Source organism: Anarhichas minor, unplaced genomic scaffold (genome assembly GCF_050575085.1).
Source record: "Anarhichas minor isolate MPS153535 unplaced genomic scaffold, ASM5057508v1 ptg000006l, whole genome shotgun sequence".
Classification (NCBI taxonomy): domain Eukaryota; kingdom Metazoa; phylum Chordata; class Actinopteri; order Perciformes; family Anarhichadidae; genus Anarhichas; species Anarhichas minor.
The window spans coordinates 2,768,081-2,893,355 of NW_027466452.1; the positions used below are offsets into that span (position 1 = coordinate 2,768,081).

A 125,275-nucleotide genomic window follows, 5' to 3' on the forward strand; every position below is an offset into this window, starting at 1 on the left:
TACACCCCTCCTGCTGAAAAACCACCAGGCTATAGTAATCCAAAGATGCTCCTGTGATATCCCTACGCGAGCTCATCGTACTCCCCGGGTTTCATTAATGAGTGCAGAGTAGCCTCATTGCTTCTAATGCTAATTTAGACTTTGCCTCTTTAACCTTAATAGTCCTATATGGGACTACAGTCCCTTATAGACGATGCTTTCTGGTGCTATTTGTGCTCTATAACATCTACTACAGGAGGGTAGTTTTCTCACAGGCAGCAGGTGCAGCTCCAGAGCAGTCAGGGCCTTCTTGTTTTTTAAAGGCCTTTTTTTCTCCTGATGTTACACAGCCTTGCACCAGTTTATGGAAGAGTCTGTGATGTTCTACAGGGAGTAAGCCTGCCATTATACAATAATACCGCCCCCTCCCCCCCCACACAAACACACACACTGCATCCTCTGTCTCAGTGTGGATTAGTGCGCATTGTTCGATCAATGCTCATGTCTTTCTCTCTCCGGCTGCTTCTGATTTTGCTCATTTTTGTCGGTTTCACTTGTGAAATTCAGTGCGCGGTGTTTTGAGGATGATGAATGCAACGTAAACTCATTAATAGATTGGATGCCACATGCACGGACGCGCCGCGGGTCTGCTGTTGGTGTGGGGACGTCTTAATTCTCCCCTCACAGTAGAAGTGGCGCTAGAGTTTGAGTAGACATGCAGTGTCTGGTCTGTGGCTGCTTGTTGCAAGACTCTATGAATAGGGATGCACCGATACCGATATCGGGGCCGATACTGACTCAAATAGCTGGATCGGGTATCGTTGACAATAGGCCGATCTATTCAATTCAGTTCTATGTTTTTATACAAACTAGTATTTCAATTCCTGTTTATATTGAGGCATTATAAATCACTTGAATTGTTATTCCTGTTCATCTTGAAGATTGTTTTTACCAATTACAACTTACAATGTACAATTTATTATATTTCATAATGACTAAGCATTTGTTATTTTGTCTTTATCTGTTACATTTTGTTTTACAAAGTTAGCAAAGCAGTGTTTAAGTCACCCTGATGCTGCCTTACACATGTACCCCAGTCACTTCCACACAGTGAGGCATATGTCTTATTATTCAAACACTGGTATCAGCCGATACCCAAAGCACAGGGATCGGTATCAAGACTGAAAAAGTCAGATTGGTACATCTCTATTTACTACTCAAGCTGTGTGAAGTTTAAACCTAAGAAACATGGCTGCACTGTTACAAAAAAAAATATTCTGGAGTGTTGTGCCTCATCTTATACAGTCATTTTATTCTGACACGTTATGATATCTTTGGAGAGTTTGAAATTTGTGGGTCAGAGGACAATGCTTGGTGTTGATGGATCTGCTGGTGGCTCCTGTCGTGGTTGAAGAGGTCCGACAGTCGGTCTTTGTGTGTCTATTTGTGTTGCCGCTGTCTCTGCTTCTGTCACCCATATGTCACACTGTATACATTCAAAAATCCTCTTGAGTTTAAGTTATTTATTTTTCATAATCGCTACTAGACGTTTGGAAATCAAATTTACGATGAGACATAGTCTCTCACCTTGTCTTCTACAGAATTAGGAAACTCTTCTCGGCTCTCTCAGTTATGTCCTGATGGAAACGTATTTTCTCCCAGGTTACAGGCGGTTACAGTTTGAAACAGGGGGTTAATGTTGTAATTCGATACAGAACAACAATTAACACTACAAAACTACCGAGTTAGGTTTAGGTAACAATCCTCTTTGGTAAAAAAAACATCCTGGTTTGGTTTGAAATGGCTACAAAATTGAAACAACACAAAACAAAAATGCAAGAAAAGTACTTGGTTCACATGGGACACGAACAGCTCCTGGGTGAAATATTCTTTCTATTCATTCGTAACTTCTGTTAATATATTCTTGGGGAGATGGTAGCAGGTAGTGGAACATGTTGGCTACTAATAGTAGGGTTGTCAGTTCATATCCCCAGCTACTCCTACCGCACGTCCAAGTGTCCTTGAGCAAGAGGCTGAACTCACTGTGATAGGCCCTGTTCACGGAAAACATTTTGACTTGTCACAGTAGCCAAAGCACAGCTGTACATGATGAAATGAATGACGGCTGAATTCCATTCAGCTGCTTGGATTTCAGGTCCCTTGGTAACGTGCAACTCTGTCACTCTGACTGGGACTCTTTAATGGAATGGAGCCTTCGTTAGTGTAATTAGTAACACTTGTGCTCTGCCTACTGTGACAAGTCAAAATGTCTGCTTTGAGAAAGGCCTGTCGGTCCCAGTGCTTTGTTGTGTGGGGAAATAATTGTATCTTTTAGTCTAGAGATTATAGTTGCTTATAATTTCCAACAAACACTCGAACATTCAACTTGGGGAGTTTCCCCCCTTCCTTGCTCAGATTTGATCAGCAGTCCCTCTCAAACACGATGTATTTTATGGGAGATATCTTTGTGACAGATAGTGATAGACAGGTGTGTCAGAAAGACACACAGCCAAGAATAGAAATGACACACAGAGGCCGGAAGAAGAAAGAGAGAGGGAGATGTATTATCAACAGAATGATGTGGTAATAAATGAACTTGGGAACAAAGAATTTCCATAAATGAATCTGCAGTGGCAGGTTCAGATATGCAGAGGGACTTACAATGCATGCAGAATAAGAAAAATAATTCCTTTCCTTTATCATCAACATAGCAAGATGCAAGAGGAGACAATATTTTACAATACTATTAGAATGAGTAAGAAGGAATAAAAATAAATGCTAGTTGCATTGTGTTATCATAATGGTAACCGTGCTAGAAATGCTTCAGTATTTGCGATGACACCCAGTATTGGGTTATGCTTGTAAATAGTGGTGCAACGGATCATAAAGCTCACGGTTTGTATCAGATCACGGCTCAGTCACGGATCGGATCACAGATCAGCACAAAAGAAAAAAGGTAGCAAATCTAACTTTTAGAGATACCTGATCACATTTTGTTGCCGCCGATACTAATTGCCAATCATTGATGATCCATGTTGTCAGATACAGATCCCTTTATTGTTTGATTATACAGCTGGTCTTCAAGGATCCAGACTATTTAATTTGCCACCGTCCGAAAAATCATTTCAACGACTCTGAAGTCTGTTAAACCATCAAATAACCATAGAAATACATTCTAAATGTTATGCTTTTACTTTGTTATAGTCATTTATTATAAAACAAACAATTCAATTGATAAGATAAGAATACAAGAAATACAATATTGTATTTCTATTGATTAAAACAAATCTTGTTTTAATGATGTATTATAAGGTGCTTAGAGTAAACGGCTCATAATTCATCTCTAATATCTGAAAACATCTCCTTCAAACAACTGGATTTTTAAAAGTTTCTTACAAACACTACATTTTACAAGATTACATGTGAACACGTAATGATAACGTTATAATTTATCTTTGCCCACTTCTCATTTTCACTGAACAGATCCTGAACGCATCATAATGTAACTGAAGTGAACCTTCAATAGCGGTGCTGCTAACGTTACTAGCGCTCATGTGGATTTAGACACGGATTGGTTGTTTACAATGTAACATTATCAGAGATCAGAGACTATAAAAGCATGAATGCCGTCGTCCTGATCACAATTTGACTGAATATTGACGGATAACGATCATCGTAATCATCGCAGTGCAGAGCTCAGGTAGATGGGGCTGGGCAATATATCAATATTATATTGATGTCTCAGATTTTGGATATCGCGATATGACAGAGGTGTTGTCTTTTCCTGGATATACTGTAAAGGCTGCATTACGGTAAAGTGATGTCATATTTTGAAATTACCAGACTATTCTAGCTGAACTATTATTTGCATTTACACACTTAGTCATTATATCCACATTACTGATGATTATTTATCAAAAATCGCATTGTGTAAATATTTTGTAAAAGCACCAATGTACAACACGACAATATCATTGCAATATTGATATTGAGGTATTTGCTCAAATATATTGTGATATTTGATTTTCTCCATATCGCCCTGCCCTAAAGTAGACATTACTACATCTTTACATAGCAAATCGTTGTTTGCTGCTATATTAATGCTCTGAGTATTGTATAGAGCACCAGGCTGATGTTTGCCTGAGACTACAAGCAGGAAGTTGGACGGATTATCAGAGATGTTCTAATGCATGGCTGTTGTAATGATGATGCCATGATTTTCGCTTTAGAGATTGGTGGGATTACATGCAATCCCTCCCAGATTACCAGCCAAGCAGGCAGGAAGTCAGGCTAGCGGTCCAGCCAACCAGGTATGGTCAGCATATTCAGTCCACTCACCAGGGCAGTCAGCCATTGAGTCACTGAGGTCACCAGTGACACAGACATCAACCACTCATCCAACCGGTCAGTCACGGTATAATTCATTTTACAACATTATAATCAGCTACTTTTACAGGAAATGTGTCGGCGCTCCAGTCAGTTAGTAAGTCAACAAGACAGTGACATGACCAGGGTGGTGGCACGTAATGCGACCAGGTAGAACAGGTGGATGGACGGGTCAAACAAGACTTCACCCGGCGTTCATGTCCCATGTAAAACCAAAAAGTCAACGCTGATTTATTTGAAATTACTCAGAATGCAGAAGTTATTTAAACCCGAAACGTGATCTTTTCTTTCCTAAACCTAACCAAGGAGCTCTGTTGCCTGAACATTAATTGTTTGCACGTAAATTGTTTCTGTGGTGGCAGCATGTCATTTTAACACATTACACATCACCCCCAGAGGAAAAGGCCATTTCATGTATAGATCCGGCCTTCCCAAGCCGACCCTAGAGCCGGTCACAGGAAATGTGCCCGGCGAGCGCCGGAGAGCAACCGTCACTGACCCGCTGAGCGGGGGAAAACACACCACTGTAAAAGAAAGAGGTTGCAAGAGAAAGACGCTCTGACTTCTGTGTCACTGGGACTTTAATAACTTTGTATGTTGATAGTATGTCAGATGTTGTGCTTTCAGTTTATTCTACTGCCCTCAAGTGGCTAAAAAAATCATTTAATGCAGCTTTAAAGCTTCAATCTTAAAATTAATTAGCCATATGTGTATGCATTCTTGGTATCTTATACAGCAGATGTTTATAAAGTGTAAATGTATTTTAGCTCAAACAGCCCTTTATTGGCCTACTACTGGGCCCGTTATCCTTTCTACTACCAATAGAATAGATATTATCTCTAGACCTAGATGCTTTGGAAATGAGAATGTGGGACAACACTAGAGTCAGTGCCAAGATAACAGTCTGCTGATGAAGACACAACTTTTCATTGATGCAATATTGTCATTTTCCTTTGAGTCTATGAACATTGTGATGCTGGTCTCACGCTGTGCTGATGAGAATATGGGTGCAGTGTGTTGCAAGATGTTCGGTACACTTAATGTGGGGTAGTAGTTTGTATTCATTATTGATGACCTTGAAGGATTATGTATGCTATGAGCTATCTGTTAGAAGCCATTTTTATTGCCACAGTGGGATTCACGGGAATCCCACGGGAATTCACGGAAATCCTTCCGAACGTTTACTGTGTCTGATAGAGTTAATCATCACTGGAGGACAAATGAAAGCAGCATTAGAACACTGTGAAGTCCTGAAGTCCACTCCATGGTCCTGGTAACTGGGAGAGGACACGTTCTGTCTGTAGTGTTCTCCCTCAATGCGTTTGTAGACAGCGCTCTTGTTGAATGGCGACTTCATTTTTTTTACAGAGAGCTGAACTCAAACACGCTCCTGCTTCAGTTGTTGTGGTTGCCATGGTGATCTTGCCTGGGTAAAAAAAGAATCAGAGTTCACTCACTACCACACGGATCATTCTGGAGACAAAGCGTAGCATTACCAGGAACCTGTGCACTGACTCAATCCAAACAACAAAGCTGTATCTGGGACAGCCGGGCTCCAGGTTTGGGCTTTAAATAGACACAGTACGCTGAAGTACACTTGGGACCAGAGCCGTTGATGTTTACTTACTCTCTGTAAGTAAACATCAGTTATTATGTGGCCCTTAATTTGCTAAAAATAGATTAGAAAATGGTTCTGAATATAGTTTTTTATGTTTCCTTTGCCAAGCTTGTAAATTTTTCTTTGTGTGAAGAATCAACTAAAAGATCTTATAATCAGTCTTATAATCAAGGAGAGACTTGTATACAGTACCAAATCTATGACATGACATCCGGGCTAACAGAAGCTCTATTAAGGATTGGAATCGTGATTTGGTTCCTGTTGAGACCTGGTTCCTAATTGTCCGCTTCCTTGGAATTGCATGCCTCTGTGACTATCACTTTCCTTTAATCGATGCTCTCCAAATGTTGTGCAGTTAAAATGACGGGACGGCCCAAAAATGTATATAATAAGTGGATGTAGTCACTGTGACGTCACCCATTGGTTTGTGGACTCTAGTTTTGAAGCCTTGAGTTTGGCATTTTAGCCGTCCCCATCTTGGTTTTTGACACAAGAAGGTGGAGTGAAGTACAACTAAATGCTGTGTTAGACATTTTGAGGCGACCACAATGTTACAATTATCTTTTTTATGAACGAAAACAAGGACAACTCCCAGACGGGACAACACTGTGGTAGCGACCTGTCAACCACAAGGTAGCCCCGCCCTAAAGCATACCCTGCTTTATGATCTGTTTGACTCTAAATAGACCATAATTTACAAAATGAACATCATGCTGTATTGAAGAAGACTTGAAACTAGAGAGTGAGACCATAAACTCATGTCATAAAGTGAGAAGTAGTCATTTTCTCATAGACTTCTATACAATCTGACTTCTTTTTGCAACCAGAGGAGTCGCCCCCTGATGGCCATTAGACAGATTGCAAGTTAAGGCACTTCCCTCATTGGCTTCACTTTTTAGAACCGGAGGTTGCTGCCAGAGACATGGCAGAGAGAAAATGAACACCTATACACCGTAGGGGGCGATAGGCCTCATCTGTCAAGCTGGTAACACTTAACCCACTGAGGTCCTAGGTTTGTGGGAACTGGTGTTTGTTGAAGGCCACTAAACCAGAAATATATAAGAATCATTAAATGAAGGAAAGAACAATAGTAAAAACGTTTTTAAATGTGCGATCACCGTCTAAAGGGATGTCTATCTTTGAGGCACATGCTGACATAGATATTTGGCAGATATAAAAATGAGATAACGATACACATAACATACCAAGCAACGCACAACTTACAAACAAGTTTGATACAAAGCACTTTTCAAAAATAACAACCTGCTCAAGATGCTTACTGAGCGGGACATTTTGCAGTGTAAAACTCTAATTGTGAGCGCTCTCTGTTGGACAAACTATGCGAGACCATTGACAGTAAATTCACTTTTTTCTGTGCTGCAATTTCTTGTTACTCATCGGCCGTCCTGGACAGGATACAGCGATATCTGCAGTTTGCAAATGTTAATGTGACGTTGAATGAGGTTTTCTTCTGGAACAGAGGGTTCTGGTTTCACTTCGGCTTTCTATAAACCCTGTATGACTGGTAGGAGTGAAGTAAATAGTAGCATTCATTATTGATATGTTTGTTCTGTTTGAAAGCAATTAAACCAATAAATACGAAACAAAGAGAGCAGTACCATCTTTAAAGGTAGCCCTGACTGTAAACTAGCGATGCAGTGAGCCGATCAAACAGAGAGTTCAGGGGAAACAGCAAAGGTCGTTCTCTCCTGCTGAGGGAACGGGCGGAGAATCCGATCAGACCTGACATCATATGGTAGAGTGAAGCCGTCCTCCATCCAGCTTCCATCAGCGCGTGTTTGTGATATGAAACAAGCGGTAGCAGTCGCTGGGATTCAGATCAGACCTGGCTTCAGACGGCAGAGTGAGGGGAGGATAAGTACAAAATGTCCCCCGTCCATCGGCTGTCTGTACTGCATTAAAACATGGACGCTGTGCACAGGACAGCAGCAAGGGTTCACCACTTAAGCTTTGGGTCCAGAGTAGAAGTCACAGTTACTATTCTTTTGTGTTTGAAAGATTATTTTTGTGTGTCTTGTTTACTTTCTAAGCTAGGCTAAATACTAGCTAATACTAATATGGATACAATCTGACCGGCGCCCCCTGGGTTAAAAGCTAATGTATTGAAAGCATTTTGCTTGTTCTTGTTCTTCTTCCACCCGACTCGGAAAGGGCGAAGTGAATCCCGAAGTAGATTGCAACTTTCATTATTTGGGCCCATTACATTACATTACATTACAGTCATTTAGCAGACGCTTTTATCCAAAGCGACTTACAATTCAGAGTCTATGACATTTCTACACCGTAGGCACAGCTACGGGAGCAATTTTGGGGTTAAGTGTCTTGCTCAAGGACACATCGACATGAGACTAGCAGAGCCGGAGATTGAACCGCCGACCCTTTGATTGAAATCCACTTAGCCACAGTGTATACACAGTGTATACAATTTCCATCGTAGACGCCACAAAAACACACTTGGTGTGATACAATGAAGCGCAATATAGGGAACAAGCTAGTTTTAGCAAGAGCCTAAATATGCAGTTTTTTAAAAACCTCCAGAGTATATGCATGCAAAAGTGATACCTTTACTCATTACCTTTACTCCTCTTAATGTGTGCTGCATTGCTACACCTACTGCTGCCCCTACTCAGTCATTGAGAACCAGAACTTTGGCCCTCTGTTGGACACTTTCTACCGAGATACAACATTCAACAACATATGGACACAGCGATAACAAAAATAAAGCTAAAGTCATGGAATCACTGAGGAAGTAACATGCGATGCATGGACATCCATTGCTACAGGATCTAGTGTCACCGTGCGCTTTATTACTGTAGTTTTAGCACATGTTCTAGAGAAAGCGTTATTCTTGTATGAGAGCTGGTACAGAATGCTCATTGTCCATAACAGGAGGATTTGGTTGAAGGATAAGTCGATATGATTTAAGCTTGATGAATGAATAAGCTTTTATGTCAAGTGATTTAGAGCATACTGAAGTTTGTGTTTTTACTACGACGATGCTGTTCTCTTGGCAATGCTGGGAAATGTAACCCGGCAGTTTACATATCTCTTCAATTTTTTTACTAATATTTAATTAATAAAAGATAATGGAATTAAATTGATCTGCTTTTTAATTCTCAATCCTCACAAATATGCTGTTTTAGAAATAGTCCCAGTGAGAAAAAAACAGACATGTAGAAATAAAAAATGTCATCAAGATGAGTCGATAATTGTTTTATAGTGGTGCAACGGATCATAAAGCTCACAGATCGGATCGGCACAAAAGTTAAAAGCTCACTAATCTAACTTTTAGAGATCCCTGATCACATTTTGTTGCCGCTGATACTACTTGCCAATCATTGATGATCCATGTTGTCAGATACAGATCCCTTTATTGTTTGATTTTACAGCTGGTCTACAAGGATCCAGACGGTTTATCTTTATTGCTACCGTCTCAAAAATCATTTCAACGACTCTGAAGTCAGTAAACCATCAAAAATTCTAAATGTTATACTTTTACTTTGTTACAGCAATTTATAGTATTTCTTTTCTCCCTAAAAACACACTATTCAAATGATAAGGAAATGAAAGAATGTATTTTTATTGATTAAAACAAATATAGTCATATTGAAGTTAGATCGTTTATTTTCTGTGCCCTCAGATATGAGCAGTTATGTTTGTTCAGAAGATGTGTGCTTTGTCTCATGGTGGTGCTCCACATTGCTGCCTTCAATAACGGCTCCAGGTTTGGAACACATGAAACGTTTTGAACATTTGCAAGTCCATTATTTTTAAAAGCTTTGTTTTTATGTTGTCTACTTTTCTCTCTTTAGAAAAAGCCACGCCAGTATTTCTCACTCACTGACTCCGGGCACACTGCACAGATTTGGTTGGCTGAGTAGCCTCATGGTCCTTGGCCCGCTAAACCAGTCAAAATGTAATAATTCTCAATAATTTATCAGTTCACGACCCGCCTATTAGTGACCTCTGGTCTACACTGTTAAATTCCAGTCATAGCTTTCCTGCAAAGTTTGGCAAAACAATTACAAGCACATTACTTGCACATTTATACAACTAATCAACTCAATGGACAGATTTAGAGCTGTCAGCTGTCTGGACACTGTATGGCAAAAACATGATGTTGATAAACAAGGTTTCATTGTAATATTTTTATTTGGTTTTATAGTTATGTGGGTACATGCACTGGGGAAAGTATACAGTATACAGTAGTATAGTATATATACAGTATAAGTAAACTAGATTGAGGGCATTGCAAATGTCTGCTTACTATTAGTAACTATTTATGTGAAAATTGTTGAACCAACTCAGTTTGAAGTCGGTGTTCCACAAATTCAGAAAGTCCAAATACGGGGCTTGAGGTTGGACTCACCACCAGTGATACATGCCTCAGAATAAAGTCCGCCTTGTGTTACATTTTAAATTGTAGGTCTTGCCCAAGGAAACGCTGAGCAAAGGACACTGACTTATTACGTTTCCTTTCCAAAGGACACATACAGCCTTGAGCTGCTTCCATCTGCTTCTTTTTGCATCCTTTCTTGTGTCCTTTGTCTCTCCTCCCACTCTCTCCTTTACATAAATAAACCACGCCAAGTGCTTTTTCTCTGAGACTCTAGCAGTCTGAGGAGCTGGGAGAGACGGTGAACAGTCCTGCATTCAAGGTCTGACTTCATCAAAATATACTTCAAATACTAACAGTAACAGTACTCATTGTGCTGAGCGGCCCATTCAGAATACTGTATATTTTTGGATGTTATTGATGCATTAAAGTGTTTATCACTCAGTTATTTCCCTCTAAAATGTAGTGGAGCAGAAATATAAAAAAGCAGAATATAGAAATACTCAAGTAATATACAAGTACTTCAAAAGTGTGCTTTAAGTACAGTAGGCTACTTGAGTAAATGTTAGTGGTGTAACCACTGTAACCGTGAGGGGGATCCTCACATTTCTTCACGCATGTGAACCTCAGATTAATGACAGTTAACCATCACAGTGTGAAATAAAGTTTCACTGACAATCGTAATTCAGTAAAATATGCCATCAGGACATCATTGATATTTCTAGTCTCTGATAATGTTACATTATAAACAACCAATTAGTGTTTCAATCAACAGGAGGAGAGCTAGTAACGTTAGCAGCACCGCTAACGGCTAATCCATTCAGTTACATTATGATGCGTTCAGGCTCTGTTCCGTGAAAATGAGTTTTGGGTGATGGTAACTTATACCTGGTATACCGCCCAGCCCTAGTTTTGGTGATAAACTTGAATAAATCCAGTAGTATGAAGGAGATGTTTTCACAACAACCAATAGATATCCATCCATCCATTTTCCTCCGCTTATCCGGGGTCGGGTCGCGGTGGCAACAGGCCAAGCAGGCTGACCCAGACTTCCCTCTCACCGGCAACATGTTCCAGCTCATTCTGGGGGATCCCGAGGCGTTCCCAGGCCAGCTGGGAGATGTAATCCCTCCAGCGTGTTCTGGTTCTTCCCCAGGGTCTCTTCCCAGTTGGACGTGCCTGGAAAACCTCCAATGGGAGGCGTCCAGGAGGCATCCTAATTAGATGCCCGAACCACCTCAGCTGACTCCTTTCGACGCGAAGGAGTAGCGGCTCGACTCCAAGCTCCCCCCTGATGACCGAGCTCCTTACCCTATCTCTAAGGCTGAGCCCGGCCACCCTACGGAGGAAGCTCATTTCGGCCGCTTGTAGCCGCGACCTTGTCCTTTCGGTCACGACCCAGAGTTTGTGACCATAGGTGAGGGTAAGAATGTAGACCGAGTGGTAAATTGAGAGCTTTGCCTTCCGGCTCAGCTCCCTCTTCACCAAGACGGTCCGGTGCAGCGCCTGCTTTACTGCTGCAGCCGCACCGATCCGTCTGTCGATCTCCCGCTCCATCTTACCCTCACTCGTGAACAAGACCCCGAGATACTTGAACTCCTTCGCTTGAGGTAGGCACTCCATCCCCACCTGGAGGGAGCAATCCACCGGTTTCCGGCAGAGCACCATGGCCTCAGATTTGGAGGTGCTTACTCTCATCCCCGCCGCTTCACACTCGGCTGAAAACCGCCCCAGTGAATGCTGGAGGTCACGATCCGAGGAGGCTAACAGGACCACATCATCTGCAAACAGCAGAGAGGCGATCCCAAGACCCCCGAACCTGACGTTCTCCACCCCCAGGCTGCGCCTAGATATCCTGTCCATGAAAGTCACGAACAGGACTGGAGACAAAGGGCAGCCCTGGCGGAGGCCAACACCCACCGGGAACATGTCTGACTTATTGCCGAGAATGCGGACACAGCTCCTACTGCAGTCGTACAGAGACCGGATCGCCTGTTGTAATGGGTCCGGCACCCCATACTCCCACAGCACCCCCCACAAGAACCCCCGAGGGACCCGGTCGAAAGCCTTCTCCAAGTCCACAAAGCACATGTAGACTGGTTGGGCAAACTCCCAGAACCCCTCCAGTAGTCTTGCGAGGGTAAAGAGCTGGTCCACTGTTCCACGGCCGGGACGGAATCCGCATTGCTCCTCTTGAATCTGAGGTTCGACAAATGGTCGGAGCCTCCTTTCCAGCAACCTGGCATAAGCCTTCCCCGGGAGGCTGAGTAGTGTGATACCCCGGTAATTCGAGCACACTCTCCGGTCCCCCTTTTTGAAAATGGGAACCACCACCCCGGTCTGCCAGTACATGGGCACTGATCCCGACCCTCATGCGACATTGAAGAGCATGTCAGCCAGGACAGCCCAGCTATGTCCAGCGCTTTCAGCATCTCAGGGCGGATCTCATGCACCCCCGGCGCCTTGCCACAAGGAGCTTTTTAACTACCTCAGCGGCCTCTGCAAGGGATATGGGTGAGCCTCCCCCTAGATCTTCAGGCGCTGCCTCCTTGGTCGGGTCGGGTTTAGGAGTTCCTCAAAGTGCTCTTTCCACCGCCCGACGATGTCCCCTGTCCGGGTCAGCAGTTTCCCCCCCCCCCCCCCCCTGCTGAGAACAGCCTGGGGTAAGCCCTGCTTTCCCTTCCTGAGCCGTCGGATGGTTTGCCAGAACCTCCTTGAGGCCAACCGAAAGTCCTTCTCCATGGCCTCCCCGAACTCCTCCCATGCCCGAGTTTTAGCATTCGCGACCACCGCAGCTGCAGCCCTTCTGGCCTGCCGGTACCTGTCATTCGGGAGACCCCTGGGCCACCCAGGTCTTGAAGGTCTCCTTCTTCAGCTTTGACGGCTTCCCTCACCTCTGGTGTCCACCACCGGGTTCTAGGGTTGCTGCCACGACAGGCACCGATGACCTTCCGGCCACAGCTCCTCGCGGCCGCATCCACAATAGAGGCTTTGAACATGGTCCATTCGGATTCCATGTCCCCAACCTCCCTCGGGATGTGTGAGAAGTTCTTCCGGAGGTGGGAGTTAAAGACCTCCCTGACAGGGTCCTCCGCCAGATGTTCCCAGTTCACCCTCACTACACGTTTGGGCTTGCCGGGTCTTTCGAACCGGTTCCCCTGCCATCTGATCCAACTCACCACCAGGTGGTGATCAGTTGACAGCTCTGCTCCTCTCTTCACCCGAGTGTCCAAGACATACGGCCGCAAATCAAATGATACGATTACAAAGTCGATCATTGATCTCCGGCCTAAGGTGTTCTGGTACCAGGTACACTTATGAGCCACCTTATGTTCGAACATGGTGTTCGTTATAGCCAAACCTTGGCAAGCACAGAAGTCCAATAACGAGACGCCATTCGGGTTCAGATCGGGCAAGCCGTTCCTCCCAATCACCCCCCGCCAGGTTTCTCCATCATTGCCCACGTGAGCGTTGAAGTCCCCCAGGAGAACTATGGAGTCGGTAGGCGGCGCCGTTTCCAGGACCCCTCCCACCGACTCCAAGAAGGCCGGATACTCCGAACTGCTGTTTGGTGCATAAGCACAAACCACAGTCAGAGCCTTGCTCCCCGCAACCCGTAGGCGCATGGAGGCGACCCTCTCGTTCTCCGGGGAGAACTCCAACACAGCGGTGCTCAGCCGGGGGCTCGTGAGTATCCCCACTCCCGCCCGGCGCCTCTCAAAAGGACAAAGTCCAACCCCTCTCCAGGAGCTTGGTTCCAGAGCCAGCGCTGTATGTGGAGGTGAGTCAAACTATATCTAGCTGGTATCGCTCCACCTCCTGCACCAGCTCTGGCTCTTTCCCCGCTAGCGAGGTGACGTTCCACGTCCCTAGAGCTAGTCTATGCTGCCGGCGATCGGCTCGCCCAGGCCTCCCGCCTGACCCGCCGCCCGGTCTGCATTGCACCCGACCCCGATGCTTGTCCCTGCAGGTGGTGGGTCCACAGGGTGGCTGCTCCATGCTGTTTATTCGGGCTGACGAATAGATATTAGAGATGAATTATGAGCTGTTATGAGAATTGAGCTTTAAAACTACTAATGACAAGATTTGTTTTAATTCATAAAACTACATCTTTTATTTCCTTATCATTTCAATTGTTTATTTTTATGAAGTAAAAAGCACTATAAATGACTATAACAAAGTAAAAGGATAACATTTAGAATTCAAACAACAAAGGAATATGGATCTGCCAATATGGATCATAAATGATCTGCAATTAGTATCGGCTGCATGTATCTATAGAAGTTAGCAAACCATTAACTTCCCTTTATTGTTTGATTATAGCAGCTGGTCTACAAGGATCAAGACTATTTATTTTGCCACCATCCCAAAAATCATTTCAACGACTCTGAAGTCTGTAAACCATCAAAAATGATAAATGTTATCCTTTTACTTTATTATAGTAATTAAAGCGTTTTTTTTCTTCATAAAAACACACAATTCAAATGATAAGGAAATAAAAGAATGTATTTTAATCGATTTAAAACAAGTCTTGTAGTAGTTTTAATGATGTGTTATAAGCTGCTTATAGCTAGTGTAAACAGGTCATATTTAATCTCTAATATCTATTTATGTTGTGAAAACATCTCCTTCATAGAACTAGATTTATTCAGGTTTCTCACTAAATCTACATTTTACAGATTACATGTGAACACATCATGATAACATTATAATTTACCTTCGCCCAATACTTGTTTTCACTGAACAGAGCCTGAAGGCATCATAATGGTTGGTTAGCTGTTAGCGGTGCTGCTAACGTTACTAGCTCTCCTCCTGTTAGTTTGAACACTGGTTGTTTATAATGAAACCTTATCAAAGATCAGAGACTAGAAATATCCATGATGTCCTGATGGCATATTTTACTGAATAAAGATCGTCAGTGAAACTTTATTTCACACTGTGATGGTTAATGTTAAACTGTGTCATTAATCTGAGGTTCACATGCGTGAAGAACTGTGAGGGGGATCAGTACAGATCACAGATCAACAACGGTCTGTTACATCACTAATAGATACTTTTCCTAAAAGTATATATTTTTTGTTCTTGTGAAAAACATTTCATGACAAGCTTGATAAAGGCAAGCGACTCAGTGAACCACATATGAATAAATTACCAATCTAAAATAAATTGTGTTGTCCTTTAACCACATTCCAATAAAAACACAAGATCAGACTCAGACATTTGGAGCTTGAATGTCAACACAATAAGAGGAAGTAGAGAGGTGAAACGATGCGGTATCATTTACTGCAGAGCCTGAACTGTTCTCATTTTACCTCCAGTGTTTGGTCTCCTTCACGAAGAGTTTTCTCTCATCTCGTCTCCTTCCTTTGATCCCCTCTCACTTTGAAAACACCGCACAGGACACAAATGCAGCACAGAGCCACATTTGACAGATCTGCACAGTTAGTCATCGGTCTGTTGAGTTAGCCCACTGTCTGCACCTTTCGCTCATGTACCGACGCCGTGTGTGTGTGTGTGTGGATAGGTCGACGCAGTATGTTGTCAGCAGTAATTTAAACTGCCGCTCATCAGAGACACGCTGTGCGTGTGCGTCGGAGTTTGTGCCCGTCAAGAAGGAGACAGCGAGAAGCAGCTGAGTCACCATGGCGACTGGCTGGGCAGCCATGACAGCGTTTTGTTAACACGTTAGATGCAACGAGTCTAAGTTACAGTCTTGGTGGTGCATTTGCTTTCTCCTTTGTCCTTCCTGCTTAGTCACAGAGAAGGATCATTTTCTCATGTAACCATCCACATAAACTATTTCCATCCTCTAATCGGACAGAATCCCTGACTGATGCATCCGCAACTTTCAGAGTGGACATTTGTGAGCTCCCTAATGGTCTCCCAGACACATCTGAGCTGTCTACTGTTAGCTCCTAACTTCATCAGGCCACTCATTGGTCGTCTGTGTCTGCTGCCATTGTCATCGTAGACATCAAACACATTCACACTGAAAAGGAGTAGTTCGTCATTTTAGCATCCAACCACACACATTAAATGGATATTGGATATTAATGAGTGGAGGTACAAAAACAACCAAACGGCGATGTACTATTCACCGATAGCCGATATATTCTTCCAATCGCCCAACCCCAATATGTAAGGGTCGGCTTATGCTCGTTTGGAGCTAGTTTGTTTGACGTTTTGTCCGACCACATCAGAGTGTTGCTAGTCGTTCCAAACAGCCGCTCTAGAGGACAGAGGACAGAGGTGATGTTGATGAGAGCAGTGACAGTTAGCTGTCAGATGCTTTAACACCATAAAACTGTCCTTCCAGCTTCGAAATGGGATATATTGTTAAAATTAAAATATTGATCAGTGCATCTTTAAATTGTGTGTATTTTTTTTAGGACATCCTTAATGACCTCCCAGTAATCAACACTCACCAGCGCAATATGTGTTGATACTAATACACACATATATATATAATAATCACACCTCTTGGTAGTTTTTCTAGTGTTTTTCATCCAGTATGACCTTATTACAGTGCACACACACATTATGCTTCATCTTATACCATCTGATGTCCAGTGTCAGCAGGTTTACATGGAACAGCTCAGCACTCACACTCAAGTTGCAGTGCAGCTGCTTTTAGAGGTGAATGGGTAAACTTGTACATATAGTCTGAACCCACTGAGGTGGAGCTCCAGCTCTCACTCTGATCATAACACATGACCTTTTTGAGCTTTTCACGTGATAATGCTGTCAATCTGTACATTTAAGTGAGAACGTAGGAGAGGAGATAACAAATACTTTAAAGTACAGAGTTTTTGGTGACGTTCATACTAACTACGTTCACATGCACAAAATTACATCCAAAAAAAACAATATTCCTACTTGAAGTTGATGCCTAATGAAAATGAGTATTCCACTGCTCAGATGTATTGCTGCTCAGATGAAAGAGATGTGATGTTCAGTGAGCTACCTGAAGAGACGGCCCTCATGAATCAGACAAACCGATGACTGCTCCTGAACACACAGTTGCTTCAGTGCTAGTGATTCTCCCTGGCTACACTTTCACTTCGTTCTTCCTCTTGATGCCATTTATTTTTGGATGACAAAAGCACAAACGCTCCCTGTTGTTCTCTCCCTCTTCTCCTGTCTCAGTGCCTCTGTATCCCTTCAACTGTGCGTGAACCCTCCAGCAGGCTGGACCACCAAAACCCAACCTCTCCAATCACAGCTGTTACATCATAGGCACAGCCTCCATTTATATTGGACTGGGACTCATCACTGTTGCTCAGCTGGAGAACCAACATGCATCACACCGTGGAGCAAGACCAGCCTGAACCCTGACGTCTTCTTGTACTTCTGTCTTCAGTATTTCACAAATGTCCGATCAGTCAGTGTCAGCAGGTCTTTTGTCTTGCTCAACGGCACATTGGCAGTAGTTGAAAGTGGTGTGGACAGACAGTCCACATGATCATATTGGGCCTCACACAAGAACCACTCATGTGAACAGATTCATTCTTCAGTGGTACCAACGAGTGATTTAAAGGCACAGTGTGTGTAACGTTATAGAGGAATCTGTTGGCAGATATGGAACAGGATATTAATACGTATGTTTTCTTTAGTAAAACTAAGAATCGCTGTGTTTCCTACTTAGAATCAGGCGTTTATATGTACAGTATATCTGTAACATTATTTTTACTGTAATGTGAAAAAAAGTTGTAAATTCAGTCAGTTTTGGACAAAATAGTCAACAGGTTCCTGCTATCTGTACATCCCAGTGACGGGGGGGTCATGTTCTCCCACACACACGCATGAGCACATAAATATCATCCAGAAAATCTCTTGTATTTTCATGGAACAGTTATGTGTTTGATGTCCTGCCAATCTGTGGCCTGTGTGTGTGTGTGTTTGTGTGTGCTTGCGTGAGAGCTGTCAGTGTTTGGGAGGATGAGGTGATTATGTAGCAGAAGGCTGTGTTCAGAGAGGGAGAGGTGGCGGATGCTGGAGCAGGGGATTGTGGGTACAGATATAGTTTTTAATCCCTCAGAGTGCAACAGCTGTCTGCACCCAACAACCTTCATCATCATCTCTCTCTCTTCCTCTTTCTCACACACACACACGCACGCACACAATGTTTTACTTAACACCAGTTACACTGTGATGCTTCTGATTAAAATTCATATTATGTCAGAGTTGCATTGCATTTGGCCTTCGCGACATATCAGCTTTAAAGCTGCATTAATGCATTTCTTTTGTCCACTTGGGGGCATTAAAAAAACCTGAAACACAAAACGAACACATGATTGTCTTAAAAAATAGTTATGGCTAATGTGTTAGTAGAGCAGGCGTAAAGAACCGTGATCTTTCATTTGGAGTTGTGCTTCTGGCCACCTGGCGTATGTTAGTTGGACATTTCAACACATCTTCATATCTAAACAACTGAAGACGTCGTTTGCCAATGACCCCCAAAAACCACATATATGAAGGTTGGAGCAGTGGGCCTGATTCAAACACATGGTTAATGTTGTGAATTGAACCAAAACTACTTGGTTAGGTTTAGGAAAGGATCATGTTTGGGTTAAAAGAAACGTCTGTTACGTAACTTATGGACGTACAGTATGTTGGGTACTTTAAGTAAGTTAACTTATGGAAGTGAGATAAAGTAAGTCATGTCTCACAAGGGACACAAACAGTGGTCTCCTGGGTGAAAGTCCCATGTTTGTTTTGATAGCAAAGTAGCAAGTACGTTACGTACACATGGTTGAAAATGAAAATATGATTGCCAGATTTGCCACCTTTTATTTTGAGTAATTAAGATACTGTGCAGTTCTTCTTCGGGTTAATTATGGAAAACTTACGAATGGTAGAGTTCATCGGCCCGTCAATGAGCTCCAGTTCTCATCTATCCTGTGGTTCTGGAGGATGTGTCACTTATCCAGGTGTAGTAGAGGCTTTACAGTATCCTTCTTTCAGTCTAGTTCAAAGACACCGGGATACTTCGCCTCCCAAGACTTCACAAATGTACTTGTTTTTTTTAGTTCCGGTGCATCTGGTACTCACGCACCAACGCATGTGCCGCATTGTCTGGTTCTGGTTCTGCAACAGCAATATTTAAACATCACTAATGCAACAAATATTTTAAACAATATGAATTTTGGGGTGAACATTGGGCTTTTTGCTGTCCCTATTTTTTCCATGTTAAAAAGTGGTTGCCACTGATGACAACCAAAGTTTAAGAATTGGTTGCCAATTACTCAAAATCGTTGCCAGAGGCAACCTGGCAACCCAGTCAAGCCCTGGTATGTGACGTAAGTTAAGTAAAGTATGTGCATTACGTAAATTAGGTACCTTACGTACTGTGTTACAAATATACATATAAGGACTTAAAGAATCCTCCAAAATCTTAATTCAGGGTCACTCACAGTGCCAGTGATGTTGGGACTAATGAGAGAACACAAAGAACACCAGCTCCAGGCCACTGAATATTCCGGCTTATGAAACCTCTCCAATGGAGCGATGAATATTGCAGAATAATACGCTAAGAGGGCAATAGAGGTTGGGAAGCCTCTATTTGGGATTGGTTCCTTTTTGGAACTGGAGCGATGGAATTATTATTTGTGTGTGTGTGTGTGTGTGTGTGTGTGTGTGTGTGTGTGTGTGTGTGTGTGTGTGTGTGTGTGTGTGTGTGTGTGTGTGTGTGTGTGTGTGTGTGTGTGTGTGTGTGTGTGTGTGTGTGTGTGTGTGTGTGTGTGTGTGTGTGTGTGTGTGTGTGTGTGTGTGTGTGTGCGTGTGTGCGCGCTGTACTGTGTCCTTCCCCTGAAACAATGGCCTACAGTTCCACTCCAGGCCTGCTAGCTCTGTACTGTACGTCCTCATACTGGCTGTGTGTACTTGTACATCTACCTTTGTGAGGACCAGTTTGAGTTTTAGACCGTCAGATTAGGACTGCAGCTAGCGATTCATTTCATTGACTATTAATCTGTCTATTTCACAAATAGAGTCGTTGTTTGATCTGTGAAATGGCAGAAAATGTCAGTCGGTGTTTGTCAAAGCCCAAGACGACGTCCTCAAATGTCTTGTTCTGTCCACAACTCAACGATATTCACTTCACTCTCACAGAGGAGAAAGAACCAGAAACATTCACATTCAAGCAGCTGGATTCAGAGAGTTTTGAATATTTCTGAAACATTTTTTTTTTTTTTAAGTAGTTGCCGATTAATTCGATTTTTGGGAACTAATCGATGAATTGATTCATCTTTACAGCTTCACTTCAAAGTAAAGACATTTTTGTAAAGTGAGGACATTTTGTTCTGTTCTCACTTCAGATTTGGTTTTAAGGTTCAGGTTAGAATATGGTTTAGGTTAGGGTTAAAGGTCAGGCATTTAGTTGTGACGGTTAAGGTGCTAGGGAACACATTATTTCAATGAGTGTCCTCGCAAAGATAGAAGTACAGGGAACGTGTGTGTGTGTGTGCGTGTGCGTGTGTGTGTGGTACAGTTGCTGGACAATGACAGCTTGTTTGCTGGTCGGGTGGATGGAGGGACAGACGGAGTGTTGGGACATCGTTTATCTTTGTGACATTTAGCAGATGTAGTGAAACGTGAATCCCAGCCCCATTCCATCTTAAGGGTGGACAGAATTGATCGAAGTTGATTGAAGTTTTTATTGATGTGTGTGTTATGGATCTCTGTAGATAAAGTTAAGTCTATGTTGGTTCAGTTACTGAGTTCTTCTTCAGTTTGTTTTCCATGTTGGAAACACTAAAGGCATCACAGAAGCGCTCCACTAGTGTTCAAACACTGACTTTAGAAGACGGTTTCCACATTCGTAGGTTTCCCAGCGATCTTTGAGCTTGAATAACTTTGGGTTTTCTGGATTCAAGAAGCTGGTTGACTTTTCACTGGGATGGATCACTATGGTAACCTATACTGTGCTGTGGCTCAGTTAAGAGTTGCAGACATAGACTGTTTATAAGAAGTGGATGTTGGTTTTTGCAACCAGTGAACAGGAACTGACCATATTTGGACTGTGGAGGAGTGACGTCGAGGCGTTGTATACGTCTCTGGTAGTGGTAGCCACCTGTCAATCACAGTAGCCCCGCCCTAAATCATACCCTGCTTTATGGTCTGTTTGACTCTAAATGGACCATCATTTACTAAATGAACATCATGCTGTATTGAAGAAGACTTGAAACTAGAGATTGAGACCATAAACTCATGTTTACAATGTTTACTGAGGTAATAAATCAAGAGAGAAGTAGAGTCATTTTCTCATAGACTAAGTTTAAGTCACTTCACTTTTCCAACAGGATTCTGACTGACAAAAACACTGAGCAAACAATAGAGTGATAACTAGTGACGGGCAATAGATCAACATAATCACTTTGCTTTCTGTGATAATTGAATATCAGAGAACTCAAGGATGAACTGATCAGTGGTCACTGTGACCTCACAAAACACGTTTTGGGCCATAATACAAGAATTCATATGCTCATGACTATTTCAAACAAATGTGTAATAGGATAAAATGATGAAGTGATGACGGCATCAGGAGAATGACAGCAGGGCACACTCATTGTGTTTTCATACCTGAGTCAAGAGACAATTATAAAGTACATCGTATACACAGACAAGAAAGGTTTACAACCAACTCGGCTATTTTAACATTTTCAAAGTTATATCCCAGTTCATTTGACAACCACAAATTTAGTTTCAAGCTTTGACTCTAATTACTAACATTAATAAATCTTAGAAAAGTGATTCCACTGGAAAGCATGTCTCCCTAAACTGAACTATGTAGAACAGTGAGAGCAGAGATACAGGTAATAAAAACACATCACACAGTCCACTTCCTGTTCTGAGGATTTTTATTATCAGGCCACGTCTGCGATGTGTCTACAAATTGTGTGAACTAGGCAGTCGCACCACTTCTCACCTGAGTCGCCGGGCTTGTAAGGGGTGTGAAGTGCTCTGTCACATACATATACAGTAATAAACATGAGCTCTGCAGGGAAGAAGTTACAGTTGTATTTATGACACGCAGGCAATGTGACTGTGAAGAGAGGATGACAACAAGCAGTCATAGATCACAAGTAGTAAATGCAATCACACCTCCCCTTTGTCTCTCCAGCAACAGGACTATGGACCTGAGCCTGCGAGACGCTCTGGGCGGAGGTGGGGTCCCAGGCGGGGCCCCCGCTGAGGCCCCGCTGAAGAGAGACTTCGTGGCCTCGCTGGAGAAGGAGAGCTACGATGACAAGGTGGGGGAGACGGTCTCCAAGAGCGACTACCGGCCCTTACTGGACGGAAAGGACACCAAGAGCGGTAAGTCGCCATGAGCGAGTCCTGCTTCTCTCTCTAATGTAATGTTCTGGAGGAGGTTCAAGTTCATCTGGCTGGTAGGCATTTAGAAAAAAGGATATGTTTACATCACTGGGCTTGAATTGAGGTTTTCTCGGTGAAATTGTGAAGTATCACGATGGTAGACTGGCTGAAAACCAACATGGTGTGTTCACTACACTCATAAAGGACCATACCGGTGTTTTTTGCATGTTTAAGCCAAATAACCACTCTCTGCTCTCACCACCCACCTTTAAATTCAACCGTCTAAACACACGATACTCATGATTGAAACATTCTGGTGGAGATATGTGTTCCTCCTGCACAGTTCAGTGTTGGATCAGCTAGCAGGAGAGAAGTCCCGCCTACGATGGGTTCTGATTGGACGGACTCTGCTCCGTGTAGCACGCCACGCATCTGACCAAAACATTCTAGTTAGGAGGGATGAACGCAGAAATTCGTATGGCTTGTCACAAATGTAGGTTCATCTGCTGCATCTGCTGTGTAAAGTATATTAATCTCACTGTAAAGTCACTAAACCACCATAACTAGCTCTAAAGGTTCTGATGTGTGACTGACAATCCCTTTAGCTGCTAGAGCTAGCTCCCCAATGCACAACTTGTATGGTGATGAGATTAGAAGGATGATATAATGTGCTTTAAGGATTGAGATTGATTCTGTCACTATACTAGTATTAGTCCTTTACCATTGACAACTACTGAGCTAAGAGCTAGCTACCTAATGCCATCTGTTTATCTAGCGAAAGATCCACCATGTACAACTTTCTTTTCAAACATTTTCACACTGAGTGCTGTTTCTTTCTCCACATAATTCATTTTGTTCTTTCCAACGTTCTAGTGATGTAACACAGTGGTTCTCAACTAATCTGGCTGCGGGACCCACGATCACCCCTTAATGACAAGCCGGGACCCACTACCCAAAAAAACAAACAAAAAAAAAAATATATATATAAAAAAATAAATAAATAATTTGGGTATATCTATATTCAAGAAGTCTAGCAGTAGTAACGTCTCTGTGTAGTAAACAACTGTCAAATCAAATAAAGAAAGTACACATCAATTATATTTTAACAAATATTATTCTCATTTTTCAAATTTAACTGGATGGATTATAAATAATACATAGAAATACATGAATAAATGTTCTTCTCATTTCAAGTAAAATAACGGCTGGATTAAAAAATAAATTACGTAACGAAATTCATTTTAGCAAAATTATTTTCACTGAATTGCCCTGCAGCTTTAAATTCAGTTCATTCAGGGTGAAGTGAAAAAGCCATAATATTATATTTTTCTCATCTTCTAGAAATTAGTGTTTGACTGGACAGACTCTCTCTGGCCACTTCTCTCTTTTGGAGATTATCCTATGATTTGACTTTCACGACTCACACCTCAATAAATAGTCCTGCTCTGCTCATATGTCCTCGTCTCTCCCCCGTGTGTCACGGTGTGTGTACATCTCACTCAAGTCAGGAAACTTGTCAGAATACCCATATTTGATTGGCTGAGCTTCATCACGTGATGTGATTCACAACGCATTGGTCGGTGTTTTTCCTGCACCGCTGAACAAGTGCCGTAAATGCTGGAATAATTCCGCTGCATAAAAAATGCCCTTCAAAATAAAATCACAACATTTTTTATTTTTTTTGTCAGGCAAAGGCCCGCGACCCACTGAAAACCGGTCCGCGACCCACCAGTTGAGAATCACTGATGTAACAGACCGTTGTTGATCTGTGATCCGTACTTATCCCCCTCACACATGTGAACCTCAGATTAATGACAGTTTAACATTAACCATCACAGTGTGAAATAAAGTTTCACTGACGATCGTTATCTGCCAATATTCAGTAGAATATTAGATCAGGACATTATTTATGTTTTTCTAGTCTCTGATCTTTGATAATGTTTCATTATAAACAACCAATCAGTGTTTAAATCAACAGGAGGAGAGCTAGTAACGTTAGCAGCACCGCTAACAGCTAGCCCATTCAGTTACATTATGATGCGTTCAGGCTCTGTTCAGTGAAAATGAGTATTAGGTGAAGGTAAATTATAATGTTATCATGATGTGTTCACATGTAATCTGTAAAATGTATTTTTGGTGATGAACTTGAATATATCCAGTAGTTTGAAGGAGATGTTTTCACAACAACATGAATAGATATTAGAGATGAATTATGAGCTGTTTACACTAGCTATAAGCAGTTTATAATCTTTAAAACTACTAATGACAACATTTGTATTAATCCATAACAATACATTATTTTATTCGCTTATCATTTGAATTGTGTGTTTTTATGAAGAATAAAAACACTATAAATAACTATAACAAAGTAAATGCATACCATTTATAATTTTCTCTGACCTGTGATGCGATCTGAACCGTGAGCTTTATGATCCGTTGCACCACTACAACGTTTCAGCCTCAGTCCTCTTCCGTGGGCCGGGTCATTGTTTTCAGTCCGATGAGCTATTTGAGGCGCAAGTTGGAGTTGAAAGACGATGTCTACACTGGCTTTTTTCACAAGTAGCCAATTTGACAAGCTAATGAAAAGCAAAATCATCGTCAGCCTGATGGGTTCTAAGATGTTTAGCCTCTTTTGTTCTCGACACGGACTGTTGATCTGCATGCAACGGACTACAAATGTAAACTAAAGTGCTTCCCGTACCAAACTTTTGTCCAACTGCAGATTCTGCATTCATATCCAGAATGTAGTTGTGGAGATTACACTTCAACCGGCACAAATACACTGTAATTATCCACAGTTGGCCATCTATTATCCCCAATGCATAAATCGTACAGCTTGATTTTACATGTGTCTTAAAATACAACTTGTGATTCTTGTAATTTTAAAATGGCACTCAAATCATGATGTTTGTATAAATCCAATCGAATGCTCAGTTCTACTGTCGGAGGATATTAGTCACTGATGATCGTCATGTTAACAACTATTATAATGCAGTGATCATTTATTGATGTTCATTTAAAATGTGCTGCTTTAAGAAGGCCTTTCCTTTTCTTACAGAGAGATGATGTGTGAATAATTAATGTTGTTTTCTACATTATAGGTTAATGCATATTGTTTTAGCCTTTGGCTGAATTCAAGTGGTCCTCACAAAGATAGAAGTACAGGGAACGTGTGTGTGTGTGTGTGTGTGTGTGTGTGTGTGTGTGTGTGTGTGTGTGTGTGTGTGTGTGTGTGTGTGTGTGTGTGTGTGTGTGTGTGTGTGTGTGTGTGTGTGTGTGTGTGTGTGTGTGTGTGTGTGTGTGTGTGTGTGTGTGTGTGTGTGTGACTAAGTGTAATTGCCTGGACACTTTTGCCAACCCTGTCTAGACTTAGATTAGCTGACTGTCTTTGTCTGTCCTGTTCCATTTTTTCCTGTCTTTTAGGCCTCATCCTGACTCATTATATCTCTATTGATTTTTATTTTTTTATTGTTTTATCTTTCTCTCTCTTTCAGTCTCTGTTCCACCCGTCCTCTCGGCCCTTCTCTCTGCCTGTCATTGTTCCGCTGTGTCAGCCTGGAGATAGAGCTGTATTAGCATCATTACCATCAACCAACACACACGCATAATGATCAGCCAGTGGCACAGCCTGGTCCACTGAGCTGAATGGAAACCTGTCTGTCTCGTCAGTGTTTGACTCGCAACGGTCCAGAGCTGTAGGGAACCAGAGTTTGGCAACAAACTCTAATCCATGGCACTTCTGGGCTTGTTGGGAGTTGTGGGACTCACGAAAGACAGAATAAGAAAAGAAAATAACTCAAAGCAGCAAAGGACGTGATATCGTGACTTTCAGTCCCTATTATGGGTCAAGATCAGGCGGCAACCTCCGTTCTAAAAAGTGAGGCCAATGTAAAAGTGCCTTCATTTTTATGGTTTATGGTCTCAATCTCTAGTTTCAAGTCTTCTTCAATACAGCATGATGTTCATTTAGTAAGTTATGGTCCATTTAGAATCAAATAGACCATAAAGCAGGGTATGCTTTAGTGCGGGGCTTATTGTGATGGACAGCTCGCTAGCAGAGCCGTATACGGCGTCTCTACCCCGATGTCACTCTTCTGCAGACCAAATATGGTCACTTCTGTTCATTGGTTGCAAGAAACCAAAATGGCGACCGTCAAAATGGCGACCTTAAGGCAGTCCATAAATCAATAGGTGACGTCACGACTACTACGTCCACTTCTTATATACAGTCTATTGCCAAGATCCACGAATGCTGGATTAAGAGTAAAGGCCGAATCAAGTGAGCTGACTCATCATTACTGAATGGACCTGCACCCACACCATCTCTTCTATTTCCTTAACAAATCAAAAGTTGAATTCATAAGCACACTTGTTGCTCAGTACACTCAGGAGTTTTGGAGGTACAGCCTTACTTGGTCTGGTATGACCAGTAGCTCATTGTGGCTAATGTTAGCTAACATTAGTACATTTTGATGCAAATACAGTATAACACACATTACCGGGTCACTTTGTTAACTTACTGTAGAGCTACATGCAAAGCAGTTAATGGACCTTTCTAGAAACACTTGATTGTTTTCCACAGACAATATGAACATATTTGTTCAGCCTGTAAAAACTCTGAAGAAACAGTTGTGCTGACTTATGTTGAGATTATAAGTGATGTACTTATATTTCTAATACTTTTCAGTATTTTGTTATACACTGTAAGTTGGCAGGTGAAGTAGCAATGCTAACTTTCTTTTTTAAATATCGACCTGTTGTCACGCAGTAAGCATGAAACATATAGAGTAGATGTGCAGAGTGCAGTGTGTCACTGTGATAATCAAGTCTCTGTGGAGCCACATTAATATCACATTTATGCGTCAGTTTATTTCTCACGATATCTTGATATCACCTCACATGATAACCAGAAGCTAATCAGAATTTGACGTGTTCTTCCATCGTTGTGATGCTAAACACAGATGGCACATCGGACAGAGTTGCGTGCATGTTGTTTTAATCCTTTATGATAAACCATCAGGCTGTCTTATCGTCTCATATTGTCTTTGACATGCTCATGCACAGCTGGCGTGATAGTGATCATTGAAAGTGTGTGTGTGTGTGTGCGTGTGCGTGCGTGCGCGTGCGTGCGTGTCTTGTTAAAATACTGGCGACTATATACAGTGGGCCTGTAGGCTACTTTCTCTATGTGCCATATGGGAGTTGCTGTACACTGAGGAAGAGACTGTGTGCTGACAGCAGATGTTTTCAGATGTTTTCATATCACAAATTGCATTACACCACAGACTCACATGTGATAAGATATTATATATGTGTATGTATATATGTATGTATATATATATGTATGTATGTATATATATATGTATGTACCGTATTTTCCGCACTATAAAGCGCACCGGATTATAAGGCGCACCTTCAATGAATGGCCTATTTTAGAACTGTTTTTATATATAGGGCGCACCGGATTATAAGGCGCATAGAATAGAAGCTACTACAGTCAAACGGTGAGTACGGCATCCAACATGCCCGGCTCCCTCTCGTCATTATCCGAGTCAGTGTCGCTGCTATTGCCTGGCAGTTCAGTGATTATTCCTGCCTTCGTGAAAGCTCGGACCACAGTTGAGACTGATATATCAGCCCAGGCATCCACGATCCATTGGCAAATAGTGGCATAAATCGCTCGGCGCTGTCTCCCCGTCTTGGTGAACGTGTGTTCGCCTTCTGTCATCCACTGCTCCCACGCAGCTCGCAGTCTAGCTTTGAACGGCCTGTTGACACCAATATCTAGCGGCTGGAGTTCTTTAGTTAATCCACCCGGAATGACGGAACCAATTGATCCATATATAAGGCGCTCCGGATTACAAGGCGCACTGTCGTTTTTTGAGAAAATTAAAGGCTTTTAAGTGCGCCTTATAGTGCGGAAAATACGGTATATATATATATATGTATGTATATATATATATATATATGTATGTATATATATATATATATGTATATATATATATGGCTTTAGTGTGGCACATTCCAAACACATTTTTGAAGTTATATCACACGTGATACTATGGAGCCTTTATCAGGACATAAACCGAAGACGTCTTGATCTTTATGAATCAAGACTACATAATCTAACAATGGCAATGAAATCTCCTTTATGTCCTTAAAGTTTTCTTTTTCTTAAAACAAGTGCAGTAAGAATATTTTGATTCGTTTTCCAATGCATATGAGAAGTATTTTTTTAAATGATTTCCCTTAATTCGAGTGCGGCAACCTGCTTTATTTTTAATATCCTGAAAAATGGTTTTAACCCACCAGTTTATAATGCAACCAGTTGAAGATGAGCCCGCAGTTGTTTTTCACATTTAGAAAAATGAGGGGTTTCAATGCTCAATTATAGACATAAATAATGTTATCACCTGGACTATGTTGTATATGCATTGTCTTTTTATTACTTTTACTTAAAAAATTGTTAAAAGTGCAGTCGAGAGGTTTTAAAGACAGTCTAGAAGCTGCAATGACACGAGGGATTTCATGATAGAAAAATCTTGTAATTTACAATTCACATAACTTTGACATGCGTTAATCTTGTTGAATGCGAATATTTAAAAAATGTGTATTTTGCATATGAAAATCTTCTTTCTACAAATACATATTGCTTTCACAATGTGGTTTCATTAACACTTTCTGCATCCATTCACACAGTCATGAAACACTTCTACCCTTTCACTGAGTTCTGTGGCATTAGGTTGCACTTTATTTAACTTTTATTTAAATTTCTTATACATTATACATATTTGTTAGTTTAATTGTCCTTGGGTTTCACCCAGGTTTACATAACTACATTAATAGAATTGAATATAGTTGACTGTGGCTTCCTGTTTGTAGCAGCACAACAAAGGTAAAGTTGTGCTGCAGTCTGCTCGTGTTCCTCAAGCTGGGAAGGAGCTGTGTTTGCTGAGGCATGAGAACACATCGCTGCAGTGTGTGTGTGTGTGTGTGTGTGTGTGTGTGTGTGTGTGTGTGTGTGTGTGTGTGTGTGTGTGTGTGTGTGTGTGTGTGTGTGTGTGTGTGTGTGTGTGTGTGACTAAGTGTAATTGCGAGTCACAGTCACTCTGCAGTAGCATGGGTATCTGTGGCATTGTTTTTTTTGCTTTCCTGAGTGGTCTGCATTTGTATCTGTGTGTGTGTGTGTGGTACAGTACAAGTCACTGCAGTCACATGTGACTGCAGTACAGTGGAGCATCATTTCCAGAAGCTCCACACACACACATACAATTCTGGTGAGGTCATTCCACACACAGACACCTTGGCTGTCACTGCCAATAGCTTGGACGTGTGTTTGAGTGTGCTGAGTTCAGCAGATATGTTGACGTGAATGTGATGTAACTGAAGCTTTTACAGCACTTCTGGAGTACAACACCGACAGACAGACAGGCAGACAGACAGGATCTGAGCTGTGGAGAGTTGAAGCTTAACTGGTTCTTTGACTAGTAGTATAAATTGTAATGTAATAGCAATATAGTTTGTGTTTTAAGTGACTTAAAGCTGCATTCTCTGGCCATCAGGGGGCGACTCCTCTGGTTGTACAGAAGTCTATGAGAAAATGACTACTTCTCTCTTGATTTATTACCTCAGTAAACATGAGTTTATGGCGACCTGTGACCTCGACCCTATCCCTTCCACTTTAGTTATGGCCTGTCTCCCGGCCCTCCGCCCGCACCTCCTCTCTGTCATCAACTCCTCCCTGTCTACTGGCTCCGTCCCTCCCGCCCTCAAACTCGCCTCAGTCACACCCATCCTCAAAAAACCTGGCCTTGACCCCGACATTCACAACAATTACAGACCCATCTCCAATCTCCCTTTTCTGTCTAAAATACTGGAACGCATTGTTGCCCATCAACTGAAAACTCACCTGGACTCAAACCAACTATATGAACCATTTCAATCCGGATTCAGATCTCATCACAGCACAGAAACTGCCCTCATCAAAGTCACCAACGATCTCCTCCTCTCCTCTGATGAACACTCCCTCAACATCCTGATACTGCTCGACCTCAGCGCAGCCTTCGACACCATCAACCACTCCATCCTCCTTTCACGTCTCGAGTCCTCCCTCCACATCACTGGCACAGCCCTCTCCTGATTTAAATCATACCTCTCCGACCGTGAACAGTTCATCAGCATCAACAAATTCAAGTCTGACACAGCCCCAGTCTCTCAAGGTGTCCCCCAAGGTTCAGTACTCGGTCCCCTCCTCTTCATCCTCTACCTGCTCCCCCTTGGTGACATCATACGCCACCATGGTCTCCAGTACCACTGCTATGCTGACGACACCCAGCTCTACATCTCCACCAAATCCATCACCCCCACCATCCACTCCACCATCACCAACTGCCTCATAGACATAAAAACCTGGATGCAAGCAAACTTCCTCAAACTCAACACCGACAAATCTGAAGTCCTCATCATCGGCCCCAAATCATTAAACAATTCCCACCACGACTTCTCCCTCTGCATCGATGGCATCACTGTTCCTGCCTCCACACATGTCCGTAACCTCGGGGTCATCTTCGATCAAACTCTCTCATATGAACGCCACGTCAATCACATCACAAAAACCGCCTTCTTTCATCTCAAAAACATCGCCCGTCTCCGTCCCTCCCTCTCCTCCGCAGCCGCTGAAACACTCATCCACGCCTTCATCACCTCTCGACTGGACTACTGCAACAGCATCCTGTACGGCTCACCCACCAAAATCATCAATAAACTACAATACATCCAGAACTCAGCTGCCCGTCTGCTCACCCACTCCCGCACCAGAGACCACATCACCCCAGTCCTTCAAAACCTCCACTGGCTCCCCATACAGCAAAGAATCCAGTTCAAGCTCCTCCTCATCACCTACAAAGCCCTCCACAACCTTGCCCCTTCATACCTTTCGGACCTCCTGTACCATCACATTCCCAACCGCAACCTCAGATCTGCTGACGCCAACCTCCTTACCCCCCCTACTCTGTCCAAGCATCGGACCTGGGGGGACAGGGCCTTCTCCGTTGCTGCCCCCTCCCTCTGGAACTCCCTGCCCCAACACCTCAGACATTCTTCGTCACTTGCCACTTTCAAAACTGCACTTAAAACTCACCTATTCAAATCTGCTTTTAACCTCTAAAGTCAGTCATGTATGTTTTCTTTCTTTCTTTTCATGTTTATTTTATTTTATTTATTTTTTCTTACTGTTATGTCGTATATTTTGTTCTTATTATAAATGCTTCTATTGTTTCTGTTTTTAACATGTAAAGTGTCTTTGAGTGCCTTTTAAAGCGCTATATAAATAAAATGTATTATGGTCTCAATCTCTAGTTTCAAGTCTTCTTCAATTCAGCATGATGTTCATTTAGTAAATGATGGTCCATTTAGAGTCAAACAGACCATAAAGCAGAGTATGTTCAGTGATTGTCAGGTCTCTACCACAGCGTTGTCCGGTCTGGGAGTTATCTGTGTTTTCAAAGTAGTATTAGCGTGATATAGGTGGTAAACATGGTAACTGAAATGTAGCCATTTCTAATGATGGCATGATTGCATGGGCACATCTTTCTAAAAACCTCACCGAGTCCATGAAAAGACCAGAACCTACAATGATTTGTGTCTTGGGTGGAAAAAATAGAAAAAGTCAGAAAAGGAAATGTTTTTCTTTAACCAGTTTCATATTTCAGTTTTGCAAACAGCTGCTGACAGTTTGTATCTGATTTGTATTAATCCGGCACAGAAAATAGTCCCCAACAAATGCCCCATTGCCTCCTGTTTGAGTGACGTTCGCTAAAAACTACAGTGCCCTACTGTTTCAGAAAATTCTTATGCCCTTTTTAAAAATGAAACGTTTTTCACCCATTCTTTAAGATTTAGATGGGAACCAAAACACAGTTTTAGAGAGACTAACTCATTGGTGAGTTTGGTCTTGTCTTGGGATGTGTTGACTATAAGAAAAGACACAGAATATAGTCAGCCTTATCCTTTCAAATGTGAATGATTGTATTCATTGAACGCAGTTAAACCAGCATCAATCAATACATGTGACAGAAATAGATGGATGTTTAGAATATATCTCACACAGTATAGGTCCTTTCATTGAACAACCTCCCTTACATCCCCCCTCCCCTCTCTCCCTCACTCTAAGTGCTTGTCTCTCTGCAGCTGACTGAGGATGGGATGCTGTTTAACATTAACCTTCCCATGTCCTTGGTTTAGAGTGAAAGACTAAGGAGGATCATTAGTGGGATCAGGATCAGGTGTGTCAGCCTGCAGGAGGCAATCAGCTGGAGTGTCCGCAGCTTCAGGGGTGTGACCATGGGAGGTGTCTGGAGGCAGGTAGAGGAAGAACACTGAACACATGGCATACAATAACAAAACAGGGGAATGACAGAGGTTAACACACCACGGGTCTGACAGGGATCCTGACAGCCTCGACAAAGGGCAAAGTGTGGCTTGTTTTTAGGTGAGCCGATTGCCGGAAATATCTTTTGCTCCTGAAACAGTTGTTGATTGAAAGTTTTTCAAAACTCGTCAAAATAAGAAGTCCTTGAGCATACAGTGATGAATGAGCACAAAATATATCCGCTAGATGGCTCCACTAGTATGCAAGATTAGCCATGGACAGACAGACAGATGCACACACACAGGACCGAACGCATGATCTCCTCACAGGTTTCCGCCTGGCGGACATAGTGATATACCACATAACATTCACCTAATATACTGATATGTACACATCATTTGAAGTTAACAGAACTATTTCTCATTGACCTTGTTGCCCATCTGTAAACTGACCCATAAGATGTTCTATCTAAATATAGGGGCAGCAGGGTTGCCCACAGGCTAATGGGTAACATCTAGAAAGCTGTTCTCTTGCTGTGAGCTGAAGTGCAACTGGGTTCAGCCTTGGTAACCCCACAGTATACGGTCCATCACTGCAAAGTGCACTTCAGCAAGCCCCAAAGCACTTCAGCAGCACTGCACAGCACACAGCCGTGCACCTTGACCCTTGAGAAGAACTGTACGAGCTTGAGGCTGTGTCAGTACCCATTAAAGGGACACTCTGAACATTTAGTGGTGCATTTCCATAAACCTTGTGGTCAACGATATATTCCTCTTTCAAAGTAATAGGGGAATATTCTCATTGACATCCTTAAACATCATGGAGGCAGGCAGCTCACAACAATGTTCTGGGTTTTAGGGGAAATGAAGGAACCTAAATGACCTGAACAATTAGAGTGGAGGGAAGCTGAAATGAATCATTACATTAGACTTGTGGTTAATGACTCAGAGAGACACTTCTAAACAGCAGACAATGCCTTGTGCAAAGAAAAGACATGGTTTCAGGAAAGACATATTTCTCTCAGAGCACAGAGTGAAGTAGAAAATGGCATCCATTCTGAAATAGTGTGCATGTGCACGTAACTGATGTGGCACAAACATGTTTAAGTAATGTGTTTGCGTTTGAACAGCTGTTCGGACCAATCAGCGTCCTGCGAGCAGCTACTGGCAGCTATGGGCGGGGCTTAGATGTGGTGACATACGACGACGCGGAGAGGAGACTGTACTTCAAAACAACAACGGCAAAATTGGAATGGAATTGGAATGGTGCCAAGAGGGAGGGAGTTGACAAAAGTTCCAAAATACCAAATAAAGTAAACATAATAGTGTGAAATACCAGGAATTGGGAAAAGTGGGATGTTACCTAATAATGAGCCTCCAACATGGGAGCGTCAGACAAAATGCTGCTTATATCTTATATTTCCTTTTAAATATGATTGAGTTATGAGTTTAAGTATAGGAACTAAAGTGTTATAAAAAACTGAAGATCTACTCATTTGTCTTTATTGAAAGAAGAGCTAAGAACGGCGCTGAAGGCTTCTTCTCCATGGAAAAGATGTTTTCGCTCCTCTCCCAACTGGCTTTTGCAAGAGTTTGATTGACAGATGGTTCATCCAATCACCTGTTTGGTATTTTTTTTGTCTTTCCAGTGATGGCTTCTCAAATGGTTCTCTGTACCAAAACATCTGGTGTCAGGTTACGGCCATCTTCCCCCTTTGTAAAGCACAAGAACAACCCATGTGTCAAAGCCATACTTCTTCTTCTTTAATCCTGTTTCCCTCCTTTCTATACCAACTGAAGATGGCTAGACAAGACCAAACACTGCAGTGTGCTGCGTTACCGAGCCCTGACGTAGCCGTACAACCAGTCCGTGTCACGCACGCCGGCGAGCCCGTCTAAAACTGCACGACAAAAGCTGTTTTTGTGGTGTTCCCCACTTGTGTATTTTGACTCGTTTCTCATGGCAGTGACTTTGAAGGAGCTCTCAAAATAGTGTTTGAAAAAAAAAAGAAGGTGTTTGACCTTGAGGCTCGATGCTGGCTGCCGTCCTTGGAGGACTGTCTGGGTTCTGTGTGTGTGTGCGCGTGTGTGTGTGTGTGTGCTCATGGTGATGTCTGAGAGAGGGAAGGATCACGCAAGATCTCACCCCGTGGGGTCAAAATGATCACAAGAACGGTGAACAAAAATCCCAGAACCACATGGGGGGACCTAGTGAATGACCTGCAGAGAGCTGGGACCAAAGTAACAAAGGCTACCATCAGTAACACACTACGCCGCCAGGGACTCAAATCCTGCAGTGCCAGACGTGTCCCCCTGCTTAAGCCAGTACATGTCCAGGCCCGTCTGAAGTTTGCTAGAGAGCATTTGGATGATCCAGAAGAGGATTGGGAGAATGTCATATGGTCAGATGAAACCAAAATAGAACTTTTTGGTAAAAACTCAACTCGTCGTGTTTGGAGAAGAAAGAATGCCAAGTTGCATCCAAAGAACACCATACCTACTGTGAAGCATGGGGGTGGAAACATCATGCTTTGGGGCTGTTTTTCTGCAAGGGGACCAGGACGACTGATCCGTGTAAAGGAAAGAATGAATGGGGCCATGTATCGTGAGATTTTGAGTGGAAACCTCCTTCCATCAGCAAGGGCATTGAAGATGAAACGTGGCTGGGTCTTTCAGCATGACAATGATCCCAAACACACCGCCCGGGCAACGAAGGAGTGGCTTCGTAAGAAGCATTTCAAGGTCCTGGAGTGGCCTAGCCAGTCTCCAGATCTCAACCCCATAGAAAATCTGTGGAGGGAGTTGAAAGTCCATGTTGCCCAGCGACAGCCCCAAAACATCACTGCTCTAGAGGAGATCTGCATGGAGGAATGGGCCAAAATACCAGCAACAGTGTGTGAAAAGCTTGTGAAGACTTACAGAAAACGTTTGACCTCTGTCATTGCCAACAAAGGGTATATAACAAAGTATTGAGATTAACTTTTGTTATTGACCAAATACTTATTTTCCACCATAATTTGCAAATAAATTCTTTAAAAATCAGACAATGTGATTTTCTGGATTTTTTTTTTTTCTCATTTTGTCTCTTATAGTTGAGGTATACCTATGATGAAAATTACAGGCCTCTCATCTTTTTAAGTGGGAGAACTTGCACAATTGGTGGCTGACTAAATACTTTTTTTCCCCCACTGTATATATACAGGTGCTGGTCATATAATTAGAATATCATCAAAAAGTTGATTTATTTCACTAATTCCATTCAAAAAGTGAAACTTGTCTATTATATTCATTCATTACACACAGACTGATATATTTCAAATGTTTATTTCTTTTAATTTTGATGATTATAACTGACAACTAAGGAAAATCCCAAATTCAGTATCTCAGAAAATTAGAATATTGTGAAAAGGTTCAATATTGAAGAGACCTGGTGCCACACTCTAATCAGCTAATTAACTCTAAACACCTGCAAAGGCCTTTAAATGGTCTCTCAGTCTAGTTCTGTAGGCTACACAATCATGGGGAAGACTGCTGACTTGACAGTTGTCCAAAAGACGACCATTGACACCTTGCACAAGGAGGGCAAGACACAAAAGGTCATTGCAAAAGAGGCTGGCTGTTCACAGAGCTCTTTGTCCAAGCACATCAATAGAGAGGCGAAGGGAAGGAAAAGATTTGGTAGAAAAAAGTGTATAAGCAATAGGGATAACCGCACCCTGGAGAGGATTGTGAAACAAAACCGATTTAAAAATGTGGGGGAGATTCAGAAAGAGTGGACTGCAGCTGGAGTCAGTGCTTCAAGAACCACTACGCACAGACGTATGCAAGACATGGGTTTGAGCTGTCGCATTCCTTGTGTCAAGCCACTCTTGAACAACAGACAGCGTCAGAAGCGTCTCGCCTGGGCTAAAGACAAAAAGGACTGGACTGCTGCTGAGTGGTCCAAAGTTATGTTCTCTGATGAAAGTGAATTTTGCATTTCATTTGGAAATCAGGGTCCCAGAGTCTGGAGGAAGAGAGGAGAGACACACAATCCACGTTGCTTGAGGTCCAGTGTAAAGTTCCCACAGTCAGTGATGGTTTGGGGTGCCATGTCATCTGCTGGTGTTGGTCCACTGTGTTTTCTGAGGTCCAAGGTCAACGCAGCCATACCAGGAAGTTTTAGAGCACTTCATGCTTCCTGCTGCTGACCAACTTTATGGAGATGCAGATTTCATTTTCCAACAGGACTTGGCACCTGCACACAGTGCCAAAGCAACCAGTACCTGGTTTAAGGACCATGGTATCCCTGTTCTTAATTGGCCAGCAAACTCGCCTGACCTTAACCCCATAGAAAATCTATGGGGTATTGTGAAGAGGATGATGCGAAATGCCAGACCCAACAATGCAGAAGAGCTGAAGGCCACTATCAGAGCAACCTGGGCTCTCATAACACCTGAGCAGTGCCACAGACTGATCGACTCCATGCCACGCCGCATTGCTGCAGTAATTCAGGCAAAAGGAGCCCCAACTAAGTATTGAGTGCTGTACATGCTCATACTTTTCATGTTCATACTTTTCAGTTGGCCAAGATTTCTAAAAATCCTTTCTTTGTATTGGTCTTAAGTAATATTCAAATTTTCTGAGATACTGAATTTGGGATTTTCCTTAGTTGTCAGTTATAATCATCAAAATTAAAAGAAATAAACATTTGAAATATATCAGTCTGTGTGTAATGAATGAATATAATAGACAAGTTTCACTTTTTGAATGTAATTAGTGAAATAAATCAACTTTTTGATGATATTCTAATTATATGACCAGCACCTGTACAATAAACATTTAGAGCCGGTGGAAACGAGAGGTTTACTATTTACTAGTGCTAACACGACCATTTGTCGAACCTCAGATTCAAGAGGAGCAATGCGGATTCCGTCCCGGCCGTGGAACAGTGGACCAGCTCTTTACCCTCGCAAGACTACTGGAGGGGTTCTGGGAGGTTGCCCAACCAGTCTACATGTGCTTTGTGGACTTGGAGAAGGCTTTCGACCGGGTCCCTCTGGGGTTCTTGTGGGGGGTGCTGCGGGAGTATGGGGTGCCGGACCCATTACAACGGGCGATCAGGTCTCTGTACGACTGCAGTAAGAGCTGTGTCCGCATTCTCGGCAATAAGTCAGACACGTTCCCGGTGGGTGTTGGCCTCCGCCAGGGCTGCCCTTTTTCTCCGGTCCTGTTCGTGACTTTCATGGACAGGATATCTAGGCGCAGCCGGGGGGTGGAGAACGTCAGGTTCGGGGGTCTCGGGATCGCCTCTCTGCTGTTTGCAGATGATGTGGTCCTGTTAGCCTCCTCGGATCGTGACCTCCAGCATTCACTGGGGCGGTTTGCAGCCGAGTGTGAAGCGGCGGGGATGAGAGTTAGCACCTCCAAATCTGAGGCCATGGTTCTCTACCGGAAACCGGTGGATTGTTCCCTCCAGGTGGGGACGGAGTGCCTACCTCAAGCAAAGGAGTTTAAGTATCTCGGGGTCTTGTTCACGAGTGAGGGTAAGATGGAGCGGGAGATCGACAGACGGATCGGTGCGGCTGTAGCAGTAAAGCAGGCGCTGCACCGGACCGTCTTGGTGAAGAGGGAGCTGAGCCGGAAGGCAAAGCTCTCAATTTACCACTCGGTCTACATTCCTACCCTCACCTATGGTCACGAACTCTGGGTCGTGACCGAAAGGACAAGGTCGCGGCTACAAGCGGCCGAAATGAGCTTCCTCCGTAGGGTGGCCGGGCTCAGCCTTAGAGATAGGGTAAGGAGCTCGGTCATCAGGAGGGAGCTTGGAGTCGAGCCGCTACTCCTTCGCGTCGAAAGGAGTCAGCTGAGGTGGTTCGGGCATCTAATTAGGATGCCTCCATTGGAGGTTTTCCAGGCACGTCCAACTGGGAAGAGACCCCGGGGAAGACCCAGAACACGCTGGAGGGATTACATCTCCCAGCTGGCCTGGGAACGCCTCGGGATCCCCCAGAATGAGCTGGAACATGTTGCCGGTGAGAGGGAAGTCTGGGTCAGCCTGCTTGGCCTGTTGCCACCGCGACCCGACCCCGGATAAGCGGAGGAAAATGGATGGATGGATGGATGGTGCTAACAGCCAATGTTGTTTAATGCTACTGGGGGGCAGCTAAACTAACTATTGTCATTTTATAAAAGAAGTCATTCTGTAAGCAGCCGTAATCTGATATCAATCATGCTGAAAGTAGTTCACGGCTCTGCAGCTCCTCTCCTAACGGCTCACGTTGCTGTTCATTTCCTCCCTCAACAAATCAACAAACAGGCCGATGACTTGTTTCCTAGACGTTCTGCTGGTGAACGACGTTCTGCTGGTGAACGACGTTCTGCTGGTGAACGATACTTTTGTGACTTTGTGACCAAGCTTTTTGATCCGTATCAGCCAGTTGGTGTCCACTGTCCAGTATTTAGAGGGTGTGAGTGTGTTATGAGGGCCTCAGCGGGGTGGAGGGGGGCACATGTGCATCGACCCTTTAAGACACATCCACTCCCACCAACAGCAAGCGTAGCCCAGGGAGCCGCAGATGCTGTCGTCCTCTCCTTGCGTAACCATGGTGACAGTCCCTTCAGCGACGTGTTGTGTCTGCTTGCCTCACTGTCAAAATACACACACACACACACACACACACACACACACACACAGAAACACACACTCACAGGCTGAAGAGGCGGGTTTTGGGCAGTGGGACCTGTTTGATAAACTGCTGTGACAGATTCAGGTTTTCAGTGTGTTTGTCATTTATTCTGTCGGTCTGGGATTCAACCTTATGTCAGACACGTCATACCTGGAAATGTGTTTATAAGTCATTTGAGCAGTGAAAGCTTGACAGGATAATGAGCTAATCCTTCGTGTTTGTTGATTGGCGATGATGCTTATTGTGCTTTTTTATCTCCTTTAGGTCCAGGGATGATGTCGTCAATGATGTCATCAGGTGGACGCCAAGACCCACCTGGACAGCCTGCCTTCGGCTCTGACTACCTGTCTGGTGAGGGTGGCGGGAGTGTGTTTCCCCTGTCGTATAGAAGAAGTTTGCACATAAGTTTGAGTTAGCGGCCCATAAGACCTGTAGGTCAGTCTGACAAATCACTCACCAGTTGTGACTCTTTTCTGGGCACAGCCTTCCATGTGTTTAATGTATACTCACAAGCAAAAAAAGGTTCACAAGGACCTAGCAAACCGCTTTATACTGAAGTAACTCCCTTGTGAGACTAGCAAATTGGTCTCGGCTTCCAAAAACTGTAGACCCAACCTCGTAAGGGAATAGTCACATTCTTCATGTGGTCACTGTAGCTCAAAGACCTAAGACTTGACTTGGACTTGCAGAGGATGACTGGTGAGCATCTCTGGCTCGTGGGCCTTGTTTTTTGTACAAGATGTCACCAGTAACAATACTTATGGCTCCGTTCTGTTCACGTGTTCCAGTCAGCCATGACAGTGTACCATCAGCCATCATTCCTTTCATTGAGGTCTCTCCCTCGTTTCTCCCCATTAAAGGGTTTATCCTGTTCCGATGTGAGGGTTCAGGGACAGAGGATGTCGTTTGTGTACAGATTGTAAAGCCCTCTGAGGCAAATTTGTAGTTATATATTTTAGGCTATATAAAAATATATTGAATTAAATTGAATTGAATTATTTACACCCGTGTTTTTCCCACTGTGACATGTCAAAATGGCCAATACATGTTCTATATTCAGGTGCTTTGTGTGATTCCATTTAACTTAACATACTGCATGCACACATTTGAATAAGTCTAACATTAGCATTTGTTTCTATGTTCTGCTGGCTCCTTTCATTCTCCTCCCCATTTTGACTTTCTCTCACTGTCCTCTCTGATTCTCCCATTTCACTTCCCCTGGTCACTCATTCCATTTCTCTCTCTCTCTTTCTCTCTGTCTCTCTCTCTCTCTCTGTCTCTCTGTCTGTCTGTCTGTCTGTCTCTCTCTCTCTTTCTGTCTCTCTCTGTCTGTCTCTCTCTCTCTTTCTGTCTGTCTGTCTCTCTCTCTCTCTCTTTCTCTGTCTGTCTCTCTCTTTTTCTGTCTCTCTGTCTGTCTCTCTCTCTCTCTCTTTCAGGTCCTATGATGGGTGGGAGGACAGATCAATGGAGCATGAACAAGACAAAGGACAACAGCATGCCTGACTCATTTCTAGGTCCTCTTTACTTTTTCATCTCCTGTGTCTTTTTTTACCTCTGATGTCACATTATCCGTCCTCACTCCCTGTTCATGTGCTTATAAAAACATTATCTAGTGACAAACAAGTGAAACATTATTGTGATTAATGAGATATTTTGTGTGGAAATCATCCTGGAGGGCAATCTATGAAAACAAACCTTTGACGCAAGCTGCTGCTTTGTAGTTGTTCAGCACTGCTGGGTGATAAAGCTCCACACAGGCTGCATACAGATTAACCATTTAACAGTATTTTGAATCAGCTTTGCATCAAGTTTTTTCATTTCTAAAAATCAATCTGGTACCTCACCACTATAATTACAGCTTCCTAACAATAGTCCATAGTAGTCTGTTGGTGATGTCTCTCTGTGTTCGTCTCTCCATCAGGCTTTTCTCAGTCTGGGATGGGAGGGACCGTGGGGTCCGGCCTGCCACCGTTCCAGACCAGTATGAGCACCACTCTCGGCCAGACCGGGATGGGTTCGGCCATGGACACCCAGAAGAGTTCGGGTCTATTTGGCGTGGACAACAAAACCACCAGCAACACCAGTGGAAGCAGTCCGTTTAAAACCAGCGATCTGTTTTCGTCTGGCGGCCCGGGAATCCACTCCATGGATCACTCTACAGGTATCAGAAGGAGGGGGGGGTTGCATGTTGTTACTGTGTGCTGGTGGCAGCAGGGGGAGGGGGGAGTCAGGAGAATGAGAGAGGAGGAACTTGCGGTACACGTACTGTGGTTTTGGGGTGACGATAAAGGTTACAGCTAGGGCCCTGGCCAGATTGAAAAAAAACTAAATCCTGGTCATATCCTCAATTTCATTTATCAAAATATCAAATTTGATGCTTATTTTTCTAGAAAGTTGCCATGGGTTTGTGTAGGAGGACAGCAGGGGCAGGTGGTGACAGGAGAAGATCCTCACACAGGACCTGCTCTCAGCAGCAGAGGGCAACCTCTCCCACTGTAGGTGGAAACAGATCCAGCCTCACTGCTCTACGCTCCGTGCACTCAGCTGTTCTCTTCATCTACTGACAAACTGGATCAACAGACAGATGGGTCTCATGCAGACAGTGATGAACACAGGACAACCCATAGTGTCATGTCTTCTGTAGTCACTGCAGTCTGACTGCTCCACATTGCATGTCTAGCTGCCTTATATCCTGAATTGTTAATGTTTATAATAATCATTAGCAGCTCGAGTCAATAACAGCTGAACGTTAACTGCATTTTGTGGTTGCCGAGCAACAAAAACACAAACCCACAGGAGGATTTAACGGTAAAGGCAAAGCAGCCCACCGTGCCGTTTGCAGTCTTCCTGTGTAATTTTCCTAAAAGCCAGATATCACATTCTGTAATAAGCGATGCTGCAAACATTTATTTCATCAGCTGAACAGTAATGTCGGCGTGAAATAGATTTTATCAGCAGGGTCCTTAAAATGAACTTTTAAAATGACTCAGCATCTGAGTTTTGATAGTGCAGAACTTATGAAACATTTAGCAAGCTCTTACTCAGGGTTTTGTTTTTGATCTCTTCTCCCTTCTGTTGTGTTGGTGTGCTAAAGATAGCCCAGTACAGGCTGGTTGTTACGTAACACTTACTATCCGAGTTCATTACAGGGAATAGAAAGCAGGCATGATTTGAGGAGAGATTGTTTGTTACACAATGCTATTGGGTAACTGTTGTCTTTAGATTTAGAATTGTTTGAGCATAAAGATATTAGGTAGCACTTCCTGTCTGTAATGCATTATAATCATAACTAGAAGTTGTTATAATCTGCTCTGAATAATATCATAATATAATCAGTGTTATAATTCCCAGAGTTGTAATACATTGTATTATTTCTATAATACATCATAATCATTGTAAAAATGCATTATAATGTGATTATAAGTTAGACTAAATGTAGATTGTTTGCTTTAAGTGAAAAAGATATCCTTAAATCTAAATGTGAACAATAAGTTACAATGACTTATAATCACATTATAATGCATTGTAACTCGGGGTGTAACGATACACCAGATTGATATGTAGATTCAATGATCAACAATCCAATATCTTCGATGAAAACCAATACATAACAGCTTTAAGATACGCCTTTATTTTGAAATTCCCATGACTAGCCTGTGTCACCATTTCCATCCAAGCTGACCTCTGACCTCTTTCCTACAGAGCCCAGCTACACAAATAGTCTCATCATAGGTCAGTTGCTTTTTGTGAGTATAAAAGTAACTATAAATCTAATAAATGATCCATGAATGCTTGATAATACCAGTAATGATAATGCAGTATTATGATACTTGACCTTATAAGTCATTAGAAATGTATCAGCATGTGTTATGATTATTGTTGGTGAGTGCTTATAACTATAATTATACAGCAGATTATAAGGCATTCAAGATCTCCGGACTACCCATTCCATTTCAGGGAAGAGAAGGCAGTGATGTAACCACATGCTGCTATTTTAAACGCTGTGCTTACCTAACCGCTCCATCACACAAAATACCTGCAGACATTCTGTAAATGTGCCAATCCGGTTACATCATCTGGACAACAGCAAGCTTTGGATAACTAACCCCAATCTTTGATCCTATAGACGTTAAGTACAGTTTAGAGGTACTTGTACTTTACTCAAGTACTTCCATTTTATGCTATTTTATACTTCTACCCCACTACATTTTGGAGGCAAATATTTTACTTTTTATTGCACTGCATTTATTTGTTAACTTTAGTTTCTTTACAGATTTAGATCATTAATCCAAAAATATAAATCAACTAATAATGTATTAAAGGTTAAGCTACCAGCAATATATAAAGTAATTAAATGAGCTTAAAGTGAATAACACATTAATGCATCAATTCAATAATCTAATAATATAAAATACATTATTCTATATTTGGTCAATCTGCATAACAAGTAACTATAATTGAGGTACTTTTCGTGTATTTTGTTGCTATTACTTTTTTACTTTTACATAAGTACCCGTTTGAATGCAGAGCTTTTACTTGTAACAGACATTGTAGTATCTGAGTATCTCCACCCACAGCTTGAGAACTACCTTTGCAAAGGTGCACCATGTTTTTATCACGAGCCAATCAGAGCAGACTAAGCTTTTTTTGGGAGGGGGTCTTAAAGAGACAGGCGATTAAATAGAGCGTTTCAGACAAAGGGTGAATACAGGTATATTCAGACAGACAGAATGAGAAAATGTTTTCTTTTTAACATAAAAGCATGTAAACAAACATGTTCTAGTCGGACCCTAAAATACAAGTATGAACCTGAAAATGATCATGATATGTCCCCTTTAAGTAACATATCTGAGTGCTTCTTCCACCACTGCACAAAAGTAATGAGGGAGAAATTCTGATAATCTCAAGAAGTGCTCCGCCCCCTTAGCTCAGAATGCAGAATTAGCCATTAGCTCCAGCTATCTGTTAGAGCCCTCGATGTGATATGGTGCAAAGCACTGGGAGGTGATGGTTTTGTCCAGAACCTGTTGAGGATGTAATAATTAATATATCACCCAGAATGAGGGAGTACAGATGTTACTAATACCCTTAACAATGGCTCTGTTCTAGGACAAGATGCAGCATGCACAACATCAGAACAAAAACCATGAAAAGAGGCCTATACTCCCCTAAAAGCAACTCATCCAGTGATACTGAAGTCATTTGTTATTGTCCTAGTTGCTTGTAAACATCATATGAGATATCTTCGGTAAAGTCTTCTGATATCAACACCACTGATGGGGGCAGTTCACATTTCAAAGATGTTCGAATGTATTTCTCTTTCTTAAAGCTTTAATAAGAGGAGTTGAGTATGAGTAGTCAAATCCTGTTGCCAGGCAGAAAGAGTCATGACAGGCTCATGCATTTCAGCTTCCTAATGTCTCACATCACTGGGTATCTAATGAAGCAACCAGTCATAAAACGTCATGGATGAGTCGGTGCTCTGTTGGGCCAAATGGTTCCACAAGAACCAAAATATGTTTGGTCTATGTTTTTCTAAAATGAAAGTTTATAGGAACAATTCGGGGGAAAATATGAGAAACAGCAGAAAGTAGCTGCTTTATGAATCTTAATAATTTTGTCAATAAGCCTTTTTTTTCCCTCCCTTAAAGTCCTCTACACACCTGCTCCTCTGTCTGTGCAGTCTAACTCTCACACGCAGTTCTTTTGCATCGGCAACGTGTTTGAGGCAGCCAGCGATCCGACATTAACGGTTCCCTTGGCAGTTAGCCAGAGCCCAGATTAAGATGTACTCTCCATTAAATACCTTATCACATTAAATATAGACGATAATGCCCCGGGCCTGTCTCCTCCTCCAGCTGTTTATAGCTGGGCAAGCATCGGAGGCCAAAAAGAGGAAAATAGCTTCAATCAACTTAAACAGGGCAAAGGTGGCCAATTTCAACGGAAGGGTGCACCCGCATCTGGATTCACATCAATATCAGGTGATATTGATGTGATCCGACATTAACGGTTCCCTTGGCAGTTAGCCAGAGCCCAGATTAAGATGTACTCTCCATTAAATACCTTATCACATTAAATATAGACGATAATGCCCCGGGCCTGTCTCCTCCTCCAGCTGTTTATAGCTGGGCAAGCATCGGAGGCCAAAAAGAGGAAAATAGCTTCAATCAACTTAAACAGGGCAAAGGTGGCCAATTTCAAGGGAAGGGTGCACCCGCATCTGGATTCACATCAATATCAGGTGATGTAAGGCAGATTGAGGAGATGGGAGGATGAAAACTGAGGAAGAGGAATTTAGACAGAAAGGGGGCATGACACGCAGACTGAGAGGGTTGTATAGGTGGGAGTTTTATTCCCTCCGTCTGTTCATCTCTCTCTCTCATTCTCTCTGAGCTGATGACATGCTTGTCAGAAATAATTGAGAAATATTGCCTCAGAGGGAAAACTGTGATGACTTCATTCCCCAAACAAGAGGAGATAGTGGGAGCAGACAAACGAAGGGATCATTGTTTTCTCTTTGTTTGTTAAAGCTTGCATGTGCACAGTTTGTCACAGCATTGTGATTCAGTTACATATTCCATATGTTATCCTGCATGTGGGACAATGATCCATTTATTGCCAGGGTTCTTCACACATGCATGCATTTTATTTTGAATCATGCATGCTAAGGTGCTTGCTTTATTTAGCGTGTTCATTTGCTTCAGAGCTTTATTGCTGGAGGTGTGTCTGTTTTGCTCTGCTGTGTGTGCCTGCTCTCTACACAAGACATGAGGTCATGCGTCATGGTGATGTTTAAAAAGAGGGGAGTCAAACATATTTTACACATTGAGAGAATCATACATTATATTCATTTCTGGGCTGAAAAGTGCTATCTTAACAAACACAGTCCATTCCAGACTCCATTTAGAATTGTCAGCATTGGAAATGTACACAATATGATATGGCCAGCCAATATGATATGGCCAGCCAATGGATCTTTCCACTGTTATTTCCCGTAATGTCCAAAAGGAACTGTATTGAACCTGTTGTAAGGATGTAAAGTGTGGATAAGCACTAGACCTCCAGTCACAGTGAGCTTTTGGTCCTTTGAAGTTACCATAAAAAATTGGCAAATTGGAATGAAAACAGTGTTTTATATGAAATGTGAATTAACAGTTAATTCAAACCACGCTGGCAGAGAGGAGACGCAACCAAGCAGATAAATGAAAGAAACTCTTCTCACTCGGTGCTCAGTGCTGAACCATTATGGTGCTTTAAAACAGCACCTGAAATATCTGTCTTAGTTATCCACATTCCAATCCAGTGCCTTTACTGAAATATAGAAAGTCTGTAACAGGTGAGTAAATGACACGTTGAATGTATTTATAAAAGCAGGCGCCATCACATACATTGTGTTTTATGAAACTTTCAAAAGTTTTTGCCAAAAGGAGCCTAAAAGCGATCCGATTGTGGTTACTATGGCTGTAAACCACTAGCAGATGTCCCACTAGTGGGGATGAGCTATATGCTGTGGTCATTTCTGGTAAGAGGCATGCATTATGTTTGTAGTGAGAACAGAGCTTGCCTTCGAGTTATTGTACTCATGACTCACGATTGAATACAAATTTTCCCAGATACCCACATTCAGACAAACTCGTAGAAGCCTTTGATCTTGATTGGGAGATAATCCTAGTTTTACTGAATCAATGGTCGTCTATGGGATCGAAGTAGCTCCCTTAAAGGGGACATCACATGCTCATTTTCTAGTTCATACATGTTTTATTGTTTGTATTTGAGGTCTCTACTAGAACATGTTTACATTCTTTAATATTCAAGAAATCACATTCTTTTTTTGAATATACAGACTGTCTCTTTAAGACCCCCTCCTGAAAAAGCACTGCTCTGGTTTGCTTCCAAAAAAAAAGGAATGGCGCACCTTTGCAGAGGTAGTTCTCAAGCCGTGGGTGGAGATGTTCAGATGGGAGGGGGTTTCATGATATGTCCACTTTAAAAGAGTATTCCACTGATTTATCAGCGCTTGATGGACGTTTATTTATTTATTTACATTTGAATTTGACTGGGACCACGAATAATAGAGATCTGCTCTAATGTCATCTGAATCTGCTGGTATTCATAAATCATATCTCTAAGTTAGAGACCCACACCCTCATGGACATGTCACTCCCCCTCTAACAATCCCTGTAGACTATGTTGCTTTTAAAATGATGTAGAGTATGAGTGTTCTTTAACAAATTGCTGTAATGATTAGAGAGGCTACTTTCAGTCATTATTAAAGTTTCCACGTGCACAGCCAAGTCACTGCAGCGAATATAGTGGGACATTTATGCAGCAAAACTAAAAACTATAGTTATAAAGTTGACAGATGAAACGAAAACAAACTCTCATATAATCGATGAAGTTTAGCTGCTGTAAATGCATCCAGCGTCTCTCTTAATGGGGTCGCTGTCTGCTGCAGAGCACCAGCTCTGTTCTGCTCTCTGCTATGTTCACATATTAGAGAATGGAATAAATATTTTCCTCATCAAGTAATTAACATTTCACCCACACTCTATTAATCACAATGTTACTTTTTATGACCCAACCCGTCCAATCTGCTTGCGGATATAAATACGTACGATAAAGATACATTTCACTATTTGAAATCACATTCATTATACAGAGATACAGCTCAAAGTTCATTTTCATTCACAGTCCCCGGGTAAGATTCCACGCAGCTCCCTCTGGAGACACGAACGGCTTTATACAACTTTGTCACATATGCAGCAGTGCTCCCCAACGTCTGTAAACAGACTTTGATGGAGTCCCCCTTTAAGAAATACTACCTCATGTTTATATGTGCAAACAATCTAAGGGACTGCATGAAGCCTCTAAGTAAGCACGCCCGACTCTTTACAAATACTGGCACATTTACTAGGAGTGGCCTAGTCCCAAGTACCCTTACTGTTGTTGTAACTCTAACCTATTGATGAGACCAGTCTTTACACTCCTTTACTGCCATGAAACAGTAAACAATTTACACATGAAGTAGTAACAACCATTTTCGATGACGACAATCTGATGGCTTTTCGGCAGCTGATTCTCTGACACAGTATGTGATTGGTTCCTCCTCTTATAAAACCCTCCCCCCCACCCCTCGGCAGCTCCCGTCCTCTCTCCCAGCGGCTCAATGGACGACAGCAGCCCCACCTCCTCCGCCTCCGACCCCCTCAGCCCCGAGAGAGTGGGGCCGGGGGGCGAGGCTAGCAAGGGACAACAGAGGCGGCGGAAGAAGAAGAGGAAGGGCCGTGACCACGTCTACGACTTCTTGGCAAGCCAGAAGAATAATGTCGGCCAATCAGACAAGGATGGGATGCAGGATAAGGGCGGACCGGAGGCGGAGGAGGACGAGGAGGAGGACGAGGAGGAGAACTGGGAGTTGGAGATCAGAGAGAGTGGAGGAGGGGGTAGGGTGAAAGGCAGGAAGACTAAGAGTCGGGCAAGACTTCCAGAGGAGTGGGGAGTGCCCCAGCAGCCCAGCTCTCCTGCGCCGGCTGCCAACTCTGGTCCTTTTGACTCCAAAGCTCCAGATTCAAAGCCCAGCCCTGTTTTGCCCTCTGCCCCTGCACAAATACCCACCAGTTTCACCAACCGTTCCCATGCTAGCCTTGTAACAGATGCATCTCCACGCTCTTATGAGCCGATGTGTGTAGACGATTTCCCCTTGTCTGATAAAGATGGTCCAAAAGCAAATCAAGGGAACGTTTCGGCAAGCAAACCTGAACATAACAGCACAACGGCTAGTGTTGCCATCAAGAGTAGTCCAGCTGGGGATGTTGGTGGTAGTCTAGCATTGATGACCGGGGAAAATCTGAGCACCGTCTCCCAGACCTTCTCCTTCCTGGATTCAGTCCTCCAGACCTCTCCTGACTCGCAGACCACCACCCCTATCACCAACACCCCTTCCCTTGCTATGACTGCCCTGACTAAGTCCACCCCAACAGAAATCCCTGCTTTACAAGCCACTTCTGTTTTCAACCCTTTCAAGATCACTCCAGACCTCCCTCTCCCTCCTACTTCCGCTTTGTCCACCAAGCCATTACCATTAGCTTCTGTAGGAACACGCCCTCCAACAACTGTGGTGGGATCAGCCCTCAACGTCGATGCCAAGCCGTTTGTCCCCATGGCCACACTCTTGTCCTCCACAGCCACACCCAGTTTGACTGCAGCTACCGCCTCCGCTACCACTTCAGCCACGCCCCTTATCCCCTCAGCTTCTCCCTGTAAGAAGGAAGCCACCCCCACAGCACCGTCAGACACTCCCCCCAAAAGTGTAGCCACACCCTTTAGCTCAGCAACAGTCACTTCCCCACCACCCATCACCCCCGCAGCCCCTCCTTCTCTCCCTGCACACTCAGAGCACCAGGAGTCCTCGCCGCCACAGCTTCCCCCACTGGAAGGTTGGTGAACTACAGGGAAGATTATAATTAACATGGGGCAAATTTGAATAAAATCATTGTAGGCTAGGCTAGCAGGAAGTAGCTACTTTTTGTCTTCCTCTATGCATGGCTCTTTGTCTGTGGATTGAGCGCCAGGCCTGCTTGGTGCTTGATCCTTTCCTTTAGGTATTTGTAATAACCAGGGCTCGAGACATAAATGCAGAGCAGCTCAATTTTTAATCTGATCCAAACACAAATCTTCTCTTTATCACCATTCAAATTTTTTACCAGAGAAACATTTGTGTCCAGATATATCACTCTTCCCAGCTGTTGGCAAGAGTATGTGACACAAATGTACTGTGCTGGTACATTTGTACCAGCACAGTACATCAAGCAAACATTACCTGATAAGTTGTCTGATTTGACTTCCCTCTGCCTGCCTCTGTGTTCCTGTTACCATGATCATAACAATGTTATCACTTGACCTGCTGCTTCTGATAGCTCTACTATCTTTGCTTGCTCCACTGTCTACTGTTTCATATGACTGTCAGCTGCCCGTGCAACGTCACACTATCTCCTCTCTGTCTATAGAAACACACACATGACCTGGGTCCTTGCATGGCGAAGCTAGTTTGCTAACGCCTTTTAGCTTCCTAGAGTCAATAATGTTATAGTTGTTATAGGTTGTGGTAGTGTGGTAGTAGAGAAGTTAAAAAGTAGACACGACCGTGACCAAGACAAGTGAATTGGTTTACCAATAAAACAAAACATGGTCTAAGTTGGTGAGGCACAACCTGCAACTGTCCAATTTGCTTGATGCCTCTTGGGTTTATTGTGTCTATATTTTGTGTTTCTATTGCAACTGTTTATAATGTATGTGACGACATTTAGAGACTCAATATTAAGTTTTCTGTAGAAGCACAAATGCTATTTGTAAGAGACTTTAGGACATTTAGAATAAGCAGCACATCTGACACATGCTACTCACTTAAAACTAGATTAGAATAAGATGATGAATCCAAAACACTCCAGTCAGCTATCATGTGAATTTGTACACCCATTTTGAATGTTATCAGCCGATAGAATGGGAGTTATCAGTGGTTATCACTACCTAACCTTCTAATGCTTCAGATGGGCCAAACTGCACCTAAAGTGAAAGTGAACGTTGTGAAACGAAACCAAACAACTCTAGGTTTAGACAACACAACTTCTTGGTTAGATTGAGAAAAAGATTTGTGTTAAAATAAGTACGCTTGTTAAAACTTATGTAACTTGGCTTTAGTGAAGTAGACAAGTAAGGTTAATGAAGTCTTTCGGTTTCACACGGGACAAGGAAGTAGCCCTCACCAGCGCCCCGCGCAGACTTCATGCTCTTTATACTGTGTCAACTGACTTTCTCCTCTGATCTCCTCATCATTTTTTGCGGCCACAAGAGGTCGGGGTCGACATTTTGGATTCCTATCGGTGATCAACCATGTGAATAGACAATAAGGAGTAGCAGGCCCCTTCTAACCCAAAACTGTGAGGCTGTTGATTCATTCGGCTGATAACATCTGAAGAGGGTGATTCTTTAAACTATACAATATTTGAACCTATTAGACAAGAGTTGCAGTTTGACAAAAATATCTCTTAGCTCAATCTCCCCTTGGTAGATATCTTCCAATATACAACCACCTGTCAGTGACTATAGCTCCATGCTTGAGTCAGATGATGACAACTGAACCACCTCCATAAAAACAGAGTAACAACTACACAATGAAGGTCACAAGATGTTGCTGAAAGCTATGGAAGACATCCAATTAGGGAACTTCACATATTTCTGTCACACTGTTACTGTATTGTCAAGGTTAAGAATAAACCCTCAAGCTCAGGGTTAAAGAATCTCAATTTTAACCGCATTTTGATCTTGATCCTGCAATGCAAAGATCCAGAGCAGTTTCTAGGTTTTTGCGCTTGATCCTGTTCAAAACGTAGTCCTGGTTAGAATCTGTTATCCGAAAGGAAAAATAAAATCACCTTCAAATATCAGGGTTTCCCCCAGTAGTGAACTGCAGACTGTTGACAAGTCGAAACAAGTTATGTGTGTGAGATAACTGACAGATATGGCTGAGAGACAACCGTGTAGTAACCAGCAGTGTAACATCTGCTCTTTTGGCCTGCCTGGCCTGTCGTACGCTGGGGTAAACCCTGAGATGACCTCAGTCTGATGCTTCCTCCTCCTGATGATTTCTATCTGTGGTGACATCCCCACAGTCTGCTGAACGAAGCTTTACTTTTACAGTGTGATTCTATCTATGCTTCTCCTCAGACTTGTCTCACTACTACAACCTGACCCAATACTCAACACCGTGTGTGAAATGTGTGTTAACTTGATCTATTAATCAAATGTGACTGTAGCTCTGACTTCCAATTTAGGATGCCGTAGTCCTTTATCCAGACATAGTGGCATCTCTAACGCGTCCTGTAGTCTCTAAAATGTCCCGTAGTCTCTGACACGTCCTGTAACTTTCAGAAAGTCTAACTGGAGTTTTGAAGCACATCAATGATTTATATTTTCTATTAGAAGTTTTTAGGTATGGTTTGAGTTGATGTTGGATGCTAAGGTGTCTTTTAATGCATTGAAGCTGATTCAGAACTGGCTGACCATTGTCTCTCCCCCCTCCCTTTCCTTGTTTTCTGTTTCATAACGACACCAATCATGCGGCTTTGATCAACAGGTAAGACATGTTTCTCTTTTTCCAGTTTGCTTTGTTGGATTCTCATATGGAACTTTGTTGGACACCCCTGACCCAACAGTGGTATAATAATACTGCGATTGTGTGGTGAATAGTTATTTCATTTGCACACAAACCTCTTGGGGTTTGAAAAATTAAGGTTATTAACACGGTCTAGTATGTTTCTCTTTTTCAAACGGAGGCTCCGGTCCGGTACAAATTGAGCCTTTAATATTTATTAGCCCATAAAGTGGCAATCGCTACGTTTGTGGTTCAGTTTGTAATAATCATAACCTTTTAAACTTGCTGCTTTTAAGCACTGCACTGCACTTCTCAAAAAAATTTTGTTGATAAAGGTCAAATTTCTGTGGAATTATGCTGTCAATGTTAATATCTATGCTGTTATTTGGTACATGGCAAATAAGCAAGCATTAAACGCATCATTCAATTTTTCTATGAAAGTTTGAATCAGTGTGGCACCACCTTTAGAAACACCTTTACCTCACTTAGGATCTTTTATTAGACATTTATCCATCCATCCATCCATTTTCCTCCGCTTATCCGGGGTCGGGTCGCAGTGGCAGCAGGCCAAGCAGGCTGACCCAGACCTCCCTCTCACCGGCAACATGTTCCAGCTCGTTCCGGGGGATCCCGAGGCGTTCCCAGGCCAGCTGGGAGATGTAATCTCTCCAGCGTGTTCTGGGTCTTCCCCGGGGTCTCTTCCCAGTTGGACGTGCCTGGAAAACCTCCAGTGGGAGGCGTCCAGGAGGCATCCTAATTAGATGCCCGAACCACCTCAGCTGACTCCTTTCGACGCGAAGGAGTAGCGGCTCGACTCCAAGCTCCCTCCTGATGACCGAGCTCCTTACCCTATCTCTAAGGCTGAGCCCGGCCACCCTACGGAGGAAACTCATTTCGGCCGCTTGTAGCCGCGACCTTGTCCTTTCGGTCACGACCCAGAGTTCGTGACCATAGGTGAGGGTAGGAATGTAGACCGAGTGGTAAATTGAGAGCTTTGCCTTCCGGCTCAGCTCCCTCTTCACCAAGACAGTCCGGTGCAGCGCCTGCTTTACTGCTGCAGCCGCACCGATCCGCCTGTCGATCTCCCGCTCCATCTTACCCTCACTCGTGAACAAGACCCCGAGATACTTAAACTCCTTCCCTTGAGGTAGGCACTCCGTCCCCACCTGGAGGGAGCAATCCACCGGTTTCTGGCAGAGAACCATGGCCTCAGATTTGGAGGTGCTAACTCTCATCCCCGCCACTTCACACTCGGCTGCAAACCGCCCCAGTGAATGCTGGAGGTCATGACCCGAGGAGGCTAACAGGACCACATCATCTGCAAACAGCAGAGAGGCGATCCCGAGACCCCCGAACCTGATGTTCTCCGCCCCGAGGCTGCGCCTAGATATCCTGTCCGTGAAAGTCACGAACAGGACCGGTGACAAAGGGCAGCCCTGGCAGAGGCCAACACCCACCGGGAACGTGTCTGACTTATTACCGAGAATGCGGACACAGCTCTTACTGCAGTCGTACAGAGACCGGATCGCCCATTGTAACGGGTCCGGCACCCCATACTCCCGCAGCACCCCCCACAAGAACCCCCGAGGGACCCGGTCGAAAGCCTTCTCCAAGTCCACAAAGCACATGTAGACTGGTTGGGCAAACTCCCAGAACCCCTCCAGTAGTCTTGCGAGGGTAAAGAGCTGGTCCACTGTTCCACGGCCGGGACGGAATCCGCACTGCTCCTCTTGAATCCGAGGTTCGACAAGCGGTGGGAGCCTCCTTTCCAGCACCCTGGCATAAGCCTTCCCCGGGAGGCTGAGTAGTGTGATACCCCGGTAATTCGAGCACACTCTCCAGTCCCCCTTTTTGAAGATGGGAACCACCACCCCGGTCTGCCATTCCATGGGCACTGATCCCGACCCCCATGCGACATTGAAGAGGCGTGTCAGCCAGGACAGCCCAACTATGTCCATGCTTTCAGCATCTAAGGGCGGATCTCATCCACCCCAGGCACCTTGCCACCAAGGAGCTTTTTAACTACCTCAGCGACCTCTGCCAGCGATATGGGTGAGCCTCCCCCTAGGTCCTCAGGCGCTGCCTCCTCTGCAGAGGACATGTTGGTCGGGTTTAGGAGTTCCTCAAAGTGCTCTTTCCACCGCCCGACGATGTCCCCCGTCCGGGTTAGCAGTCCCCCCCCCTGCTGAGAACAGCCTGGGGTAAGCCCTGCTTTCCCTTCCTGAGCCGTCGGATGGTTTGCCAGAACCTCCTTGAGGCCAACCGAAAGTCCTTCTCCATGGCCTCCCCGAACTCCTCCCATGCCCGAGTTTTAGCATTCGCGACCACCGCAGCTGCAGCCCTTCTGGCCTGCCGGTACCTGTCAGCTGCTTCAGGAGACCCCTGGGCCAACCAGGCCTTGAAGGTCTCCTTCTTCAGCTTGACGGCTTCCCTAACCTCCGGTGTCCACCACCGGGTTCTCGGGTTGCCGCCACGACAGGCACCGATGACCCTCCGGCCACAGCTCCTAGCGGCCGCGTCCACAATAGAGGCTTTGAACATGGTCCATTCGGATTCCGTGTCCCCAACCGCCCTCGGGATGTGTGAGAAGTTCTTCCGGAGGTGGGAGTTAAAGACCTCCCAGACAGGGTCCTCTGCCAGACGTTCCCAGTTCACCCTCACTACACGTTTGGGCTTGCCGGGTCTTTCCAACCGGTTCCCCTGCCATCTGATCCAACTCACCACCAGGTGGTGATCAGTTGACAGCTCTGCTCCTCTCTTCACCCGAGTGTCCAAGACATACGGCCGCAAATCAAATGATACGATTACAAAGTCGATCATTGATCTCCGGCCTAAGGTGTTCTGGTACCAGGTACACTTATGAGCCACCTTATGTTCGAACATAGTGTTCGTTATAGCCAAACAGTGGCAAGCACAGAAGTCCAATAACGAAACACCATTCGGGTTCAGATCGGGCAAGCCGTTCCTCCCAATCACCCCCTGCCAGGTTTCTCCGTCATTGCCCGTGTGAGCGTTGAAGTCCCCCAGGAGAACTATGGAGTCGGTAGGTGGCGCCCTTTCCAGGACCCCTCCCACCGACTCCAAGAAGGCCGGATACTCCAAACTGCTGTTTGGTGCATAAGCACAAACCACAGTCAGAGCCTTGCTCCCCGCAACCGGTAGGCGCATGGAGGCGACCCTCTTGTTCTCCGGGGAGAAGTCCAACACAGCGGCGCTCAGCCGGGGGCTCGTGAGTATCCCCACTCCCGCCTGGCGCCTCTCACCCTGGGCAACTCCGGAAAAGGACAAAGTCCAACCCCTCTCCAGGAGCTTGGTTCCAGAGCCAACGCTGTGTGTGGAGGTGAGTCCAACTATATCTAGCTGGTATCGCTCCACCTCCTGCACCAGCTCCGGCTCTTTCCCCGCTAGCGAGGTGACGTCCACGTCCCTAGAGCTAGTTTATGCTGCCGGCGATCGGCATGCCCAGGCCTCCCGCCCGACCTGCCGCCCGGTCTGCATTGCACCCGACCCAGATGCTTGTCTCTGCGGGTGGTGAGTCCACAGGGTGGCTGCTCCATGGTGTTTCTTCGGGCTGAGCCCGACCGGGCCCCATGGGCGAAGGCCCTCGGGAAGGCCCTCGGGAGCTCGCCTATGAGCTCCCCTCCTGGGTCTGGCTCCGGGAGGGTGCCCCGGTTTCCCAGGTCCGGGCGAGGTGGCTGAAGTCCGTGGGCTAACTGTCATAAGGGTCGTTTTGAACCGCTCTTAGTCTGGGCTCTCCCCTGAAACCTGTTTGCCTTGGGAGACCCTACCAGGGGCTAATGCCCCGGACAACATAGCTCCCAGGATCACTGAGCCACTCAAACTCCTCCACCACGTTAAGGTGGCGATTCGCGGAGGAGATTAGACATTTTATAATTTGTAAATTCTTTGATTAGGGCACTGGTTCCCAAAGTTTTTCAAGCCCCCCCCCCCCCCCCCCCCCCCTTTGATGAATTGAATTAATTGCATTATAATATATAAACTATAAAATATCAGTTTTTCTTTCTAAAATAAGTACATATCGCTTCACTTTTCCACTTCACAGTTTATTGTTCAGTTTGTTTTCAAATAGTGCTTTCACACATAATAATTCACACATTGCATTACATTACATTCTTGAATATATTTTCAAGTAAAATGAACTTCAAATGTTAAAATTGAATTTAGGAATAGTGTAACAACTTGCATTTCCCCATTTAACAGTATGTTTTTCAAACTGAATTAGTGTGCAAGAAAATAAAAAATCCTACATATAGAATAATGATCAAAGACAAGATGTGCAAGTTACTCAGTGCCTTCTCTGCATAGATCACATTCATATTCCTACATGTAAATTGCTTTCTGACATATTCATTTGTAAATAAAATAAACTTAATTTCTTTTAAGTGCAAACAACGTATATTTCCCCACATTTAACAGCAGGTTCTCTCAAACAAGAAAATAACATATCCAGCAATGATTGATGTGGATTTACTTTGTTCTGATTGCTTTCAATAAAAGCTTTTTGTGACATACAAGAGTGCCACAATTTAGTTTACCCAACTCTTAGGTTCTTTAAAACTGAATTATAAACAAGATGTGCAAGCTACTCAAGCTTTTTCTGCATGGATCATATTCTTCTTTTTTTTTAACTCATGTGCTTGTTCAAATGATCGGGGTGGGTTTCCAAGTGTCTTTTCTAGTGCTAGGCAAGTTAACGCGTTATTATCGCGTTAACGCATTCATTAATTAACGCCGACAATTATATTATCGCACGTTAACGCAGTTTTTTATTTATTTATTATTAAGCGACATTTTTAACACAAGAACCAGGCATCAAGCAGTGAACAGCTGTGTTCGTGTGGCGTCACTTCCTTCTCCCCCCCGGGTCCAGAACCCCTTCTACACTCTGTCACCGTCGTTCACTCTTGTCCCACAAACACACACACACACACACACACACACACACACACACACACACACACACACACACACACACACACGAGCGCAATCGTCTTGTTACAGGATCAAACGTGACTGTTGTGAAGTGGAGCTTCTAGTGAGGACCAAGACACGTCTTGTTTGAACGGAATACTTTAGTGTCTGAACTGCAGTATTACAGTGTTACAGTGAACACAACGCGCTCTTGCACCCGACATGTGGTTTTCTATTTATCATCAATATTGTTAGCGTCAAGAACACGTACCATTCTACTTCCTGTCTCTTCAAAGTAAAAGCACTTCCGTTTTCATGCTCTTCACAATAAAAGTAAATCATGCAATCAAACAATTTACAAAAGTGACAATATTAAAATACATATTATCGAGTTTTTAAAGTGGTTTGTTTGTAATATGTATAATAAGCATAACTTAGTTATCGCTACTGAGAATTTAACAAACATAAAAACATGACGTTTGCAGTTTTCAAGGTGTATATTTAGGGCCTGAGCAACCGACAACGTCGGGCCTGCGAAGGCCCTATTGAAATTGTAAGGATTATTATTAGGGCCCGAGCAACCGACAACGTCGAGCCGGCAAAGGCCCTATTGAAATTGTACCCGTTTAGGTAAACGTACGCATGGTTGGATGACTTGCCATGCATGAAAACTCACCAAATTTTGGGGACTTGTCAGGCCTGGTGAAAATAGCCATCTGAAAAAGAATGCATCTTTCTGTGTAAAGAAATGGCTCTCTAGCGCCCCCTACAAGTCGGACCGGCGACGCCCCTCGGCCAGTATGTCCGATTGACTTGAAATTTGACACACATGTCCACTTGAGCTAGAGCTACAAAAAAGCCAATCAGACCCCTAAGCTCCGCCTACTTAGATTTTCCGCCATATTGAATGAAGTGTAAAACACATTGCGAAGTGCGAACTCCTCCTACATGCTTAGTCCCATTAATACCAAATTTGCTGTGGATCATTACTGGATCTACGTCATCAAAAGTTATCAAAAGCTTTTTGATATCTCTTTTCCTTTACAAGATATGTACCAATAAACTTCTTAGGGGCGTGGCTTAATATCAATACATACAGTTGTGTAAAAAAGTGTTTGCCCCCTTCCTGATTTCTTATTTTTTTGCATGTTTGTCACACTTAAATGTTTCAGATCATCAAACAAATTTAAATATTAGACAAAGATAATGCAAGTAAACACAAAATGCAGTTTTTAAATGAAGGTTTTTATTATTAAGGGGGAAAAAAAATCCAAACCTACATGGCCCTGTGTGAAAAAGTGATTGCCCCCTAAACCTAATAACTGGTTGGGCCACCCTTAGCAACAACAACTGCAATCAAGCGTTTGCGATAACTGGCAATGAGTCTTTTACAGCGCTGTAGAGGAATTTTGGCCCACTCATCTTTGCAGAATTGTTGTAATTCAGCCACATTGGAGGGTTTTCGAGCATGAACCGCCTTTTTAAGGTCATGCCACAGCATCTCAATCGGATTCAGGTCGGGACTTTGACTAGGCCACTCCAAAGTCTTCATTTTGTTTTTCTTAAGCCATTCAGAGGTGGACTTGCTGGTGTGTTTTGGATCATTGTCCTGCTGCAGAACCCAAGTGCGCTTCAGCTTGAGGTCACGAACAGATGGCCGGACATTCTCCTTCAGGATTTTTTGGTAGACAGCAGAATTCATGGTTCCATTTACCACAGCAAGTCTTCCAGGTCCTGAAGCAGCAAAACAGCCCCAGACCATCACACTACCACCACCATATTTTACTGTTGGTATGATGTTCCTTTTCTGAAATGCCGTGTTACTTTTACGCCAGATGTAATGGGACATACACCTTCCAAAAAGTTCAACTTTTGTCTCGTCAGTCCACAGAGTATTTTCCCAAAAGTCTTGGGGATCATCAAGATGTTTTCTGGCAAAACTGAGACGAGCCTTTATGTTCTTTTTGCTCAGCAGTGGTTTTCGTCTTGGAACTCTGCCATGCAGGCCATTTTTGCCCAGTCTCTTTCTTATGGTGGAGTCATGAACACTGACCTTAATTGAGGCAAGTGAGGCCTGCAGTTCTTTGGATGTTGTTCTGGGGTCTTTTGTGACCTCTTGGATGAGTCGTCGCTGCGCTCTTGGGGTAATTTTGGTCGGCCGGCCACTCCTGGGAAGGTTCACCACTGTTCCATGTTTTCGCCATTTGTGGATAATGGCTCTCACTGTGGTTCGCTGGAGTCCCAAAGCTTTAGAAATGGCTTTGTAACCTTTTCCAGACTGATAGATCTCAATTACTTTGTTTTTCATTTGTTCCTGAATTTCTTTGGATCGCAGCATGATGTCTAGCTTTTGAGGATCTTTTGGTCTACCTCACTTTGTCAGGCAGGTCCTATTTAAGTGATTTCTTGATTGAGAACAGGTGTGGCAGTAATCAGGCCTGGGTGTGGCTAGAGAAATTGAACTCAGCTTTCCAAAGATGTGATAAACCACAGTTAATTTATGTTTTAACAGGGGGGGGCAAATCACTTTTTCACACAGGGCCATGTAGGTTTGGATTTTTTTTCCCCCCTTAATAATAAAAACCTTCATTTAAAAACTGCATTTTGTGTTTACTTGTTTTATCTTTGTCTAATATTTAAATTTGTTTGATGATCTGAAACATTTAAGTGTGACAAACATGCAAAAAAATAAGAAATCAGGAAGGGGGCAAACACTTTTTCACACAACTGTATATGAAGCTTGGTAGGCACTTGTGTCCTATGGAGACTTAAAGAAAAGTCTCTTGGGACCATGCTCCAAACCCTACAGGAAGTCGGCCATTTTCAATTTTGTATGAATTTATACAATATTGCGACGATGCAGCCCTCGCAGTACATTTCACTATCTATATATAAAATTTAGATGTATAACATTTGGTAAACAGATGTATCGCATGTCGACTTACAAAAAAGCCCCCTGAGCTCTAAGCTCTAAACCCAACCGGAAGTCAGCCATTTTGAATTTAGTGAAAAAAACACATTTTTGCGAACTCCTACACGCTGGGTCCGATTTCTACGAAATTTACTGTGGATCATAATTGGATCTAGATCATCAAAAGTTATCAAAATCTTTTTGATATCTCTTTGCGTTTACAAGATATGGACCAATACACTTCTTAGGGGCGTGGCAACATATCAATACACATAACTTCTCAACCATTTTCTCTAAATTCCCAAAATATTCAGCATATGTGCACATCGCATCCAGTAACATACCCTGAGAATGTTTTTGCATTCGACGACTAGGGGGCACTACAGTAAACCCGCGAAGCCTACTGGCTAAAGGAAATGTCTGATGTAACTCAGCTGGACTTGTTCCAAACGGTCCCAAACTTCACATGCTTGATAACACTCATGGCCTGAGGATGTCTACAAGCTAATTGTCCTTAATACTCACAGCGCCACCTGCTGGCGAAAGGAGATCTGCGTTTTTTGACAAACACCATCCGATTTACACGACTTTTACACAATGTGGTTTACACTTGATATAGAGCTACATAATGCACGTGTTCTGTAGCGCCAGGCAGCGGATGCAGGAAGCATCGGACTATTTGCAAAGCATCATTTCCAGCATCAGGCGGTCCACGCGGGATTAAAAACATCTCACTCGCGGACGCGCTGTCCGACGGTCGCGGACGTTCTCGGCCAGAGTCCCGCCGGCACCCCCGACGCACTGGAGGATGCGAGGGCCCGTTCATCGCTGCTCGCAGCTTTAATTAGGGCCCGAGCAACCGACAACGTCAGGCCGGCGAGGCCCTATTGAAACTGTAAGGGTTATTAGGGCCCGAGCCCTAATAACTTCTCAACCGTTTGTCCTAAAATGACCAGATTTTCAGCATATGTTCACATTGCATCCTCTAACATACCCTGAGATTTATTTTGCATTCAACCACTAGGGGGCGCTACAGTAAACCCTCGAAGTTGTGCTTTTTGTCACTTTTTGCAGATTTCAGCCTTCACACTTTAACGAACTCCTCCTAGAGATTTTAAGCGATCAACTTCTACTTTGGTCAGGATGCTCTTAAGACCTTTGTGATTAAAAGTTATCAAAATCGAGAGTTTTCATCAAAGAACCTTGACATGGCGTGGTGGCCATTTTGCCTCATTGTTTATGAAAAAAGAAGTTGTTATAACTCCAAGGTACATTATCCAATTTGCACAAAACTTCTTATGCATGATGCTACTTCAAGCCTAAACATACTTCAATTGAAAATATTTGGAAATCTGCGGTTTGTGACAAACACCATCAGATTTACATGGCTTTTACACAATGTGGTTTACACTTGACACAGAGCAACATAATGCATGTTTGCACGTGTTCTGTAGCGCCAGGCAGCGGATACAGGAAGCATCGGACTATTTGCAAAGCATCATTTCCAGCATCAGGCGGTCCACGCAGGATTAAAAACGTCTCGCTCGCGGACGCGCCGTCGGACGGTCGCGGACGTTCTCGGACTGTATTTATAAAACTGTATTTTAACTGCTACTGTGTAAAGGGAATACTGCTGTTAACAAGAACCTGATTTGTTTAAAGTGTTTGCAAACCAAATGTTATTGCCCTTTTGTTCATATACCAGTACTTTTAGAATAAAAGTGCGCAATACCCTACTTTTGAATTCATTATTGAATTTTGCCATAACAATGCGATTAATCGCAAAAAATCCATGCGATTAATCGCGATTAAATATTGTAATCGTTGCCCAGCACTAGTCTTTTCAATTTAGTGGGCTTCATACTGTCTGCCGCCAGTATTTTAAGACACACAACACACTGGAGTCTCTCTTCTTGGCCGACCATAGTTCTTGTAAAGCCCAGGGACACATATGCCTCGTTATATTTTCTTGCTTTTACCTTTTTTTGTGCCGTTGTGGTGGTCGCGTCACCTGTTATAGCTATAACAGACTTGCCATCTGATTTGCGCTTTATACCAGTCACAAATCTGTCCATCTAACGCTTCCTTCCTATCTCTTATCTTTTTCTCTTTGTCTTTCTGTGTCGCTCTGTGTCTTTCTCACTCTCTTTGTGTCGCTGTGTGTCTCTCTCTCTCTGGTTTTGCCGCTAGTCGGTCTGTAACATGAGCCGCTCTGGTATCCCCCCAGTTCTGGTATCCCCACAGTTTGGGAACCACTGGTTTAGGGTATGCAGCCATAACTCTAGATCTTTTTCGTAGTATCTTAACGCAGAAGTTTGGCACATGGTTAATGTTATAACACTTGGTAAAAGTTGTGAATGGTCACGGTTTGCGTTTTAAGACGTGGTTAGGGTTCGAAAAAAGATCAGGGTTTGGTTTAAAATAGGTACACCTGTTACATAACTTGAGCTAAGAAAGTAAAGTTAAGTGACTCAGTGACGTAAAGTCAAGCGGCATAATGTCCTCAACTTTTGGTTTGTTTAGTTGAAACGTTGGAGGTTAATATGTAACACATGGTTAACGTTGTGAAATGGTGGCGGTTAACATGGTAACATGGTTAATGTTGTGTAAAAGTGGCGGTTAATGTTGTCTAACAGAGGTGGATAATGTGGTAACACGTAGTTAAAATGAAATGGTGATGGTTAACGTTGTAACACGTGGTTAACGTTGTGTAACAGAGGTGGTTGACGTTGTAACACGTAGTTAAAATGAAATGGTGATGGTTAACGTTGTAACACGTGGTTAACGTTGTAACACATGGTTAACGTAAAACGGTGGTGGTTAACGTTGTAAAATGTGGTTAAAGTTGTGAAACAGTGGTGGTTAACGCTGTGAAACAGTGGTGGTTAACGTTGTAACTTGTCGTTAACGCTATGAAACAGTAGTTACAGTGTAACATGTGGTTAACGTTATAACATGTGGTTAACGTTGTGAAACAGTAGTGGTTAACGTTGTAACATGTGGTTAACGTTGTAACTTGTGGTTAACGTTGTAACTTGTGGTTAACGCTGTGAAACAGTAGTTACAGTGTAACTTGTGGTTAACGTTGTAACATGTGGTTAACGTAGTGAAACAGTAGTGGTTAAGAGTGTAACTTGTGGTTAACGTTGTGAAACAGTAGTGGTTAAGAGTGTAACTTGTGGTTAACGTTGTAACATGTGGTTAACGTTGTAACTTGTGGTTAACTCTGTGAAACAGTGGTGGTTAACGCTGTGAAACAGCGGTGGTTAACGTGGTAACGTTGGTATGTAATTGTATCATTTAAAACACCTGAATAAAATAAGCAATACATGCTGCCAGGAGTAAACTGTGGAGAACGATTTAAACAACTCCCAGGTTGCTAAAAGCCCAAAATTCCTGGAAAAATCTATGACCTCACTGGTTGCTATTTCTTTCTTCTGTCTCTATGTGTCTCTATTTATAAACCTGTGTTGTGCCTTCACATCTCCCTATCTCCTCTCACGTACAATATGTATGTCTAGGACTATTTCCCCCTTACATAAGGAAAGGACACCCTTCGCTTTTTTTTAAGAAAAAGGGCTGTCATCCCTGTGTCTATATGTAGAAGCTACCGTGTCTGTGTGTGTGTGTGTGCAGGCCCTGTCCGATGGTCCTGCATTACGGTCATCATTCAGCCAAATAAACCGAGCGTGATAAATTGTGTAACTATGTGTACTTGTGTGTGTGACAGGCAGAGAAAGCATTCTTGTAGGAGTAACCATCTTTTTGCCAGTGAGGGAAATCCAAACACACACAGAGACAAGATGCATTGACCTGGTTTTGTCCTTGGGAGCCAAGCCAGTGAGATTGAATCAAAGCGAATGCTATAGATTGAGATAATCGTGTGGGGACAGACAGTGTTGTGGGTTCGGGTTGCCTAACACTGCAGATTGATCATGGTGTTGCTGTGTGGGTGTGTCGCTTGTTGAAGCGTCCGGGGGGCTCAGCGCTGCTCGTTGGCTCCATCAGGTGGCTTGCTGGGAGAACTGCACCTCTGACCACAGAGCCGTTTGACTGGGATGCAGCTGGAGCTCATCAGAGATTAAAATGATCCCCAGAGAGGAAGTGGCTTCTGGTGGCAAAGACTAGTTATTGAGGAGTATTAGACGGACTGGCACCTGGATTAGGAATGTTCCCATACCGGAAGCCAGTATTTGGCAAATCACCCGTAATGCCTTCCATGTAATATGTTCTTTTTATATATATTTGAATTTGCTCATGTGAGGAAAAGCTAACTGTGGTGAATTTCCTTTTAAATTGCTTTCATTCAAATTAGATTACTCATTACTGTTGAATAAGGCTGAAAGGATTATAGAATGTACTCGCTTACAAATCCATCCATCCATCCATTTTCCTCCGCTTATCCGGAATCGGGTCGCGGTGGCAGCAGGCCAAGCAGGCTGACCCAGACTTCCCTCTCCCCCGCAACATTTTCCAGCTCATACTCGGGGATCCCGAGGCGTTCCCAGGCCAGCTGGGAGATATAATCCCTCCAGCGTGTTCTGGGTCTTCCCCGGGGTCTCTTCCCAGTTGGACATGCCCGGAAAACCTCCAGTGGGAGGCGTCCAGGAAGCATCCTAATTAGATGCCCGAACAACCTCAGGTGACTCCTTTCGACGCGAAGGAGTAGCGGCTCAACTCCAAGTTCCCTCCTGATTTCCGAGCTCCTTACCCTATCTCTAATGCTGAGCCCGGCCACCCTACGGAGGAAACTCATTTCAGCCGCTTGTAGCCGCGACCTTGTCCTTTCGGTCACGACCCAGAGTTCGTGACCATAGGTAGGGTAGGAATGTAGACCGACCAGTAAATTGAGAGTTTCGCCTTCCGGCTCAGCTCCCTCTTCACCAAGACGGTCCGGTGCAGCGCCTGCTTTACTGCTGCTGCCGCACCGATCCGCCTGTCGATCTCCCGCTCCATCTTACCCTCACTCGTGAACAAGACCCCGAGATACTTGAACTCCTTCGCTTGTGGTAGGCACTCCGTCCCCACCTGGAGGGAGCAATCCACCGGTTTCCGGCAGAACACCATGGCCTCAGATTTGGAGGTGCTAACTCTCATCCCCGCTGCTTCACACTCGGCTGCAAACCGCCCCTGTGAATGCTGGAGGTCACGATCCGAGGAAGCCTGGCGGAGGCCAACACCCACCGGGAACGAGTCTGACTTATTGCCGAGAATGCAGACACAGCTCCTACTGCAGTCGTACAGAGACCGGATCGCCTGTTGTAACGGGTCCGGCACCCCATACTCCCACAGCACCCCCCACAAGAACCCCCGAGGGACCCGGTCGAAAGCCTTCTCCAAGTCCACAAAGCACATGTAGACTGGTTGGGCAAACTCCCAGAACCCCTCCAGTAGTCTTGCGAGGGTAAAGAGCTGGTCCACTGTTCCACGGCCGGGACGGAATCCGCATTGCTCCTCTTGAATCTGAGGTTCGACAAACGGTCGGAGCCTCCTTTCCAGCACCCTGGCATAAGCCTTCCCCGGGAGGCTGAATAGTGTGATACCCCGGTAATTCGAGCACACTCTCCGGTCCCCCTTTTTGAAGATGGGAACCACCACCCCGGTCTGCCAGTCCATGGGCACTGATCCCGACCCCCATGCGACATTGAAGAGGCGTGTCAGCCAAGACAGCCCAACAGTGTCCAGCGCCTTCAGCATCTCAGGGTTGGATCTCATCCACCCCTGGCGCCTTGCCACCAAGGAGCTTTTTAACTACCTTAGCGGCCTCTGCAGGGATATGGGTGAGTCGGTTTGATGTAATTTTTGGAATTTGGAAACAAATATCAGTATGGGCCTCAGAAATCCAGCATCGGTCGGGCTATATTAGACCTTTGAATGACTTTTTCCTTCTAACATTGATTTCCATTAATTTCAGATCACCTTGAAAATGAAGTCCTAAAAATCGTATCAAAGCGTCTGTACCGTAGCACTGTGTTGTAACAGCCTCCTTATAAATACATCTTTTATATGGTACGTTCATGTGCTGTGAGAGGTTTGGAAACCTGAGATGTGTGTGAACACCAATGGATTCTCAAGCCAAAATGTCAGAAAGTCCAACCCAGAAGGCGCACGATCAGCAATCGTAGATTGCATGAAAGAGATTTGCACTGTTTAACAGCCAACTGTGAAGATAGAACGGTTGTTTTTTATTAATCTGTGGCCGAATGTAAATGAGATTTAACGGACACAGGTTGAATAAATAATGACGGACTTTTCAATTTAGGTGATTTGTTCCTTAAAGGTGCACGACATCTGGGATGTGTACATCAGTGGTTCAGCTCGGCCTCTCATCACATTACTCTCTCTGTAGGTGTTAGACCGCTCGTTCGTCACGAGGGCTCATTTCGTTTCGCTGCCTGTGATTGACCCCCCCCTCCCTCATGATGCCGGTGCCTGGTGGGTTAATGAAATCCTGTTTCAGAGTCTCTATTTAAGGTGGAATTTTGCTCACGAGTGAGCCCAACACCAGCATCTCATTTGGGACACCTTAATGATTGGGTTGGAGATTGACATCTGTGTCTTGTTAAATGTGTATTTATAGGATTTTTTACTGTTGCCAGAATGCCTGAAAGTTCTTCTTCCTTCCTCCTGCTATTCTGCCAAATCTGACTCATTGGCACGTAACATATATTGCGATGTAGAAGCCTGAAGAAACTGCCAATCTTAGGCAGGTTTTATAGTTCATCTTTTCTTGATTTTAGGTCTGCACACTTTTTCTCTGATCCTAACTTACTTCTCTAGATTCTGTGTTTGAGACAGACAGGCAAGTTTCAATTTTTTCCCTCCTTGTGCTCCGATCTCCATCTTTATCTCCGCTCCTCTGTCTGCTTGACTCTGCTCCTCTCTGTATTCATTTAATTTAATCTCCCTTTCCCCCCACTTCCACCTTCCCCTTTCCTCCCTTCCTCTTCCTCCTGCATCATATCTCATCTTTGTCTATCGCAGATTCCTCTGTCTCTCTGTCCACCCCCCCCTCTCTTGTTCTCTCCCTCCATCCTCCCGTCTCTTTGCCCTTTCTGTCTCCTCCATCTGCATCACGTCTTCCCTCTCCTGCCCAGACTCCCCGTGTCGCTGCGGCACCGTAATAATTGCTGCATTGGAGATTGAGGGTGGGTGGGTGGGGGGGTCGTCAGGGAGACGTGGAGAGGTGGTTACCGTGGAAACAAAGAGACTCGGCGAGCAAGGGATGGAGGGATAGAGAAGGGGTGGACTGGGTGTGACAGTCAGTGAGGTCGAAAGTAAAAATAGAAACGCTCTGACAAGATCCCCTCGTCCTCCTCCACCGCCCCCCTCCCTGTCTCTTCCTAGCGCCATGGGCAACCAGTTGTAGCATCCTCTCTCTCTCTCTGTCCCCTTCATCTCCAGCTGATGCTCTGTGACCTTCTGAAGGAGGATCTACAGTGACCTCTGTGATTCTTGCCTGAGCGGAGAGCCGCGAGAGCGTCCGATTGCATTCGACCTGTCGACTGCTTATTCTAAATATATTTCTTGTTATTTTGCTTTGAACTTCATTTGTCGTCCTCTATTTGTATCCCACAGAGCTCCTCCGTGCTCCAGCTTGTTAGCTCACGGGTTGCCAAAGTTTCAGTTTTAGAGGTTTTACTGTTTCACTTGGGGAAGCCATACTTATAAACCTCACATTTATAATCGTTAAAGTTTTCAGATAAGATTTTCACCAGCGGCCATTTCCTAGGCAAATTACAGCCGTCTGACATTAGCATACTAATGAAAAGAAGTGCTGTGTCTGAAAAAGGAGAGGAAACAGCTGGAGCAAGGGAATCCGGTATCTAGGCTACCAATTCTATTTGTGTCTTTAAAGACAATTTTGGAAATCATTTCTTATCTAAAGTCAATTTTGCATAGAACTGTTATGATAATATGTCAAAATAGCTCAAATATAAATAGTAATATTAAAAAATGCAAACAGTTTAAAACAATATGCACAAATGAAATCAGAGCAACGTGTTCTTTACAGGAGGGTTCCTGTTCCTCTGCAGTGTGTGCACTGGCTCGTTTGTGTGGCTGTAATTCATTCATTGAAACTGGTGAATTAATGAGAATGAAACTGTCGGGACAGAACCAGCAAGAAGAAATATGAATACATTTAAAGAATAAGATTAGTGCTATTCTGTAATTTGTGTTGTCAACAAATCCTATGATATGCCATGAAAAACAACAATGTGTTAGTCCATCTCTCAATAATTTGCAACTTCCCTACCTTGTCCTTTGGCACATGAAAATGCAGATTTTGACAAAATCTTTTTATCAAGCGTTACGCAAACAGGAGGAAATAGTGCGTTTGGTGTTCTGGTGAGATTTTGGGTCAGCTTTGAATTCTCTCAGCTGAACGAATGGGCGATAGATCTGAAGATATGGGTTAGAGGCGGCCTGCTACACGTGAACTATATTTAAATTGTCACATATATACAGGGACATACGTGCCTTTAACGCATCCTAAGCATGTAGGAGCAGTGGGCTGCAGTAAAGCACCCGGGGAGCATCTTGGGGTTCAGTGTTCAAGGACACTTTAACATGTGGACAGGAGGAGGGGGGTGATTGCGGGTTTAAGGGATGGCCACAGCCAACCCACCTGCTACTGTTAGCCGTTATAATCTATTCACATGGTTGATCACCGATAAGAATACAACAGGAAGACATCGGCCTCTAGTGGCTGTAGTGTTTGTGACGGAGCGTCGTCTGATAACATTCGAAGCGGATGGTGTATGTGGGATTGAGTCAAAATGCATATACAGTATTTATAATATATTTTGTGGTAATGTTTTTATGGTAATGAAGTGACACTCATTGAGGTGTTTTTGGGACAACAATGGCACTCTATGGCACAGAGGAAAAAGACGTATATAGGTTTTGATACACAACACATTCATTGTTGGTTTGGGTCTTTTGGGGATTTGATAAATATCAATATAAAACATAAAGAATATGGACAGCTTTTACCTAAAAATGATGGTAAGTTGAGTTGGGTTAAACTATAAAGTCAAGACATGAGGAAGAAATGAAGGCATTAGTATTTGCCCCTGTGGCCAGCTTACATTATTTCAGTTATGGCAGAAGTTTCCTCACTGAAACCGTGCGCCATGCAGTGTTCTGAAGAATGAGTGTTTACAACATACTGACCAGTAGAGAAGGGGATTTCACTGCATGAATGGTTTGAGTAATTTCAGTTATCAATGTCAGTTATTGTTCTGGTACTCTGACCGCAGTTAGAAACCACTGTCAAGTCAACTTTGGACCTGTTGTAAGTCATCAGTTTTTCAAACTCAAAGAAAAATGACATTGACTTTTAAAATCAGTTGATGCATCAAGGTTTTTCATATTCCCTTTTAAATGACATCACTGAGGCTGTGAATGTTCCTGACTTTCAAACCCCTGATCCCTGACAATAGCAACTCTTAAAGCTGCATATTTCGTAGGCCTCTTGACCAAAGTTAGCGGTCCCAGATATACGTTGGCGGTACCGCATCACTGACGTGACCACAATGCAAGACTCAATGATAAATTAGACGAAATGGCAGTTGAGTCTCATCTGGCTAGGACTTTGACTTTAGTCTTCAGGCTCAATGCTAGCAAACCCTCAGCGAGGCCTAAACAGTAACGCCACAACCTCAACAGGGTTAAACCCACTTACTGGTGATCCAACAAGCCAAATGCAAAAACCTAAATGAAACCAGTCTCTGAGGAAGATGAAGAGAAACTTGTGTTTGTGGACCCAACGTTTCAAGTGTGAAGTGGAAAGAGAGATGAGATCTCTGGATGCAGGGACAGCAGCAGGAGTATCAGCCAAAGGTCACTGACACACAGGCTTCCAGACATGACAGTCCAACAGAGACCTAATGAACACACTGTTGGCTTCACCAGCTCGGATCTGATTGGATCGTTATCCCATGAAAGTGATGAGGAGAGAATTGGACACGGGGGTCGTCTCTGAAATGCCAGAACCTCAACTGTCAAATCTACAAATTCCTCTGCTTCAACCCGAAACCCGTCTGAACATTAGCACAAGCCTGACCCCAACTTTACCGGAAGGATTTTCTTGCATAATGCCCCCCCCCCCCCCCCCCCCCCCCCCACAGTAGACAAATTGTTTATGTGGGTATTATGTAATGATACTCATTCATTTGCAGTCACGCTTGACAGGCTGCTCTCGTGTGTGTTGGGGGTGAAGTGGGGTTGTTGGGAGGCATTCAGTCATGCACAGAGAAAAAGCTTCCGTGTTTTTCATCAGGCGTTTGTTTAAGATGGTGTTTCAAAGGCAGGGTCGAGACCCTGAGAGGGTTCCCTGACTCTTACTGCTGTCTACTCATGTATTATTATTCTTTTTACCCATTTGCCTCCTTTTGTCTTCTGAGAGCACTGAACACTTTCTCTTCTATCGTCACTCAGAATCAGCTTTATTGGCCATATAAATGTACGCATACAAGGAATTTGACTCCGGTTTTACATTGCTCTCCACGTACATGCACAGAATTGACTAATAAACAGGAAAGAAAATGTAAAATATATTTAAAAAAATGTAGAACAGATGTAAGCATAATCATTTAATGACTATGTACAATATAAATATATATCCAAAAAGTGTATGTGTGTGTATATATACAGTTGTGTGAAAAAGTGTTTGCCCCCTTCCTGATTTCTTATTTTTTTGCATGTTTGTCACACTTAAATGTTTCAGATCATCAAACAAATTTAAATATTAGACAAAGATAACACAAGTAAACACAAAATGCAGTTTTTAAATGAAGGTTTTTATTATTAAGGGGGGAAAAAAAATCCAAACCTACATGGCCCTGTGTGAAAAAGTGATTGCCCCCTAAACCTAATAACTGGTTGGGCCACCCTTAGCAGCAACAACTGCAATCAAGCGTTTGCGATAACTGGCAATGAGTCTTTTACAGCGCTGTAGAGGAATTTTGGCCCACTCATTGGCCCCGTGTAATACAGACCATATCTGAATATATTTTTGAGATAGAGACTGATAGATGAGGTAAGGTAGGGTTTACCCAGCCTCTATTTTACCACATATTGTGGGAGCATTTCCCCCTGTTGAACATGACCTTGGTCTTTGGGGAAGGTTGCCCAATGCTTTAAGCAACTAGAAGAATTGTCTGTTCAAGTAGAAATTCCGTTGGGAGAGAACACTGAATCCCAGATGGTGGCACTCCTCGAAGCCAATTTATGCTCTCTGCATCAAACATGAGTGCTGCATGGATCGTCAGTAGGTCACTCTGCAAAGCAGCATCAGTTAATTAAATGCCTAGAATGTAGCTTTGAATAAGTAGATGTAATGGAACACTGATAGTTAGCTCCTGCACACGGCTTCTCAGTCAAGTCCAGAAAGTCAGCGCTCTGCAAAATCATTCTAATCCTCCTTGCAAAGCTCCAGTGCAAATCCTGAGAGGTGTGGAGAGGGATACTGCATCGCTCATGAAGGCTCCGGTTCTTTTCAGGAAGGAGGAGGCAGAAATCTACATCACACTCAGCCCCCCCATAGCTTCCCATAGGCATCTTCTATATATTGAATGAGGTAGCTAATTCAATTAGTAGTGTGTTGTAGGGGCATCATTACCATAGGGGCACCATAGGAATTGCCTAATGCCTAGACCACAGGTGTGAAACTCAAGGCCCGCGGGCCGAATCCGGCCCGCCACGTCATTTTATGTGGCCCGCGAATCCACCAGCAAAAAAAAAAAAAGTTTTTGTTTTTTTTAATTTTGGAAAAAAAATTAAAAGTTAGACTTGAAAATAAAAATATCCCCATGGTCGAAATTATGAGATAGAAAGTTGAAATTATGAGATAGCATGTTGTCTGTGTACCGACATTAAAACTATCACAACAGGTGGACAGGAGAGGGAACAGCCCGTAAAGAGGTTTTCCAACAAGTGATTGAGTTGAAAAAGATCGACAAATAATCCCAAAATGTCCACAAAGAGAAAAATTGATGCAGAGGGAAGAAAATGTAATTTAAGATGGGAAAGCGAATACATGTCTGTGCTTCAAGGAGAAAAACGGGTCTGTCTTCTGTGTTATGAGGCAGTGTCGGTGATGAAGGATACAATTCACGTCGGCATTTTGACACCAAACACGGAGCTAAATTTAGCCTCCAAGAAAAACATAAAATTGTCCAAGAATTAAAAGGCAGACTGCAATCACAGCAGAATATATTTACAAAAGCTACAGCCCAGTGCATGCTAAAGGTATGTGAGCAGGTGTTCTCCGACCAGATACAGACTTTTACAAATGTCAGTTTGTGAAGAAACACCATCGCAGACCGAGTTCAGGAACTAGCAGCAATCTAACAAAACAGCTAGCTAAGAGACGAGATACATCATCTATCAATGTTTGTAAGAGGCTCAAGGCAGACTTGACTGTCAGTGAGGAGCTCTTGGATGTAGCTGCCATGTAGCGGTCCATTTTTCTGCGGTAGAAGAGTTAAATGATGCCGAATGCCCCCTTTCAAGGAAACGTGCACAGACCATGATGATGAAATCCTGGGTTAACAAAAACAGTTGATCGTACTCCATCATCGTGATGCCTATTATGTCTGACTGGGACTGAAGGCTTTGTAGAGCCAGATAATGCAAAAACAGCCTGGCTCTGTAGAGCTTGCTGCACACCCCCTTCGATTCCTTTAGTCCTGAGAAAAACTGTAAAGCAATCTTGTATGAGCTAACTTTGTGCTACACGTGAACAGTCAGCTTAATGCTAATAGTCCACAGCTGCTTCCATTGTTCAATCAGAGGAGATTTAATCGACAAAAACAATTTATAACCATGAATATAATATAATCATTATATCCAGGCTATACAGACAGCTGAAAGTCATTCAAGTTGATTACCATCCCCGCAGTTCAAAACCGTTCAGTCTTAACATGAAGATGCACAATGAGCCTGTTTGTAGTTTTTGTAACTGTCTGTTAGCTGCTTTGAGTTGCTTTGAAAACCCACGTATCAAACTGCTAATTATAAGACAGCTTCTGTAGCTGACACATATCGCTACTTGGCAATCACGCTAACATGATTCACCTTTGTGAGTCATAGCTGTTTTGATCCAACATTTTTTTCATATCACGTCAGGAAGTGGGTTAGTACACACTGTAGTGCACTTGTTTTTTTTACTGATAAAGTATAGGACTGTAGCTCAAATTAGAATTTGAGAGCATTGAACCCATTAGTTGGCATTATCTTTGTCAACGCCTTGCACTGCAAGCCTCTGCAGCTCCTCAGCAGGCTGATCTTCACCACATCCCAAGTTTTTCCCCGAAAAACGAACAAATCTCTGATGCAGGATGCTTACCTCTGTTCCAGAGCTTACAGTCAGCAGTCAGTGTTAATCTGCACTGCGTCTGATCAAAATAAATGCGGCCGTGGTGTTATTTTACACAACTGGGTATCGAATAAAGTTTAAAAAAGGTATCAAATGAAGTACCCTATGGGTATTAGTACCACATTAATGGTACTGGTATGATAGTTTTTCTTTAAAGATACCCATCCCTCTCTGTAACTCCTATCATCTTAACCTAACTATGAAAACAAAATGCCAAACTTAAAGCAACTTTGAAACGTTACAAAGTTACAAAAATGACAGTCGAGCCACCAGTACAGCCTAGACATTCCAAATGAAATATACCTGAATGTAATCAAATGAATCAATGTACTCAACTATACCGGTTAAGAGAACTATGGTAAGCTGGTGATAATAGGAACTTTGCAAAGTGAAGGCACAAATGAATCAAGCGTGAATCAAGAAGAGAACACAAGGTTCAGGGCGCACACAGCATCATCTCATGCCGTCAATGTGGTCAATTATAGCCTCGAAATATACATTTAGATTTGTTTTTTCTTTCTTTTACTTCTGTGGCTATTTCATAAAAAATTCCAATCAGTCTAGTCAGGATGATTACAGTCTTCAGAGATGTCTCACTCGTCTCTCACTCTGAATCAACATGTGAACAGTGGCTGTCAAATGGCAGCTGAGTAACTGTGACAACCATTGATCTGTTTATGTGCTTGTTTGCCACTTTACATGTGTGTGTGCGATCATGGTTCTTCATGTGTGTCACGTTTGTCGCTAGGGGCGAGATGCTGAAATTTTGCTCCAGCGAATGAGGGAATTTTCTGGGCTGTCATGTGACCATGTGATGTCAGAGAGAGAGAGAGAGAGAGAGAGAGAGAGAGAGAGAGAGAGAGAGAGAGAGAGAGAGAGAGAGAGAGAGAGAGAGAGAGAGAGAGAGAGAGAGAGAGAGAGAGAGAGAGAGAGAGAGAGAGAGAGAGAGAGAGAGAGAGAGAGAGAGAGATATGTTAGCCCCACAGCTGATCCGTGCAGTGCTCAGAGAGAAGCCGAGACGACCAGACACACTCTCACGCTCACTCTTTTTGCCTTGCTTAGAAACACACATACACAAATACACTCCACACACATTAGCACAGTTACACACAACTCCGAGGCATCACCTTGAAAAAAAAAAGGATGTATTGCTTCCTCTACTTTCCAAGCTCATAACACTCTGGATGCTGAGGACATTTCTGCCTCCAGGACAAGAGTAAAGCGACACTTACTGGAGACAGAAACGAGCAGGAGAACTGAAGACAGAGAAAGAAGAACAGAGATTATCAAAGAAAGTCAAAGGAGGAGTAAATAAGAGAGGAAAGAAGAGACAATAACGAAAAGAGGGACACAACAAGACCTGACAACAGAGCGGGAGAATGTCCTTCCTGTCTGGCTCGCCCTGGCAGCAGCCTGGCATTATTAGTGGTAGCAGCGGGTACGGACAACCTTCCAGTGGGCATCAACAGCAGCACAAACCTCCCGCTGCCCTCACTGGTGCCAACATCCCTGCGGTCCTGGTCTCCTCTCCGCTGTCACCCTCAAGCCCGGCCTCTGACCGACGCAGTGACTGGCACCACCAAGGCCAGATGGCACCGGGGGGGCAGGTCGCCACCGCAACACAGGGGGGGACTGAAATAATTTTGACAGTAGACAAGGCAAAATCAGAGCAAGGCAGGACCGAGGGGACGTTGTCTGGGACGGTGGCCGAAGCGCCAGGAACACAGAGCTTCACGATGCCAGCGCTGAAGATAGAGGATGAGGGGTCCAGAGGAGGGAGGCCAAGGGAGGACGGACATAAAGTGGGAGGGGCGGGCGGGTCATTAGGGAGTGCAGGACAAAGCCCCAGCAGCCCCCTCTCTTCCCACTCTTCACCTTCCTCTACATTACCTTCCCTTTCTATCTCACCCGGGAGATCCTTCCCGAATTCTGTGCTAGACCGTAAACCCACATCAAACTCTAACTCTGGACAAAATGATCTGCAACAAAACTATTCAGGCAGCAAAGATGGATTTTACATCCAGGGATCTCAAGTGTCTGCCCAAGGCCAGGGCATGCTTCCTCCTTCAATGCAGGCCTCAGGGCAAGTGGAGAGAAACACATTGGACCCTTGCTTCACCAGAAGCACCAGATCAAGTCCTGGGAATAAAGAGGATGAGGATAAATCTTCTACGTCCTCTACGTCTCGAGGCCTACTCGGAAGTCTGAAAGAACATTCAGTTGCAAATCTAATTAATAAAACGCTCAAGCCATCTTCAGGAAAGCAAAGTGTTGATATACGACCTGCTGGTACTGCTCCTTCTGCTGCTGACCGAACAGGCCTACCACCACCCTCAGCCAACCTTGATGTTGGGGTGGGTGGTGTTTTGGAGAGTAGGGTGGAAAGAAAAAACGTAAGCCATACTGAAAAGGGGAGGACAGGGTCATGTTCTTCACCTAGCAGAGGCGTAACAGGTGGGGTTGCAATTCATGGCCAGTCACAGGATCTAAGCTGTGTTGAGGACATGAGGATGAGATCATGTACTGCCTTAAGCGGAGAGGCAAAAACTAGCCACAGCGGGGAACTGCCACAGCGGACCGCAGTGAGACGGGCAATGTCTGACTGTTCACACCTGTCTGTTCCCACGGTGGTGGCCGGAACGTACCCCACCGGTATGGGAGGATTGCCAGCGATGATACCCAACGCCATGTTGGGAACAGCATGCTTGCCCAGGGCACCCTACCCACATGTGGCTGTCCGGCGCTCGCTCACAGTCACGGGCGGCACAGAGGCCGCAGCTGCAATGGCGACGATGATGTCATCACCGTTGATGACGTCAGCTGTATTGCCATCATCCCCACCTCCAAGGAGGCATCATGGGAGCTGCGAGACCAATTTTTTACTTCCTGTGCCACTTCCTGCCGGAACGTCCATGAACAGCACCCAAGATAGCAAACTGAACACAACGGGTAAGTTTCTCCTTGTGTGCATCTGTTGGGATAGATGTTGGGATAGATGTGAGAAGACATAGAGTAGATTTACCAGTTAAAAGTTTCCCTAACCTGGTTCCAGGCCATGCAACCTTGTTTACCGTGATACAGAGCATTCATCATGAGCAGAGGGTTTGCAGCTGAAATGGCTGTTAGACGCTATATGTGTGCTACTGAAAAAAAGGGAGGGTATTGACTTTTACGCAAGCTTGCTTCACAATCAACAATCTCCACCAGCATCAAGCACCAGTCACAGTTCTTGCAGTCTCTATCAATGGTATCTCTGTAGTCAAGGTAGCCCCAATGTGTAATTTTGAGGTGCACATTAGCCACAGCCTGTAGGCTCTGTTGCTACGCCATAACCCCTTTTACTTGCAACTGTAAATCAAGCTTTAAATTCAAGCCGCTCGCTTACAACCGGATTGTAAGCTGTTCCAGCTTTTACGTCGCTCTGCCTTCATCTTCCTAAGGGGCTGTGTAGCACGTGAATGTCATGATTATACAGCTACGCTCATGACTGCCCTCGGTTCTTTCTTTGTCCTTCCCGCCGCTGCACTTTGCCTCAGCACATCCATGGCATTACAGCAGTTTGGCTAAGTATAGGTTATTGGCTGCACCTTCTTTTCCAATATAAGCTATGTCTGAAAAGTGGTGTCGTTTAGAATATCAATACAAGGCTGCCACAGCGCTGGTTGCCACTGTAGAAAGCACATGCACTATGCACTCTGTGGCATGGTGCTGTTTGTGGCACTGACTATTCTTCACGAGCATCCTTTCAGTCCCAATAGAGGCCGTTAACACTGCTTCCCACCACCATTATCCTCCTGTGGATATACATTCTGTTTCTCTGTGTTCATGTCTGGTGGAGATGCATTGATATTGATTCTCTCCTCACTTTTACTATCTTTAAATTTCACTTAAGGACAAAAACAGAGCCTTGCTGCCAAAATAACATATTTTTATAGGTCTATTAATTTATGGTTTTCTACTCACTATGTAGTCTCTCAGTCACAATGTAGTAGCAAATCAACTGGTTGACATGCCGTGCTAATTAAAGAAAAGAGCCTAAATGACCGCGGTAAGCAGACATTTTGATTACTATGATATCTAATGATCTAAACAGCATCAGCATAGGAATGATTCTGTCCCGAGCTTTGTGATCCATATAAGGGGATGATCACTGATCACTATAAGCTGTTTACACTGTACATGGACTTTACTGCGGGAACAGCTGAATACAAGCTTTGATGTGATAGTTGCTCGCTTGAGTTTGGAATACATTTTTTTTTTTTTTAATAAGATAGTATACACACACATGTGCAAAATATTGTGGGCTTCCCTTTTCACTAAATTAATATTTAGTTTGTGTTGGTTTTTAAATAATTGAGAAAACAACTGCAAGGAAAGGCACAAGAATCAGTGTTAAGGCCTCTTTAACACTGCTGCCATGCTAGCCATTGATCATTGGACTGAGTGAGCTTTGCTGCATCCTGGAGGAGACATTAGTGATTCTTTAGAAAAGTTCAGATCACACTTATCATGCATACTGTGTGCTTGGTTGCTTCTGAGACAGTGTACGGAATTAAGACACATTTAGGAAAACAAAAAGAAGAAGAATATTTGGGGAAATTAAATTTTTCCACTTTGTTGTAACTCATGACACATGTAGGCCACAAATACACCCACAGGCACAAACAGAGCCTATAGACATGCATAAGTGGAGAGATGTCAGAGCGAGGTGGTTGTCACATAGTCGGCAAAAATGTCCACACTTTGTACGCATTGGACTTGAACCAGCCACCCTCCGGTTCCCAAGTCTACAGCCTGAGCTTCTTTATTTCCATTATGTCAAAGGTTAAACCTGTTAATTGTCATCTCCTCCTCTGATAGGGGCTTTAATGAGCTAAATGGGAAAACGGGTTTCATTTCATGAATGTCACAGATATTACCACGTCCTTGTGTCTCATTGAGTTCTTTGAATTGACCAATAGACCAATTCTAGGACAAACGTAGGGTATTTTCACAAATTGAGGTTGATAGTGATAGAAGTGACATTAAGAGGGGAAGCGTGCGAAGGCAGCTGGCAGAGGATTGTGGGAGAATCAGCTGCAGGGCTTACAACTTAAAATGGTTTTAACAGTTTGGATTATTGACGTCTTTATAGCCGAGTTAATGAGAGAGGAATTGTAATGAAATGTATGTTTCTCTGCCTGTGTAATGACACATCCATCCATCCAGCCACGCGTTCTGTTTTTCAGACTGCAGCCGACAGAGAAAAGCTGGGGCATTGATTAGACATCGACTCTGACTGTACTCATTCAGATATAGAGCAGCTATTTCCAGCAGCGTGCGTGAGCGCACGTGCACGTGGGTACGTGTGTGTGTAGGTGAACAGCTTCCACTGACTTGAATCTTACAGATTTTTACAGTCACGCGCCCCCACAGACACGCTGACAGCAGGCAGTGTGTTCCGTTAGCACAAACAGATAGAAATAGATCACAGCTGCACAACAATACAGACAGAGAAGAACACAGCCGTGAGGGCTGTCTATATAGAAGTCTATGAGAAAATGACTCTACTTCTCTCTTGATTTATTACCTCAGTAAACATGAGTTTATGGTCTCAATCTCTAGTTTCAAGTCTTCTTCAATACAGCATGATGTTCATTTAGTAAATGATGGTCCATTTAGAGCAGGGGTCACCAACCTTTTTTAAACTGAGAGCTACTTCAAGGGTACCGAGTAGTACGAAGGGATACTTTGATTCTGACTTCCTGAAACTTCCTGAATAACAAAGTTGCACATATCACCTTTTAATAATAATAATATATGTGAAGAGACTGTTTGATCACATGTCAGTTAATTATTCCTCACAATAATTATTAAGAATGATTTCCACAACAATGATGGTATAGCTACACATACATATTTAAACATGCAACTTTTATTTCTGTTAATCTGTTTCAACATTTGAAAGTCAGAGGTATCGCATCTCTGATATTTTTGTATCATCACATGATTAAAGCCGGTTACTTTTGCACATAGCGCCTGCTGGTGAATGATCCAGTGGTAATGTAGAAATTTTGGGAAGTCTGGGTCACCTTTGCATTGCGCAATGAAGCCGCATGCCGGCCCGTCATCGCGGGAGCCCCGTCTGTTGTCACCGACACCAGCTTTTCCAACGGTACCTTTTTCTCCACGAAGAAACTAGTAACCAGTCTCGTCTATAGCCGAGCGGGGGATCCAACCCTCCGAGGCGCGCGAGCATCTTCGGGCGCCCGCGTTCAAACCTCTAGTCTGGGCCTTTTCGGTCGGATTGTGTTGCCTCGCCTCTACCCCCCGCCACCCCTGAATTGTTGCCCCGCGGCCTGTTCCGAGGATTTACAGACCTGACGACGGGGTGCGCTCGCGGCGCGCGTCTGGCGCCAACGGGAAGCGCCCGCGATTCGGAACCTGAAAACCTAGTGCGGCGGCCTCGTCCTGGCTGTCCGCCGTGCGCCTCCGGGTACCCAACTATCTTATGACAAGAAATATTGTCATTTTAAAATCTACACTAATGCAAGCGTTTTTGATTAAAAAAGAACAGCAACTACAATTTTAGACAGAGCTCCAATGGTGCTATTTTTAGAACATGTCTCGCGGGCGACTCACGTGGTCCCTGCGGGCGACAGGGTGCCCGCGGGCACCGTGTTGGCTACCTCTGATTTAGAGTATACTAGACTATGAAGCAGGGTATGCTTTAGGGGGCGCTACCTTGTAATATGGTCACTTGTGTTCCATGGTTGCAAAAATCTAAGATGGCGACGGCCGAAACGTCAAACTCAAGGCTTCAAAACCGCAGTCCACAAACCAGTGGGTTACGTTACGAAGACTATGTCCACTTCGTATATACAGTCTGAGCTTCTTACATGCATACTGTTGCTTTTCAAAATAAACTTCCAATGTAGGTTTATATAGTTTTACGGTTTGCTTGCACAACAAAACTACTTGATTAGGCTCAGGAACAGATGGCGGTTTGGGTTAAAATACCACACAGACTGCCAGACTCTGCTTTGGGTCAATAGGACCACGGTAGTGGGTCCCCTCCCTGGGCGATCTATTCCAACCTTTTATTTAAAAAGTTCTGCAACTGTCGCAGATTTGCATCGCTGCTGGCATGAATGGTTTTGATGCAAAGTATTTATTTATACTTCTGAATAGAATTGAAGAGGGCTTTAACAAAAATGAAGCATAGTTTGTGTCTCTTGACCAGTGTGGTAATGTCACGGAGCATAACATCAGATTGTGTACTGTATGTCCTGTGGTTCATTACTCTGTCTATCAGTCTATTGATTGTCCTGTCTCTCACTGCGGTAGCTTGATAGCTATCGTGCTACCAAGCAGGAGCTATAGCGGTCAATACTCTGACTGGGTTCATGTGTGTGTGAGACAGAAAGGGAGAAAGTGTGTGTGTGTGAGTGTTGAGCAGGCCGCCTGCAGTAACGTATCCTTGCTCCAGCTCCATGTCCGTGTATGTTAGTCATGCTCTGATTTATGTGGCCGTCAACTCTCTCTCTCTCTTTCTCTCTTTCTCTCTTTCTCTCTCTCTCTGTCTCACACACACACACACACACTCGGACAGCTGGTCACCAGCAGCTGTGTATTGTAGCGTGGTATTGGATGGACCCTCTGTGTCCACAGCCAGCGGTTTCATGTTGCATGACTCATACTGCTGGTGTTGCAGAGTGGAGTGATACAGCGATGTAAACTACTGTAGTGTGAGCAGTGGAGCCAGAGGCTTGTTTCAACAGTACAGTAATGGACTTTGGTAGAATAGTGACGCCCTACTGTATGTATAAGCATAGCATCTTTAAGCAATAGCTCACTACAGGCCTTGCTATATTATGATTATGTGATGACGCCCCCTAGCTGTGATGGAATCACAACATATCACTGCCTGAAGTGAGTCATTGCTTTTATATAATGACCATCAATTAGGCCAATATGAAATTGAGTGACACATTCATTATTAAATGATAAAATATACAATAAAGTAGACCCTCCTGGGCTGCCTGCACAAACCGAGGTGGTTGCTGTGGACAGGCTGTTGCTATGGAGATTAGACTAGCAGCTAGCATATTTCTTTATTTAATCACAGGCTAGCGTTAAGTTGATTTCATTATGTGGCCCTTTATGTTTTATTATTTGTGTGTTGCCATTTATTGGGCAGCCACCGATACAGTGTCCAGCGTCAGTAGTATGACTGCTATGAAGGCTTGTTTGAGAGGAGAACTTTGGAGGATAAACTGCAGTGAAAGAGCTGATCCCAGATCAGCCTGACCTCACAATCAGACAGCAGACTAGCAGGAAAGGGAAGCAGTACATGCGAAGCTTCTCTACTAGCTGTACACCAGACAGGTTTGGCTAGCTGGATGACGTCATGCTAATAACATATTTAGCTTTTTAAAACAACGGGGACAGATCCAGCATGCACAGTTAGGGAGTGAGGGATGAGGAGGTAAGGAAACATGAGAACACCAGGACACACATGGAGAACTCTGTCAAGCTACATATTAGGCAAAGTGAACATCTTTTCTTCTATAGTTGTCCTCAGTCTCATCTGCTTAACTTGGTCATGGAGGCATCAACATTTAATTGAGATGGTAAATTAACAGTGAAAACTCATCATAGCTTAATTCAACATCAGTATTCCTAATTACACTTCATGTTTACTTCTCCTGATCTTTACCTCCTATAACAAGGTCCATAGGGGCATCTCAATACATAAACATGTTATATTATATTATATATATATGTGTTTGTTTTATATTATACTGAATATTATTATATATTATATATATTATATTATACTGAATTCCCTGTGAGGGTGACTAAAATAAGATGTCCTGACGTGTTTGTCAAAGTGTTATTTACTGCTTTTTTTCATGTTGGAATAAATGTTAAATATTTAACTGCAAAGTAGTAATGCGTGTTTGATACCTTCATTTGTTTGCATTAAATCATTCTGGGATGTTTGCTGAAATTGATTGGATGTGGCACAGCCCATCTAGAACATGTTCCACCAGCCACCACTGCCTGAAAGTTAAAGCAGGAAGTCATTCTTTAAACTGTGATGGATGTTCACAGGACAGTTGGTAATCATTTTATTCTCCATCATGTGTAAATAAATGAGTCTAACCTGGAGGGGTCACATCCTGTCTCCTCCTACCGCTTGTGTTTCTTACCCCATCAGACTTCTTTTTCACTGCATTACGTAAATCTCTGAAATTGTAGAGTGCAGCGTTATTTCAATGTGACAGTAACGTTCATGAAGTCCATCTACGAGACCGTAGCTGTGATTACACAAACAATATTTCTTCTACCCGATTGAAATCGTTCTGATTAGAAAATTCCAACTTTACTATTTATAATGAGGTGCCCATAAGATGCCCTAAAACATTTAATCCGAATAAATTCTTTTGACTTGTGCAAAGTGGTTCCGCCCACTGTGAAGCTTTTTATCTGCCGGCTATATAACAGAAGAAGAAGAATGAGCCATTTTTTCCAACTTTACGAGAAAATTCAATAATTCAGTGCTTGGAGTATAGAAGAAGTGGTTCATATTGAAGTCATTGACTACGGTTGGTCCACTTGGCACACAAGAGCAGAAAGAATCTATTGATTTTATCCACAGAGAAACGATTGGACTGAGTATTTACATGGTAATCAGACAATAAGATTTTCCTATTGAACAGATTATCAACCAATCCAATTGAACACCAATCCAACCTGATTAAAGAACGGTCGCTTCCCATTGAGGTGGTTACTTTTTTATTCTGATTATTAGTGGAATATGAGGGTCATGTAAACGGGCCTCACGACATGTGGTTGAAAGCTCCCAACAAAACCTCATTGGTGGACTTTAACTTGAGATTGTTTTATTTTATTATAGCTCATCTGATATCTCTGCTCCTGCTGCATTGATTTGGATCTTTGTTTGAACCGTTAATGATGAGTCCGACGATGAAACAGCAATGCTTCTTCAGTGGTTCTCTTTAAAGCCTGGATTTCATTGTCTAGTAGAATTGCCACCCAGAAGAGATTAAAGACAGAAGGCCTTGGTATTCTTTGGAATAAGGCACACAGAAGAACTACAGTTGCAATGAGCATTAAACACCATCGAGTCTTTTTAGTTCCGTCCTGGAAATGAAATGGATAATATTGTGACATATTTCCTCTGTCAGGCGCCAGGACCAAAACAGTGGAGGACATTACAATTCATGAGAACAAGTAGGTGTCACTGGGAGGCTTTGTGAAGCAGCTGCAGCAAGTGACGAGTCGACATCAGCGTGATTCATTCCAGCCTGATAAAGCACCACAAAACAATGGCGTCTGACCAACAGTGAGAACAGGATGAGGAACCAAACTCCACACTGAGACTGACTCACAACACACTTTAGCTTTTTCTGCTTTTTCCGTTGCCTGCATGGCCACACCTGATGATCTGATTTGGACTCTGGTTTGTTCGCAACCACAGTTTAAAACCAACGTAACGAAGCGCCTCTTGTCTGACGGCAGCCGTCATCCTAGAGAGACGTGCTCCATGTCGCCGCCTTGATTGCTGGAGAGAAAAACACGCCGGCAGCAAAATTGGCATCGTTAGAGTGGAGATAGAGCAGTTGTCACGCAGCAAACGTCAGCTCAGAGGGGAAATTAGTGGACATTGGGGCACAGCGTAGGCCTGTCCAGTGTCACTGTTATGTAAGAGGTGTCTTGGTGGCAACAAAGAGCCCCTTGTCTCTTTCTGTCCCATCCCTCTGCGCCGCCGGCCATCTGTGCTGAACCCCATCAACCTCCCGAACTCCATCTGTCCCCGTGTTTATCCTTGTCGTCTTTCTTTCGTTTTTTTCCCTCTCGCTCCGTGCTCATCACATCATGAATCAGCTGTTAGCAGCATCGAAACTACTGACCTTGTGCTTCCTATGAGGAGGATAGATGACCCCGTGTGGTGTTTTCATGATCCTGGTACGCAGATGAAGACTGAAACCAAGGACACACACTTCAAATTCAGATTTTTAAAAATTAATAAATAACACACTTTTTAAGAAAAATTAGAACTCTCATCTGCACACTCAGGTTAAATAGAACTTGAACTAAATCTAAGAGAACATAACTTTAATGGAAACCTACTCTACACATCATGGGAGTACAGAAAACATGATGCAGCAATATAGGAATTGTAGAACTCACCATCTTGGACCCATAAAAACTAAAAGTCGGGATGTCACATTTGATCTATCTTCTTTCCACCAACATTATGGGGACTAAATCACAGGAGTACCCTTTTAAGAAGTACAAGAGTAAACTTACTTAAACCATCAAGAGTACGCTATATTTAGAAGTATCTAACCTAAAAACCAGCCCAACTCTTTTCCAATAAAGGTAGCTAGCAGCACTAGCTCCAAAAGTTGCTAATCCTAGCGAAAAAGTTGCCAAGTCGACAACACAGACAGCCCGCCCCTTCAGGCCTTCCTCCAAACCCATGCCTCCAAAATGATCTCATTTCTGTGATCAACATACATGGCTGCTGTTGGTACTCGCAGCTGTTAACATAGCAGCTTGTGGAAAACTCGATTGACGAGCGAGCATTCAGGCCGGATGAATGATTGGTTTATTGGTTATTACAGTCCACGTATACCAGATATGTTTTTCCTTTTTTTTGGTCAGAGCCTTTTTTTTTTATTGATGGCATTCGGGATGTAATGAGACTTTCAACAAATATTGCAAAAAAGGTTTCTAAAATAAATGACCCACCTAGCTTTAAATGTCAGAAGGCATTTCTCACCACTGTCCTATTCCCAACCTCGCCACCCCTGAAAAAAATAATGGTTTCTTTTCTCCAATCGTTGCCTATTTGCTACATCCTGTCTCCCGTATAGCAGCTCGACTTCCCACCTCCTCACTCCCCTCTTTCTGTCGCTGTCTCTCGCGAGCATCATGAGTGGATGGGGAGAGACTAGTTGTTGAAGTACACAATAGTTCTGGAGGCTGGCTCCACATCAAGTATAAGTAGTGGGTGTCCACACATGATTTAAAACTAAAGCAGAGGTGGAAGAAGTAACGTGACTCCGATTTTTTACTGTAGTAAAAGTAGTATGCCTAACAACACAAAGAATAATTGAAAGAACACTCTTATCAGGAGTTGGTAGGCAGGGTTAGGAAAGGTGCGCCATATCTCTGCGCCACAGCGAAAAAAGTGACGACAGAAAAAGTCACAAGAAGAACAGAAGAGACAGACTCAGCTGTGCAAGTCTCCTCCATTTGTATCACTTTTTGATTATTGTGAAAAACGTCACGGTGTCCTCTGACGCAACCAGGGGGGGATGGTGGGGATGTCCGGCACTACTGATTGGCTAGGACAAAATAATAACGTCTTCCAAACAGAAAACGTGGACATAATCACCTGTGATAATTGGCACAAAGATATCTTTGTTTCGCAGACAGCTCACCAAGTGTAGGAGAGAGAAAGGAGAAAGAGGAGCCATGAAATTTAGAAAAATGGTGAGAAATGACTTGAGTGAGGCCAGGATATAAACTTACATAACAGTCTGTGCACCTCCTCTGTCAGGGTTGGATGTGACCTCTCTCACTTGCATAATGCACAGCAATGGAATAACTGGGCTTGTCCTGTCTATCAACCAGACCTACAATGATCTGCTGGTGCGACCTACATAAAATCACCCACGTGGACGTTCAAAGCTATAAATAGCCAAAGTGCAGTTACAATTAGCATTGTTTATTTGATGTGGTTGTGTCCTACACATTAGAGAAATGTCCTCAGAAGACGCTGTCTCATTAGTCAGGTGCCTGACTGTGTAGTTTGTGCGGTAACCAAACATTCTGTTGGTTGTCACTTAGTGCTGATTACATTATCATTTAATAGCATGCTATTATATATAAGGAATTCAAACAGTCAACAGACCGGATTTGTTCCAATCCCTGAAGGGGCTTTTGTTTACCTCTTGTGGCCACGCAAATTATTAATTTGTCTCTCAGAAGGAAAGGCAGAATGTCATAATGCCAAAAGTGACCTTGACCTCCAGTTCTGCCGACGCGGAAGTATCTTAAAACTTGCATGCTCTTTGCTGGCCAGCAGGGGACGACTCAGAGCGTATGAACTAGAATTGTGTTCATATATTTGCGGTCAAAATTGTTGATATATGTTGACAACTTTGAAGACATTTATTAGAATTATGTTGAATAATTTTTTTCTACACATTTTTGGTAAAATGAGCTTTGATGCTGACGTTGCCATTTTTTCTCTCACAGTGAAATCGGACAACAAGGACAAGCAGGAGAAGACGGACATCATGTCCGGCAAGGCGGACAAGTTCGACAACTTTGACAAGAAAGAGAAGGACAAGCAGCAGAAGAAGGACACCAACCCGGACAAGAACCAGATGTCTGAGAAGATCCTCAAAGACGAGGTGGAGAAGATGAACGCGGAGAAAAGCAACAAGGCCAACGAGAAGGCCGAGAAGGTGGACAAGCCGGAGAAGACCAACAAAGACGACAAGAAGGAGGAGGAGAAGAAGCTGGCGGAGAAGAAGGAGGAGAAGGGGGGGAAAGGGACGGCCAAGTCTCCGGCAGGCAACGGCGGCAAGACCCTGTCGAGCCCCGACGGCAAGAGCAAGGTGGGTCACACTCACATGCAGAGCACTGCTGTCCACACACGGTAACAGAAACAGCCCCGTCACCCAGAGGTCACAGCATTCACCTCCGCCACAGCCGGTGTGTCCAACGACAGCCTGGTCAAGTGTCCTTGAGTAAGACACACAGACCCCCCCTGCCTGTTCACACACATGGAGGCGTCAGTGCACTGCTTCTGCTGCCTCTCATGGTCTCCTGTGTGCGTGTGTGTGCGTGTGTGTGTCTTAAATTCACTCCTGAATTTTGAAAAGGCAAAATGTCCTTCTTTCAGTAGAATCACCACAATCAGAGGATTTGTTAAATAATTGTCCTTTCTTGTCAAGTTCTATTTTGCAAACACCAGAAGCAAACCATCTTGAAGAAATGGAACGCCAGAGAGTTCAAAATGGAGGAAGCTGTCACTGCCTATTAGCTGTGTTGCACCATCCACTTTCTTTAGTCAGGGCTGCAACAAACCTTTATTTTCATGATGGAATTATTGAAATGGAAATGCCAGAGAACAGTTTAAAATGTCCATCATCGTTTTCTAAAGCTCGAGACAATGTCATCATGGCCCGTTTCGTTCGACCAACTAAGAATAACAGCGAATCCCAATAAATGACCAGCTGAATTGATGAAATAATGGATTCATTGATTATCAAAGTGGTTTCAGGTTATTCTCTCTTGATTGACACATCGATGGATTCATTGACTGAATCAGAGTATAAACTGCACCACCAAAGAGGCAAGCTTGTTTGCTTGTCCCGCTAACAAGCTTGCTAGCTGACAGCTGGCTATGTGGGAGAGCTGTTTTCCCCTCTTTAATAACTCTGAATTGAATAAAATGATGTGCAACCCTCAGAACAAATGTTTGGATTGAGTTATAGTGCAGTACAGAGAAAATATACAGAAGCTTTGAGAGCTGTTGTGACTGGCTAGCGCTAGCATGTTCCCAGGCGGCTAGCGTGTAAGCAGTTAGCTCGCCCACTACAGTATTTCACTAGCTAGTCACAGCTAGATGTCACCTCGTCACCAAGCCCTCAGCACCGTTTGGTGAAGTTGCTCTGCCACTTTCTGTGCCATGAGTATGTGTTTGCAGGTGCTAAATATTGTTTATCATTTTATCTGAGACCTGATTTCCATATCATATGCTAATTTTGGACGGCCGCTCATTTCATCAGATTTGAGGCTTATAATTTTATAATTTACTACTCATGAGCTCTGAAAAGTGGCTTTACATTGCTAACTTTATGTCAGATTTTATTTTATGATTGTCATATGGTTGCTAGCTTTGCTGCCATATCACGCTGTCATGGCAATCAGTGATTTCATCTCTGCTTTTTTCTTTCTCAATCTCTATCTGTCCTCCTTTTTCTTTCTTTCCCTCCCTCTGTTCTTTTTACCGTGTTGTGGCTTCTTTTAATTCCATTATCACCAGCCTGACGTGGGTTCAACTAAGCCAAACCCTACCAAATCCCGCCCATCCACCCTCTCCACCAATGGCGAGGCCAACTTGGCCAAACGCCCCTCCCCCACCACAGCCAATAAAAATAGCCCTGTACCCAAGGCGACCACACCCACCGCCGCCAAGCGGCCACCGACGGCAACTGGCTCCGCCAAGGTGAGTAAAAACCACACGGGTCGATATGTTTCATGTTCCCTTTTAGTGAAAGTGCGGGTTTCTCGGTCTGTGTTCTCGTCTGTCTTTGTGTTCTTGTGAAACATCACATCCAAAGTCTCACTTAGCTCAGTCCAAATGAACTGAAGTGTTAATCGAGGATACTTTGGGCGATGACTTTTGTGTTATAAAATCCCAGCATGTATCTCTGGTTTCAAATTAACCAGAGGCAATGCCGGAGGTTACGAGTGTGTTTACCCTCATCTCGTCAACTGCGCTGTCACCAAATGTTTCGGTATGTTACTTTCAAATATGTTGGTGTTTTATTCAAATAAGATGCAGTCTAGACAAACAATCTATTCAGCTTGTACTCAGTTATAGTTGTTGTCTTAGTTGTGTTCTTCTGTATGACAAGGTAGAATATCAAAATGTTTTATAAGCTATCTGTGATCCTCATAACCCCCATGTTACACAATTATTGTATATATGTGATCATGTTGATGGGCTAGAATTCTCATGTAATGCAGCCATCATATTAGTATAGCGCAGTACATAAATCAGCTGCTGGACCTGTTCCTCTAAAACTAAAGAAATCATGACTCAATAGTCAGAATACACAAGGCACAAGACTATTGTTAATTAGTGATCTGTCAGATAATCTGACCATCAGACCTCGGCGTCTGTACAGATGTTATTTCCAGAATCCTCACATCCTGTGTGCTAAAAGTTGTGTAGCACTTGATACCTCAATAATAAAATCAGGCATATTGGAGGCTAGACCTGCAGTCTACGAGAACCATCAGGAATGTAAGCTGGATGTATTCAGCCACTCTGTCTGATAAAAGTGGACCACACAACATTTATTCTGTAAACAAAACAAGACTTCACAGTGATAAATCAGAAAAAAAAAATCAAAATCTCTCCAAATGGCCGTTTTCTATAACATGTAATGTTTTTAATCCAATCAGCTCTTAGATCAGGAGAGAACCAGGGGTTTCCACAAAGGTAGGGTAAAGCGTCCTCCTGTTGAACCATTTTAAACTCTAGGACAGGAGGGCTTTAGTTCCTTTTGATTTAGACTTTTGATCTACATGTTTGTTCTTAACATTAATCTCTTGCCTACTGTGGCTTTAGAAGCTCTTATGTGACCTGTGTGACCTCTGATATGAGTGACCATGCCACTGTCCCAGATGTCTTTACTGCAGTGACTGTATTAGGGTTGGAGGATTGTTTCTATTTTCATATCGTCCAATGGTGGTTACTCAAGCTCTTCAACAGGCTTCCCGATGGCCAGGGAGCGGTGGAGCCTTGAAATGGTCCAACCTTTAAGCTTTCCTCTATATATATATATATATATATATATAATATGTTTCAAATATTTCTTTCAAAAGTATGTTTGTGCTTCACACACAGCAAAATGTTCCGTTTAACATTATTACATAATCATATCTTTGATATCCGTTACTATGAAAGATCCAAAACTAGGGCTGGAGGCTACCAAATAGTTCATTCATAATGTTGACTTTCAGATTATCTTTATTATTATTATTATTATTATTAATAATAAGAAGAACTTATAGATCCTTCTTTCTCCTCTTCGCCTTCCTGTTCTCTGCTTCTGCCATGGTTGCAAGATTGACCTCTCATAACAGCGGAAAACAGGATAACATGGCCTTCGTGCACACAGTACTCACACAGACACACGGACGGACTCTCGCTCACTAACTGTTGTGTTGTCCGTTGTGATTTCCAGACTCCTGAAAATGAGAAACGCCCACCTGTGCCAAAGGTCGCGTCCACGCCCCGCAAGAACGGCTCCTCTGCGACGCCTGCAAGTAAAACTGCTGGTACGTGCAGAGCTTCATCATCTCTATTACAGCCACAGTGTCTGACTGTGTGATATGAACGCTGTTGTCACAGACAGTATTTGCCCTCTGCTTTGGCTAGTTCATCGGGGTGAAAGTGCAAAGTGACCTCTCCAACGGGCCCTGAACTCTCTACAGCAGCTGTAAAAATGACTCACAGTGTGAACTGGCACCGCTCCAGGCAAAGGGGATAACTGAAATGCTAGCGTATGTTACGCTTTATGGGATTCTAGTGCTGGCTTTTGAAGACACCAGACTGGTATTTTTATCCGCACATCACAAGCAGTTTCTCACCTCTCCGAGAGAGGAAGCTGTGACTCAGTCAGAGCTATGCTAGTCAAACAGGCCCCCCTGCCTTTTATGCACTTCAGCTCAGCACCCTCAGGGAATGTGATTCATTCACCCGCTTTCATTTGTGCTGCATGAGTGAACTCCGTTACCTGCGTGGCCGTTGCCCCGGTGGCAGCAGTTTAGTCAGGTTCCATAATGCGTCTGCCACGTGACGGCCACGTTACCTACAGCACAACCTCATCAACATGATGGACAAGCTGTCGCTCCTTTATCGCTCAGACTGCAAGCAACACAATCTTCAAGTCAGTACAGTTGATCAGTTGACAACTACTATGTGAGCCAAAGGATTTAGTTGGGCAGGAAACCTTGACAAGGCAAGACTTTGGATTGTCAGCCATCGACACCTGCAGTGTGCATTTAAATAATCTATTAATGAAACTAAGAATACATTTATACATTTGTTACTAATGTATAGCATTCATTTGGAGTCGTGTGTTCGACCACCACAGAATAGTAGACTCTGTTTTGGTCCTTAGAAAAACATCTGGCTCTTTCGCTGCGTAATGTTCGTTTCTTCACCAGTTAATCTCGAGCTTTGTCTGTCTGCTGATAAGTGAGTAAACTGTAAGGGTGATACACCTGGTAAGTACATTTTTAGTCAACCCTGGTAGCAGTGTAGCTACGTGAGAACTACTTTAGATCCTGATATAGTAGATTGTGGAGTGTGTAGGTATTTGGTAAAGAGTGCCAGTGTCATGTGTCACTGCGCTGTGTTTCCTGCTTACAGCAAACAAGAATGACAAGACTGACAACAAGACGGGAGAGACCAAGAAACCCAAGACTACAGGTAAGAAAACCAGAAGAGATAAGAAAGAGAGTTCAGGAATACAATTTCTAAATGTCACTAGAATAAAATAAAGATTGTAGATAGAAATGTGTTCATGGTAGAGTCAAAGCTGCTTCAAGCAGCTCAAAGCTGGGCAGACAGAACCTGTGACTGTTCACACGTACGGATCCAGACCATCTTCCCCTTAAAAACACACTCTGTACAGTGTGTTGCTGAGTGCGTAACATACTTAACTTACTAGCTTATTTAACTTATTTTACAAAGTGAAATGGTTACGTACATAACCTATGTTGCATAACAAACGTAGTTTATTGATCTTTTCCTAAACCTAACCATGTAATTAGTGACCTTTTCACAGCGTGCTCCTGTCGCTGGGTCTCTCCAACAGACACATATACTGTACGTTTAGGTACGAGGACGAGTTGTTCGGATCGATTGACTGGTCCCAATGTAAAAGAGATGAAAAGAAGAAAAAAGCGTTATCTGTAGGAAAGTAAGAAAACGTCACAGAGATTCAGACGATGTGGTCTGTCTGTTCTGCAGCCAAGTCTAGTTTTATGTTGCAGCAGTCTTTAGACTACCGTTTTATCCACAATGTGTGAAGTAAAACAGGCTCCCGACAGTTGATAACAGATCAACAGCAGCCTTCCTCAAACAGCACATCAGATGACAGGCGAGCTGGCAAAAACTTAATTTGCTCAATCAGTGTCTGCCCGGCTTTATGATAAAAATAGAAATACACTTTTTGTACAAGAGATATGGCTCAAAGTGCTTTACAAAAAATATATATAATTGCCACACCTTTCAACAAGGGCAAATTCACAATAGAATGCACCATAAAAAAACTTAGAAAGAAGTAGAAGTAAAACACAAAACCATTAAGAGTAATACAAATGAAAGGATTAGTAAAGAAAATTATAATAATCAAATATTGGTTTTCAGCTGTTGATCAGAAATGTTCTCAGAGCCATTATCTTTTGGAAGGATATTCCAGCATAGCATAGCTGAAATAAGTGTGCACTGCCCATCTTCTTGTGTGTGTATCTGTGTGCATTTACAAACCCAGCAGTGGAGGATCTGAGTGCCCGTGAAGGATTATAAAACAACAATGATTCTGCAATGTAAGCCGGTCACAAACCATTAAAGCCCTTAGTTGTGTTCTCAAAGATACTGGAGCCAATGGAGTTGAGCGTCACTCGGGGTAATGTGCTCTCTCTTCCTTGTGTTGTTTGAACATCTCGCAGCACAAGTGGAGTTCTTTCAATTCGACTGTTTGACGAGACCAATAAAAAGAACACTCCAATGATCTGATCTATTTCAAACTGAAGTGTGAATGAGATTCCAGCATCTTTATAGGAACAATGTGGGATTCTTACTGCCCCATTATACAAATATCCACTTCACTGCTCATTGATGTGTTGCATTGCATTAAAGCATATGTTGATCAATACTAAGACCACAGGCTCCTCTTCTCTTCCTGCAGCCCGTCCTCGCCCGGCCTCCACCATCACTCCTGCCGCCTCCACTAATGGCGAAGCCTCTCACCGCCGCCGCGTCATCACTAAGCCCCCCGTGCCCAAGCAGACCCCGATGGAGAAGAAGCCGCCGGTGCCCCGTGCTCCTCGAACCCCCCGACCCATCAACGCTCCCACACCCGACCTGAAGAACGTCCGCTCCAAGATCGGGTCAATCGACAACATCAAGTACCAGCCCGGTGGAGGAAAGGTAGGAAAAAAGCAGATGTACACAAGAAGAGTTAATGAATAGTAAACAGGGAAGAAACGGTCACGGTTCCTGAGTAAATGTCTTGTATCAGGTTGGTTTGTACGTCTGAGCTGTACATCATAAGACCATGTTTTACTCTGGGACTCAGTCGGCCCGAGAGACGTTTAATGTCGAATCTCAACTCCTATTAGGAATATTAGCCTGCTAGTTCGCTAAGAAGTATTGCTGCTGCCCCTTCACCTTTAATAATGTCACTATTTAATAATTAGAACATTATGTGACAAAATTATCATAAATTCTGTTTAATGACAAGCAACTATGTTGCGTGACTGTGTACAACCACATTTAAATGAATGAACACAGACACATCTGAGTGGGAATATGGAAGATTTAAAATGACTGAATTAAAACAAACCAAAGACAGAAAAACACTTATGGTTAAATGTATTTCCTGTATGCATTTACTGTGTTCTAGTTCAGGGGTTCTTAACCTTTTTGACCTCGGGGCCCAACTTTTCAAGTACAAAGTGTCCCGGGGCCCATTCAAATATTAACACTATTAGTTTAACTAATTGATCTCACTCTTGGTTTGATTTGTATTCAATAACTATATTGTTACCTGTTCAACTCCACCCCTATTTTGGAGCAAAACCGCCTAAAATGACATACCCAAATTAAAATGGCTGTAGCTTCTGAACCACTCTGACTATATGCATCAAAAGTGTCAGAAAACCTGTAGGTCATACAGAAACAGAGCAGTGGGCCTTTGGAGTCAGTAAGATTTTTGTCCGCATAAAATAAAAAAGTATATTTCAGTATAAATAACTGCCTGTGGCTGTATCTGTACAGGTAAAGGACAGTATAGGGCTGTAACTACACTATCAGTGAACAACTGCCTCAAATTTGAAGAAGGTTGGACAAAGTATGACCATTCTACAGTGTTTCTTCCATGAAGAGATCCAGGCGGAGCTCTAAAAGGATATTTGAAGACCCAAATGGACACATGGTAACCAAATGATATTCTGACACACTAAAGGTGTTTCTCCCTTTATATTTTGATATTATATTATTTTCCTTTTATTTTTAGCCTTTGCAAATTGCAAAAACTATGTATATATCGTCGAAGACATGGTGTGTGAGTAGCGGACTTGTTGTGCGTAATGGCTGCGACCGAGCGCACGATCGAGTATGCGGGTAGCTCAGTTACACAAGGTTATACGTTGGTTGACGGCTTATAGAAGTGGGAGATAAGGTTTGTACTAACTAGCGTTTTCTGAAGCCACTAGCTCCATGGTAACATCCGCTAGCACATTGTCGGGTCTGTAATGTGTCTTTTTCCGTCGAAATGCCGCAAGATCCGACTTGCAGCGGTTATGGCGAATTTGGACAGTGTGTGTTTGGGCTCCTTTTGTGAAAAATCCATAAGAAATGAAAGAAAATCGATGATTTCTTTGCAAAGATAAGGATTTTGGGCATGCTGGGATACCTAACACAGCCATGTTTTGTGACGTAGTTTGCGCAAGCAAGCCGTAGGAACGGAAGGGGAGGGGATCGAGGACGCCGGTGTCCTCGCGGAGTTGAACAGGCAAAACCCTTGTCAAATAAATGAGATGATACAATGTGATGATCACAAAGACATTTATTTATCATGTGTATGTAAACCTGCATACACAACAAGAAGCCCAACAGGCTTTCCCACGAGCGTTGGATGTTTCGTCGCTAGGTGTCGCTTTATTTTTGAAGGCTTCAGTGCTTCGTTTGATAGCATTAGCCCACATTCCACACACTGAGCCCTCGGCTCAGCCTCGTTGCCTCCGTTCACAAAGCCGTACTTAAGAAAGTCAGGATTGTACTTGCGCACACATTTGGACTTTTGGGGGGGTATGGCACCACTATTTTTTCATTTTTTCTTTTTAAAAACGTATCCATAACTTTCGCTACAGGCTAGCGGCTAGCTGAGTGTCTTCTTCTGCTTATTAGAGCTTGTTAAACAACTGACTGACGCATTACCGCCACCAGGTAATGCTATAAAGCTATATTGTAACTGAGCGTCTCATGGATAACAGTAATATCTCTGGTGTCTTCAATTGATAACCTATGCGGTCCCGCGGCCCACAGCTGCAAAACTGAAAGTTTTTTGTGGCCCTCTAGGTGGCCCCATGGTTAAGAATCACTGTTCTAGTTAAAGGGATACTTTGCATTTTTGTAAAGTATTACTACAGTAGATGGACTTTGTAGAAACAGACAGGAGCACCAGCACGGGAGCAAAGAGATGTACTGCTGTGGACACCTAAAATAATCAATAACAGTTTAAGTGTACGCTGTATTTAGAATATTTTCACCTCTTTGACTTGCTGTCAGCCATTTTACCTCACAGAACACTAAAGCTGCTGGTCTACCGCTGCCTCCATCTGTTAGTTTCTATTCACCAAATCACACAAGGATGTATTCTAAATATATTAGACACGATCGCACTGGGCCAGTTAAAGTGAGATCAGTGCAGAGAAGGAGCCGCAGTTGCCTCCCCTAATTGTCTCTGTGAAATTGGCCTGACCTCGTGTTTTCCTTCACTCAACAGGGAAATCTTGTCTCTGGTTGTCGGCATCAAACTGTAATATATTTGTGGGCACCGTTCACTCTATTTCAGGCAGGTGTGCTGTGTTTTGCAGGAACAGGTCCGTCCCTTGTTGTACCTTCCCCTTCAAACGCAGGCTCCCACTCTTTTTGTCAGTTTTGTCAGAGCAAAGTCACTTTCACACACACACAAAACGCGTCGCCGCCATGCATCACAATCAGTGGCGCTGACTCACTCAGTCTCTCCAGTGAGACTAATATTGGTTTGTCTGATATGTATTTTAATATGTCCCATTCAACAGGAGCTTAGTGGTCTGACAACCTTTTCATCCCCAGTAATGAAATCATTTGTCTGGTGTTGTTTTCTGCTCGTGTAATTATTCTGACTCTCTTTTGTTTGTGCTGAATATTTGAGGCTAGCTCACAAACTGTATCGTGTAATTCATTGTCACGTTCACTGCCACTGGCCGTTATCCACTTGAAAGAGAGCATCTGATTGGCAGCTCTACACATACTTGTATGTGTATGTATTTTCCTCCCATTTGATTGGCCCATAATTACTACTTACGTGTAATTGGTGGTAGTAATGATTCATACACCCACACATTTAGCCAAGTGAATTTGATCTTTTTGATCCATGCTGTTATTCTCCATACAATCACGTGCCTCCCTTTTGATTGGCCGTAATGATTAATCTGATTGATCCAGCTGCTAACCCGTCAGTTCCCGTGTCCGCGCCCCTCCACCTGCTCTCCCACTGCTTTGTGTTTTGGCGTGTGGTTGCTTGGAGGTTATATTGACCAGGTGTTGTTGTCTTTTCCAGGTCTCCTCCACCCCGAACAACAAGGCATCAGACCCCGCCACCCCCGCCGCCAAGGCCAGAGTGAGTCCCTACCATCTGCACCCTCACAACTCTCACACACACACACACACACTCACCACATGCACCATCCACACCCTCGCTGATTATACCTGTTAATGCCACATGAAGAGCTAAGTAAATATCAGTTGTTTCATTTTGAACATTATTACCAAACAAAAGCTTTCTTAAAAGCGGCATCACTGTTCATATGACTTGACCAAATACAATCTAAATCTAAAAGTCTTTGGTCCACAAAGGTGTTTGTGGGTATTATTCTGTGTAACCTTAGTTTAAAGGGACAGTGTGTAGGATTTAGTGGCATCTAGTGGTGAGGCTGCAGACTGCAACCAACTGAATACACCTGCGCTCACTCCTCCCTTTCCAAGTGTGTCGGAGAACTACCATGAAAGGTTATGAATATTATATTCCATTTCTGCTAATAGATTCCCCAAAATCCTACACACTGATCCTTTAATACATTCATGAACAAAAGCAAGAAAACACAAACATGTCTTCTAGCAAGAGACTGTGCTCTTACCTTGTGATAAAACATTAAAATGTTCTTACAAATCTGTTTCATGTGAGGAGAAAATAAAGATTCAAAGTAACCAAACCGTGCCAGTAATACTGTCAGCTAATATTAGCTGAACATGGCACTTTAATACCAACGATATATGCATGTTCCTGGTTTTTTACAAGCCCCTTAAAATCTATTTGTCGTACAGTCAGTGTCTATCTTGAACATTAAAACCATATCAAATGAAATGAGTTTGATAGCAGCAGTGTCATGAGGCGTAGGTAATTGGTTCTGGCAGCTCCTAATACCATTCTGCTTTTATTGCACCTTATGGCACCCAGAGACACTCACCTACACAGAGACACCGTCCCATCATACATTAGAAGCTTTTTTGCGGATGGGATGCCAGTGAGGGATCATTAACCTTGTCAAAAACAAGTTGTTGCTTCCATAAACTCTGATGCGGCTTTGCAGCTTAGCCCTACCGCTCCTCTTGTACTTGTAAAGTGTCTCTTTTTCCACAGCAGATTTCGGTATCATAGAGACTCAATCAGAACTCAACGACTTCTTTTCATTCACACTTTCATTTCAATTTATATACGTTAAATACATTTGTCTAACTTCCCCAGTATCGTCATTTATACATCCCTATATTTCAACACTTTCCAAAGGACACCCCAGCGGGGAATGATGACCCATTTTACTAAATGAAACTGATTGAAGCAGCAGCTGTGAGAAGATAAGGTAGAACTTTATGTCAATCCCCAGGGAAAGTGCAGCAGTTGCAGAAGAAGTCCAAGTATAAAGTGCGAGTATGAAATAAATCCAGAATATATACAATGCCAAAAAATATGGGTAACAGGGATGGGGAGTATGTATGTATGTATAATATCAAATCTGAAGAACAGGTAAGTGTGTAGGGTTCAGAATGTCCCTGATTATGTCCATGATATTGCACATTACGTCCCGTAAACCTGCTGTAATGATTGTAACCAGAGAGAAAGAGAGTCCCAGCTGAAACGTCTCTCTGCATGAGGCAGATGAGTTTGACTGGATTTCCTGTGGCGGTAACAGTTTAGGCTGAAGGTGCGTGAGCAGCACATGAAGTGGAGACCTTTGTGACTCTCGTGGAGAGGGTGAGAGTCACTGTCCATGATGCACAGCATCCTCCTCTCTAACACTGAAGAACCCAGCTCCACTCCCTGGACAGAGCCAGCCTTCCTGATTAGCTTGTTGGTTCTGTTAGAGAGTAGCACTGGCTACCACAGACTGGTAGAACGTCCTCAGCATGGTGTTGCAGAAAGTGTTGCAAAAAGTAGCTTGGTGCCCAGGTGAACTCCCAGGTACTTGTAGTCCTGCACAGTGTCTACATCTGTCCCCCCGGATGGAAATCTGCCTGCTGAAGTGAACCACCAACTCTTCCGTCTTGCCAGTGTGACGCTGCAGGAGGTTCAGCTCACACCGCTTAACAAAGGAGTCCGCTGCTCCCCTGTCCTCTGCCTCCTCCCCTTCACCGATGCAGCCCACAATTGCAGAGTCATGGGAGAAACTTCTGCAGGTTTCAAGGCTTGGATTTGTATCTGGAGTGTTCGAGGTGTAGAGGGTGAACAGACATGTTGACAAACCGTGTTGCTCACCACAGTGTCAGCCGTGCAGTCTAAACTAAATGCTAGCCCTAATGATGTCACTGTAAAACACACAAATGACTTCTACATGCCTTTTGCACCAGTCTAAATGCTCGTGCACGCGCCACTACAAACCCCCACAATTTAAGCTCGGGTTGGTTATCTTGAAATACTTGCAAGAGTACACTAGATTTTTTAAATTATCCAAAAGAAAAACACAACCCAGTGTTGCCAAGTCTTTTCTAGTCCCTTCAGGCCTCCAATGACCAACATGAATGTAAAAAGCAAACATGGTTATTGTTAGTACTCACAGCTTTCAAGATAGCAGCTTGTGGAAGACTCTGGTGACGAGCAATGAGTGCATTGGCAGAATGTAGGAAGGTAGACAGGCAGGTAGCCCGTCCAATCACTTCATTCAGGCTGAACGAAATGATTGGACTTATTACAGACAATCAAAGATACCAGATATCTTTCTTTTTTTGTCAGAGCATTTGACTTACTGACTGCTGTCAGGAAATAAAGAGAATTACGACAAAAACTGTTTTTGAAGATTACCAACCCTAGCTTTGAGTCATGAATGATGTCATACATTTGAAATATCATTGTTTACAGTCTAACTGGCTGTGTGTAGCTACGTAGATTGCTGGTCTGTGCATCCATGAAGCCGAGCACTTTTTCTCTCAACTGCGTCCAAGACCAACCAATGACAAAGGAAGCTGCCAGTTGCAGATTTGTCCACTGCACCCACTGCACAGGACGACCCATCACTGGTTGCAGACGATGTGCATGAGGAGTGCACAAAGCACATAGGCACAGAAGGTATCCTGAGAAGGACCTTATGAGTGAACTGGCCGGGTGTAGTCATCAGACGTGTGACACTCTATGAAATATGGTCACCTCTCCCTGGTTTACTTTCACTTCGTTCTGTTTCTTCACTTGCACAATAATAATATGGGGAAACATGTTCAGCATGCTGCTGCGTCCCATTTTTGCATTAGCAACATTCCTCACTAAAATTGAGGAGACATTATAAACAAGAACCTAGGAGCTACAGGTGTGTGTGTGTGTGTGTGTGTGTGTGTGTGTGTGTGTGTGTGTGTGTGTGTGTGTGTGTGTGTGTGTGTGTGTGTGTGTGTGTGTGTGTGTGTGTGTGTGTGTGTGTGTGTGTGTGTGTGCGCAATCATGCGTTAAGCGCACGTGTGCTAACTGCTCAGTGAGTCATCCTTTGCTGGAGCCACCTGCGTCATCATGCCATTTTCATCCTGGAGAAAGAGACTGAGACGGAGAGAATGGAGGAAGGCGTCTATAGTCTGCAGGGGTTTTTACGATACAACCACCGAGGCAAAGAAACCAATACCACAACACAATGGGGAGAGCTTATGTTGGTGTGGGAGAGGGGTGGGGCGAGTCCCTCTCAGTGGTAGAACAATACAAACAACTGACCATTGCATAAATGTGAGCTTATTTGATTCAAGCAATACATCAAGTTCCTGAGAAAATGAGCCATTCAAATAGCCATTGGGGAGGAGAATATAGGGACTAACATGTCCCTGGTAGGTTAATAGTTTCAATCCTGCATGCCGACTCCTCATTGTCAGTAATGTTGAGTGTCAGTAAGCAACTATCATTATGTCAAAAGTGAGATCATGAATGATGCGTATAAAAGATGATAGTGGGGTGTCGTAGTCGTTTACTCCTTTTGTTGCGACTGAATCCAAAATTATTCTCAAGTGGGATGCACCAAACTCCAAACCTCTTAACCTCTTGACTTTCACAGATCTTATGGTTTACTGTTTTTACACTCTAGTTTGGGCTGAAAATAGCATCAAATCAAGGAAAGTAGCTGTCAGCCTCAACGTGATCTCACCCTGTTATGAGATAGAATATTAAATATTATCATATTTTGCTGCTTGGGCAGAAGCACTCGCATGTCACTTTAACGACAGCATAGTATCTTGATACTGAAGGTTTGTGCGTTGTAAAGCATTCGCAGTTAACATTGCAACGTATGTTTAACACTGTGAAACGGTTGTGGTTAACGTTGTAACGCGTGGTTAATTGTGAAACGGTAGTTACGTTGTAGTTACTTAACAGCTCGGTGCGTCTCGTACTGTTCTGAAGGGTATAGCTTGTGTGTCGGTAACACTTTCTGATTCACGCTTCAGATCTCTTGTTGTGAAAACAGACACCAATCCACATTTATCTCAAGTGCATCGGCACTGCTGAACTGCAAATCATCTTCATCCTACTGGCCACTTGATTTGTATTTATAAATATTAATGGTGTCCCTTTGAAACCTGAGATGCTGATTAATTTATATTGTGTTGTGTTTATACTTTTCTTGGATTTTCTGGCTCTTTTTGGTGTCGTTGTGATGCAACCCTTGCTGCAAAATCATTTACCCTGCTTTTAGATGTAAAGTTGAAAATCTAAGTATCAACAACATGGCGTTCAACACATCCCACATGAGCTATTTTGGTCATCACATAATACTTTGGTTAACCAATGGGTTGAACTCTCTAAATCCCTATGTATCGCTTTAAGGAAATCCAGACAATCCTGGCCAACCCATCCATGCAACATGTAGTTTGTGCTTAAGTCATTCTTCATGGCAGATCAACAGGCTGATGGGTATTACGTAGAAGCAACATCTTTTGTCTTCCACAGTATTAGTCGCTTGCAGTCGCTTCTCTGCTTAGAACGGCATGCATTAACACAAAATCACTGACTGTCCCGTGTAATATTCTGTTGCATGTGCTCCGTCTCCCCTTCCACTGTCTGTCCTGTGCTCAGTTTCTGTTACTGATCATGGAAGCATCTGTTGTCATTCAGTCAGTAACCTCCATCTTTTGATACGTCAGCATTGATTTTTGGTAGGAATTCACAAACCTTTCCTTTAAGAATCCGTCCCATCAGCTGCACCCTGTATTTCAACCCGTGATGTCCTTGCATTAGGTCCCTACACCATTTCTACAGTGCCATGTGCTGATAAATTTATCACATGCAGATAATCACCAAACTGGTGTGTAGGAGGGATCCTTTGATTTGAATGACAGAACCTCTTCCATACTTACAGAGCAAGGCCACTCTGTATCCTGTTAACTTATGCTGCCAGCTGATCTGCTCTTCTCTGCTGCTCTTGTCTGTCTGCCTTTCATGCCCTTTCTTTCTCTTTCTTTCTTTCTTTCTTTCTTTCTTTCTTTCTTTCTTTCTCTCCCTTCTACCTCCTCACTTTCCTGCTTGTGTGTGTGTCTGCCTGCCTGTCTTTAGGTTCAGATAGTGCACAAAAAGCTGGACTTCAGCCATATCACGTCTCGCTGTGGCTCCAAGGACAATATCAAACATGTCCCTGGAGGTGGCAAAGTAAGTACTGCTAGAGCTGGAGGGAGACTCTGGTGAGGGTGGATGCGCATCATATTACGAGCTTATAGACCCTCAATTGCTCAAAAATTGTGATCAATTGAGGATGTACTTTTTTGATCCCAGCCACTAAAAAAGGAATTTCTATGTAATGTTGGTTCACCATGGCTGGAAGCATGTTGTATCTCTTACACCCGATTGGGCTGTATTTACCCAGAAGCATCATTTTCAAAGCAACTAAGAATGATTGCACTATAATCAGCGCATTTATGGCTCCTCTCTGTTTGCATTTTGGATTGATTTCACTCAAATGGACCTGACCACAGGTCTCTCTGCCCACCCTTCCAGATGTTGCTCCCATCTGCTCCAAACACCTGCTGCACTATCATAGTCCGTCTCTGGGCTGCCCTCACAACCACCACTTTGCTGTCTCTCATAAACCAAATGCAAAAGGGTATACAGGAATCGGCTCATAGTGTCCAAGAATGTGACATCAAATACAACTAGAGGCCGGACCGATGTCACAATAATAGCAACTGTTAACAGTTTTAAAGCTGCAGTTGGTAACTTTAATGAAAATAACTTTTCATCATAATTGCTCAAACTGTCACTATATACTGACAGTAGTACACAACATAGATAATCTGTGAAAAAATCAGGTTCCTCTGCCTCCTCTTTGTGCTTCTAATGGCATTTACAAGATTCCACTGCCCGAAGGAAAACAACCATCAGAGCCCAGGAGTCTCTAACGCAGCTGTTTCGTCCCTTTCCTCATGATCACCAATGCCTCTCAACCCTTTGTACTATTATGCCATGTTCACACCAAACGCGCCATTCGCGCCGCGTTCACTCGCCTGGGACCATTTGTGGTCATTCGCGTAACGCTCCGGAGAGGGGGCGTGGCTTATCGCCCTGGAAGCCGTTCAACTGTCCGCCATTTATTTCCGCCATCAACCATGGAAAAAATAACCTATTTCTGCTTAGTACATGTTGTGGAAGTCCCAGAACTAAACGCCGTCTTGTCTGGGTTCATAACTATTTTATCGACCTGTATTCACTGTGTCTAGCAAGCCACACGTCTGCTGTTTACTACAGCTGTATGAACACAAAACAAACTGATTTTGCTGTAGTTTAACTGCTATAAACCAATAAAAGGGATGCCGAAATAACTACGTAATGATGCCGATTTGTAAAAAGTCTGAATTCATGTTTTGTTAGTTCTCTCTGCAAATACTTGTTTTCTTAATGGAGCTCAGATCGATCGGTGCTAGGCTAAGCTAACATTGTAGCAGCTCCATCAACACTCAAAATAACGTCATCTCGGCGTAAATACGGCAGTGTCTTTTTTTTGTACCATATGGTTTACACACACATTTATACACACAGTTTGGTCCGGTCTCTACTAATATGAGGAATCGTAGAGCTCTGGGTGGACACAGACGGCTACAGTATTTATTTCAACAATGGCAGGACGTCAGTGGTGACAGGAGGAGTGTCTCAACGCTGATAGGCTTCACGCGATTTTTCCGCTGAAGTTGAAATATTTCTGTGCCTTAAACTGTGCATAGACTTTGTATAATCTACTCACGCGAATAATTCGCGCCGCGTTTGGTGTGAACGCACCTTTATTGTTATGCAGATGTTCATTTTAATCTTTACTTTGTCTTGCCCATTTTTGTCTAATTTTTTAATTTACACAAGGTATGTTTTGGTGTATTGTATTGTTGTTTACATATACATGTAAAAACAACACATGCGCAACACATGTAAAAGTAAATATTAAAGGGGAACACCACCTAAATGAAGAATTCCAAAAAGGATATATCAATATTTGTGAATATGAGCTACTCTCTCTGCAAGCCAGAAACCAGAGAAGGAAGTCTCGAACGTGTGATAACATCCAGTATGAAGTGGAGCTGCTCCATAGACAATGAATAGGAGACTGATTGTCTTTCCTTTGTTAACACTCAAATGAGCGTAACTCTTTTCTCCTGATCTCAGTTGTGAAACAGAAAATGTAGCCATATACAACATTCCCCTGGATGCTCTGTGTCATCCATAACATCTTTCCCAATATAGTATCTATGAAGTAGTTCCTAATTTGGGTTTAAACCCTCTAGTATTGGATTTGGGAGATAATTGTTAATGTCAACTAATATTTTTGGACTGTCTTGGACCATAGGAATAACAGGAAGGAATTTTGCAAATGGGTGCAGTTCCCCTTTAAGAGAGTATTCAAGCGACCTGCTGAAAGTGGATTAACATACACACAAACTTTATATATTTGCTCCATACATGTATGTGATAAAAACCTTCTTTTTCCTAAAGTGTGTTCCACATAAAGCCAGCAAATACAAACACAATACACAATCCTGTAAGATAGTAATATCACAGTACAAAACAAACTCATGGAATGTACTGCAGTAGGCTTAATACATATACATTTTCACCAATATTAAAATGTTCTATATTCACTGAAGTCATGGGTGTGTTTCTCAGTCTGAAATGACATCATGAATATTTAGATTAGCTGTTAAGAATTCAAATATTGGTGTTGTATTATAAAATCAGGTGATTAATGTTAGAACCTGTCAAGCAGCCTGTAATGAGGGAGCGCTCTAATGTCAATCAGAAAGCAATCATGGTTTGTTTGCTAACACAATTTCAACAGCTCTGAGGGTCACAGTTAGCCGACTGCCTGTCCGTCCTCACACACATGTATATTTGATTGATCTCATCACACGCTGTCAGACAGGCCACCGCCTCCTAAGATCCATCAGCTGCCTGTGATACTGAACACACACACTCATGATGGGGCGACGGTCTCATAACTGGCTTCTTGCTTCCTCCAATTAAAGCCTGTGTTGATTCACAAGCATAGACGGAGCGTCGTTTACCAGCCTGACAACACATAACAGCACAGGTCAAAGTATGCAGCAAGGGCAGGTAGTGCAGCATCTGCTGTGTTGTGTCCCCCACATACACCACCGTATGTACAGATTGCATTCTCTACTACTGCACCAGGTCCATGTTAATGACTGTGATTTCCTAAAGTGGACAGAGTAGACGCTGAAGTGTAGCTGAATTGCATTGCACTGGATGTGGCCTCTTTGTGAGTTTTGTATAAAGCGGCTACATCGTGATTTCCCCCCCCCCTCCAGGTGCAGATCCAGTACAAGAAGGTTGATTTAAGCAAGGTGACGTCCAAATGTGGCTCAAAGGACAACATCAAACATAAGCCAGGTCGGACTTATTACTTCTATTCTCCTCTATTTCATGGTTCTATTTCAGCTCTCATACTAACCTTCTTCTTTTGTATTTCTTTTTTTAATCTCAGGTGGAGGTGATGTGAAGATTGAGTCCCATAAGCTAAACATTAAAGCTAAGTCTAAGATTGGATCCATGGACAACGTGGGGCCAGGCAACGAGCAGACCAACGGACACAAGGTCAAACTCTCACAGTCACTCATTCTATCAGTTACCTTCTCTGGCTCTGCTGACTCACGGTGCATTTACTGGTCGACGCCACAAGATGGTGTGGTAGCATGAGATACTACACTATAAATAAAAGTGTGTGTGTGTGTGTGTGTGTGTGTGTGTGTGTGTGTGTGTGTGTGTGTGTGTGTGTGTGTGTGTGTGTGTGTGTGTGTGTGTGTGTGTGTGTGTGTGTGTGTGTGTGTGTGTGTGTGTGTGTGTGTGTGTGTGTGTGTGTGTGTGTGTGTGTGTGTGTGTGTGTGTGTGTGTGTGTGTGTGTGTGTGTGTCCACAGGAGGAGAAAGCAGAGGAGAAGACATCTTCACCCCAGAGTGGTGCTCCGACAACAGGACTGGCGGGTGTTGCTAAGGCAACAGCACCAGGAGGTGTTGGCAAGGAGAATGGGGTGAAGGAGGCCACACCCACTCCTTTCGGGGGAGACGGACTGAGGGAGCATAGCATAGACAAACACATCACTGAGACAAGTGGGTGTAAACACACACACACTATCATAGATAGATATAAACTTTATTCATCCTCAGGGGGAAATTAGTTTGTATAAAGTTTCATATCTAAAAACATTGAAGTGCACGTCTGTGATTGTAGCCAACTGAGTCTGACTGGCTCTGATTGGACAATCGCTGTTTAGGGGTTTAGCAAATACAGATACACGTGACGATAGGGATTGTGCGTGCATGCATGTGTATACCTGATCTCCGCTACGTGTCTGATGGAGAGTGGTGGTAAAAATAGCAGACACTTTGCTACTAAATGGAAAGACCTACAGACTGAAGATTAGCCGGTCTTAGTGGATAAAGTCATCTCTGGCACTGCAGCCGGCCTCCAGACTCCCTGAGTTCAGAGGGACGACAGACGATGTGGTTTCCAAACTTGGTCTAATTGATGGATGGCTGTAGTGCTAATACAATTAAAACAGGAATGGTTTATAATTTGGTCTATAATTCAGATGAACCTGGGTGCAGACTGTAGCAGCCTGTCAGTTAAAGTAACACACCATCTGGCTGGTAGAATTGAGACTCAGAAAGTTTCCTCCCTCGTCTCAGTATCACTTTTCTCTCCTTCTCTTAACTTTTTTTCGTTTTCCTTTCTCGTTTCTCAATCCAATTTCTTCCCCCCAACAGATTGAGTCCCAGTGACCAGTAGATTTTGGCGGGACACGCATGGCGCTCGTCGACCGACCAACCAACCTACCACGGCGCAGTCACTTACCTTTGGCCCCGCCCTTCATCTCGCCCACCGCAGCACCGAACTGACCGATCGCCTCTCTGTGTTTCTCTGGGGGTTTCGCCTGCCGGCTTCCTGCTACCAACCCCTGACCTTTGACCTCTCAACGGTTGACCTTTGGCCCCGCCTACCACAGAGAAGAGCACTTCCTGTTTGTCTGTGTTTCTTGGGGTTCCGCCAGCTTCTCGGCTGATAAAATTCCCTTGTAAGCACTGATTTAGAGGACTTAAACCCCAAATTTAACACCCCCACAATAAACCCACTATTGTAGTCAATGCTAACGGAAGTATATTGAACATAGCCAGTCTTAGAATATTTCCACCTATGAGTCTTATACTGTTTTAACACTCTGAGGCTGATCTATGGTCCCTCCTACAGGCCTTCAAAATTCAAAACCACTTTGATCTTCAAACCTTGTTAGCAGACCTTGCTAGCGCCCCACCTCCATTCTTAGTCCATGTCCACTTAGCCCCTGACCACACTAACCAGCTGAAGGCCTGGCAAGTCTGCTTTAAATCTACACATCTACAGTATCTACAGCAATGCACGTTGTCAAGTCAAACATTATCTCCCAATACATCTCTTACATCATTGCACCAGTTTGTCTCACCCAGATGTATGACAACAATGCTTCTTTATCTTCAGCAGTAGCAGCGATCAGCGCAGAGGACCGGGGCTTATGTGGAGTAGAGAGGATACTATTGGAGACGTTTGGAAACGGATCTGAAGGTGGAGTTCCAAATCAGTGCAGAAAGTCGGAGTTTAGGATGTCAGACGATTCCTGTTTTAGGTTTCAAGAAAAGATGCATTCAATGACAGTACAGTACAGAAATGTAGAGGCTATAACAAAGCAGACGGCTTTTGCCACAATTGGAAACATCATTTAATGATGTGATTAGTGCACGAGAATCATCAAGAGGCGAAAAGTGATGGGGCTGCTCTTACCTTGGCTCAAGAAGAATTTGGCTCTGAACACAGGTATTTGATCTTGAAGTGGAATGAGTTGGGATCACAGTATTTAACCTTGAAGGGTCTGATCTTGAAAAGGACTACTCAACCCTTTAGAGTAAGTGTTAAATCTTGGAGTTCAACTGCTAGCTGCTGCACCTTTTAGTCAACATGAATGAGTCAATACACAGAATACTGAATGTTACTGCGGACAACGTGACCCATCATGTCACACAGGCTGCTGGGTAAAGGCCCGGTCACGCCAACACATCAAATGGCGGGATTTGATCAATTTGTGACAATGGAATCGGCATGATCTGCGATTTAGCTCACGCGGTGCAAGTAAAACCGTGCAAAATTCCGTCCTGGTCACGTGGTCGTAGCATAAGTCCACAAACTACTGTGGGTGTTACAGAAAAACAGACCAAAAATAAAGCACCGTTTCATGTGTAAGACTTACAAACCCCTTAACCTTTATTCATAAAAAAGCTCATACACTCTTATGTCCGACCATTTGCGTGGCATAAAGTTTGGGGGCACTTAACCTTTTAGTCTTCTCAATAAGACTATTTCTGAGGGGTTGAACCCAAACCTCCCATGTATCCTTCCGTCCCACAGTAGACTCCTGTGAGCGGCCCCAGCAGTCCCCCTGAGATGTGTGCAGCATTCACAGTTCACATATGGCTATCAGAGACAGACAGACAGACAGACAGTGCCCTCTTTCTCTTGCTCATGTGGTACTTCCTGGTCATGTGGTACACCCCTGGTGGAGAGGGGGTGGGGCTACAGAGCCACACCCTCTTTTGAGTCCTCCCACTAGCCGGTGCGTCTTAGAATCCTCTCTGTGAGACCCAAACACACACACCGACACACAAGCACAGATATATACAGGAAAGCACACACATGCTTGTTGGTGTGCATGCCCACGCACACACACATACACACACACACACACACACACACACACACAAACAAACAGAAATCAGCACATGTGCACACACGTTATAATACACACAAAAAAAGCACCCTGAAATAAAAAACGGCACGCTGTCCATAGAAGCATTTCTCTGTTAATGGAAGCAACTCTTTATCGTGTTTTTGGTGGTCTATGCTGATATCGTTACATTAATGATGATCTGTGTCGGTGTGCCGTCCCTCCCGTGGTCATTGTCTGACATCATCATCATCATGTGCTTGCCTCACCCCGCCTCCTTCTCGTCCGCTTCCTCGTCTCGTGGTTCACTCCGACTCTCTGACAGCAATACAGTGATCTTAGTCGGAACGCCTCCTGTTACACACGGCACACACCCACACACACACACACACACACACACGACAGAGACAGAGACAGAGGACGACCACCGAAGTTGAAGGGTGTGAAGGGAGTTCACTTGCAGGACGGAGTGTCAATTAAAGGGGAATAATGTTACATTCATGGCAAGTCTGAAGTTGGCATTTTCTTTGCAACCTTTTAGTGTCTAATTAATTCACCAGAGACTGTCTAGTAGATCGAACCATCTCCAGTACCAAGCCACTTGAGGTCAGGTTTCAAGTCTCTAGCGTATGTTTTACTCATTAGTGTGTAAATAGATTGAAGTAAATAGCTTTTTAAATGCATTTTAATTAAACATTTTTTCCAGCATTTTCTAGTTTTTTGTTTTCTATAGGATAACACTGGATGTAAAAAAAAATCCTAAAATTCTCAAAGGTAAAAAAAAATTCTCTATCAATTATAAATAGTTTTACTACACTGGACAGGAGGGACTGCCCAGCTCCAAAATGCCATGAATGCAGCAGTATTTCAGCAACAGCAGAACCAAGAAGGAGCTGCGGAGACTGCAGCAGGGACCGTGCAGTGGTGTTGGAAGATGTCTATCTAGCGAACACATCTGGACTTGTAAAATAGAGTATAGCAGCGAATCATTTCAATTTAACAGTAGATAATACATTTGCCTGAAGTCATAGGGGATTCGTTTTTCTCTTTTTCCACAATTGTTAAATGTCTTAAATGATCTTGTGTGGAGAAGAAATTTAACTTTTTTTTTTTGCCTGTTTGTATTGTTATAGGAAATCACTTAAATTCAGTGCAATGCATTTTATGGAAACACCACTGTGATGTGACTTTGATTTACAGACCAGAAGCGTTGCGTCATGTGTCACGGCAGATAAAAAGGAGTGTAAGCGGCTGATGCTCACCGAGAGGTGCCCGTTCTACTGGCTGTAAGTCTATGCATGGTTCTGAGGACTGGTCTCTGTAACTATGTAACTGAGACGTGTTGGTGGGGCGCTGCCGCAGTTCTCAGATGTGTGAAGTGTTACTACTGCATCCATCCTGTAGAGAGCGCTGCTCAGCCTCTAGAACACTGATAGTCTGGCTCTGAGACTTAAAGGCCGACTGAGAAACCTTACATCACCATTAGAGAAGCTTCAGGCCAGCTTCACGCTGTTCTCATTGATGATCTATATTATTGTATCTGGAATCACTTAATAACTCCAAAATCCTATTCATTATGTACAGTTCCCCTTAAAAAGTCTTGTGCACTTTGAACACAGTCTTGTTCATTTCTTGATGCACTGAAGTGATATAAAAGTTGCTTTGCTGTTTATTGCTCAAACATCGTCAGCAGTGTACTGTACATGTGTGCTTCTGGGAGCAAAGCAGTCTGTAAAGTTATGATAATCAAAGAGCAAGTGATCAAATAGTGAACAACAGAGAATAGGCAACTTAAAACACCGTTAAAGCATATTTAATAGTTCCTGTTCCCTCCAAATGGTCATGCCCATGAGTTGCCTGAAAGTACATAAACATGTGAAAGCGATCATGTGAATCTGTCTTCGGAATAGAAGAACAAAAGGGATGAAAGCGCTTTGACAGGTGTAGACAAGAGGAACAAGTTGTAGTCTTAATGTGTGTTAGAGTTTGTTGCCGTATGACGGGATGACCTGATGTTGTGCATGTTGAACGGCACATCGGTGCCCCCTTCGTCTGGGTCGGCTCAGTGGATTATAGTGGGACATTGGTCATCGATGGATTAACAATTAACTCTCCAGTCTGCCCTCATGTTGTTCCTGTCAACATTCACTGGTTATTACTTTCTGACCGAGCTACAAGTTGATAGTCAGCTAAAGGATGTTTTGAGAGGACTAGCATCAAAGACACCTCTTGCAGATCCTTTTGTCGTTGATTGAATCTTATTCCTTTGGTATACAGCAGGTAAACGGTGCTAAATTCAAAATTTAGAGCATTAAAATAGCAAAAACCTTGGTATATGTAAAGATATAGTGGAGTAATGTCTACCTGGGCAGAGACTGAAGTCACTTTTGTTCCAGTCAGCGTCCCACTGGCTAGCTAACGGCCGCCACTCTGAACTGCACTCATGAACCCACAAGGGTTGGGCCCGTTATGGCACGAAAATAAAGACATCAATCAATCAATCTAATGCTTTTAAAGAAAAGCATCCAAAACCTTGAGATTCGTCCCTCGACCTGAAAAACAGGTGAGATGAAAAAGCTGCCCTTCAAATTAGATTTAAAAAAGATTTAAAGCATTGTTAGATTAGTTCACACAGGAAGTGAGTGACAGCTACTATTGATAGTAGAGAGTGATACAGACTGCTACATGCTATACATTCTTTTAATCCAGTTAAGGGTCAAATTTTCTTTGTAATTCAGTGGGATTAAAATGAAAGCATAGTAGATTAACGGGGTTATCTGTGCCTTTCTAAATTACACGGACAGGAAATGAGATGGTGCTGACGTAACAAAGGTCAACATCTTAAACCGCTGGACGCAGGGCGATAGATGACAGCGAATCATCAGAAGATTTATTGTGACTTGACATGAGCATCAGGTCGATTTGGGCTGAAAGCGGATCGGTGTCAGTGTGTTTGTTAAGAGACCACGAACAGATGTACACAAGGAACATGGTCCTTCACAAGAGAACGTTCATTTTTCAACTCTAAAATGTGCTGCTCAGTGCAAATATTGGCCACAACTCAAAATTTAAGGGATCCTTATGAAAAATGAATACCAGCAGAATCGATACATCATTATCAATTTTTTTAATAAATCAATATTGTTATATGCCAGAAAACTGTATTATGGCTCAGGCTGTATTTGACATGCTGTATGCTATAGCAATAGCACATGCAGCTGTCTGGGTCCTGTCTGGGCCCCCTCATCCCTTAAAGTTCACATTTATTATAATCATAGAGGATATGATTAGGCTTAAGACTAGATTTGTGGAATACAGTTAAGTTTGCAGCTTGGACAAAAGGTAATAACCCGATTCACTCTGTTTGTTCCCCACTTATATCACTTGAACACCATCTTACACTAGTATCTCACACTGTCCCCTGTATATAGTCTCCACCATGTTTCTATCACTCCAGAATTAACTCAAAAAAATACAAAAAAAAATACGAAAATCGTACTTCTTAACAGGGTGTTGTGGATGTTGACAGCTGAGCATTGACGTTCATAAGCCTGTTACCGTCAAGCTTAATAATATTATTATAAGAGAGGAAAAGTGTACTTTTTCTTTTGTTTCAGAGTCTTGCCTTTTTTTCCCCCCGTTAAGAAAAAGGGCTGCTGAAGTCTCAAGAATGTTTTTAAAAATGTATTAAAGGTGCAAGATGTACGAGTACGTGTATGAGGTTTGTCTCTGTTCTGTTTTTGGAAGATAGATCACATACGGAAAACACTATTTGCCCGGATTCTAAATCGACGGGCAGGAAGGGAGGCAGCGTGTGTGTCGGGTTTCATGCGACTTAAGGAGCATCAAAGAAAAACAAAAATCAAACCAAGTAAACCGCACTTCAGAATTGGTTGGTTCATTACAAACGGAAGGAAACAACATTTCCGCTTTTGGGTTTTGGAAAGCACTGCTGTACATGCAACACCTGACACACACTGGTCGGCCCTTTCTCTCGCAGACCTCCCCCCTCCCTCCCCATTAGACTAACCAGACTTAGTCTTTTGGCTTGTGGTAGAATGTAATGTTGTGTATTTAGACAGCTCCTATATAGACACCTCGACATACCTACCAACACGGGACTGAATTATGGGATGTCTCGGGGCCTAATTATCTTCTCGGCGTCGATAGCGAAGGCTGAAAACATTTTGGAAACGGAAATTGTTTAAAAAAAAAGTTTGAGCTTGAACTGTACCTTTTAAGAGCGACGGCGAATTGCCTGAAATGTAACTGGGAATAAAGGGTTAAAGAAGAAAAAAAGGGAGTGTTGGTAGATATGCACCTGGAGCCTCCTAGCTGTGTCTCCCACCTACAGAGGCTTGTCAGCATCATAGCACTGAAAAGTTTTTTTATCCCCTGTTAGTGTCCTCTGCCACGCATACAGCAGTCTGTTTATCAAGGCGAGCACACTTTGTAGACGGCACACGTATTAATTTTATTTATAAGACGGGATTTGTTGGACTGTGATTTGTGTGACTTTTTTTTGTGTTCTCACTTGCTGTAAATCTTGGTCTTTGGTCAGCGGTATTAGCAACATGTTGAGATCTGTCACTACAACACGCAAAAAGAATGTGCTTTTCAGTGCCGTGAGTGGAGCCACTGTGGTGTGTGCTGTATTATTCTGTAGGGCACAACAGCATAGCAAGAGCATGCAGGAGACAAGAAACAATCTGCTGGTTGTTAGAGGCATCTGTCCTGTTAGATAGAGCTCACCACCCCCCTCAATTCTGAATATTTGGTATGAAAGAGATGTTCATTGTGATTCATTGTTAACCAGTGATGTGAATATTAATCATGAAATAAATAAAAAAAGATGAGCAAAACATCCGCCAGTATCGCAGTTGTTATTTCTATTCTACTCTCATCGTTATTTAATTATGTTTGTAACATTTACTTATGTTTTGTCAATAATGTATCTCTATCGAACACCAAGGTTGAAACCTTTAACCAACAGTAGACCTGTTAACCCCAACTACACACTCTAGATGTTGGTGTAATATAAGCATCTACATTCTGATGTATGACCTTTAAGTTTTAGAACCCCAACTCAATCCATTATTTTTAATAGCTGATCAGTGTATTTTTATGACATACTATACTATGATATTATTTATGACATACTATATCATTATTTTTCATGATGAAACTATATTACAAATTTTAAGACATACTATATTTTAGGACATAGTATATATATATATTTTTTATATTATTAAAAAAGAAAAACTGAAATATCACATGGTCATAAGTATTCAGACCCTTTGCTGTGACACTCATATTTAACTCACATGCTGTCCATTTCTTCTGATCCTCCTTGAGATGGTTCTACTCCTTCATTGGAGTCCAGCTGTGTTTAATTAAACTGATTGGACTTGATTAGGAAAGGCACACACCTGTCTATATAAGACCTTACAGCTCGCAGTGCATGTCAGAGCAAATGAGAATCATGAGGTCGAAGGAACTGCCCAAGGAGCTCAGAGACAGAATTGTGGCAAGGCACAGATCTGGCCAAGGTTACAAAAGAATTTCTGCAGCACTCAAGGTTCCTAAGAGCACAGTGGCCTCCATAATCCTTAAATGGAAGAAGGTTGGGACGACCAGAACTCTTCCTAGACCTGGCCGTCCAGCCAAACTGAGCAATCGTGGAAGAAGAGCCTTGGTGAGAGAGGTAAAGAAGAACCCAAAGATCACTGTGGCTGTGCTCCAGAGATGCAGTAGGGAGATGGGAGAAAGTTCCACAAAGTCAACTATCACTGCAGCCCTCCACCAGTCGGGGCTTTATGGCAGAGTGGCCCGACGGAAGCCTCTCCTCAGTGCAAGACATATGAAAGCCCGCATAGAGTTTGCCAAAAAACACATGAAGGACTCCCAGACTATGAGAAATAAGATTCTCTGGTCTGATGAGACCAAGATTGAACTTTTTGGCGTTAATTCTAAGCGGTATGTGTGGAGAAAACCAGGCACTGCTCATCACCTGCCCAATACAATCCCAACAGTGAAACATGGTGGTGGCAGCATCATGCTATGGGGGTGTTTTTCAGCTGCAGGGACAGGACGACTGGTTGCAATTGAAGGAAAGATGAATGCGGCCAAGTACAGAGATATCCTGGAAGAAAACCTCTTCCACAGTGCTCTGGACCTCAGACTGGGCCGAAGGTTCACCTTCCAACAAAACAATGACCCTAAGCACACAGCTAAAATAACAAAGGAGTGGCTTCGGAACAACTCTGTGACCATTCTTGACTGGCCCAGCCAGAGCCCTGACCTAAACCCAATTGAGCATCTCTGGAGAGACCTGAAAATGGCTGTCCACCAACGTTCACCATCCAACCTGACGGAACTGGAGAGGATCTGCAAGGAAGAATGGCAGAGGATCCCCAAATCCAGGTGTGAAAAACTTGTTGCATCATTCCCAAGAAGACTCATGGCTGTACTAGCTCAAAAGGGTGCTTCTACTCAATACTGAGCAAAGGGTCTGAATACTTATGACCATGTGATATTTCAGTTTTTCTTTTTTAATAAATTTGCAAAGATTTCTACATTTCTGTTTTTTTCTGTCAAGATGGGGTGCTGAGTATATTTTATTTTTATTGAGAAATAAAATGAACTTTTTTTGATTTTAGCAAATGGCTGCAATGAAAATGAAAAATTTAAAGGGGTCTGAATACTTTCCGTATCCACTGTATGCATACTTTGATCATTTGTTCAGTGTTAATCAGTAACCTGATTCGGTGCTCAAGCATTCAATGTAAAATATTGCGTTAGAAGTCATTGTGCAGAATGGCTGAATTCAAATGTTTATTTTTATGTTTTATGTGTACATCATATTGCTGGGTGGTTAGATTGTGAATTCACTCCGGGGATCAATGAAAAATCATACATAATGCAAAAATACATCATGATAAAAGAGTTTATTTGTTATATTTTTGTTTATTTATATATTGTAGTTTGTTTCGAGGAGTTGCTGTGATAGCAAAGCTCTGTAGCTGCCAGTTTATGGACAGATGACCTGCAGGTGTTAATCCTGTCAAGACGAATGCATGACCCGCCCTTCTCTGCCTCTGATTGGCTAGTACTCGTTCCCAACGTCGGTTGGAATGGACCGTTAAGGCTGGGTAAGCCAATCAGAGGCAGAGTAGAGCGGGTCTTGTATTGGCCACGTTCAGGCTCGTGTCCGGTGGCTGACAGGTGAGGAACGGCAGCTCATGAACATGAAGTAAGTGTATCGTGTCATGAGGGGGTGCTGTCGCTAGTACCTTAACATTGTACTCAACTGTAAGTACAGTGCTTGAATAACCAAGTTACTTTACACCACTGGGGGGGTGTCTAGTAGGCTAACTGAGGTGGAATAAAAACATTGACATTAAACCCTAATATAAATGTATTCAGTAAAAGGTGCATACTCAAAAAAGGAGAAGAAAACGGACAGCGCTAAATTGCACTGGTTCAAAAAAGTGAAGGATAAGGTTACTCTCCATACTAGCTAAGGTACCCTTGTATACTGAATCATTTTGTCAATGAATGAATGTTGGACATAAAAATGACTCTTTAATAAAGACAGAACTTAATATTCAATACAAGTAACTTCTTGTTCAGGTTAATTCAACTAAAAGTATTACATTTATATAAACCCTGTAAAGAAAGAAGTCAAGTATTACATGTGTTATAAAGAAACAAAGGCTGCAAAATAGTTACTTATATTGAGATTTTTATGACCTGTTTCTAAAGCATCTTAAAACCTCTTGCACACGACAGAACACGTCAGAACCCCCTCTCGGGCTCAGAACCCCTGAAAATCATGTACGGAAAATAGCCTTATTCTGCGGTAATATTGTGGATTGGTCCAGTTTTTTTTCCGGATTAAACAGCAATGTATGGGCAACACTATCATATAAGTCACTTCTTACACACTCCAAACACAACTATAGACTACTAATATAAGCATCTAGAAAACGTGGCATAAAAGCATGAAATCCTGGCCAGAAATCGCCGTTATGAGTACCGCAAATCAATATTTGCACCCTGATGCTAGCGGCTACCTAGCTTTGCAATGCATTTAATAGCATTAGCACTCCTGGCCAAACGCTTAAATAACTTCGGTTTTCCGCTCCGTGGGAGCACTGGACAGCTGTGAGTGGTCAAACGTACTTTCGTACTGCTCTCCGCCGAAAAAAATCGTAGGTATGTGGCCAAGTTTTATGAAAAATTAGTACAATAACGTCGCAGATTATCCGTTTCAAAGCTGGAGTCATTGTTGCCAACTGCATCCTGTTTACTTCCGAGCTGTTTCCACATTAAGAGCGGTCAATCCAGCATGGGCGAGCTGCAACAGCTGGTTCGAAAATGATGACCTCGCTTGACCGCTCTCTACTAAAGCCTCTTATTCTTCACTTTATCCCACTTTAACCTTTATTCAGCAACTACTGATCGGTTGTGCTATGATTTGGGAGAGTTTTTAGGGAGATATCTGCATTATTTCAACAACCTTATATCAATAAAAGTGTTTTTTTTTCAGGCGAACCTGATTATTTTCAATTTGAGTTGTGTAATGTCTTCATTACTATATTAACCAGCAACATATACACAATATTACCCATCTGAACAATCTCACAAGTGTTGTGATCTGATTATAGCAACAAAAATTATTAAAATAGACCTTGTAGTTACAGAACTATGGTCACTTTAGTATGGTATGCTATTTTCGAGAAGATGCCTACAAATAGGGCCCGAGCTAAAGAGGTTAAAACGAATTGGCCTATTTTGTATAATCCCTAGATATGTAAAGTGTACATGTAAGAGGTACACCACCAAGCACCACATTCACTTATTGGGCCTACGGGCACTACGCAATGGTCGTGATTACGGAATTTTCTGAATGAATTACATGTATGATGTTCGTCAATTTAAAAGATTAATATGTAAGTCAAGAAAATAGCATTTTGTTTTTAAACTGTTGAAGTGTAAGACTACTTGCATGAACAACAGGTCTTGCCCGTTCTTTGTTTCCCGGCTGATAAGAACAGTAGCAGGATAAAACACATCATGTAAGATAAGGTACATGTGGATGTATATAGCTAAGTTAGCTAGCTAGCCAAGGTAACGACATGCATGATGCTAGACCAGAGATGTAGTTCACCGATCGGTTTTACACGAAGCTAAATGATACTACGACAAATGTATGACAATCTGTGACTTTTTTGACTTGCAAAATCAAATATTAAATTGACAAACATATGTGTAATTCATAGCACAGTTCAAGCTGGATGAAATAAACATTTACAGTATTTATAAAGTAAAGTCCCACAGGACACCGGAAATGGCTTGACTTCATCTCTCTATTAACTAACAAGAAACCAGTAAGCTAATTAACGGGTTATTTGTAATATAAAACAAGTCATTTTTCACCATCTCAACTAACTCTCCTGACAACAATATGAAGCAGTAATGTTTGCTGTGGTAACGTTACAGTCAGAGTGTTATATAACTTGTTTTGTTAGTTTAACCTGCAGTTAAAGCTGTTCAATTACCATTCTTTTTTTGATCTTAAATTAGACTTTGATGTACAAATAACCTTTGTTCATAAGAGGCTGATAGTATCATTCTGTAGTAATCACTAATATAATGCAGGCCCTGTAGGAACATGACTTTATATATTCAGTATACAGAGACATAAGATAATCCATTATTAGTCCACAGTGAGCCCTCACATAGAGCTGAGATGGAGCTGTCATTTGTTGTGGGTGTTCTGTAGTTCTGCTAGTTTTAACCCTTTATTGCTCATACACATGGAAGACAATAATATTGTTTCCTCTCTTAGGCAAAGAGAACATTGATCCACATCTGCGCTTTGGCTGGTAAGTACGGACATACTGTAACTGAAATTGACAATAGACCACATAACTTGATGTGTTTAACTGTTAAGTATCTTAGACCATTTCATTGTGTTTAGATTCACACCAGATTCATTTATTTTGTGTGATTTATTTATCTCTAAAGCAACTTAAAGATATATATTGAAGACTAACATAAGTTCCCAGGAAATTGTAGAGCTTTAATGAGACTTTGATAATTAACAAGGAAATAAAATGAGCTGTAAGGTTGGTTTTCTGAAATTAAACCGAAAATGTCTCCCTCACCGTCCCTCACCCTCCCTCTCCTCCTATCCCCCCCTTTCTGTCTCTGATTGCAGACCATCACTGTGACTCCTTGCCATCTCTGAAGTGTACGTTCACACACATGAATTATGATTTTGCTGTTACTAAACTAATATTACATTGGTTTACAGTTAAGAATGACTTCCCATCCAAATGTAGCCTTAACAGGAATTACATCCATTCATTACGTACTGAACGACTAAATGACCCACCCTGAATAACAGTTTGATCTAGATTGAAATGAGATGTGACACACTGGTTTTCCGAGAGGAAAGTAAAGATCATTTATTTCTCTCTTCACTTCTTCTGGCCTCCTCCTTCCTGTCTCTAACTGCAGATCAGAGTTGGTGTGTCCGTGGTGACTTGACAGTAAGTTCACATATCAATCAACACTTTTACTTAAAACACTTAATTAATACTGCAGGTTTTAAACACGCTGTAGTGAAGTTGTAGTTAGTAAAAATGTGAGACTTCTAAACCAGCCGTACTTCATATCATTTCATTATATTTCACATAAATCTGCAGTATTACCTGTTATACTGTCATGATGTTTTTACATTATGTCCATGTGAGCAGACACTTCACTGATCTTTTATCTTAAGGTAGAAGTTACTTAGTTTGTTATTCAGACTGCTGTCTAATGTGTGTCTTTATTGTGTCTGACAGGTGTCCTGCTGTCTCCCCTCCCCTCTATCATATTGGCTCTCTGTCTTTCCTATACCTTGTATCCACTCTGTCTAAACATTTGTTCCTCTATCTTTCCTGTACCTTGTATCCACTCTGTCTAAACATTGGTTCCTCTATCTTTCCTGTACCTTGTATCCACTCTGTCTAAACATTGGTTCCTCTATCTTTCCTGTACCTTGTATCGACTCTGTCTAAACATTGGTTCCTCTATCTTTCCTGTACCTTGTATCCACTCTGTCTAAACATTGGTTCCTCTATCTTTCCTGTACCTTGTATCGACTGTCTAAACATTGGTTCCTCTATCTTTCCTGTCAATCTACCGCTCTGTCTTTGATATTAGAATTCATTCTTTGTATCCCCCTTCTATCCCACTCTAGCTGTTACTGAACTTTCCAAACCTACTGAACCTTCTGAAAAACTTCTGAACAAATTACTGGAAACTGATTTCTGAAATCCTGAATTCTGAACTAAATTACATGGTTATAACAACCTGTCTGTTGAACGAAAACCTGAGAGTCTCTCATCTCTCCCACTCTCTGTCTCTCCACTGATCCTCTGATCCACTCACTTGCTTTGGGTTACTGGTACCTGATCTATCTTTTAAGAAATCTGAGAGATTCTCCTCTCTCACGCTCACCTCTTTCAATCTTCTATCTACATCACATACATCTATAGAATACTATTACTGTTTGTACAAAACATTTGAAATATACTATTAGAGATTTTTTCAACAAAATTGAACATATAATTGAAAAAGACATACACATAATTTTGTTGTGATTGAAAAAGTTACACTTCTATCACAAACATTTGGACATTTGGTAAAATAAATTATTATTTAGAATTAAATCTGGTAAATTTCCAAATATATAATTTCTTGTAAAAGTTCATGATTAAGTTAACATAATTAAAGGAAACTGCATTCTGGTTAATATACATAAAAAACAACTAGTGAAAATCCACATCAGAGAATAAGTCTATTGTTCCTGATCTTTGTTGCTGTGGAGTTCTGTTGGTTTGTACCCAAAGGTTTGTTTTGGTAACAGATATTTCACACTCAAACTGTTTACTTGACTAGTCTACATACGAGAAAGTAAATACCACTACATACATTGTATTCATTATTATTTAATTTATTTAGATTATTTTCCATATAAATTATAAATATAATTGTTTGAATCATTCAGTGTGTATCAGTGTTTTGTTGTTTAAATAAAATCCAGACATCTATCAGGAGGAACTGCATTTATTTGGAGTGGCTGTTTCCTGTCTGCAGACCCAACGTTCTTCAGAAGCATTCATCTGTCATCTCACTGCCACGACAACTCTTCCTGATTCTGAATATCCATCCATCCATCCATTTTCCTCCGCTTATCCGGGGTCGGGTCGCGGTGGCAACAGGCCAAGCAGGCTGACCCAGACTTCCCTCTCACCGGCAACATGTTCCAGCTCATTCTGGGGGATACCGAGGCGTTCCCAGGCCAGCTGGGAGATGTAATCCCTCCAGCGTGTTCTGGGTCTTCCCCAGGGTCTCTTCCCAGTTGGACGTGCCTGGAAAACCTCCAGTGGGAGGCGTCCAGGAGGCATCCTAATTAGATGCCCGAACCACCTCAGCTGACTCCTTTCGACGCGAAGGAGTAGCGGCTCGACTCCAAGCTCCCTCCTGATGACCGAGCTCCTTACCCTATCTCTAAGGCTGAGCCCGGCCACCCTACGGAGGAAGCTCATTTCGGCCGCTTGTCCTTTCGGTCACGACCCAGAGTTCGTGACCATAGGTGAGGGTAGGAACGTAGACCGAGTGGTAAATTGAGAGCTTTGCCTTCCAGCTCAGCTCCCTCTTCACCAAGACGGTCCGGTGCAGCGCCTGCTTTACTGCTGCAGCCGCACCGATTCGTCTGTCGATCTCCCGCTCCATCTTACCCTCACTCGTGAACAAGACCCCGAGATACTTGAACTCCTTCGCTTGAGGTAGGCACTCCGTCCCCACCTGGAGGGAGCAATCCACCGGTTTCCGGCAGAGCACCATGGCCTCAGATTTGGAGGTGCTAACTCTCATCCCTGCCGCTTCACACTCGGCTGCAAACCGCCTCAGTGAATGCTGGAGGTCACGATCCGAGGAGGCTAACAGGACCACATCATCTGCAAACAGCAGAGAGGCGATCCCGAGACCCCCGAACCTGACGTTCTCCACCCCCCGGCTGCGCCTAGATATCCTGTCCATGAAAGTCACGAACAGGACCGGAGACAAAGGGCAGCCCTGGCGGAGGCCAACAGCCACCGGGAATGTGTCTGACTTATTGCCGAGAAAGCGGACACAGCTCCTACTGCAGTCGTACAGAGACCGGATCGCCCGTTGTAATGGGTCCGGCACCCCATACTCCCGCAGCACCCCCCACAAGAACCCCCGAGGGATCCGGTCGAAAGCCTTCTCCAAGTCCACAAAGCACATGTAGACTGGTTGGGCAAACACGGCCGGGACGGAATCCGCATTGCTCCTCTTGAATCTGAGGTTCGACAAACGGTCGGAGCCTCCTTTCCAGCACCCTGGCATAAGCCTTCCCCGGGAGGCTGAGTAGTGTGATACCCCGGTAATTCGAGCACACTCTCCGGTCCCCCTTTTTGAAAATGGGAACCACCACCCCGGTCTGCCAATCCATGGGCACTGATCCCGACCCCCATGCGACATTGAAGAGGCGTGTCAGCCAGGACAGCCCAACTATGTCCAGCGCTTTCAGCATCTGAGGGCGGATCTCATCCACCCCCGGCGCCTTGCCACCGAGGAGCTTTTTGACTACCTCAGCGGCCTCTGCCAGGGATATGGGTGAGCCTCCCCCTAGATCTTCAGGCGCTGCCTCCTCTGCAGAGGACATGTTGGTCGGGTTTAGGAGTTCCTCAAAGTGCTCTTTCCACCGCCCGACGATGTCCCCTGTCCGGGTCAGCAGTCCCCCCCCCCCCTGCTGAGAACAGCCTGGGGTAAGCCCTGCTTTCCCTTCCTGAGTCGTCGGATGGTTTGCCAGAACCTCCTTCAGGCCAACCGAAAGTCCTTCTCCATGGCCTCCCCGAACTCCTCCCATGCCCGAGTTTTAGCATTCGCGACCACCGCAGCTGCAGCCCTTCTGGCCTGCCGGTACCTGTCAGCTGCTTCGGGAGACCCCTGGGCCAACCACGCCTTGAAGGTCTCCTTCTTCAGCTTGACAGCTTCCCTCACCTCCGGTGTCCACAAGAGTAGTAGTTTCAGCAGTTGAAGTTATAGTTGTAGTAGTAGCAGTAGCAGCAGCAGAAGTGCCAGTGGTGTAGTAGAAGAAACAGTTCCATCAGTAATAGTAGTAAAAGAAGTAGTAGCAGCAGCTGCAGTATTAGTAATGGTAGTAGTTGTAGTAGTGGCAGAAGCAACAGCAGCAGCAGCTTAACAGTAATAGTAACCAGAGGATCTGCGATAATAGCAGCAGTAACAAAAGTAGTAGTAGTAGCAGTAGTAGTACCAGCTGCAGGAGTAATAGTAGCAATATTAGTACCAGGAGTTGCAGTAGTAACAGTAGTAGTAGCAGCAGTAGCAGGTGTAGTCGTAAAAATAGTAGTAGTCTCAATGTTGTTGCACGTATAAAGCAGACAGTGACCTCATTACAAATATGTTTTATTTGTTTACATTTAAATTACCATTTTGTGAATCAACTATTTTGAAGTCATTTACACAGTAATTAGTATCAGCAGCAATACATTACAAGAAATCATATTAAGACAAACAGACAAGCCTAATATAATGATCATACATGAATATAAATCACTATATTTCAAAGACTAAAACAATAGGGTGGCGGGGGTAAAGGCGAGGCAACGCAATCCGACCGAAAAGGCCCAGACTAGAGGTTTGAATGTGGGCGCCCGAAGATACTCGCGCGCCTCGGAGGGTTGGATCCCCCCTCGGCTATAGACGAGACTGTTTACTAGTTTCTTCGTGGAGAAAAAGGTACCATTAGAAATGGTGTCGGTGACAACAAACGGGGCTCCCGCCATGACGGGCCGGCATGCAGGCTTCATTGCGCAATGTAAAGGTGACCCAGACTTCCCAAAATTTCTACATTACCACTGCATCATTCACCAGCAGGCGCTATGTGCAAAAGTAACCGGCTTTGATCATGTGATGACTCCTGTCGTGAAGATCATAAATGGCATCCGCTCCAAAGCCAAACAACACAGGATATTCATAACTGATGATTTGTATAAACATGGGACAGAGTTGATTTGTTGATCATGATTTGTTCAAAAATGTTACAAAAGTGGTTAGTACCAACGAGACATGATGTGAAGATATGACAGTTAATAATTTCATAAAAAATGTTAGAAGTGATAATTTTTACAAAAATATAACAGGTGTGATTTTGAACCAAATGCTACAAATGTGCTTATTCATACAAAACTATCAAGAAAGATATTTACAAAAATATCACAGATGTGATACCTCTGACTTTCAAATGTTTCAAACAGAATAACAGAAATAAATGTTTAAATATATGTTTCCTACCATCATGTTGTGGAAATCATTGTTAATAATTATTGTGAGGAATAATTAACATTGACATGTGATCAGACAGTGTCTTCACACATATTATTATTATTATTATTAAAAGGTGATCTGTGCAACTTTGTTATTCAGGAAGTTTGTATGAAACAAGTAGCCCTTCGTACTACTCGGTACCCTTGAAGTAGCTCTCAGTTTCAAAAAGGTTGGTGACCCCTGCCCTAGACTAATAGAAAAGGGGACATAACAGGATCTATACAGTTTTGTGTGGACTACTGCA

General features: G+C 43.3%; 1 protein-coding gene across 1 annotated transcript; it reads left to right on the forward strand.

Annotated features, from left to right (window-relative positions):
• The first annotated feature begins 22,471 nt into the window (after nt 1-22,471).
• LOC142934076 (uncharacterized) lies at nt 22,472-107,616 on the forward strand. The gene is made up of 16 exons (XM_076078466.1): nt 22,472-22,655; nt 39,959-40,045; nt 41,131-41,208; nt 41,616-41,855; nt 48,838-50,133; nt 87,353-87,717; nt 89,151-89,333; nt 91,084-91,177; nt 92,274-92,333; nt 93,817-94,058; nt 97,456-97,515; nt 102,907-102,999; nt 106,158-106,239; nt 106,334-106,443; nt 106,765-106,954; nt 107,612-107,616. Exons 1-16 carry the CDS (start codon nt 22,472-22,474, stop codon nt 107,614-107,616), a joined length of 3,369 nt encoding a protein of 1,122 aa, XP_075934581.1.
• Nucleotides 107,617-125,275: the final 17,659 nt, after the last annotated feature.

Coding starts and splice junctions, on each gene's coding strand:
- LOC142934076 (XM_076078466.1), top strand. CDS start 22,472: ATGGACCTGAGCCTGCGAGACGCTCTGGGCGGAGGTGGGGTCCCAGGC. Junction 41,856..48,837: donor CTCCATGGATCACTCTACAG/GTATCAGAAGGA, acceptor ACCCCTCGGCAG/CTCCCGTCCTCTCTCCCAGC. Junction 87,718..89,150: donor GCCCCGACGGCAAGAGCAAG/GTGGGTCACACT, acceptor CATTATCACCAG/CCTGACGTGGGTTCAACTAA.